Source organism: Pteronotus mesoamericanus, unplaced genomic scaffold (genome assembly GCF_021234165.1).
Source record: "Pteronotus mesoamericanus isolate MK-2021 breed Mesoamerican mustached bat unplaced genomic scaffold, CSHL_Meso_final contig_317, whole genome shotgun sequence".
Taxonomy (NCBI): domain Eukaryota; kingdom Metazoa; phylum Chordata; class Mammalia; order Chiroptera; family Mormoopidae; genus Pteronotus; species Pteronotus mesoamericanus.
Genome location: NW_026555133.1, coordinates 2,898,378 through 3,020,754, shown reverse-complemented (window position 1 = coordinate 3,020,754; position 122,377 = coordinate 2,898,378). Strand labels below are relative to the sequence as shown.

At 55.6% G+C, this 122,377-nt stretch overlaps 3 protein-coding genes across 4 annotated transcripts; 2 read left to right on the top strand and 1 right to left on the bottom strand.

Moving 5' to 3' along the window:
- The first annotated feature begins 15,747 nt into the window (after positions 1 to 15,747).
- PITPNM3 (PITPNM family member 3) lies at positions 15,748 to 100,388 on the top strand. Of its 2 annotated transcripts, XM_054575850.1 has the most exons (20): positions 15,748 to 15,847; positions 29,056 to 29,151; positions 40,588 to 40,695; positions 55,693 to 55,740; positions 70,624 to 70,700; positions 71,154 to 71,389; positions 74,328 to 74,517; positions 75,073 to 75,195; positions 75,629 to 75,813; positions 78,373 to 78,545; positions 79,774 to 79,944; positions 81,284 to 81,478; positions 82,000 to 82,148; positions 84,460 to 84,576; positions 87,282 to 87,398; positions 87,724 to 87,872; positions 88,135 to 88,284; positions 91,320 to 91,503; positions 94,842 to 94,970; positions 96,408 to 100,388. In XM_054575850.1, exons 1-20 carry the CDS (start codon positions 15,826 to 15,828, stop codon positions 96,708 to 96,710), a joined length of 2,922 nt encoding a protein of 973 aa, XP_054431825.1. In that variant the 5' UTR covers positions 15,748 to 15,825; the 3' UTR covers positions 96,711 to 100,388. The 2 variants fall into 2 exon arrangements, with proteins under 2 accessions (XP_054431825.1, XP_054431826.1); XM_054575851.1 differs by lacking the exon at positions 75,073 to 75,195.
- Positions 100,389 to 101,502: 1,114 nt separating this feature from the next.
- PIMREG (PICALM interacting mitotic regulator) lies at positions 101,503 to 104,935 on the bottom strand. The gene is made up of 4 exons (XM_054575636.1): positions 104,642 to 104,935; positions 102,739 to 103,034; positions 102,137 to 102,232; positions 101,503 to 101,536 (listed from the first exon to the last, which is right to left on the bottom strand). The coding sequence occupies exons 1-4, from the start codon at positions 104,933 to 104,935 to the stop codon at positions 101,503 to 101,505; spliced, it is 720 nt and encodes a 239-aa protein (XP_054431611.1).
- Positions 104,936 to 110,752: 5,817 nt separating this feature from the next.
- Positions 110,753 to 119,597, top strand: AIPL1 (aryl hydrocarbon receptor interacting protein like 1). The gene is made up of 6 exons (XM_054575635.1): positions 110,753 to 110,848; positions 111,448 to 111,627; positions 117,142 to 117,330; positions 118,201 to 118,377; positions 118,494 to 118,635; positions 119,395 to 119,597. The coding sequence occupies exons 1-6, from the start codon at positions 110,753 to 110,755 to the stop codon at positions 119,595 to 119,597; spliced, it is 987 nt and encodes a 328-aa protein (XP_054431610.1).
- Positions 119,598 to 122,377: the final 2,780 nt, after the last annotated feature.

The window sequence follows — 122,377 nt, the reverse complement described above, 5'->3', positions numbered from 1 at the left end:
TTTGAGAGTTCCCACGAGTGCTTTCTCCTGCACTTGTGCCCCCGCGGCTCGCTGGGAGCAGGCCCCCTCCTGCATGCTTCTGCCCCCTTAAAGAGCCAAGCCTGGGCTCCTTTACTTTCTTTCAGGATCTCCCGGTCTCTGTCCTGCCCCTCCCAGCGGCGGGGGGTCCACGTCATAGCCCCAAAGGTGCAGGGAGCTGAATCCTTCAAATACAAATACTCCTGCGTGTAGCCTTGCGCTACCCGAGACCTCTAGAATGTTAGTTCTTCACGAACAAAGGCTGCGTGTGTAGGTCATTCTCTAATCCCCTTCTGTTGTCTCGTGACCTGTTCCTGTATTATTTTCGGAAACAGACATGCATGAATGTAGCTGCCCCAGTTTACAGAGATGATGAAATTCAGAAGTATGTTTTTCACTCCCCAGTCCGATCTGTCCAGTTTCACAGCCCCAGTCATGTGGGGGTTTTAATGTGTTTGCACATTTGCCTCTAGTCTGTTTAGCTCCTCAGGGACAGGGTCTCTGCCTGTCTAGCAGGTAGCAGGTGCTCAGTAAATTCTTTTTGAATTAGAGACCAAGAAAAGGCACACTCTTGGGATGAGTTTAGGACAGGTCCATCACGGCTCCACGTAACCTATAAAAATTTGTGCTCGGCTCGGCTTCTGTGGCCCGATGTGGAACACTACCAGCGAAGACCGGCAGACCCTGTCTCTGAGGTACTGATGCAGTGGGAGCTCAAGCTCATAACCTCAGGACCTGGCCTCCCTCCTAGACAAAGGGGTGCACCTGGGGCCCCGTGTTGCCTCTGGCCTGAGTGCCTGGGTCAGCAAACTGCGGCGTGGGTGCACAGACCATCGGGCGTGGGGCGGCCTGGGATTTAAGATGAGGCCGGAGAGGTGAGCGGGACTGCAGAAATGACTCTCCTCAGGGCTGTGGCCCCTTCTCCCTCCACCTGTTGGTGCTGCAGGCAGGGAAGTGCTGGGCTCAGAGGAGAGATGGTGATGGAAAGCTTCTTCCTCCCTCTGCTCCCTTCCTTGCTCACAGTTCCTGTTGCCCTGAATGTGAGGGCCGGTGGGTGTGTGGACAGAGTACCTGGAGGAGCCAGGGGCTGCTGCACTGGGCGAGGCGGGGTCTACGAGGCAAGCAGGCGGGTTTGTGGGTCTGGGTGAAGCCCTTGGGACTGACAGGAAAGGAAGGGGTGCTACACAGAGCCAGAAAGTTTCCAGTTTTCTCTGTGGCACAGTGTAAGCTTCCTTAGCTCGGGCAAGTTTCTGAGAGTCTTATTGGAGCAGCTTGAGAGAATGATGAGAGTTCCCTGCAAAACCTGTAAATCAGGGGTGTCTGCACCGCATCACCGTGTGGGCGCCGTCACCTCCAGAAGGGCTGGCTGCTGGGAGAGCTCGGGGTTCTTCAGGCTCTTGAAAAACAGCAGAAAGACAGTGAGTAGCCTGCCTCCTTTCTTACTCAGTACTGGCCTTCCCACTAAGCTCTCTCTCTGCTGGTCCAGGAGCAGACACCTGGGCTCTGTTTCAACACTGGCTGTTTGCTTGGTGGCTGAGCCCAGCAGCACGGGCTTGGGGGGTGGGGGGGCCCCTGCCAGTCTCCAGGAAGGACCCAGCAAATCCTCGAGCAGGACCCCTGGGCCCACCGGCAGCTTGGTCAACTGCTCCACCCGTGCGGGCTGCACCCTGACCTGGAGGCACCGCGCTGACGCCCAGACTCCCAGGCTGTCGGCGGTCAGTCCTGTGCTCAGATCGCCCTGCTCCAGGCCCCCCTCCCGCCAGCCTGCCCTGGGCCCCGTTCCTGTGACACCGGGCCCTGCCCGCTCTCACTGGTCTTCAGGGGCCCGAGGCGCGGCTTCTCGCCCTCAACCTGGGATGGGGGCCCCCAGACTGCCCCCACCCTCCTGGGTGGACCCACTTTATCTGCTGCTCTTCCCAGTGGTCACCCTCATCCACTTTTCTTGAACCAAGCCTGCGACTCTCCCCATGTTTTCTGGCTGCCTTTCCGTTGATCCGACCTGACTTTGCCGTGGCCTGCTGTTGAGTCCGTTCATCCATTCCTGCCACCTCGTCTGTCCCCAGCCCAGCACCCGCGTCCTGCTGCCATGAAATCAATGAGCCCCTTTGCTTCCACCTTCCCTGAGGCCTGGCTCTCCCCAGGGTGTGCCACGGGGCCCTGCCCCCTACCCCCTGCACAGCCGGGAGAAGCCATTCGTCTCTCCCGCCCCCAGTGTCTCTTCCTGACCACGGCTGACCCCTGGGTCTCTCCCTCTGCCTATTCCAATACCTTAAAGTCCTTCGCAGAAAACTTTAAAAAGCCTAGGAGTTTCTGGAGCTGTTACCTCAAGAGCTGCTCACTTTAACTCCCCGTCCGAGCGCCCAACCGAAAGCCGTGGCCCTTCACTTCCATTGCAGCCCTCCAGCCCTGCCTGCTTCTGCTCCCTCCCTTGGGGCCTCTCCTTCCCTGGCTCTCCTCGCCCGCCCCAGCCCAGCCTCCCTCACTGTCAGCTTCCTGGGACATAGTCAGCATCTCCTCCCTGCTCCCCTGCCTCCCTCCAACCTCCCACCCACACATCCTTCCTCCGTCTTCACTTGGTCTTGGTGAGGTCAGCCCAAGCCGCCCGCCTGTGGGCTGCAGAGCCCTGCAGGAGGCGGCTGTGCCTGTGCTGAGAGGCCACGGCACCTTGCTGCCTCCCCCTGGGGGGACCCTCAGGACCCAAATCTGACTCCCCAGGCCTGGTAACCCTCTGGGGAATGGTAGATGTCCAGAGAGACTTCTGACTCTGAGATGCTGTGATCAAGAGCAGCTGGGACATCGAGATCCCAGGCGTGTAGGCTCTGCCATGGACCCCGCGGCCCCAGGGTTCCCTAAGCCCGGGCTGCCTCTGCCCCAGGAATCCCCCAGCCAGCAGACACTGGTCCTCAGGGGTGCACAGGGGGCCGAGGCCGGAGCTGGGGGTGAAGCCGGCTGCTGGCACCCGTGCAGCCGCCATCCTTTGCGGCCGCCAGAGACCTGCCCGGAGAGAGTCCCATCTCCAGGGCCAGGCCCCGGAGGGGAAGTGGCTCCCCTTCGCCCTGGTTGTTCGACACTGTTTTTGCAGAGTTACCTAGAGACTGAGAGAGGCCGGGGAAGGAACGCCACCCCACACCTCATCAGCACTTCACAGTTCAAAAAATGCCTTTAAACATATTCTCTCTTAGGTCGCTGTACCCTCCCGGCTTTGGGCACTAGCAGTAACTGGGGCTAATGAAGAATGTGAGCCATGAGTTAAAATCCCATGTGGCCTCCACGCCTCAGTCACCTAGTCTGTGAAAGGGGTAATAGCAGGAGTCCCCACCCAGGGCTATTGTGAGAATTAAGGGAAATAATCAATGCAAACCCCTAGAATAGCACCTGGCAGATACTAAGTGCTCAGTAAGCGTTAACTATGAGGTTTATCACTGAGGACCTTGTGAGAAGGAACCTTGTGGCTCATTCTCACAGCCTTAGTCCCCAAGTGCTAGGTTCCTGCCTTCTTCCTGTTGTAGTCTCTCCTGCTTGGAATCCTATCTCTCCTTGCCTTGCCCTTCAGACCGAGCACTTGGCAACACGTTTCCTAGCCATGCTGTTCGGCCGCCCTGCCAACAAAACACGTCGGGCTCCCGCCACAGCCTGGGCCGCCTCGGGTGAATGCGCTGGGGACAGTGCTCCCGCAAGCTCGCTCTGGGCCTTCCGGTGCCTCCAGGACTTTCTGAACTGGACCACATCCTATGGGGCAGGCAGGCAAAATATTAACAGCCTCACTTTACATGTGAGGAAACTGAGGCCTGCAGAAATTAAGAGACTTGCCCAGGGTTGCAGAGACGCACAGTGACGGAACCAGTCTCCGTCCTTTGACTTCAAGCCTAGCACCCTTTCCACTCCGCCTGAGATGGCCTAGGAAATCCTAGCAGACGTCAGGTGTAAGTCCATCTGCATTTTTAAATATTCGCTGTGGTCCCGCTCTATTGCAAGCCCCATGCTCTGCTCTGGGCCATACAGAGGTGAGTAAGATGTCTTTTCTACCTTCCTAACAGAGCCCCGCACAGCGGCCCGGCTGCCCGGCTGCCCAGCGCCGAGCTGCTGCCTCAGTCTCCAGCACTGCCCTCATGCGCCGCCCTCGGGCCCCGCGCCCTGGCCAGGCCGGCCCTGCCTGCCCAGGACCCAGCCCACAGAGCCAAGGCAGTTGTTTGCCAACTGCTGCTTGAGCACCGACTGAGTGCTTTACTTACCTGTCTCATGTGAGTCTCACACGAACAGACATAGAGATCATTAACCCATTCTAGAGATGAAACTGAAGCAAGTGAGATGGAAATTTCCCCAATTAGAAAGTGGCTGTCACCACGTCTGATGAATATCTTGCTCTTCCCGGCGTACCGCCCTGGCCACCCCGGGCCGGCATCCACCCAGCTGCTGCCGGGTCTGCCTTCCAGAGCCTCCCGCCGGGGGCTGGGCTCACCTGTGTCCTCGCCTCCTGGGCCAGGGCCATGTGCTGAGCTGGAGGGACATGCTCGCACCAGCCCTTGTTCGGGTGGCGCCTCGGCTTGCCAGGCCTGCCCAGCGCTGTTTCGGGGTGGCCTCCACCCTATCCGGGCCAGCCTCGGCGGTCCAGCCAGTGTCCCCAACCCTCCAGTCTAGTTTCCTCCTGTCTCCTAAAGCCCCTATTCTCTGGCAGCCCCTCCCCATGTGGTGGCCCACTGGGCCCAGCAGCCGGGCCCTGGGGCCTGATAGTTTGACATTCAGCAGCCACTGCAGAACAAAGGCCCTCACCCCCAAAGGGGGTCAGCCCGTGCCACAGGGTTGCTGCTCATTGATCTTAGCAGCCCATTTCGGGCAACAAGCCTGGCCTGGACCTAATTCCTGTGCCCTGAACTGATCAGATCTGAGACACACACACCTGCCCTGATAAGCAGGTTAGATCAGTTGCATCTCAACGTGACTAGACTGAACGAGGAAACTCGGGCCAGGTTATCTGAAACAGAGGGCGTGGGTGCTGGACAGGCAAAACCTGCCGGCGTGTACTGCACAGAGTAGCTTGTCTCCTTAAGCCTGGGCAATAAGACACCTTTTAATTTGCACTCATATTCATTTAAGGTTCACTACAGGCTATGAAAATGCAGAGACAGTTAAGTAACAGACCCGCCTATGGCAGAATGAAAACAAAGGTGAAATAGAGCAAAAAGCGACCACATTTTTACTGAGTGAGGGTTGCAATTTTGGCAGCCTTCCTGGAGGAGGTGGCATTTGAATTGCACCTTGGAAGATAATTGAAATTTTGCCAATTAAAGAAGAGAGGGAAGGACCCTCCAGGCAGAGGGCACAGCACAGACAAGGCTGGGAGTCTTGGGAAGACCGTGTGTGTGAACATAACTTGATTAGGCTGAGGTGCTGGACGGGTTTAGCCAAAGCTGAGACAATCCCACTGTCATCTCCGTCCCCAAGTGGGTGTGTGCCAGACACAGGGTGCATCTGGGGCTGAGATCTGCTTCTGCCGCTCATTACCCCTCCCGATACAGGATCTTCGTCCGGCTTCGAGAAGATGCCCTTGAATGGGAATAAACCGATTTTTCCCTCCCTGCATCTACCTGCCCATCCCTTGAAAGCATAATTTGCCCCTGATTGCCCTGCTCAGGCTTCCTAATCTTTATTCTGTTTCTAAATGGGGGAGTCGGTGGGGAGCCCCAGGCCCCTGCGAAGCGCTCCATCTGTAATCAATCCCGCCTCTGAAATCCAATCCGTCAAAAATTCCAGCCTCACGGTAACTGCGCCCAGCGGTCTGCAGGGACGTGCTTTTATAGTGAATGAGAAGCAGCATCGCTGCCCAAACTATTGAATCGAGGACAATGGGGATCGGAGGGAGGAGCTCAGGAGAGGGACAAATGCTGAAGCCGGGGCAGCTGCAGTGGGGCCGCGGATCCCTGCCAGCACCTGGCGTGGGCAGCCCTCTCGGCCAGCGGTCTCTGTCCCCAGCCTGGCCTCTGTGCCTTTATTAGCTCTTGGTAATGGATTTCATATCTGCTTAGTGTGACGGAGGAGTCTTGGTGATCTTCAAAGACCTGCTGAAGCGCCTCTGGGCCCTCCAATGAGAGGCCGGCAGCCTTCGTCAGCCGCGTGGGTGGCTCTCCAGCCAGCACTTACTTTAACGTCAAAAAGAAATCCCAGGCGTGTTTGAAACAGCTGTGCAGCCCACCGGGGGCGGAGTCTTCAGGAGGACAATCTGAGCCGGCCGTGGCCCTCAGCGCTACTGTCAGCGCTGGTCCTGGCGTCCTTGCCTCTGCAGGGAAGCCCGGCCCAGCAGGCCAGTCCTTCGGTCTGTGCTGGCGCCCGAGACCCACAGAGAGCACAGCTGCAGCCCTGTGACCTGCGGCATGTGTGACAGAGGCCACCTGCCTGTGGGAGGGGACAGGGCTGAGGGCTTGGCTCTGCCAAAGTGTTTAATTAACTCAGATAATCGTTCACAGCTTGAGACACCAACAAGCCCCAGACTCCCCACACTCCTGTAGGGGGCCTGTTTCCCATCCACACAAAGGGACAGACTAAAATAGCAGTTCTTGCTATTTTGAAGGGTCAAGATCGCTTTTAAAATTTGAAAAAATTTTAAGTGACTCCTCTCCTCAGAACACACACACACATATACATGTTCACACACACACACATGAATATGTACACATACACACAACGCACACACACGTAGGCACACATGCACACACTCGCAGCTTCACGTCCAGCTGCAGGAGCCTCTCAGTTCTCAGGCCCAGCAGGCCTGGGAGCAGGCGCAGGAGTCCTGGCCTGAAGGGCTCTGTGGCCCGGCCCGGCCCCTGTCACGCTCCCCGGGGTTATCTGTGCACAAAGCCGTGTCCCCACCACAAAGCACCACCCAGTGTCCTACTCTGAGGACTAAGAGGAGGGTCTGTTAACCCCCCTTATCCGCAGCTGAGAGTGAAAGCCCAGAGTGGGGACGGGCCTCACAGGAAATCAGGAACCAAAGTGGGGCTGGGCCTAGGGCTGCTCTGCGCAGCCTGGGGTGCATCGCCTCCGTCGCTGTTTCGTCTCCCTTTTTTTCAGGCCAGGCACCCTTTTGATGCAGGAGAAACATCTTACTTCCCTCACCCCAGGAATTTCTAATAACTTACTGTGGGGAGGAGAGCAGAAATGGACCTCCCCAAGTTGGGGTTCCCTGTAGCGTGGGCCGAGAAGGCTTTGGTTGCGTTTTATTTTCTATAGCTTGAAATATAATTTGAACTCTGGAAATTTTAGTTGTTCTTATTTCCCAAGTATGAAATGTCATAACGTTGAAACACTAAAAACCGTACCGCCTGTGGCAGCCGCGACTAGAAAGCCCCCTCTGGTGTTGGGCTGTTGATCTTGCCCCTTCCCAGAAGTTCCCTGCGGCGGACGCCCCAGGGCCCTCGTGGGCGGGCGAGGAGTGCCGGTCACAGATGCACTGACGTGCGCCTCCTTCACACGCCCCTGAACAGCAGACCGCGGCACTTTCCTGGAGGTTTCTGGAACCCTGCACTTTGCCAGGGATTCAGGATTGAGCTTCAGGGGAGAGGGAGTCGCAGGGTCTGTTAAGATGACGTAGCCCCCAGATCTAAGTAACCTGCAATTCCATGATGCGGCCTGCCGTGAAAGCTGTCCGGCCCTCAGAGGTGTCAGACTCGCAGGGCCCTGAGAATACAGTCCTGTGGGCGCAGGAGCCCACGTCCTGCAGCACGATTCTCCGAGGCCCCATCCCGCTCCCGGGAGCTGGGGCCTGCCCACGTGCCCTAGGCGCGGCCAGTCGGGCCTGCTGGAGTGAGCGGTGTGAAGACGAGGTTCCCCTAGAATCCGTTGCATTGTGGGGGTATCATGGTGAAGACGGTGGCCATCGGGCCAGAGTCATTCTGCTACAAGGTAGCTGTTGTGCTTCACGGTTCTTGGCCTTTTGGAGCTGCCTCATTCCTGTCTGCTCTGCACATCTGTCCTTGCAGCCTCCTTTGGCATCACTGAGACCCCCGATTGCCTGCCACTAAATTCCCTTTTTGTTTAGGAGAGCCCAAGCCCGGGCCTGTTAGAACAGGAAGCATCCTTTTGGCATGCGCACTGCCTGAACCTCGCTTTGTTCCTGTGAGCTGACGCTGCCCAGGCCCCAGCAACACTCACTGCTTCTCAGGGGCCAAGGAGAAAGGGTAGAAGAGACTCCTTGCCACAAGGCAGCCTCCACGGGAGGGTGCAAGGAGACAGCCCTAAGCTAGGAGCCTGGAGATCCCCGTTGAGCCTATTCTGTGCCACCAACGTCCTGTTGATTCCAGTACCTGGGGCCCCACTTCCCCATCTGTATAGTGAGGTGCTGGGTCCCCTGAGCTGGAGCTGGCTCCGGCCAACCCCTACAGATCCCAGGTCTATAGACACCTCTAATTATTTAACTTCGTCATTGGCATAAGGAAGCGTGCGCCCACTTACAAGACACTCCCCGGGGACTCTGAATCTGAAAGCAAAGAGCTGTGTGTGCCCCCTGCCCAGCATCCTCTGTCACATTCTTTGTGCTGCACCAGGCGTACCCGTCCCTCCCTTTCTCACCCATTTCAGGACTGAAGTCAAGGCTTCCCAGGAACACTGTCCTTAAATCCGTTGCCTTCCTGCTTTCGGAAATGGATTTACATAAAATAACCAGAGGGGATTCTTACAGCTGCCTCTTTATTCCCCCAAGCCCTTCTGGGCCAGGATGTTTCCTTGACGGACTGTGATCAGCCGGTAATTTAATTGGCCCCTGCCTGGTGAAATGTCTCCCCCCGTGGTTTACCGGGAGCCACTCTGAAAGGGATGTTTCTCTCTTCGTGAAAGGCTGCGACGCCTGGAGTCCCCAGAGTGTCCTTATACTCAATGAATAATCTAGTATATCTTTAATAAGTGGAGTCAATTCACTTTCAAAACCCTTGTAAAATTCAGCCTTTTAGTTATTCTCACCAGCAGCATTCACATTCTAATAGGAACAGATAGCAGGAGCCATGCAGGAGCGCCGCCTGGGGGGGCTGTTGGCAGCCCCGGAGGCAGGAGGCACTGATGCCCCAGCATCTGCGCCCCTGGAGAATCCTGCCAACTCGGCTCTCCACCTGCCCGGGGCGCCTCGCAGGCAGCTTTGGGAGCCCGAGGTTGTAGCCAAGCCACAGAAGCTTTGGGCAACTTGGAAGTCTCCTGCAGGCAAGGCAGCAGGGCAATGGATTGTTTGAGGTTGCACCTGGACTTAGTGGTAGAGCCTCAGCTTCTGGGTCTCCTGTGTCTTGTTTTTGTTCTATTTTTCTTGTCTTCTTCCTTCTGTTAGCTAAGGAAGGATCCTGTGCATCAGAAGACTGGGTTAGCATACTTCCTTCACCACGTATTGGCTGTGTAACCTAAAGAAAGATACCTAGCCTTTCTGACCCTCAGTTTCCTCATCTGTGAACTCGGGATGGTAAGAGTAACGCCTCCCTCGTTCAGTTGCTGTAAGTGTTAAATGACGTAACATACAAAAAGCACTTAAAACACTTCCGGGCACATAGCAAATATCTATTATTGTTGTTATTATTATTGTGTTGTTATTGCCGTAGGAGAGACTAGTGCAGACAAGGAAGAGCTTCCCAGCCAGACTCTCTTGTCAAGGTTTTAGCAAAGTCTGGCGGCAGGAGGATGGGCAGAACAACGCTTCCTGAGGGGTTCCCTCCCCCCAGTGACTCTGTCTTGGCATTTATTCAGCAGCTGCCTGAGCCCTGAGCAGCGTGGGGTCTTCGCTGGGGAATCAATACTCATACACTGTGCAGAGCTGAGCAGTCGGCGGGGAGAAGGGGCTGTAGCCGAGCTTTCATCACGCGTGGGCCGTGGAGCTCCAAGGCTCATCCCTGTGGTTGTACAGGAGGCCTTTTCATGCTGACTTCAGCTCAGACCTCCCCCCTCCTCTGTTCTCTACTGCCTCCTGGGGAGGTTTGTGGTGGGTGACATTGTACTTGGCACCGGGGAGAGAGAAAGTACCTATCACAAGCCGGGGTTCTGGATTAACAAGGCCGCGGCCGCAGGGCTGGCTCCGTGGGAGACTGCCAGGAGCCCCAGGAAAGGCGATGGAATGTTCTGAGCGAGCAGACGCCTGGCTGGAAGTCAGAACACTCAGGTTCTGAACTAGGGCAGAATCACTGCCCTGCTTGGGCATCAGTCTCACTGCAGCCACTCAGGGCTTTGACAGAGTGACCTCTCTCAAGAGCAATTCAGTGATGCGGTGTTTAGGGGAAGGTGCAGTTCCTACAGCTCCATGATCCAATGCTGTGCACGAGCCCCAACAAATCTCTCCCCCGGGAATGTGGGAAGCACCGGGGATGTTTGTTGCAGCAGCACTTGTAGCAGCAAGGAGCTGTGCAACTGAAGGGGCCGTTAAGAGAGGACTAGGAAAAAAAGATGAGGGATTACCACCTTAAATGATTGCTGGGGTCTGTGGAGACGCCAGGGGCTAAGGGGTGGGACAGTAATACTTGCGATGTGCATCTCTGGTTAAAACAAAATAAATAAAGAAGATTTAGGTCTAGAGGGTCCTCAGGACCTTCCAACACGGCCATCCTGTGTTTCCATGGTACTCAGCCGGCAGCGCCAGAGCTGGAAGCGCGCAGGCACCTAGAGCAAGGACATTGCCTGAGCAGGAGGAGCCTGGGGGAAGGCTGGCTGCACCTGAGGCAAGGTGTGCAAGAGCCATAGCAGGTGGAGATTGTATACGAGGTGCAGATAAAGCCACTGTCTATGACATAATCTGTTGACATAATCTGAGCCTGATTTCCTGCCCTTGTCGATACTGATGTAGTCGTAATCAGGGACCACAGGCTATTTTCCCTGCTGATCTGTTGCTTTTTCAGTGCCTTATCATCTACAACTGTGTTTGGTTTTCTGAGTTCTGGCATCTGCCATAAATAAACAGCGTTGTGGGGGGGGGCAGGAAGAGGGGGTGGTGAGGCTGACTCCGCACGCGGCCCTTCACACGCCCTCCTTGCCTGCACCTGGTGCTGACCGGGTGTTACAGATGGCAAAGGCTACTTTTGCTGCGTTGTTTTAGATTTTCACCTAGTTTCTAACTTGCATTTGGTCAAAGTGTAACTTGAAGACAACTGAGCTTTCTCGGGGACAATCTCAGCAGCATTGACATCAAACAAACACAAAACACAGCTCCTACAGCAGAAGCTGAAGCTGGAGGAGGAGGTGAGTGGCTGCAGCCAGCTCTGTGGGCAGCAGAGGGGCCTGCCGGCCCACTCTCCGTTACACAGCGTGAACTCCTGCACAGCCTCCCTCTTCAACCAGCTCCTTCTGCACGGTTCCCCGCCTTGGAGCAGCTGCTACGTCATTCTGCCTCCATCCAACCACCCTTCTACTTGAAAATCTCACCCCTCAGCGTCCCCAGACCCTCTCTCCCAAATCCCACTGGGTGAGACCGAGGAGCGAGAGAAACAGCGGTTGATGACAGGAAATTCAAGCTCGGGTCTCCGTGCACCTCAGCACTCAAGTGCAGATCTGATGAGTCCCGTTTAACAGGTTCTGCAAGGCGTCCTAAATAGCTTTTGAAAACACTGAGGACCTATGCACGTGAGCACTGCCTGGATTCCACAGCCCACCCTTGTGGCGTAGAGTGGGAACGCAGCCAGGGTCTAGTAGAGTGGTTGGTTTCGTCTGCTGGGGGGGAGGCGGTCTGTCTTGGCAGGGGATCCTTACACACAGAGGTCTGGGGATCTCCTTGGAGGTCCTTCGTTCATCTTAAGGGAATCTGCCTGCCTCTGCAGGGAACCACAAACGAGCGCCCCCTACATCGCATCTGCTGTGAGCGTGAGTGAGGCCTTGGGTGTCCATGTAATGCTGGGAAGGGGCTCTCCCCAGAGGGGATGAGGACAGGCAGGCAGGGTCCTAATCCTTCTTGGGTCGAGGGTCGAAGTGCAGACTAGATTAGCCACAGTCATCAGCCAGGAGGGGAAGAAACGCAGTGTCAGTGGACCGCCCTTTCCGCCCAGTGTCCTGGCTGGTGGGCAGAACTGGGGGCACCCTGGGGCTGGAAGGCAGTGGTGAGAACACACCTGCCGCTCTCAGAGCTATTCTGGAAGGCTCCAAAGAAGAATATCTCTTTCCGGGGCTGCTTTTGTGATTGGAAGTGGGCCCCGTGGAAGTGGACAACACCTAGGGGACTTTAAAGTGTGGGAGCCGGCGAGGAGGGGCTGAGAAGGGCAGAGAGCCAGGCCAGTGGATGCGGCAGGGAGGGCGGCGTCTCCAGTGGCTCAGGTGAGGGATAACAATGTGACGCCAGCGGGGGCAGTGGGACTTCTCTGTCGTTGTAACTTCTGCTGAAGTGCTTGAGTGGGCCGGCCCAAGTCCTGTGTAGGCGTTCTTCCATCAGCAGTGGATAGGGGTAAGTCCCTTGACCGGCCCATTGTCCGGCCTGAGTCCCATGCTGCCCAGGAAGTCACTGTCAGAGAGCCGGGCAGCAGCCTCGCCAGGTCCGGCAGGCAGGGCAATTCCTAACTTCCCGTCGTAATGTGTCCGGAAGGAACGTGAGCGTAGCCTGGCATGATTGCTCTTCCACGGGGCCGTGTTGGCTCCTAAAGACGGTCGCTTCCCTCTCTAAATGCTTGGATACCGCCAGTCCAGGATCGACACCCCGGCCTCACGCCTGCCATGCGGGGGCCATCCCAGCCGGCTCCCGCTCCCTGCCTGGGGGCCCCCCAGCTGCCCACATCTGTGCGCACGCGCTCCCAGGTAGGAGGCAGCACTGGGCTCTGCACAATTCTTTTTCCCCAGGTCTCTGGGCTGTGATGCTTGGCTGGGCCTGGGAGCAGCTGGCCGCTCTGGAAGCAGACACAGAACCAACTGCGGTCAGAGGAAAGGGCCTGGGCCGCCGGTCCCAGAGAATGCGTTTCGTCTGGAGCCCGGGCACTGTCGCTTCCCTCCCCAGAGCTGGGAGGCTCAAGAAACACCTGCTGGCTCCTGCGGGCAGCCAAGGTCAGCATCTCAGAATTGCTAGTTATTCTTTTCTTCAATTAAGGGCGATTCTACTGACACAGGAAGCTGACTCCCACCGGCTAATCTAATGGCCTTGAGTCCTGACATGTTGGCTCTGTCTGAAGGCAGGGCCAGACTTCCTTGGCAGCCGGTAACAGCGAGCACATCCAGGGACTGCCTGGGGGGGCCAGGGCCCCACATTCCCTGTCAGACTCTAGACCTATGCACGGGGGCTGCATTTCCCACATGGCTGGGGTTGCTGCGGTGGTTTAGGGAGGGGACGCCGAGGCTCGAGCCGGGAAGTCCGTGGTGGTCACGTGGCATGTGCCCTCCACCTCTGGCTCATTGTCTCCCCTCCTGAGAGGTGAGGGTGTGCAGGGGGTCTGGCTAGATGACTTCTGCAATGTCCCTCGACTCGGCACCTCCCCTTCACTGCCCCCCCCCCGCCCTCTCCCAAGGGTTCGTGGTGGCTGGACTGAGTGGTGGGGAGGGGTCTCAGCGCCCACCTCAGAGCTCCTCTTCCCTGAGCAGGGTGTGTTTGCCTGTGTGTGTGTAGGTGTGAAAGCAGGTGCGCGTGCGCAGACTGTGGTCCCTATTACTGCCATGAGCCAAGGGCCTGGGGAGCTGCTCAGACCCAGGTGAGTCCCCTGTGAAGTTGGTTTATCTCTCCTCTGTGGCCACTCACCCCCACAGACCAGGTGGCCAAACCTGGGCATGAGCCCGACGGTCAGGCCTCTGAGCCCCACCTGCAGGGAAGGGTGAGGGCAGGACAGAGCACAGGCTTAACATCTAATCCCAAACGTCCACGAGCACCAGGCTGTCTCAGCCTCTGCTTCCTTACGTGTAAGCTGGGGATGACACCGTAGACCTCAGAGGGCACCTGAGGGTTCAACGACATGGCGTGTGTATAGCCCTGAGCACCCTGCCTGGATGACAGACATGCGCTGCTCCTCCCGCCCCGCCTCGCCCGGCACCGAGAAAGGCTGCCAGCATCCATTCCCGCTCTCCCAGCAGGTGACCAGCGGCCACTCCGGAGAGCAGCTCTGGCTTCACCGCCTCAGAGCTCCTGAGACTCCGTGTGCTGGCGTCAGCACGGCCGTTCAGGGTTCGTAGGGCCGAAGGCTTTCCTGGGATGTGGGACTTGCAGTGGTAAAGCCAGCACAGTCTCTGGCCTACGAGGGTGGTTAATGAAGCTACCCTAGGGATTTGGGACAGGGCCCTGGGGAGCCTTGGATTTGTTGGGTGAGGCATAAGAAGGGCTCATTGGTGGGTCATAACAGATACAGAATTAAGCTCTAATGAGGGGAAAACACTCTCAGGGCCAGCACCATCCAAAGACGGAAGAACTCTTGCTTGAGGTCCTGGGCTCCCTGTCCTTGGATGTAATGAGCCGAGAGCTGAAGGGCCACTTGGAGGGGAGGATTCTGTGGGCAGACTCAGAGCCCTAGAGAGGGGGTGCTGGTCTAAATGCCCACTGAGGCTCCTGTTTGCATGGAGGGGCTGATAGAACCCTGGAATCAGGACCATGGCCAGCCCACGGGTGAAATGAGCAGATGGGCTTTTGCCCTGGAATGCTGAGGTGCGACAGAGTGGCTGTGGTGACTTGGCACAGATTGCCATGGGCCTTTATCCCTTCCCAATTCTTCAGAAGGAAGCAGAGGGCGTCTTTTCCGGGGAGGGCTTGGTGGGGGTTGAAAAGTTATCTGAAGAGCAGCTACCCCTCCCCCTTTTCTGGCTTTGGGAGCTGCCAAAACCTGGTGGGTGTCTGCTGGGCCCTTGGCCCTGGCCTGGCCCTGCTTATCCCCTGGGGCGTCCCCCCTGGCTACCACCCATGCTCCTGCAGGACAGCTGGCCACCTGTGCCCCTTGCTGGGGCCGGACTGTGGGTCCCTGGCTGCAGAAGCCACAGCCCAAATCTCCCCAGCCTCCCCCAGGACAGATTACCAAAACGTCTGCATCCCAGGTTTTGGGGGTGGAGGGGGTGCTGCTCTCAGCTAGGCTCCTGGCCTCCGCAAACTTTGCTCCCGACTGGAGTCCCAGGAGGATTTGCACGCGTTGTACAGTTTCCTTTAGAGTTCAGGGCATAGAAATCTCTTCCCCTCTGAGGCTAAGTCAGCCCCTAGAAATGATCCAGAGTTCTGGGGTAGGGGCTGATGAAGAGGTCCATCTATTGTCTACGATCTCTGGAGCCACGTCCTTCTTGGCTCCGTGGGAACCTCCCCATGTCCCTTCTTCCTTCCCCTTTCCTCATCTCTGCTGGCTCAGTCGCTCTCCCGGTGCCAGGCTCTGTGTTTCTAGTCTCTGAATTTTTGTCTCTGAATTTCTCTCCCGTTGGCGGTTCGGCCCCAGGGGGGTATCTCCAGCGCTGTGTCTCACTGTCTCTGCTCCCCTGACTCCCAGTTCCCATCCTCATCTCAGTCTGGCCCGCAGTGTCTCGTGTCTCTAGCGCGGTCTCGCCCGTCTCTGCGCCCCGGCCGGGTCTCGGGCGCCGTCGCGCCCGCGCGCTGCGGTGGCCGCGCGGGCCGGAGCGGAGCGGGCTGGAGCGGCGGCCGCGGCCCGGGCGGGGTGCGGGCCCGCGGGGGCGGGTTGGGCGCCTTCCTCCGTCAGTCCCTCCCCGGCGGCGGGGGGGCCGGCGCGGCCGCCGCTCGGCGCCTTTAAGGGAGCGGGAGGGAGCGGTGAGGCGGCGGCTGCGGTGGCGGCTGGCGAGCGCGCGGGGTGGGGGCGCGGGGCGCGGCGCTCGGAGTCCACTCGGGCCGGAGGCGGCTCGGAGCCGGGGCCGATCCCGGGAGCCGCAAGGAGCCGGGCAGCTCAGCTGGAGCCCGCCGCCCGGGACATGGCCAAGGCGGGCCGTGCAGGTGAGGGCGGGCGGGCGGGCGCCGGGAGGGCAGGGCCGGTGGCTCGGGGGAGGGACCCGCGCTGCTCCTGGAGGGGCCGCCGGCCCAGGTGAGCCCCTCGCGCAGGTGGGCGGGGGTTCTGGGAGGGCTGCAGTGGACGGTGTTGAGGCTGGATCCCCGGCGCGTGCAGAGGGGGCTCCGAGCGCCCCGCGTCCTTCCCGTGCCCACAGTCACCTCGTGGGACACCGTGTCCCCCTCGCCGTGGCCCCACTGGAAAGGGCCAGAGCTGCGGCGCCCCTGGCCAGTCGGGCTGTGGGAGCTTTCATCACCCTGCGGAGGCCCTGGGCAGACCCGGGCACGGGAACCGAAGGGGCTGTCCCGCGGCTGCCGCTGCATCCCACGCCCCCTAACCAGGACGCGCCTCCTGGTCCTGCCACTTGCTCTATCCAGGACGCAACAATCCCCTGCCCGCGGGCCAGTGAGGCGACCGAGATTTCTTCTTGGCAAGGAGAGGTCCTTCACGCCATACACGCTGGTGACCGTCCCGCCCCCTCCCCCCACCCGGACCCCGAGAGGCAGAGCCTCAGGTGCCAAGGTCTGAAGGTGCGACCTCCTCTGGGGTCCCGTGGGCGCTGCCCTCTTTCAGACTCAGGCGTGTAGCCTGTGGTGTGAGAAGTGGGCGTTAGTCATCCGCTCATTCATTCAGCCCGACGTTCATTCACCAACATCTGCTCTGTGCCAGGTTCTGAGCTGGGCACTGGGGAGCGGGATGTGGACCAGGCTCTGCCCCTGTTTGCACACTATGGGCCCGCTGGTGCCTTGGGAGTCTCGGGTTAAGGAAAGCCCAACCGGCCGATGGTACAGTGGGGGCAGCAAGCCTGGCCTCAGCAGGGCTGGCTTGTGAGGCTGGCACGTGTAAATAAATCTGCCATGAACTCATATCCGACATGTGACGTTGGCAGGTGCCATGCCATCCCCTGGGACTAGGCATTGGCTTGGCACAAACTCCACCCACCACTCTGCCCATAAGCGATGGAAGTGATGGAATGGGTGTGAATTCACATGTACACACACTGGGCGTGAATACCACTGGGCTGTGTGTGAATCCACTGCCACCCCCCAAATGCTGCCCGAACCCTGAACTGGGTTCCGATCCCCCCGGTGCATGACCTGGGTATATGATTTAGGTGCCCGAGAATATATTTCCATTCTGTCCCTGAGGATCCTTTTGGGGTGGGGCTGCTTGTGTGAGACACAGCAAGTACCGGGCACATCTGAACACCCCTTTTCTCACTTCCCTCCCTTCTCCCCTCCTGGGGGAGGCACAGTGACATGACACCATTGATGCTGGAAAAGAATCTCTCTCCTTCCCTGACGGAGCTGGGTTCTCCCCCACCACCTCTCCTCCCAAAGGGCACAAGACAGGGTGTGTGTCTGCCTCTTCGCCGCCCCCCCCCCCGCGCTCTATGTGGGCATGTGTGTGCGGGTACGTGCCCCCCTGGGCACAGATCGCCTGCCAGGGCACTGCTGTGACAATAGTAGTGAATATTTACTGCTTGTACTGTGCACCAGGCAACGTACACAAGGATCCTGCGAAATAGGAAATGTTACTCTCCCCCTTTTAAAACATCTGGACCCAGATACTCAGAGAACCAGCTCCCTGAAGCTGGCTCTGCCCGACCCTCCGGGCTCTCATGGTGGGATTTCTCCATCACTGCCCTGACAGGTCACCCCTCTCCTGGAATGGGGGTGCTGTCTCATCCTCCTGCCTTGGCCTGTGGGTCCCCTGGTCCCTAGGCTGAGAGTCCGTGGGAACTGGTTCCAGTGACAGATGAAAAAACTGCCCTGCCTGGAGCATCAAACAGTTTGCCTTCCTTGTTGCAATTTCACGCTTGGCCCTTCCCCTCAGGGCGCACGGCGCCCCTCCTCTGTGGATGGAACGCCCTGGCTCTTCTCTCCCACACTCCGCCGCCGCCACCCCGAGGAGCCCTAGGGATTGACCCCAGCAAAATCGGATTACTCCTTTTCTCAGCTCTTCCAGGCTACTTTGCATTTTGCCAATGTCCCTCTTCCTTCGGCTCCTAAAGCTACTGAATTGAAACCGGCCTGCAGTCATGCGTGTATGGGAGTCGCATCTCCCCACTGGCTGAGTCTCTGGAGGGTAGATTGGTGAGCGTTAGAACAGAGGGAGTCCTTCGAGACAGGAGCCCAAGTCCCTCTCTTTACAGCTAGAGAAACCGAGGCCCAAGGAAAGGATGTAACGCAGAGAGGGATGGCCATTCAGGACCAGCTTGCTCGCATGGGCAGAACGATGGTCAGAAGTGACCAGGCCTTCACTCTGGGGACGAAGGGACACTGAGGGCCGAGGTGGAGGCCGTGAGAGCCTGGCCTGTGAGTGAGGGGTCCTCTTCATGATTTGTGAGGTGTTCCCTCTAAAAGCTGGCAAGGAACCGCCTGCAAGGGAAGAAATGAGGGTTTGTGCCCCAGGGCCACCATAGTGCATGACCGCAGGGCCATCCCATTGTAGCCCAGTGGATGGCATCCTCAGGCTGGTGCAGAGCAGCCAGGAGCGGAGGGGAGGCAGCGAGAGCACTTTCACCTTGCCCCGCGATCCCAGCGATCCCAGGTACAAGGGAGCGTGTAACCAGGGCCCAGAAAGTGTTGGATAAATCGTGCGGGGTGGATCCCAAATGGCTACTGCCAGTTCCCAATCTCTGGGGGAGATTTCCGTCACACAGACCAGGATTGTTGTGGTGCCCACGCTCAGTCTTGAGAGGAAAGGCAGGGAAGGAGAGTGGGGTTTGCTTCTGCTCTGAGGGAGCCCTTGGTCTAGCAGACAAAGGGGGAGAAGACCTGCCTCTGGGATGAAAGGCTGCTAGCTGTGGGGGTGGGGCCCCGGTGGGGAAGGGTCTAGGAGGTCCATTGTGAGATGGTGCTTTGCAAGGAGAGCTATGCGTGGGCAGGCCTCAGTGCAAAGCAGACTCGGAGGAAGCCCGGGTGGCTTGAAATGGAGAAGGCTGGACGGCTCTAGGAACTGTTCCTTAAAGACTAGCAGGCTTCAGACAGGAAGGTGGGGAGGGGCCGGCTTCTCCGTGGGGCTTGAATAAAGACTAGGGGGTTGGACTAGTCCCTCTGCACTGCTGCTGGCTGGGAATGAGGTGGGTGAGCAGGAAGTGCCCAAGGGTACAGAAATCTGTCTGGCTGAGACGGCGGGTTCCTGGAGGGGTGCAGAGGGTTGGAAGGAGCTCTGGGGAGCATTGAACACGGAAGCAACACGGTAAGGTCTGGGTGTTTCCACAGATCCCTTTGACTGCTATGTCAGGGCTTCTGGGAGGGAAGAGGGAAGAGGCTTTGCCAGGCCGGGAAAGGTTTGTCCAGGTTCCTGCCAGTGGCCTGCCCCTCCCCGCCTCCCCACGCCCCTGGGGCTGGGCCCTCTGCATCCCAGCAGGCCGGCAGGGGTGCCTGATAGCTGCAGGGCAGTGTAAGTGCGAGGCCACGGAGGAATAGAGGGAGAGCCCAAGAGGGCCTTGGAACCTCTCGGGCTGGAGAAGAACTGTCTGGAGAGGCTGGGCTGGGGCTACAAGGCTGGGCCTTCCAGGCTGGAGGAACCAGTTTATTTGCTCCCAGGTGTTGGCCTCTGTTCTGAGGGGAGGGGCCAGCAGGCTGGGGCATATCAAACCCAGTAATTTGGATCAATAAAATACTGATCCTATATGGCCAGAGCTGGAGAATGCTCCCAGATACCCATTTGCAAAGCCCTTGTCAGTAGGGCCCACTGAGGCCTGGGGAGGGGAGGTGTGCGCCCAAGGCCACAGAAGAAGGTAGTGGCAGAGCTGGGCCTGCGACCTGCCTTTCCAGAGCCTGTTTGGACCTTGCTCAGCTGAGTCAACTGTTGTCTCACCATCCCAAAGCCAGGCCTCCCCCTGCCACCCGCCCCCCCCCCCCCAGCTCCTTGGCTTCCAGAGTAGGGGACAGTGGCCTGATCTCTAAGAGGAGGCGACATTTGGAAGCTAGGGAAAGGGACCAACACTGAGATCCGCAGCACTCTGGGCAGGTGCCGGGGGATTTGAGGCAGGACTCTTGGGAACCCCCAGGCCCAGGGTGTTGGGGTTGCTGTGGGATGTATCTCGGGAAGGCCACCATGTCCTGCAAGGAGACTGCAAACTCACTGTCTCAGGTGCCCAGGGGAAGGGCTGGGGCTTGGTCAGACGCCCATGTGCCCTCTCAAGGCCTTCGCACAACTCTGCCTCCAGGAGGCCTTTTGGACATCCCTGCAGTCCTGCCGGAGCTCGGGCAGGTCTCTTGTTCCTCGGTCGAGTTACCTGTCATAGCAGACCCGGCAGGCCACAACTGGCCCCAGCCTGAGACCCTTCGCTGCCTCTCAGCCCTGGCTGTGGTGTGGTTACATGAGTCAAAGACAGCACGGCTCCTGCAGAAGCCACACCTCAAGCATGTGACCCTGAGCCCAGAATCCTGTCCCAGCTGGTGTCTGGGAGTCCAATGGTGGGATGCAGAGAATGAGGACACAGCTAGATCCCATCCCCCCTTGCTGGGGTGTGTCTGCGTCACTCTGGGCAGGTGTGGTGTTTTCTCATATACCTTAGTATATTGTGATAGGTCATGCCTGAAAGAGGCTTGGAGCTCTTCCAACTCGACATATGGGGTGGGAGACGGAAGCCAGAAAGGCAAAGCATTCTTCTCCGAGGTCTGGTGCCTTCCAGGACAGCGGTCGTAAACTTGCAGAGACCAGTGAGGTGCCGAGGACTAGGGAGTTCCTGGTAGGGCCCAGCCACCTCCCGGGAATTCTCTGGGATTCCAGGCTTGTGTGAGAGGGGGGGCCAGGTCAGAGATTAGCATCCTGAGAACAACAATCTTGCTTTCTTTTCTTTCTTTCCCTCTTTCCCTCCCTCCCTCCCTCCCTCCCTCCCTCCCTCCCTCCCTTCCTTCTCTTGGTAGCAATCCTCTCCATGCTTTCCTGTCCAATGGTCAACAGCATCTCTTTGGAGTAGGGCCAATGTTGTTCCCATTTTATAGGTAAGAGAACCGAGGCCCAGGGAGGTTCAGGGTCTGGGTCTGGAATCACACAAAGTGAGGGGCAGAGTGGGAATCTGTGCTTAGGTTAGGGCTCTTCCACTCCTGGAAGCAGCCTTCTAAGGGTTAAATCGTGTAACAAATGAGGGACCTGGGTCTGTTGCTGGTTGACCTTGAGCTGCTCCTCTGGGCCTCAGTTTGCTCATCTGTATAAGGGAACGAGAAGAGGGTGAAGTTGGGGGTCAGAATGAGCTTTACGTCAGCTCCAGCCCTTACCCTGCTCTCTCTTTTTTGGCTGCCCTCCCTGCTGGCTTTACTGCGTCTGAAGGGATCTCACTTCCTCCCATCTCTTACCCCACAAGGACCCTCCAGGGAGGGTGGCAGGGATGGGGGAACGCTCGGGGCGCTGAGGACTGGGACACAGAGAGCACCTGCTCCCTGGGTGTTCCAGGCGCCGACCATGCCAGGTCTCCAGCCAGGAGCCGCACAGGAGGGGGCGGCCTGAGCCCCCAGGGGAAGGTCTGGGGGAGGAGGGGGCAGGAGAGAATGCGTAACAAATGAGTATGGAAATCAAATGAGATCTGAGCTCCCCACCCACCCCCTCGAATCTTTCTACACTGTTGCTTTTGAAAGTCTTGTCTTCTAAGGAGAAAGCAAATGCTAAATTGCACCCCCTTTCACAAAGGCATGGGAGCCTCAGTGAGTCACTCCGGAGGTGAATGCCGCCCCCAGGGCCCCACGTGCGCCTGCGAAGGCCTGCACGGCTGCGTGGCCGCGGCCCCCATGAGGTCATGTATGGAGAGGGAGAATGGTGGGGGACCCTCCTGCCTGTCAGCGGCTCTGGGTGGGGAGCGGGGTCCTCAGGGTAGGGCCCCACCCTGCTTCCTGCAAGCTCTCTCCAGTGCTGTATTTGTGCGGTTCATTTGGGAATGGGGCCAGGGCTCGGGGGGCGGGGGGTGTGGGCCAGGCTGAGCCTGAGTGGCCAGCTCAGGGCCTGGCTCCAGACTGGGGGTGGCATGGAGGGGCTTGGGCTGTGGCCTGTCTGTGGGGTGAATTCAGGACACTGGGGGAAGGTTTGGTGGCCGCTGGGAGCGAGGTCAGTGTGTGCGGCCAGGGCTGGCAGGGAGCAGGTGTCTTTGCATCTGGAAACCAGGATTCTTGGACGTCAAGCTGTTCTCTCCAAGCATCTTAGTGAGGGTCCTCTCCGGGGCTGGCAGGCAGGCGAGCTCGGAGCTGAGGCTCTGCCAGGGGAAGGTGCCCGGGATGGGGGTGTCGGGTGCCTTTTCTTCTGTGAGGGTCAGCCTGTTTATTTGCAGACCTGGGGCAAGGGAGGCCAGCGAGGAGGTGTTTCTCCTTCCCAGATGACCTGTTATTCTGGAGGGAAGGGACGTAGCCAACTGTTAGCTGGGGATGCCGAACAAGGGTTGAAAGCAAAAATAGAAACGCGTCGGGCTCTGTCTGGGAGGGGCGCTGAGTTCTGGTGGATCGAGAGGCCTCTTCTGAGCCGTCTGCTGCTGATGCCTTGTTTGCTTGGCTCTCGGTGTTTGCTGAGCACATTGCGCCCTGCGCTCCTGACCTGCTCTCTGGGGAGAGACCTAGGTGTGCGGGCTGCAAACCTGCGTCCCCAGGGCGGCAGCTATTCTAGGAATCTGCCTTTGAGAGGTTTGCAGCGGCTGGGGCTGCCCACCACTCACGCTGACCTTTTCTGGACTATTCTGGAAGGGTTCGGATCACTACCCTCCTGATCAGAGCTCCCTTGGGCCTCTGCTAGCCTATGGCTTCCTTCTCCTTTCCCCACCCCCACTTCCCGCCTCCTGCCTCCCTCGAGGCTGGTCCCAGCTGAGCAACCCTGGAATCATCCCTAGTGGTAAAAAAAAAAAAAAAAAGGCTATTTTCAGCTTTCCCATTGCTGCCCAGTGTGGGGGGAGGTGGTGGTGTTTACCCCTTGCTGCCTGTTTGTTTCCATCGGGTACAGTGTAATCTGAGGCAGTCATGAGAGCATTGTGCAGCCCTGCCGCCGGGGTCCCGGCTGCTGCTTCTTGGTGCTGGGGTTTGGCACCAAATGGGGAGCCTGGGGACAGAGGCCACCTGGGCCCCATCTTTGCTTCATAGCAGCCTGGAGTGGCAGGTGGTAGGAATGGTCCACGGAGAGTCATCTAAGACCTTGTGGGGGGAGGGGCCGCTCTCCTACTGCTGGCTCACCAGAAAGCTGGCCCAGTCATTGAATCAGGGAGTCTCTGAAAGCGCCCCCAGCATCCTCCATCAAATCTGTGACCCCAGCTGGGCCTCCCTGTTGGGTACCTGGGTCCTTAACCTCCCATCTTCACTTTCCACAAGGGGTTCTGGAATGATCGGAAGGGGTGCCTTCCTGTGGACGCTGAGGGGGCCCTCTGTCCCCTTTTCGGGGGCTCCCCCTGCGCCCAGCTGCCCTCCTGAGGAGCTTGCAGGGGCAGAGCCATCATAGCAGGTGCTATGGGAGCTCCCTTCAGAGGGAGGAGAAAGTTTCCTCCCGTATGGAGCGAGAGTCTGGAGGGACAGGGTGGGGGGACATCTGGGCCCGGGAGAACGGTTCCAAGTGGCCCAGAACTGCTGGGGGCCGAGCTGGCAGAGCAAATGAAAGTACAACAGCTAGCCAAAGCTATTAATCACTAATTAGTTCCTAAACCAGGGAATTAATGGGCATTTAAAAGACCTATTTATGAGATACCAGCAGGTCTTCAAAAAGCACATCTTTTCCAAAGCAACTGATCTGGCCAACTGTGTCCTGCTGGGAGACCAGGATTCTAATCCCACTCAGCTTCCGCCCCCCTTCCCCCTGCCTCCCCAACATGGAGCCTGAGAGTGGGCGGGTCAGCTTCCTCCTCGGAGCTTTCCTTCTGTCCCCTGCAAACAGGGATCAGGGCCCTGCTTTCCTGACCTCACTGGGCTGTCGTGAAGACAATAAGAAGTGAAGGCCATGCATGTCCCTGGCAGGGGTGGAAAATGCTGTACAGAATTTAGTGTTAGGCCTGAGAACATCCTTGACGCTATGGGAGGCGGCCCCTTGATGGCGCCTAGCGCTGTGTAGAGCCAGGGCCAGGCTGCAGCTGCTGGCAGGAGTCCTGGCTTGGTGGGGTGCCGGATCTGTGGCCGGATCTGTGGCTGGGGCTGTGGCTGGGTAAAGGCTCAGTGTGCAGCTTGGTCTGTGACTAGCTTCCTAGCTCAGTTTGAGACTGGGGCTGTCGCCTGGTCTGCAGCTGGGTCTCAGCTTGTCCGGCGATCGTGGTTGCGTCTTGATCTGTGGCGAGCTCAAGGCTCGGGCTGTGGCTGAGGTCAAGGTTGGGGCTGTGGCTAACCTCAGGATGGTGTGCAGCCTGGAGGTGCAGCCTCAATCCTTGAGTCCAGCCCTGGACGGATGGAGCTGCCTGGTTGCCTCAGAAGCTGGATTCCTTTCAAGTCCTTCTGGATCTGGGCTCCAGGTGCTGGGAACCCCAGCAGACAGGCTCTCCTGGGACTCCTGGCCTGTCCGCTGAAACAGCCTAGCACATAAGCTCATCAGTGGCGCATACAACAGTTTGGGAGATAGTTAGGACGTGTTTCTATGGCAACCAACCCCCAGCCAGCACTGGTTTCCTTCAATAATGCCTTTTTCTGGAAGCAGCATCTCCTGGCCTCTCCTCCCTCCCTGGGTTGGCCCCATAGCCCCTTGAAATCTGAGCATGGGCTGGTTGGCCCTGCATCGGTCTGGTTCCCACACTCATCCTGACCCAGCGCGGGGGGCCTGAGGACCCATTCTGTGGGACACTTCCCCAAGGGGGCCCTCCAGAGACCTGCCCCATGCAGGGCCATTCAGAGCGTAATGAGAGCTTTTTCTGCGTGCGTCCCTGGGCCAGGCACGGCTACGGGCCTGGAGAGGGTTCCTGCTGGGGGCCCGCCGGCCTCGGCGGAGCATGCAGCCCGGGGGGCGGGCAGGCCCACCCAGTCTGGGGTAGGTGCTCTGTGAGCACAAGCAAAGGATGTTTGGGGACATAGCTCGAGGTTTGGGGGGCACACAGGATGCAGCCCCAGGAAGCTAGGCTGGAAGAGAAGAGAGAAGGATGGCCAGGCGCCAGGAGCAGCCTGTGGGCCCCGGGGCACGGGCACTCCCAGCCTCAGGAGAGGAGGGCAGTTCCAGCTTTGCCCTCTGGGCTCCCATCCCGGGGGCATGGGGAGGAAAGGCGCTCACCCTTGGGAGCTTCCACATAGGAAAGGACCAGAGAAAGGGCCGTGGATAATCCTGAAAATTTATGTTATTTAACAAACCCTCTTATAGTACTGAGTGCCAGGTGTTATGCTAAACCTTTTTCAAATATTCATTCATTCAATCCTCATAGCAACCATATGTAAGGACTCGTATTATTCCCATTTTACAGAGGAGGAAACTGAGGAACAGAGTGGTGTCGAGTGACAGTTACTACAATCATCCGTGGATAGGTGGCAGAGCTGGGATTTGAAGCAGCTGGAGGGAGTGGGACAGTGAGTGGTCCATGGGAGAGGAGGCAGGCGGGGCTCCCGGGGGAGGGGTGGGGGGAGGAGGGCCTCGGGCTCGCCCTGCCTGCGGGAGCCTCACGCAGACCATGCAGCTGGTGCTCCACATCCTGCACCTGGGCTCCTGGGACGCCAGGCCAGGCCCGGGACGCAGGGAAGTGTGATCTGAACGTGTGCGTGAGGCTGTGTGTGTGAATGTGTGTGAGGCTGTGTGTGTCTCTGTGAGGCTGTGTGTGTGTCTGTGCGTGAGGCTGTGTGTGTGGCTGTGTGTGTGTCTGTGCATGAGGCTGTGTGTGTGAATGTGTGTGAGGCTGTGTGTGTCTCTGTGAGGCTGTGTGTGCCTCTGTGAGACTGTGTGTGTGAATGTGTGTGAGGCTGTATGTGTGCGAGGCTGTGTGTGTGTCTGTGCGTGAGGCTGTGTGTGTCTCTGTGAGTGAGGCTGTGTGTGTGTCTGTGCGTGAGGCTGTGTGTGTGTCTGTGTGTGAGGCTGTGTGTGCGAATGTGTGTGAGGCTGTGTGTGTGTCTGTGCGTGAGGCTGTGTGTGTGGGTCTGTGTGGGACAGGGACAGAGAGAGAGGAGCCGTGGGGCCGGCCTGGATGAGCCTGCGCGCCCGCAGCCCAGCCCTCTGCGCGCCCTCAGCCCCGGTCCCCTTCTGAGGCCAGATCGCTCGAATCCAGCGGGCCTGCCAGGCAGTCGCTTCAGATGCAGCGTCAGGCAGGGCTGGGCACAGACACTGTGGCCACCGTTGCAGGACGCAGGGCCAGCGTGGGAGTCCCGCCTTGGTTCTTTCAGAGGCACCTGGGCCCCCCAGAGGTCTAGGAATCGGCGGGTGTTACTGGAGCCCCTCAGGGCTGTGGCTCTCAGAGCAGACACCCATGTTCCCTTCCTTGCTCTGAGGAGCCAGATTTCTTACTCTTGGGGAGAAAGTTCTAGATCCAGATCTAGATCTAGGAAGTGGCCTGATTGCTTTGACCTCTGTCTGTCCTCTCTCCCACCCTGCCCCAGCCTGGCCAACCCTGCTCACCCTTCTCCTGAGGCCCAGCTCACCCCCCCTGCAGAAGGCCTTCTGCCTGTACCCCCTTCTCCACCAGCACGGTCCTGCCTCAGGAAGGTGCCGCCTACGCCTGCGGGGTGCAGGGTGTGTGTGCTTTCGAGCGCAGGCGTCAGCTTGCCTGCTTCTCCTTTGTCCTGCGCGGTGCAGGGGTGGCACAGGACTGGGCCCCAAGGCTGGCACCCCAGGGCAGTGGCTGATCCAGTTCAGCTCTTTCCCCAACTCCTTCCTCTTGCACCATCTGGCCCAAGGTCTGGCCCAGGAAGAGCCAGCCAATCCCTGCATCCCTCGCTCTGCTGTGCCAGGGCCTTTCCGCTGTGACAGTGCGTTCCCCTCAGACTGGGCTCCTGCGAGCAGGCTGGTGGCTTCCTTCTGGCGGGGCTCCGGCCCTCAGGCTGGGGCCGCTGGGGGCCCTGGTATCAGGCACAGCACCCACAGCAGGCTCTTGACTGCCTGCCTATTCCGTGTGCCTGGGCGAAGGGGGACATGTGCAGTAGGGGGGCACCTGAGGCAGAACCCCCAGATGTCCCCATTGCGGGGAGACCCAGGCCTGTGGCCAGGTCCAGGGGACCAGACCAGACCTGCAGGCGGTGGGTCGATGGGCCAGGAGAGAGAGAGGTGGCTCCCGCTTGGGGCTCCGTGGGGAGATCGGGGCACCGTGTGCTGGGAAGGGTCATTTGTTTGTCTCTGGACTGCGGGGCAGGGTTGAGATGGTCCTCTTTCTCTTTTATCCTGATTTCAAGTTTTAAAAGAGTGCAGTAGAGAAGGCAGGACAGAAGGGCAGTCTGCTGGAGGGTGCGGTGGGGCCTCTGAAGATCCAGGAGGAACGTGTTGGTGGGGAGGGCCCCTGGAGGCTGCCCGGGAGCCCCATCTGGCGCAGGTGGCCGCCAGAGCCTGCCTAAACCTTGGTCCTGCAGCGGATGAGGCTGCCACCTCCTGAGTGCCAGGCAATGCTGGACACTCCAGTGGATGATCTTAGTTAAGTCTCCTAACAGTAGGTGAGGACATTGATTTACTTCAGGTCACAGGTTAGTCATTGGTAGCATTAAACCCAGGTTTGTGTTGCTTCAAAGCCCATGTTCTCACTTTTCTGCTAAATTTTCACCCATGGCCAGGGTCTGGGGTGTGTGTGTGTGTGTGTGTGTGTGCGTGGGTCTCAGGGGTGGTCTTTGGAAGGAGCAGTGGCCTGTTGGGGAGGCTCACACTCGTTAAAGAATGTGGGCACACATCTAGATTTTCACGCAGATGTAAGGATGCCCAGACACTAATTTGCAGACCTGGTGGGTGGATGGTTCTAGACCTGGGACAGCTGCCTCCCAGGGCTAGGGCCCCTGAGAACAGCCAGGGCAGACCTCCAGCCCCTTGCCCAGCTGGCCAGCAGCAGGTGGGAGTGTTGTTCTGGCCGACAGAGAGGAGGGTACCTGGGACCCCCGTCCTGAGCAGTGGTACAGAGCATGCAGCACGGTGGTCCTGAGCACAGGTCCTGCAGTCAGGCGGGTCGGGGTTCGGATCCTGCCTCCATCACTGACTACCTTTATGACTTTGAGCAAAAGACTTCCCCATTTGTGAGGCTTCATCTCCTTAGGTGTAAGATGGGGATTCATGATATCCACTCCACAGGGCTCGGTCAGGATAGACAGATAATACCCGTGAGGCAACTAGCAGAATATATTTACTCATCAGATCACTTTTATTAATTCACTTATCTGCCAAAAACACTTCCTGGCCCTATTCCTCCTGGGACCGCAAAGTGGACACAGAAAACGCGGAGGGGTATAGGGCAAGGACCGCCTCAAGGTGACTGAGCTTCTGGGCCTTTCCCTGGCTGTTTTGGGATCATGGTGCCCACCTTCTCTGATGCTTAAGACTGTGTGTGGCCTTTAGCATACCTGGCCTCGTCCCCTGCCCCTCAGGAGACTCCCTGACCCTCTTGGGCATCTCTACAGCATTTTCCACCCCTGCCAGGGATGTGCATGGCCTTCACTTCTTATTGTCTTCACGACAGCCCAGTGAGGTCAGGAAAGCAGGGCCCTGATCCCTGTTTGCAGGGGACAGAAGGAAAGCTCCGAGGAGGAAGCTGACCCGCCCACTCTCAGGCTCCATGTTGGGGAGGCAGGGGGGAAGGGGGGCGGAAGCTGAGTGGGATTAGAATCCTGGTCTCCCAGCAGGACACAGTTGGCCAGATCAGTTGCTTTGGAAAAGATGTGCTTTTTGAAGACCTGCTGGTATCTCATAAATAGGTGTTTCAAATGCCCATTAATTCCCTGGTTTAGGAACTAAGTAGTGATTAATAGTGTTGGCTAGCTGTTGTACTTTCATTTGCTCTGCCAGCTCGGCCCCCAGCAGTTCTGGGCCACTTGGAACCGTTCTCCCGGGCCCCAGATGTCCCCCCACCCTGTCCCTCCAGACTCTCGCTCCATACAGGAGGAAACTTCCGCTGCCCCACTGGGCTATCTCAGAAGGGTGTGGGGACCAGAAGGAAACCATAGCTGTGGGTGGGGGGTGGGGGGCCAAGCACCAGGAGGGAGCGGGCCCGGACACGCAGGACACCGGCTGAGCTTGGTCCAGGGTGTCTCTGTTCACCTTCTTCCTGCCCGGGCAGGGTCTCAGGCTTGGTTAACATATGTGTTCCCTTTGGCAGGTGGCCCTACCCCGGGCGGCGGCGCCCCCTGGCACCTTCGAAATGTCCTCAGTGACTCAGTGGAGAGCTCGGATGATGAATTCTTTGATGCCAGAGGTGAGTGGACCTCATCCTCTCATCCCTGGCGGGCTCATCTTTCTGGAAGCCCCAAGAAAGACTCCCCATTGGGGGTTATTATCTCTCCCCGCTCAGACGCTGCAGTACCGCAATTCGCACTGACTCAGTCTGGGGGTTCCCCGAGGGCTGGGGTCAGCACTCACTCCCACACTCTCTGAGATAGCTGCCGAGTCCCCAGGATGTCCCAGGAGCTCTGCAAGGGCGCACGGTACTGCAGTAAACTGCTAGGCCCGCTCACCATCCTCATTGAGCTCATAGTCTAGTGGGAGAGGCCAACATTAAACAGTTACCCAAAGGGAAATGCAATCACAAATGGGGGATAATGCCCCTGAGTAACAAGTACCAGCTGTTTACAGAAAGAGTGGGGCGGGGGCACCTAAATGTGGTTAGGGTGGGGACATCGTTACCTTCCTCTCTGCAGAATGGAGGGGAGGAGTTGGCTAGGTGAGCGAGGAGTGGGGGAAAGAGCCTCTAGACAGGGAACAGGGAGGATGGCGCCGAAGCAGGAAAGATGGGGGCATCCCAGGAGCTGCAGCAGGCCCGCATGGGGGTGGGGGTGGGGGAGCAATGAGGCTGCCTGGGGTCCATCAGTAGGCGACTTAAAAGATCAGCCTGTGGATGCGAGGGGAACTGCGAAGGAGGCGGGGACCAGTGAGAAAGACAGTCGCAGCTGCTCAGCGAGAGGTGATGGTGGGAAGGATGTCAGCTTTGCGCCCCAGGGCTGAGTCACGGCCAGCACACAGGACTCAGCCAGGGGCACTCTTTCAATGGCGATGGAAGAACGGGAAGCATTGTAGAAATTGGATGTGAGGGCACCAGCTGGGGCGGGCATTTCAGGCAGAAGGATCAGCCTGCGCCAAAGCTCAGAGGGGAGAGCGTGCGGGGCATGTGTGGGGCCGTGGGAGGCGGAGTCTGTGTGGGATCAGCAGAGAGGACCCTTGCGCTGTGTTCCCCAGGCTGTGTGGGAGTGGGTGCAAAGTACAGGGGCATCCTCTCCAACCCAGGGGGGCCCCGGTTCCCACCTGGCTGGCTTGGTCCCACTCTGGGAAGTCACCGTATTTGGGAGGTTAGCTTCTTTCCAAGGCAGGGCCATCTTTGAAATACCTGGCAGAATGGGGTCTTGAAAGAGAAACAGACTGTGCTGGGGACACATCTGGACCCAGAGCAGCTCACGTGGGGTATGGGCTCATCCATGCCATTGACTTGTTTGTGATCTTAGGCAAGTCTTTTTACCTTCATCAGGCCTCAGTTTCCCTATTAGCTCTGTGCCTCCAGAAATGGAGCATTTCCAGTTCAGGGGAAATGGATGGGAAGCACAGCTGGGTGGCAGGGTGCTCTGGCTCCAGCCTCCCTCGTCCTTGGCTCTGGGCAGAGAGGCCCCGCCCTGATGCCAACCCTGAACAAGCCCATTTGGGGATCATTTCCTATCTCCCACTGGCGGCTGCCAGGGCTGAGTTCCTCCATAGCAACTAAGCCACAGTGTGACAACAATGGCTCCAATATTTTGATGCTTCGAGCACATTTATTTAAAATATTTGTGCAGTTCATTAAGATTCCACATTCCCAGATGACGATGGCTCACTGCGGGAGGCCCGGGTGGGCAGTGCGGGTCGGCCCCATCTCCTCCCAGGGGGCCGCTCACCTGCTTTCGCTGCTGCGAGCAGAGCAGCCGTGGACACACGCAGCTGCTCTCCTCCCTGCTGACTGCTGCCTCCTCAGCTCTCCGTCCTTCCCCCTCCCGTGGTCTCACTGCTCAGCCTGCAGTTCCCAGTTGGCCTCCTCCCTCACTCCTCTCTTGTTGGAGGCCCCACCGTCTCCTTGCCTTGGCTTCACCTCCCCAGCCCGCTGCCCGCCTCTGCTTTTCTGCTCTTCGCTGTCCCAGGATTCCAGGCTCTCCCGTGACTTTCCCGGTCTCCTGCCCCTCGGCACTCCCTACCAGCCTCGCGTCTCCGCTCCCTCCTTCATCTCACCCCTTCCAGAGCATCCGTGGCCCCCAGCCACAGAAGGTGCGCCACAGATTGCTGGAATCCTCGTTAGTTCTGAGTTGCCAACTCCAGATGTCCTGTCTGTTCCATGTGGCCTCCCTGCACAAGGCCTTTGCACGTTTCCTTGGCTCAAGGCAGTAAGAGGCGAAGACGTCGCCCTCCTTCTCGGCTTCCAGGCGCCCGGTGCAGGCCCCGCCCTCTTTCCGCATCCAGACTAGCTTCCAGGGCATTCCTTGAAGGGCCACCTCCCTGGCCTCTTCTCTCCAGCCAGACTGAGCCCAGACCCTGACCTTGGGGGGTGGTCTCTGTCCCTTCTGTCCCCACCTGAGCAAGGCCCTGCATCTTGCAGCCTCTATGAAGCCAAATCCTGCTGTGGTGGAGCCACCCTGGTGGGTGTCAGCCCTGAACAGGTCCTGGAACATTATGTCCTCCTCCTCAGTGCTCTGATGGGGAAACTGAGGCTACGCCATGGAAGTGACCTCTCAAGATCACACATCAGGGGGAAAATGAAAGGACTGGAACCCAGGAGTTGAATGTCCAGGTCTTATTACTGAAATAAAGACCTTCCCTTCCTTTATTCCTTAAGCTCCAGCCTATTTGCCCAGCACTGGGTTCTCCTGGTGAAATGAAAGACCGCCATGGCTCCTGATCCAGTAGCAGAGGGGAGGCTCTTCTGCTCTGGAGGCTTTAGTTGTGCCTTGAGGCAGAGGAGGGGTGGGGGTTAGTTAAGTAGGAGTATGGAGCCGCCTGGTCTATAACAGCCCCTGGGCAGCGTGCTGGCTCCTTAGGCTGAGGCAGCAGGCCTGGGCCTCAGAGTGCTGCAGGGTGGGCTGCGGGGTCCAGGGGCTCCACCCAGAAGACGTGCCACTCCCTCTCCTGTCCACACAGTGAAAGGACAGCTGGGGAGCCACGGCCTGGTCTGCCAAGGTCCGGGGCGGAGTGAGGGGATGTGCCACAAATGTTGGCCACGTCAGAGCTGGGGGGCCCTTCGGGTTTTGAGTTCAACACCTCATCCCAGTTTTCAGGCTGGGAAACTGGGACCAGAGAATGGGGACACTTGCTCAGAGTCACACAGAGTCAGAGGGAACAGGGGTGAGAATTCAGACTCCTTCGTTCATTCTGTCAAGCGTTTACTACGCATCTGCCCTTCAGCATCAGGCGGTAGTGTAGGTGCTGGGGACACGGGGGCAAATACCTCCTGTCCCAGCCCTCGTGGAGCCTGCAGTTTAGTGTTGACAGGTGGTGGGTGGTAAGACAATATCCAAGCATGTAAATTATGTTCATAATTACCATAAATAAAATAACATAAAGGAACAGCCCTCTCACTAGAAAAGATATATGAATGACAAAAAATTAAAATAAACTCAACATCATTAGTCATGAAATGCAAATTCAATGCAATTAAAACAACAGTAAGCTACTACTGCACACCTATTACAGCAGCTAATTAAGAGAGCTAATCAGGAAATGGAGGAATGGAACTTTCAAACTCTGCAGATGGGAATGTACAATGGTACAACCATTTTAGAAAGTGGATTGTAGCTTCTTAAAAAGTTAATCAAAATTGCCCTGGCCGGGTGGCTCAGTTGGTTGGAGCATCGTCCCGTACACTAAAAGGCTGTGGATCCGATTTCCAGTCAGGGTACATACTAGGTGGTGGGTTCAATCCTCGGTCAGGGCAAATATGGGAGGCAACTGACTGATGTCTCTCTTTTTCTCTAAAAGATCAATAAGTCATATCCTCAGGTGAGGATTTAAAAAAAGAAGTTAATCGAAGTTAAGTAATACATCAGCCAGCCCTTCCACTTCTAAGTAATTTACCCAAGAGGAAAGAAAGCATCAGGTCACCTAAGACATGTCCATGAATGTTTATAGCAGCTTTATTCATTATAGCCCTAAACTGAAAACAACTCAAATGTACATCAAAGGGTGAATAGATAAACAAATTGTGTTATACGTTCATGCAATAAAATACTACTTGGCAATAAGAAGGTATGAACTACTGCTACATGCACCATGTGGATGAATCTCAAAATAAGCAAGATGGGTAAAGGAGTCAGATGGAAAAAGTACATATTGTATGATTCCATTTATATACATCTCCAGAAAATGCAAATGGCTCTATAGTGACAGGCGCAGATTGATGGTTGCCCAGAGGCAGAAAAGAGGGGTCAAAAGGGACGGGAGGAAACTTCTGAGGGTCATGGATACATAGTCACTGTCTTGATTGGGATGATGGTTTCACGGGTGTGTACGCATGTCAAAACTTATCAAATTGTACATTCTATGTTTTTATTTTATTTTTTAAATTTGAAGGTCCAATTGGCTTTATTGAACAATTCATGAATTGGACAGCATCCCATCTAGTAAATAATAGAAAGGTGCTTCCTCAAATTGTGCATTTTAAATATGTATACTTCACTGAATGTCGATTTTATCTCAGCAATACTGTTTTAAAGAACGGAGGAACTCCCTCCAACATAACACAAGGGACCGTGAGAGGGTGCCCGGTGACTGTAGGAGGCCCCCAGGGGTGGCCTTGAGCAGAGAGCTGCATAACAAGAAATGAACTGTGTGAGTACCTGGGGGCACAGTGTTCCGGACAGTGGGGACGGTCAGCTCAAAGCTTTCACCGGAGGAATGAGCAGAAGGCGGGCGTGCGGAGAGCGAGCGAGGGGTGCCCGCTCAGTGCTGCGGCCCGCCGCCCTGGCCGCGGAGGGAGAGCAGGCCTGACCCAGCATGCTCAGCGCATGCTTTCCTGCCCGGGCTCCAGGGTGGCCCTGGTACCCAGGCTCCGAATCCAGGATCGCTGGTGCAGGATGGTCCTGCACAACGGAAGCCTGCCAGAGCCTCCAGTGGCTGTGCCCTCATTGTGGCTGATGAAAACTGCTGGGTGACAGGCAGCCTGGCCATACACCAGGGAAGAAGGGCTCAGTAGGCCAAGGAGGGACAGCCCAGATGTCATATGGTCCGTGGCCATGAAATGCTGAGTTCCAGAGAGAAAATGAAAAATGTCCTTTAAAAAAAAAGATTTTATTTCTTTTTAGAGAGAGGGGGAAGGAGGGAGAAAGACAGGGAGAGAAACACCTATTGGCTGCTTCTTGCAGGCCCTGGGAACCTGTCCCATAACCCAGGCATGTGCCCTGACTGGGAACTGAACCCATGACCTTTCAGTTTATAGGATGACGTCCAACCCACTGAGCCACACAAGCCAGGCCCTGCCTTTTTGTAGTTCCAAGCTTCTTCAAATATGAAGCAATCCATTTTTAAATTTTTAAGTTCTTGACATTACAGAGCCAAACTGGAATTTATTAACATTCCACTCTTACATTTCTTATAGACAAACAGAAATAGAATTCATGAGCCAAAAACCCAAAAAAAACCCAAAAACAGGGAAATGCTTGTACAAGTAAATATGGTTCCCAGCATTAACAGCTGAACAGAGAATGTGATTTTGAAATCCTTAGTGGATGATGATGTTGCGTAGAAACTGACCACTGACAAATTATTTTAAACCTAGAGTCACTGACCAGAAGTTACACAGCTGGATCACGGAAAGATAGCAGGAAGGGGCTCTGAGTGGGCCGACCGCGCCCTAGCTGTGCTCCCTGCCCTTCTCCTTTGGAGTCGCCAGCCCGACAGGGGTGCAGGGTGAGGCTGAAGTGACGCTGCGGCGTCAGATGAGCGTCAGATGGCTCTGGTTGGCCATGTCAAGCATGAGTCACTCGTCACCTGTTTGTACCGCAAAATGTATGTCATATATAGAAAATATCAGGTGAACCCTTAACTTGAACCTTCTACTTAAATGCAATAAATAGCCCAGTCAGAGAAATCTTGAAAGTCACCAAGCCTCTGAGTTCAAACAGAGGCTCTGACTTACCTTGAACTCCGCTGGCGGAAGACAGCGTGAATGGGCAATGCCCCGAGCCAGCAGGCAGGAGACCTGGATTCCTGGCCCAGCCCTGCCCCTGAAGCACTGTGTGCCCCGGGCCAGCTGTCAAATGCAGGTGCTGGACTTCGCCTGGATGCCTCCTTTCAGCTCTAAACATTCCCCGAGGCTCCCAACTGGCCTTACAAGATCTGTTGGCAATAATGCCCAGGAAAAATCCCTCGCATTCATGGGAAACACGTTTTCTACTGACTTTCTCAGCCAACGATGAAATAATAACCCCTCTCACCGCTATGAATGTGTACAAGCTGGCCAGGCCCTGACAGTTGCAGGGGGGATGTTAGCCAGGCTGGGGATGAGAATAGGGGTGAGGAGGGCACAGGGGGCACCAGGGATTATTTTCAGGGCACATCTGGCCCTGGGTAGCTTGACAGAGAGCAAAGCTTAGAGCTCCCTCCTTTGGCGGGGAGGGGAGTCCTCCCGGGTGGGAAGCTGGAAGTTTTTGGCTGTCCTGTCTTCTGTGTCCTTTGTTCTCTTGCTCTCTCCAAGCTCAGCACCTTCTGACCCTCCCCTCCCCCACCCAGCAGGAGGCTGGGGGCCCAGGAGCTGGTCTCTGTCCCACAGAGACTTTGCTTCTTGCCCTGACTCCCCGGTTGCTCACAGCAGCCAGGAGAGGGAGGCAGCACAAGATGAAGCACCCCAGTTTGTAGACAAAGGTGCTGAGGCAGAGCCAGCCTCAGAGAGAATGAGAGTCCGTCCCAGCTCTTCTCCTGCCTGAGCTTTTACTGTGATAACACGGCCACTGGAACCCCAAAGGCGGGGGAGAGTCAGGGAAAGGAGTGCAGGTCACCAGGGGTCAGAGGACCAGGTTTTCATCAGGGTCATGCTACTGACTGGCTGGTCACTGTCTGACCTCAGGCAAGGCTTGAGTCTCTGGGCCCCAGGGTCCCTCCCGCACAACCTGGGACAGGGTTGTTTCTCTCGTGGGTGGGGTGGGAGGATGTCCCTGTGAGAAGCTGGGCATAGGGCCCCCCACTGGAGCAAGCCACAGGTGTGACGCTGCTCTTGGCCCTCCCTCTCAGTGCGGGCAGGGGAATGGAAGCAAATGGCGTGGAACAGCCTCAAAGGTCTCTGGGAGTGGGCTGGGCAAGGATCCCTCCACTGTGTGGTGGCCAAAGAATATATATATTTTTCCTCCCACATTCTAAGTTCTTCCAGGCTGGACTAATAACCAAATTAGCAGGAGAAAAATCAAAGTAATCCATGTGCATGGAGAATTTACATAAGCATGATCATCGCATGAAAATTCCAAAGACAATGAGGCAACCCAGGTATAGAAAACACAATGGACAAAGGAGAAAGGGGTGAGAACAGGGTATGAGATTCAGAAGTGAGAAGGGGCCATGTGCAGGTAGTCGAGGGGGACTGGAGTACATGTGACAGGCAATCCCTTGTTGTGTGGCTCAGAAACAAGGGGACACTGGGTATCTGGCTCACAGGCACCTGCCTGAAGCTCTTGCTCATCAAACTTAATTCAAATTAGGCTAAGGTGACATCCTAACCTCTCCTCCTGAAGCAAGTTTGTCTGTCTGAATCTCTTAGGTAGGAGGGTCAAAGGTTCTTTCTGAGGTTTTTTTTCCTTAACAATTTAAAATCAATATTCCTAGAAGCAGCTTCACGGTGGCAGAATGTTGGTCCTCAAGAAGAGAGGGTAGCGGTGGGGGCCATGGGTGGGGGGATGGGCCAGTGTTACACAGCGCCAGGGGAGGGTTGGTTAGCATTCTTGTGTCCTGGAGGCTCCAGAGCAAAGCATGTCCAGGTCCTTGGAAAAACTGGCATCTTGGGCTAGATGCCAAGGGTGATGTATGGTAGAGGACCCGCCGGCATCCCGATGCAGGACAAGGAGGTTCCCTGCCCTGAAGCCCCGTGGGTCCCGCAGAAACAGAGGTCTGGGGTCTCTTCGAAGACCCCTTATGGCTCTGGACGTTGTGCTTGAAGGTGCGCACCCACGCTTTGCTCAGGGTCGGAGCCAGTCTGGGGTCAAGGCCAGGGTGGTGGTGCCTCTGGGTGGGTTTCAGCCTGACACCTCGTCTGGGCAGGGGCTGGGGCTCAGTTGGGATGAGGTAGATGCAAAAACTGTGTCCACACCAGAGGTCTCAGGGGATGAGAATTAGCATGCAGGGAACAGTCGCCAGAAGTTCAAAAGCAGAATCAATATCCAGGACATTTATCCAAAGAAGCCCTTTGTGGCCTCTGTGGGCCCTGGTGGGAGACACAGACCACAGTGAGGGGAGGTTGAGCGGAGACCTAACGTATAGTTTGCCTGAATGACCCCGAAAGGAGCAATCGTGTGTGTGTGTGTGTGTGTGTGTGTTGCCAGAGTGAGAATCTGAAGGCTGAGTGTTGAGAGCAGGGGGCAGAGGAGAGGCCCACAGAAAGCGTGTCTGACAGGTGGGGGGGCGGGTGCAGCTGGAGAGACAAGGATGGGGTGGAAGGGCAGGGAGTGCAAGAAAGTCAGGGAGAAGGTGAGAAAGTGGAGGGAGAGAGAGCGAGAGAGATCGAGAGAGGATGGGAGAGAGGGGCGCGCACACACATAAACACACCCAATAGAGGACCAGAAATGGTTGAAAGAGAGATGGTGAACCAGAAAGAGGGCGAGAAGCCCAGAGAAAGCAAGAAAGACCTGCGTGGGTAGAGGGACCTTGAGGGGCAGGATCCAGAGAAAGAAAGAGAAACCCAGAGAGTGGGAGATATCAGGGAAGAGACATATCTACCCAGAGAGAGGAGAGAGACAGATGCTGGGATACAGAGACAGGAAGAGCAAGAGTATGGAAGCATGACTGAGACCTGCCCAGACAGAGGGACAGATGTGGCTGAGAGCCTGAGAGACCTGAGAGATACAAGGACCAACAGGGACAGAGATCAATGGAAAGGGATCTGGCGAGATCAGATCTGAGTGGGACAGGACCAGACATCAAAAATAGAGAAACACAGTAGGAGTCAGAGAGGAAAATACATTTACTAGAAAGAGAAACTAAAGACCAAAAGGGAAAGATGGAGGATGGTCATGCACAAAACTAGGAAGGGAGGAAAGAGGCCGAGGGTGGTGCAGAAGTAGGTTTGCTCAAACCTTAGCGCCTGGGACGACCCTCGGGGTTCTGATAGCCTCACACACGCCCCAGGGAAAGGGCTCACACATTGTAGAAAAAATGGGAGCTAGGATGTGTAAGCACCTGCTGAGCACCTGCTGCATACCAGGCCCTGGACCAGGAGCACGGGCACGCTCATCTTTCTGCATCAGAATTGTTTATTGTTGTGTGTTTTCACAAAACTGTACTCCCCGAGGATAGAGATCGGGTCTCACACTGCACACAGGAAGTGCTCAGGAATCCATTCATTGCAGAATGAATGTTTGAATGGACAAGCGGACAACTGAATGCTTGTGCAACTGAGCCAGGAGACACAGACCCCCAAAAGCGGGCTACAGGCTGACCCTGACTACCCCACGCTGGAGCGGGGCCAGAGTGTCGTAGGGGCAGACCACAGCATAAGTGTGAGAGCTGGGGCTCGGGTGGTGGGCGCGATAAAGGGCCACCTTCTTCATGTGCTGTTTTCCACCTCTGTGCTCTCTTATTGGGTGCCAGTCATGCTTGCAAGCACTTTACCTTCATTGCCTCACAGCAATCTTATGACGTAGCCATGACTATGACATCGTTTAATAGAGGAGGAAACCGAGGCTCAGAAAGCCTAAGTTACTTTCAAAGGTCAGATATCCGGCAGGACTGAAGGGTCAACATAACACCAGAACTAAGCTCTTACCCCCTCGTGATCCTGCTCCCCCTGAGTAATCCCACCTGATATTGGTCCATGGCATGTTGGCTGCTGTAGCTTTTGCAAACGTAGCATATCGTCGTCCTCATGACAGCTTGGTAGAAAGAGCTGTCGAACCAGAGTTGTTATTCCCATTTAAGAGATTAAAAAACAGGAAGGATGGAGGGATGTGGGTACAGCACATGCTCACGTGTAGCAGACTCTGGACTGGAGCCTGGTCGGAGCTCTGCCCAGAACACGGTGCTGCTAAGAGGTGCCCACTGGTGTTGGACAGAACACCTCACACCAAGTAAGTTGTCTGGGTGCTGGAGCCAAAACAGGGTGCCCAGCGCAGGCCATCAGGAGGATGAGATTCAAGGGCTCTTGAAATAGTATATATGAACTTAAATACTGGCTCTGGACGTTGACATTGGGCAAATTGCTGAACTGCTGAACTACTCCATGCCTAAAACGGAGATAATAATAATTGTACCTTGTTAGTATTTTATGAGAATTAAGTGAATTAACATTTTTAAACCACTTATAACCATGTCAGTGCATAGTAAGAATTTGATGTGTTGTTAAATAAATCAAATAAGTGAATAAACAAACAAACAAACAAACAAATAAATAAAATAAGGCAGGAACGATCACCACCACCACCATCATCATCATCACCCAGACCCCAGCCAGAAATGGGTCCTGGATCGCTGAAGAGGTTCAGAACTCTGGACAGCTCCCCAAGCTTCAGATCCTCCCTCCTGGTCCCACCTGTTCTGTAAAGTTCTTTGGCAATGAAATGAGCCTCATCCCTTTATTTCTGGTTATCGTAAACTTGAGGCTTCTCCTCGCCATTCTTTAATGTCTATTCTGTGAAGGAGGACACAAAGCTCTTTACCAGGAAGGCTGTTCAAAGAGAGAGGAGGGCACATTCCTGGGGGGTTGTTCTTGAGGAAATGCCCCTTTCTGGGATGAGGGACTGCACCAGATGTGGGACCCAGGGCTGGTATTCAGTGTGGCTAGGGAACGTGGCCGGCCCCATCGAGCCCCCCAGGGTAATCGCTAAGCTCACACTGGGAAAGAGCAAGGATAGAGACAGGGTTGAGGGGAGGCTTAGGGGTGGAGAATGAAGGCACTAATAAGTTCATAAGGTTGTGACGTGAGCTAAGGGTTCCACCCAGCTCAAGGGTTTATTTGAACCAGACATCTTCTGCTCTTCCTGTTACTCCAGAGCTGCCCTTGCCCCACCCAAATCCCGTCCACCCAAATACCGATGGCGACTCACTTCTCACGTGAAGAAATAACCACATCACCTCTCACTTATGATGCCCTCGGCGCACCAAGACCTTCATACCTATCGCTCCGTTCAGACCTCACAACTCTGTGAGTGAGACATTTCCAGTCCCATTTTACCGATAGGAAAATGGAAGCTCGGAAGGCAAATGACTTACTCAAAGAAAAACTGCTAGCAGTGGCAAAGTGCCCCCCACCCCAAACACACTTCCTTTCAAGAAATATTCTTCTCAGGGCCAGCGATGGAGCCTTCTATGGGTTTTTAGCCCCTCTCATGACTTGGTTGCAGTGAAAGATTCCTGACTGTCTCAAACTTGCCAAAGCTATAGACACTTCAACTCAAAGGAAGAAATAAGTGCTCTCTCAGATCTAAGCTCCTGTCAGGGCTTCCCGTACCCAGCCCTCCCTGTTCATGCCCCTGTGTGCTCCTTCCCACAGAGGAGGTGGCTGAGGGGAAGAACGCCATCCTCATCGGGATGAGCCAGTGGAACTCGAATGACCTGGTGGAGCAGATGGAGACCATGGGCAAGCTGGAGGAGCACCAAGGTGAGGTTTTGCCTCTCTCCCGACCGGGCTATGTGCACATGTGTGTTGCAGGGTGGGTTGAAGGGCTGGCCATTTGGTGCTGGGACTTGGGTCTTCTATGAAGAGCCATCTAGTTGTATGGGCACCTCCCCTCCCTGAGCCTGTGACCCCTGAATTCTGGGACCTGCAGAAACCCTCATGGGGACTTCTGTGGGATTTTCTGTGGCAGAAAAGTCCCAGGGTACTTCAATAGAGTGTCCTTTGTCCCCAGGAGCATGAGTAACTAAGGGTGGGTGGGTAACTAAAGGTAAGGATCCAAGCTCTTACCACGCCTATGGTGTTGGAGTCTTTGTTAAAGAAGATTTGTGGCAGCTGGAGGAGCCTTTGAAAGGGGACAGGGCGAGGCAGCAGTGGGGGTTGTAACTTTTTGGGCCGAGTTGTTGAAGGAGTATGTGGCTGGGAACTAATCCTGGAGGCTTTTTATGGAAAGGAGTTTTGACCAGGAGATTAATCAGCAGACAAAGCAGGCGTGTTCTTTGAGGCATCCATCCATCTGTCCATTTCCCCAATTGCATCACTAACAGAATGTTTGTTAAGCATCTACTGGGTATAAAGTGCTTATAGGAAGGACCAAGGGTGATTCAGCTGAGGCCTCTGACATGTGGCGTGTCTCACAGCGTAAGACAAGACACAAGGGTCTCAGGCTTCAGTTGAGGTTTGTTGGGCCCAGAGGGGAGAGGCAAGAATTTTAGGAGGAGGCAGGAGAGGGGGGCTCAAGGAAGGGCTCCTGACAAGGAAGCCAGGAAGCCAGGCTTTGAAAGGCAAGTAGGGGGTGTAGCTGAGGAGGTCATAAAATCTGAGGTGACATATGGGGAAACCAAGGCCGAGAGAGAAGCTCTACATGATTAACATGCAACTAGAGTGAGGCACAGAGCTGAGGCTAGAAGCTCTCAGGATCTAGGGTGCTAACCTCTATACTTGTTATCCCAAGGCCAGTTTTTCTATCCTCCCTTTCCACTCTGCATATCACTCCTCTTACTTCTCCTCTTCCTCATCTCCTCTTCCCCCCCCCCCCCCCCCCGCCCCTCTACCAGCCCTGTAACTCCTCAGTCACGGTCTGGGCCAGAGATGCTGGTCTGGGCAAGGCCAGCCTATCAGAACCTGTTCAGTGAGCTGGTCCGGGCCCAGCCCCAGAGAAAGACACATTTTGGTGTTGGCCCTCTTCGTTGCTGGCTGTCTTGCTTACAGCCTCCGCTTCTTTCCTTGCCCCCCATCCTGCCTCCTTGGTTTTGAGCCCTCCCCTTGCCAAGGTGCCCATCCTGAGATGTGGACAGGCTCAGGATGACAGTTCCATTTTATAAATGAAGAAATACAAGGCTCAGAAAAACTCTGCCTTGCCCGAGGTCCTCCAAGTTGGTGGCAGCGTCACGCACAGATCTCTAGTCTCTGGATTCCCAGACCAGGGCTTCACTTCCCAAACTTCACTGAGGCCGGGTGCCACCCGGGGCCCTGCAGAGTCAGATCCAAGAAACCCTGAGTCTTAAGGGAAACCCCCCGCAGCCCCCAGGCCCCCATCACTTCTCAGGAGGGGCAGGCTCTGAGTCTGGTCATCAAGTCCAGTCCAGCCCAGTCTTCACAGGCACGCGTTTGCATATGGACCCTTGTCTGCTCTTTCCTGCACCCCAGGAGCGCTGGAAGGGGCCCAGAAGGGGTGACGGGTTCCAGGTGCTTCCCCAGGACAGTGCCTGGGAGCCGTGAAAAGACAAACCCAGACTTGTACTCACCACCCAGCTGGTCATCCGTTTCCCTCCACCACCCTCACTTGCCTGCCAAAAAATGTCTGACTCAGACAGTGTGAGCTAAGGAGTGGGTGAGCCAGAGGCACTGTGACTGGGAGGCCAGGGGAGAAGGAGGCAGAGGGGGATGGGTGCGAGAGGCTGAAAACCTGCAGCTGTGGAATCAAAAAAGTCTGGGTCTGGAGGCTGGTCCTGCCCATCTGTGGCTTCGTGGCCAGGGCGAGTCATATCACCTCTCTGAGCCTCAGTTTCTTCATCTGCAGAGTGGGGCTAGTACAAAAGCTGTGAGGATTAAATGAGCTACACTTGCAAAGTGCATTCAATACCAGGTCGCTAGAATGCTGGAAGGGGGAGAGAAGAGTGGACGGTGGTGCACAAGCACGATTCTAGCGGATGCTCGCTAGGGCTCCTGCGAGGTCGAGTCAGGGGCTGTGCTTCCCTGAGTTGAAATTGATGCTGTTTCCTCCAAGTACAGAATGGGGAGCAGGAGAGAGAGAGAGAGAAGAGGGGGAGAGGAAGAGGTAAGCAGCCGTGTTTCCAGCTCCTTCTGAGTCTCATTCCTCAGAGGATTCATAATGTGAATTCCCACAACACGACAGAACACACACATTAATTTCATTCATTTTAACAGTCATTTATGGAGTCACGACAGAGGTTCAGCCTGGCGCTGGGAGTGGCAGTCGGGGGAGGGAGGTAAACGAGCGGCTGGCATGGGCGCTCTTTCAGGCGCTCGCAGCCGGGAGGAAGACTTGCAGTCAGACAGGCTGAGGAAGGGGCCCTAGGAGAGGCTCGGGGACTATTTGGGGGAGAGGAAAGCCTGCGAACACTTTGTGGGAAAGGCTGAAATCAAAATTGGTGGTGTAGGTAGAGCTCTACTCCTGCCTCCTTCAAGTTTCCTTCCCTGAAGCATGGGCCCTGGACTTAGATGTTCAGGATCCTCCTACTTACCTCTACCTGGATGTCCTGAAGACTCTTCATGCTTTACAAGTTCCTCCGAAACCGTAATTGTGTTTTAGCCCATCTTTGATCTCCTTTTCCATTTAAAGCCTATGTTCCTTTGGCACTTTCAGACTGTCCTGTTGTCTCCAGTTTCGGAGGGTACTAATTCTGGCTGCTTGTGTATGTGTACACATGTGAGTGCATGCTAACTGTGTGTCTTGGATTTTGTTTCATTTTTTATTGTGAACTCATCACAATCATTCCTTTTTTGCAGGAGTCTTGTGTGCCCTAGGTTGTAAAAACATCCTCCTAAGCGACTGGTCTTATGTTTCTGCCAGGCCTGAGTGTTTCACTGACCTTGGACATGTTATATGCTCAATAAACTCAATTTAGTGTTTCCATTTTAGATGAGTGGTGTAAGTTTAGATCCCGCACCCATAGGTGGCAGAAGCTTAGGGTTTTCATTGCTCATGGGTGACTTTCTTCTTTTCCTCTGTCTATGAGTGGTTTCTTTGCTGCTTCCCCAACGGAGCGTGTTTTTCTGAAGTACCTGTATGGATGGAGCAGCGCTCCAGCAATGCCTTCCACATGGGGCCGGGGCGGAGGGGGGCGGGGAGGCGGGGCTGCACCTTAGCTCCTCCCACGGGCTGAGGCCCAGGCTGTGGAGTTAACAGTGTGGTCTTCTGCCCCTAGTCCTGGAGTCTCTGCCCATCCGAATCCTCCACGGGTCCCCTCCAGGTCAGCCCTGGCTTGCGTCTCTGGGTTGGGGTGCCCTTATTGCTTCTGGCACTCGCATATGATCTATTCCTTATTTTGAGCGTGGCTGTATATTTACAGTTTGGGGCAATATATTGCCCAGTACGTAGGCTGTTTAATGAAGGGCACCCTTCAGCATCAGTTCAGTTCACTTTATTTATTATTATTTTACAATTGCATGTATTGTTATTTTTATTTAATATTTTTTAATTTGGTAAGATATACATGACATAACACTTAACATTTGCAAGTGTACAATTTAGGGACATAAAGTATATTCATATTGTTGCGCAGTTGCCATCCATTTCCAGAACTTTTTCATCGTCCCAAACTGAAACCCTGGGCCATTAAACATGAACTCTCCACTCCCCACTCTCCCCCAGCCTGTGGTTCCTGCCGCGCTGCAACCTGTCTCTAGCCATTTGACTACCCTCAGAGCCTCAGACATGTGGGATCATACAGTGTGTTTATCTTTTGCTGCCTGGTTTGTTTCACTCAGCATAAGGTCCTCAAAGTTCATCCACGTTGTAACGTGTGTCAGAATTTCTTTCCTTTTTAAGACTGAATAATGTTCCATTGTATATATCTACCATAATTTGTTTATCTAGTCACTTATTGGTAGACATGTTTCTATCTTTAGCTATTGTGAATAATGCTGCTATATATGTACACATCACTGTACAGTCACCTTATTTTTGAATACATTCTTATGGTAAACAAACAAAAAAACAAAGTCTCCTTTATCCACTTTCCATTGCAGAACTTACTGCCGAGTTTATGAATGTGGAGGGTGTCTCTATAGCAATAAGTCACGTTATGTGTTATTGCCTTCACTTCACTTTTATTTTTCATTTAATCTTGGAGAGCTTTTCCTATGGATATATATAGATTCAACTCATTTTTCTTACCTATGCTACAGTATTCTTTGCAATAAGTGGACCATAATTTATTTAATCATTCTGTAGTGATAGACAGTGGAATTTTCATTATTTAAAAAAAGCTACGTGGGTTGAAAGTATAAGCATTGACAGCTGTAATAGATGCTGCCAAAAAGTTCTCCCTAAAGACTGTGCGAATTTATATTCACATGAGCAGTGAATTAGGTTAGCCATTTCTCCACAATGTTGCTAGACTTGATCTTGTCAAACTTAAAAATTTTACCTGGTTGATGGGTGGAGATTTTTGTTGTTGTTGTTGTTTTGTTTTGTCTTTACTTGATTACTAGTGAGACTGATCATCTTTTCATAAAAGTGTTGAGCAAACCTATTTTCTCTTTTCTGAATTTCTTAAACATGCTTTTTTGCTCATCTTCTGTTGGATTATGTCTTTTTCTTACTGCTTTTTTTTTTTAGGAGTTCTTTACATAGCTTCTGGATATAAATTATTTCTCTGCTACATATTTGAAATATTTGTCTCTCAAATCATGCCGCGTGGCTGAATTTTCTTATTAGGGCTAATAGTTTGTCGGTTGACTCTCCTGAATTTTCTGGGTGTCATATCATTCACAAAGCTTAACGGTTATATCCTTGCCGATATATATAGTGCTTGATTATTTTTCTTATTGAATTGCACTGCACAGGATCTCCAGACAGATGCTGAGTAGCAGGAATGACAGCAGGCTTTCTTGTTTGATCTTGATTGTAATGCTGGAATCCCTTCCTCCTTCTCCTCCTTCTCATTCTTCAGTTAAGCATATTGAGGTATATGAGTTACATTGCATAACATTTACCATTTTTAGTGTATAGTTCTCACTGCTGCTTCTTAAATTCCATGACCTCCTCTTGGATTTACTTCCTCTTTTGATTAGACTCTCTCCTTTCAGATATTCTTTCAGACAGGAACTGTGAGAGTAACTTTCCAAGTCCTTGCATTTCTAAGCATGTCTATATTTTGCCTTCTCATTTGAATGCAAATTTGCCTGTGTTCATAATCATGTTCCCAACTATCTTTAAAAATATTCCTCATGGACCTGGCTGGGTAGCTCAGCTGGTTAGAGTGTCATCTCAATACGCCAAGTTTGTGAATTTGATCCCTGGTCGGGGCACATATAAGAATCAACCAATGAATATATAAATAAGTGGAACAACAAATAGATGTCTCTCTCCCTCTCCCCCCCACACCTCCCTTCTTCTCTGTCTCTAAAATCAATAAATAAATATTTAAAAAAGATATTCCCCATCCCCTTCTTGCATTTATTGTTACTGTTGACAAGTCTGAGGTAAATTGGTAGGTAAACTGATTTTTTTCTGTTCCCGAATCTTTACGATTTAAAATAGTTATTCTTTTTCCAAAGTCACAAACAATGTTTGGAGGTGAGGTTTGTAGTTTGTCATGACTGCATTTGGTGGACTCCTTATTTCTTCAAGTGTTTCTTTGTGTTTCCTCCTTCCAAAACTAATATTAGCTAGACACTTGAACCATGCCTCAACTTGCTCTACCTATTCTTATTTCTTGGTCCTTACTGGCTTCTGGAACTCTTCTACTGTTCTAACCTATCAAACTGCTCATCAATTTTCTCTTCTTCAGCTATTTTCATCCTTTGGTCAGCTCTTGTGTGGGGGTTTTGGGTTTTTTAAAACAACCTTTTGCATATGGGTAATCAACTGTACTAGCAACATTTATTGAAAGACTATTCTTCCCTCCACTGAATTGTCTTAGCAGCCTTATCAAAAATCAACTGATCATAAACATATGGGTTTATATCTGGACTCTCGGTTCTATGTTATATATATATATATGATATATATATCATCCTTCTGCCACTACCACATAGTCTTGATTAGGCCATACTTGTAGTAACTTTGAAACCAGCAAGTGGGAGTCCACCAATTTTGTTGTTCTTTTGTAAGTTTGTTTCAGCTATTCTTTATTACTTCCATTTCTATATGAATTTTAGAATCAGATTGTCAACTTCTGCAAAAAAAAAAAGCTACCTGGAATTTGATAGGGTATGCCGAATCTGTAGATCGATTTGGGGAGTATTGCCATATTAATGATATTAATCTTCCAATCCATGCACATGGGATATCTTTCCATTTATGTAGATCTTCTTTAATTTCTTTCAATGATGCTTTATGGTTTTCAATGTATAAGTCTTTTAGTTTTTTTTGTTAAATTTGTTCTTAAGTATTTTATTCTTCTTGATGCTATTGTGATTTGAATTATTTTGTTAATTTTATTTATAGGTTGTTACTTACAAGTGCATAGAAATACAAGTGATTTTTGTATATTGATTTTGTATTCTGAAACCTTGCTGAACTCATTTATTCATTCTTTGGAGGGATTCCTTAGGATTTTCTACATATAAGATCATGTCATCTCTAAATAGAGGTAGTTTTACTTCTTCCATTTAATCTGGGTGCCTTTTATTTCCTTTACCTACCTAGTTTCCCTGGCTAAATCATTTGGTATAATATTGAGTAGAATGGGGAAAGCCAACATCTTGTCTTATTTCTGATTTTAGGGGGAATGTTTTTAGTCTTTTGCCATTAAATACTCTGTTAGCTGTGGGTTTTTGTAGTAGTCTTCTTTCTGGTTGATGAAGTTCCCTCTTAGGATGAGTTTGCTGAGTGCTTTTCTCCCCCCTCAATCCTCATCTGAGGATATATTTATTGAACTGAGAGAGAGAGGGAGAGAGAAACATTGATGCCTCCTGTGTGTGCCCTGACTGGGGATCGAACCCATAACATTTTGGTGTGCATGACGACGCTCCAATAGCCTGAGCCGCCTGGCCAGGGCTGTTGAATGCTTTTATCATGAAAGGGTGTTGGATTTTGCCGAATGTTTTCTCTGCACCTGTTGATATGATCATGTAGTTTTGGTCCTTTATTCTATTAATATGATATATTACATTGATTGATTTTGATGTATTGAACAACCTTGTGTTCCTGGGATAAATTCTGCTTGTTCTTTGCCATGTCACTAATCTTTTATTCTCAGGGTTTACATATCTCTTCCAGAATAATTTATATGCACAGGCTATGAGCTGTCACTTACGGGACTATTTACAATCAGAGCTCTTCTTGTTTTTGAAACAAACAGCGTCATCAAGGCCACATTGTCATTGAGGGGAAGGAAGCAGTCACTGCCTAGGAGTCCCTGATCATTTCCTCTGACTTCAGCTTCCCAGAGAGCTCTTCTTCCCTACCTTTCATCCACTGACTCTGGTTGAGGCTCTTGTATCTAGATATGTGGTTTTCAAAGAGTGGTCCCTGGACCGGACAGCATGAGCATCACTTAGAAACGTCAGAAATGCAAATTTTGGAGCCCTATCCCACACTTAGTGAATTAGAAAGTCTGTGAGTAGAGCTCTGAATCTGTGTCCTCCCCAGCCCGTTAGGTGAATCCGGTGCTTGCTAAAATTTGACAATCCTTAATTATTATGACACTAAGTTGGTTTAAGGAATCCACAGATCCGTTTCCCTGTACTTCCTTCAGTCATTGAGTTTGATGTCTTCCTTCCACGGCGTTCGTTTTCCTTTGATATTTAGCAATATAGGTGTGTGCACTCCACTTTATATTTGCAGCTCCTCCTTAGCCTGTCTCTGAGTGATATGATATGTCTGTTCACTGCAACCTGCTGCCATCTCATTATTGGGGGGCGGTGCGAGGGGTAGAAAATGCTGCTGGGTGAGTTGAGCCATTAGCTTCTGGTTTATTCCTCTTGGGTATGTTCAACATTTCCAGGGTGTCCTGTCCTTCAAACAGTCATCCCTTCTCACACTTGGGGACAAACGCCTCTGCCTGGCACAGGCCAGGGTTGGGGGAGGACCCGTGACACTTGGCTCCCTTACCATGGAAGCCCAGAGAGTTGCAAAAGCTTCTTGTGCTCCTGTGTGTTCTACCCGTGAGCCTGCTGTTCCTTCAGAGCTGTCTGCAACTTTGGCACAGACCTTCCTTTGAGGGCTGTGGCTATGGTTTCCTCTCCTGCGTTGGCTTTATGGGCACTTGACCTTGGCAGTTGCACGAGGTTCCATGCTTCATAAGGTCTCATACTTGCGTTTATGCTCTGCCATATTGCATTTTAAAAATAATTTTCAACAAGGGTCCCACATTTTCATTTTTTATGGACCCTGCAAATTACCTAGCCAGTCCTACCTTCCTCTATCATATCTCTCTGCCTTCTGCCTTTTGAGGAAGCCTTACACTTTCTGCTCTGCTAAGGACGTCGCTTTTTATTTTTACAATGCTACTAAAGATTAATTCATAGAAAATATGTAATGTCATTTCCTAGGGATTTGGGGCAGGAGAAAAAGGCTGGATCATGTTTCCAGTTTACCGTCTTTATCCAACCCTACTGGAATGCTTCTAAAATAGAAACCTAGTCGTATCATTCTGCTATGGAGTTGGCAACCAGGTCTTGATTGCCTACAGAATGATGTATAAATCCCCAGCCTGGCATGGACGCCATCACAATGGCCCTTTCTTCTGGTAGTCATAATTGCCTGGGGACAGTAAGTTTGCCTTCACCACAGGAATCAAACAGCCCTGGAGCGGCTACCGTGAGGGGTATTATCAAGGGTCTGTCCGATCATTGCTGCATGCGGCATCCCAAGGTTATCTCTGACTCTGGTATTCCTGACTTCTGGCCGTACCTCTCCTCCTCTCCTGTTCAGCCTGTGTTCCAGACACGTGCCCAGGGGCTGCTTGCTGATCCTCAAGCCCACCTGAGCTATTCTGTTTCCTGCCTTCGCCCTGCTTTTCTCCGGATTTCACCTCTAGCTCTCACAAGCCTACGCACTTCCTCAGGGAGCTCCCTGGTACTGCAGCCTCTTCCAGACCAGCTCCTTCATGCCCAGCGCTGCTTACTCGGGCTGTCCCCAGCAGCGATGGCTTGTCTGCTTCTAGTTGTGTCTTTCTGGGTGTATGCTCTTCCTCTTTTTCTTGAACCTGAAGGGGTGAAGGGCTCATGGTGCGTTCCTGCATTCTCTCCCTCACTTACGCATGCAGTGCACATGTGCTGCTACTTACTCTGTGTCAGACCCTGTGCCAGTCGATGTTGGGGACACATTGATGACTCAGAAATAGACTCAGAATTGACTGACTCCCAGACTCAGGGGTGGGGCAAATACAGTCCAGTGAGCAAATTATTCTAACAAGAGAGTGGAAACAAAAGACAGAGGGATCAAAGAGGAGGTGGAGCTTGAGCTGAGATAGGAGGAATTACAGGGGGCTGCTGGGCCTCGGGAGAGACCCATGAGGGTACTGCAGGCGGAGGGAGCAGCGGATGCAGCTGCGGAGAGGACCATGTAAGAAGGCAGGGAATTTGGGGAACTATACAAAGTTCATCTTGACTGAAGGTGGGGTGCAAGGTGTTAGCCTAGGGGATGGTGGAAGGGGTGGGGAGGTCAGAGAGAGGAGGTGGAATGGGAAAGCTGGAGATAAAGGCCTTGGATGTCAGGCAGAGGAGATGGGTTCTTCCCAGGAGTACCCCTAGGGATCCACGGAGTAGTGCAAGCAGGGGAGTGGCAAACCATTTTTTATTTTCATGTTTAAAAGATTTTATTCATTCATTTTTAGAGAGAAGGGAAGGGGGGGAGAAAGAGAGGGAGAGAAACATCGATGTACAAAAGAAACATCCATGGGTTGCTTCTCACACGCCCCCAACTGGGGACCTGGCCCACAACACCAGGCATGTGCCCTGACTGGGAATCGAACCGGTGACCTTTTGGTTTGCGGGATGATGCCCAACCCACTGAGTCATACCAGTCAGAGCCAAGACACTTTTTTAGAAAGATCATCCTGGAAGCCAGTGTCGAAGATCATAGCAGGGGCCAGGGAAGGGGTGTAGAGGGAGTTGTGATGGGCCGCGTAAGCGGTAAGGAGGGCGAACCTTGACCCTGCAACGCAGCAGAGGCTCAGTGTTTGGGGAACAGTCTGAGCAGGAGGGGCATGTAGGTCTTCCCAGGTCAGCCCTGCTCCATGAACTGAGTTACTAGGCTGGGCCAGAGCCTGCTAGGCGTTCCCTAAGCCTTGCAAATCACAGGGTTCAACTACTCCCATCCCCCCAGGCACTTTCTGGAGTATCAGGAGGAGGATTCCCAGTTTCTCCTTCCTGAATTGCTGCCCCAGCAGCCACCCAACCCTCTCTTGGAGACAGGAAGATGCCCCTGTTTCAGGTGTTTGGTGAAAATGCTTCTGGTGTTAGCTATGCATTTTGCTTCTCTTGCTCTTGGGTAGCTCAGTTTGTTGGGAGGGGATTGGGAAGAAGAACCATAAAATCACTCAGGAAACCGCTAGGGGAGATGAAGCGGCTCAGGTGCCCAGGGCTGTGGGAGTTTGGTACAGGCAGGATGAGCAGGCTGAGCCCAGGGCGGGCGACCAGGGCCCTGTCCCCGTCCCCAGATCTCTCTGTGTAGCTGTTGTGGCAGCTTCTGCCTATGAAGAAAGCTCCAGCTGAGGCGAGCCTGTGGGGCCCAGGGGCCCTGGAAAGTTTCAGGTCAAGTGGGGTCTCATTTAGGCAGTGGCTGAGCCAGTTGCACATTTGGTTAATCACCCTCGTCCTGGGAGCCTGCTAATCAGAAAGCCGGTTCAGAGCCGACTCCTCCTCCGCTTACTCCTTTGCTCTGCTCACTCACTGGCGCTGGTGGCTGGAGGGAAGCTGGGGCTGGGGCTGGGCAGGGAGGCCGCTTCCTGCTGTGCTGGCTCTATACTAACCTTGTCAGCCAGCAGGCTCCTTCCTGCCCAGTTGGTGGCCTCAACACCCTCCTGCCATCTGGATACCGGGCCCAGGTTTTGCAGCAGCAGAGGCTGAACCTGAGGAAGCGTGGGTCCGTCACAGCCTCAGGACACCTCTCACCGGTACCGCTTGCAAGCACCCACTTTCCCACGTCCCTGCTCCCCACTCCTCAGCCCCTGACTTGTATCAGCCTTCATCTATCTGCCTCGATGACTCCCTAGTTCAGGAAGCATTGCCCGAGCTGCCTGGGCCATCCCGGGGAGCCCTTGCTCTAGAAAGCTCTGCATCCCCCCACCCAATACGGGAAGGGGTCATGGGAAGAGCCCTCAGCAGAGTTGGCATGTCTAAGGGGCTAGATCTAAACAGTGGGTGAGTGACTTTATCCTCTGAGCCTCTGTTCCCTTTATCTGTGAGGGGGGTCTCTTCTGTGCAGGTATAAACTCACAGTGACTTGGACTGTGGGAAGCACAGACCTAAGACAAAGCTCCCGTGTGCCCAGGGCAGCCCTGCCTGCGGACACCACTGCGCCCGCACTCCTGGGCCGGCTCCCACCTCCCTTTCTAACTGTCCCTTCTATCTGTGCAGACACCTGTGTGAAGCCTCCATACTAACTCTCAGTGGCCCTCCCTCCTCTCTCCTTCCTTGGAGAACTGAGGTCCTTGGAGAAGCTGCCAATATCTCCATGTTTTAGGGAAACTCAAAACTGCTCAGGAAGCTGGCGAGGCCGGACCTGGTGTCTGTAGAATCTTCAGAAGAGACAGTCTTATCAGGCAGGAAGACTTTATTTATTTTTAGAGAGAAGGGAAGTTGGGGAGAAAGAGAGGGAGAAACATCGATTGGGTGTCTCTAGTATGTGCCCTGACGAGGAACCAAACCCGCACCCTGGTGACTTTTTGCTTTGTAGGAAGACACCCAACCTACTGAGCCTCACTGGCCAGGGCTGAAGGCGAGTTTTCAGGCGGGAGGCATGGCCTTTACACTGCTTACCCATTTCCCAGGCCCCGGTGCGGCGGCTTTGGTGCCACCCCCGGGCCCAGGACACCTCGCCCTCAGAAGCAAGATAGGCAGAGCTGGAGGGCCTTTCCGCACGGTCGAGGGCAACCTGCCATCGGACAGATGTGCACATTCAAGGTCCAGACCACACAGCGCATGGAGACAAGGCTAGGACTCCTGACGGCCGCGGGGCTCCGTCTGGCTGCCGAGCCAGCGGGGCTCTGAAGAGCTGCTGACTGACTGAGCTCCCGCTGGGAGGGGTCTGGTGAGGGGGCTCTGGGGCCTCCACCGCTCAGGTTCCAGCCTCCCTGTGGACACAGGGAGCTTGCTAGCTCCTGGGGGTTGGGGCTCAGGTCCCTTTCTGAGGTTTCCAGCCAGGTGGGCTGGGCTCCAGGAGGGCATTTGAGAGGGGAGGGAGCTAGCCTTTGCTTAACTTGACCCTGTGCTGGCCCTTGGGAACCAGAGCTGACTTTTGAGGATGGAGGTCCTTAACACTGAGGTTCCTGGGGAAGAATTAAAACCCCATGGAAGAGCTGGCCCCAGGGCTGGTTCTCAGCCCAGCCTGCGGGATAGTGAGTTTGAAAGGGGAAAGACGGTAAAGGTGGGCAGGCTGTGCTGTGAGTGCAGACCCAGAGACAGTGATTTGGCTGGTGCCCAGTCAGTGAGAGGGAGTGGGGAAAACGTGGGCAGGGCCACTTCCTGGAGAGGCTGGCTTGTCAGGGGCAGAATTTGATAGTGGGACTCCCTTGGAGTGCTAGGTATAGAAAGATTAGTCAGGTGGAGCCAGAGGCAGAGAAATTCAACAGACCAGAGTAAGTGCCAGGGAGGTAAGTGTCTGTTGATAATAGCACTTAACTTCTGCTGCGGGTGGGTGTGCAAGTCGGAAGGTGCACCTCATGGAAAGCGATCAGGCGGTAATACCGTCTGTCTTTTGACCCAGAATTCCCCCTCTGTGGACATATTTTAAGGAAATCATAGAAAATGCAGAAAGAGCTCCAACTACAGAGATATCCATTGCAGTAGTAATTACAGTGATGCAATTTAGAAACTTTCCACCAGTGGATAATTTTAAAGTCAATTGCCTGACTGGCGTGGCTCAGTGGCTTGGGCGTTGTCCTGCAGACCAAAAGGTCACCAGTTCGATTCCTGATCAGGACACATGCCTGGGTTGTAGGTCAGGTCCCCGGTTGGGGCACACTCAAGAAGTGACCAATCGATGTCTTTTCCCCTCTCTTTTTCCCTCCCTTCCCCTCTCTCTAAAATTAAGTAAATTAAATCTTTAAAAAAATCTTAAAGTCAACCGTCATATAGCCACTCAATAGCAGATTATACAGTCATTAGAATGATGTTTTAAAGGTTTTATAACTTTATTGGGGAATTATTTATGCTTCAACTTGAAGTATAAAAAGTGTATTTTGTGATAGTATACGATGCCTCCCACGAGTCAGCCATTGATCTATTGTTTGGAAATCCAGACATAAATAACATAGTCCCTGCCTGCAGAGAGCTGATATGGTCTCAATAGGCCCCAGAATGCATGTGGAAAGAAGAGAGGAAGCAATGGCATCAAATGGGTTCAGTGGTTTTCTGTCAGGGGTGGGGTTACAAGGAGTCTTTCCCTTATTAATGTTTGTTAGTGTTTTCCAAATTTTCAATATGAAGCTTATGCTACTTCATAATTACAGAAAAAAAGCTCCTCATTAAAAGGAAGCTGTTCTGGTAGTCCAGGGAGACAGGATGGAGCTCTGTGTTTGGATGGCATGCCGCTGTGTACCGGGGAGGGGGGCGGGGTATTCCCTTCATTTACCCATTCAACAAATATTGAGAAGCACTGTACTAGGCCCAGGACACCCGTGAACACACAACACCTCCCACTGGGCAGCCTATGTCTTGTAAAGACATAGTGTTCAAAAGAAGGAGGGAGTGCTGAGGAGATAAGGAGCAGACCCCGCAGCTCTCCGTGGCGGATCGCACATGGGGGCTAAAGGGGGAAGGCGCTGTGGCCAGCTCCTGAGCTGGGGCAGAAAGGGCACCTTCGCTGAGGTGGGGCCTTGGGAAGAGGGCAGCTCAGGGCCCTCTCTGGGGGGCTGGTGGGAGTAGGCTCCCTAGAAGCACCCAGAGCTGATGTCCAGGAGGTAGTGGGGGGTTTGGATCCCTTAGCGGGGGTGCTGGAAGAGAGACAGGAATTTGGCAGTTGCCTGGTGGGCGTGGTGTTCAGTGCTGCCCGTCAAGGGGAGGGTAAGTGTACAGAGGGCAGCACCAGGCAGGCAGCTGCTTTATGAAGGCGGGAAGGAGGGAGGTGCCAGAGAAGGCGGAGGAGAAGGGCGGCCAGTCCCTAACTCCCCAGGCAGTGGTGTCCTGGTGCCATGCTTTGTCTTGCATGAAGAACCAAGAGCGTGCCCTCGCTGGCATGGCTGGGTTGGTTGGAGCATTGTCCTATAACCAATGGGACAATGGTTCGATCTTGGTTTGTCTTGCAAGTTCGATTCCAGGTCAGGGCACATACCTAGGTTTTGGGTTGGATCCCCTGTCCGGGCACATATAATCCCAGTCCTGGCACATAGAGGAGGAGACCAATGGATGTTTCTCTCTCACATTGATGTTTCTCTCTCTCCCTCCCTCTCTCCCTTTCTCTCTATCTAAAAGCAATGAAAAAAAAGTGAGGATAAAAAGAAAAATAACCAGGAGCTAAATGTAGCAGGGGTGGGGCAGGGTATGAGGGGGTGGGAGAAACACTGCCCACCCCCAGCTCAGGAACTAGGGACAGTGAATGGAGGGGCAGAGGCAGCCAAAAGTAGCCTCCTGGTGTCTGGCTAACAGTGATGGGTCTGCTCATGTTTTTCTCTTCTTCTGCAGGAGAAGGGAGCGTGCCGTGCACATCCAGCATCCTCCAGGAAAAGCAGCGTGAGTCAAACCTGCTTCCCCCAGCCCAGGGGCCTTTTCTTCCTCTTGGATGGATCCCAGCTCCCTGGGCCTGGGGCCTCTCTGTGCACTCAGAGCCCTGGGGGTGGTAGGGCGCCCACCAGCGGGCCCGCAGGCAGCATCGTAGTGCAGGAGCCACTCTGCCCCATGAGCTGAGCCCCGTGGCCCCATGGACCCTCACACTGGGCATCTCTGTGGCCGAGCCAGAGTGAGGGCCTGAGGCCGGTGACTGGAGGCTGAGCCCAGCAGAGCAGATGGGACCATGGGAAGCCTCCTGTGTTGTTAGTGTGTGAGTGGAGACAGGACAGGAATGGAGAGCAAGCCCTCCTGAGCCTTTGATACTGTCTCCTTTGGTGACACAACTACCAGGCACCACAGATGGTGACGTGGTGACTGAGGTCAGGGGCCCCTCATTTGAGGGGTGTGCCAGGGCGCGGTCCCTGCATCCCATCACTCAGAGGCCAGGCCTGCAGCACCCAGGGCCCCTCCCCAGGCCTCGTCACCCCTCAGGTCAGGCAGATTTCTCCAGGTTTCCTTCTGCCCGTGTGTCCTCATGGTGACCAGCACAGTATTCAGTCCAGGAAAGACTCGGTGAAGATGTCAGTTTGCTGACACAGTAAAAATTCAGGACCTAGTTCCTGGAGGTTTGGGATGAACTCGTTGAGCACTGAGTCAAATGTGTTTGTTCCGGGCAGTACGAGTTTTACATGAAGCTGGGAGAGGAGCCTGTATGTGTGTGTTTGGGGGGAGGACGCATGCTCAGAGCTACCCCTACTTCTCTCCCGTTTTGATCTGTGGTTGTAGCTTTGAGGGTCTAGGGGAGGAAAAATAGTTTCCCTTCTACCTTTCTAAGCCTTCCAGAGGGACTAATAATGAAGTTGACATGAAACAGGTTAAAAAGGAAACCTGACCACATTTATTACATATGTACTCACAGGGGTTCCCTAAGAACATGGGACCCCACAACACTTTCGGCAGTAGAGGCTATATGCTGTTTTGAACTAAGGAGAGAGAGGCAGGGGTCTGGGACTTTAAAGGGAAGGAAGACAATTCACAGGAAGGTGAGAATGAGCAAACATGTGTGAACAAATTCTTGAATTCTTGCGGGTCCACCAAGAACAATGGGGCCCAGGGACTTTGCTCAGTTCTTCCCTGTCTGCCACACTGAGTTCATACTCACCGAGGTGAGAGTTCTCTTCCCCTAGGCATGTTTTCTACCTAAATTACTTTAGGCAGCTAAGGAGGAGGTAAAAGACTCTTTCTGAGCTCTTGTTTCTTAAAAATAACCAATATCACAAAAGGCATATTTTGGGGTGGCAAACTCTGCTTTTCCTCAGGGGGCTCAGCCGCTCTGCCCACTGCCTCCCAGCTCAAGCCTTCCCTGAGGCCCCTCCCTCCAAGCTCTCCGTCCCTCAGGTGCAGGAGGGCTCCCTGGACACCAGCCTCCAGGGCCTGGCTCCAGCTCTGAGTAGGTGCGCGTGCGGTCACCGCCCCCCCCCCCACCCCCGCCAAAAAGCCAGAGCCTCTGCTGTGGTTTCAGAGGGAAAGGAAGGTAGGGGAGAGGAAGCTGCTTAGGACCGGCTGTCAGAATACCGCCCGAGGCTCCGGCCTGCAGGGGTGGTGGCACTAGTTGTCTGATCTGTGGCCCTGGGGTGACTTCGGGCAGGGCCTTGGCCTGTGAGTGTTTTAAGAGGTGGATTGGTTGGTTTGCATATGAAAGGTGAAGTCCAAGTTTATTGTCCCCAGGAAATAGCACGCCCTGGGAGGGGCAGGCTCCCCTTGGCCAGCTCCGTGCCCCCCAGATATCAAAATGACATAAAATAAAAAACATGATTCATACAGGGATGTCAGGAACGTGAGGGTGGCAAGGAGCCCAGGTCGTTCCTGCTGGGCCGCTGGGAGCTGCAGCCTCAGAGGGGAAAGCGCAGCCGCGTGTCCCCACGGCAGGTGCCGAACCGCAGCTCCGGCCGCCACAGACGCGACCGCGGTGGCCAGATGTTTGGCGTCTGCTGAAGCTGGCGGAAAAAAAAATGCGTGTTTAAGTAGAGGCAAACTGTTTGTATTTTTCTCACCATGGTTACAGATTTTAGTTAGAATTATGTTGCTTAAGGACATTCTTATTTAGTAAAAAGTAACAGTGGGTACATGGAAGAATTCTGGAGCTGCAATGGTCATTCAAGCCAGCGAATGATTCCCAGGATACGCCCATTTTCTATAGTGAAAAAGCAGCAACACTGTTGTGCATTTTTCCATAATGTTGAATGCACTCCGTTGGGAGGACTGCTTTTTACTCCACTCTTACAGCCTGTCTACAGATTTGTGCATTCAAATATTTTCTTTGATGACATGATGGTGGTAATTGATAGTGACTTGTTTCTTTTTCATCCAAAATTGGTAAAATAAAATTCCGTGACCCCTATAAAAACAGCAATGCCTGATGTTTGTAATGTGATTTACTATTTACAATCTCACCCCTGTATGTGATCATACTATTCCCACTTGGTTTTCAAAAGCTCACTCAAAACAAGGTGGGAGGTGGCACACGCTGCCCTGGAGCAGGAGCCAGAAAATGTTGGGACTGGGTTGAGTCCTGTAGCATCTGAGCTTTGAAGGTGCTGGGCGTGGGGGGCGGAGGCCCAGTTCCTCCACTGACTTGCTGTGCCACTTTGGGCAAGTTACCTATCGTCTCTGAGCCTTGGTTTTCCTCAGCTGTGGAACGATGGCCATAGTGGCTGCTTCCTAGATTGGGGGAGGGGATAGAGATAGTATACGTGGGTGCCAAGACCTGCGCCTCTCACAGAGGAACCATTTAATGGTCTCGCTTATTGATGGCTTTTGGATGAGACTTGGCAGCTGGGACTCCTGGCCCGGCTGTGGGGATGAATCTCGTCCCCTCATGGAGCTCAGTCTTTTCCACACGTGGCTGCTCCTGGGCTGTCTCCGTTGTCACTGTCAGAGACGGTTCCTCACACGCCGGAGTCCGCAGGGAGCCCTTCTGAGCTGGCCACAGCTGTGAGCGCCGGGAAGGAGGCCTTCCCCGGGCCATCTGCAGTGGCCTTGGGCAGGGGAATGTCCTAGAATCCTTCCTCCTTGGCGGCTGCCAGGTTGTCCCAGCTTGCATCTTGCAGTTGCTTGTCTTTCTGTTTGAAACCAGACTGGAGAAAGCCTGGGGAACTATTGTGTGAGGGGGCTTTGGCAAGGGGTGAAGGAGAGAGAGGGCGGCGTGGGGGAGGGGGCGGAAGATGGTCGGGAGAACGGGGTCCCACCCACTGACTTGCTGTGCAGCCTCAGCCCCTGCCTGTGGCCCGCTCCTGTCTCGCCTGAACTTGGACTCCTTTCTGGCTGCTCTGGTTTTCTGGTGCTACCTCTTTGTCTCTTGGCTTTCTCGGTCTGCATGTCTTTCTGTTTATCCCTGATGCTGCTCCACAGCATAGCAAACTTTTACAGAGCGCTTCCAGCACGCTGCCAGGGTGCTGGGCGCTGCCAGGGTGCTGGGTGCGAACACTCGAGGAACTCAGCCGCTGCTCCTCAAACCTCACTTCTGTTCCTCCATCCAAACAATACCATTTTCCACAAAGTCGAACTAGAAACGTAGGGTCCTACTAGACTTCTCCATCTCTGTCTCCTTCCAGAGCCAGATCAGACTCCTGAAAGTACCTGTCGTACCTCCAGTAGAGCTCTCGGAGCCTCCTGTAGTTGAGGCCACTCTCTTCTCTCCCCCGTGCTGGCCTCCCTGCCTCCAGCCTCTCCCGCTCCAGTCCTTCCTCCAGACTGTCAGAGAGACCTTAACGGAGGCAGATTTGTCCTCATGGGCTCCTGCTGCCCCCCTGTGGTTGCTCTCCAGTAAGGGCTGAGCCTGACCCAACTGTTCACTGCCCACTGGTGCGCCCCCTTGCTGTCCACCCTGGCTTCTAGAAGGAGCATGGAGACTCTAAGCGCTGTTTTCTCATAAGCTAACTGGGAAGCGTGAGCATTCATTCCGTTCATCCCTGTGGAGGGGACCCACCCAGCCCCCTTTGCAGCACACGTTGGAAGGGCGTGGGGTCGCAGCAGGGTGGGCCTCTGCCCTCTCTGCTCCATTCATCCAGTTCCCCTGGATGGGAAACTGGGCCCTCCCCTCCCGGCTCCATCCTGCCGGCAGCTCGGAGGAGGCTGAGGGCGGGGCCGTTGCTCAGTAGTGCAGTAACGCGCCTTCCTCTGCCCACCAGGCCGGTCTCCAGGGAGGAGCATGACTCTCCCAGGAGACAAGTGGCTGCCTCACTCTCTGGCTTCCCATCGCAGCAACTCTGCCGCGTCCAGGTCCCTCTGGTCTCCATGATGACCTGGGAGCTGGGAAGGGCTACAGCCATTGCAAGCAAGTCACGATGAGAACACAAAGACGCAGAGTGAACAAACAGCCTTCCGGAGAGGGTGCTCAAACCCTCTCCGCTGCTCCATCTCCAGAGCTTGATCCCACCTGGTCTGACCTCCCATTTCCCTGCAGTGTCTCCTCTCCATGGTCACCCAGCTACCTAGGGAGGTGCCCCCTCAAGAGCCAGCTCCACTCCACCCCCAAACACCGTGGGGTCCAGGACGTGCCCAGGAAAGTGAGAATTGAAGGGGCTTCTTCAGTCTCATCCCCACTGATGGGGGGAGATTCCAGGAGAGGAGGACTTGCTATTGGCCCCCTGGGTCGGCCCAGCTAGTGTGGAGTACGTGACTTGGCACATGGGGCCCACGCTCGTGCCTGCCAAGTGGCTCTCCCAGGACCACGGCCGGGCTTAGAGGCGGCTGCCCTGGGGGTGAGGAGGGTCTGCCCACGGCCAGACCTGCTCATTGGAGTGGGGTGCTCGGTGCAGCTCCGAACTCTCTCTTGTCCCCAGGCCAAGATCCGACAATGGTCTAGCCTGAGCCCCGATGGCTCCAGGCCGATCCTTGGTCTTCATCCCCACTGAGTTGCTACCCTCGCCACCAAGGGAGCCCTGGTTTGTCCCAGGCTGTGTCCTGACTCCAGCCCCTGGTCCTGGACTGAGCTCTGCTTCTTGACCAAATTAACTGTCAGACAAACATGTGTGGTTGTCCCAAAGGGAAGCAGAGAAGACAGGAGTGCTCAGCGTCGTCTACCCCTTTGTGGAGACGTGCTTTGACCTCATGTCCCGCTGCCTGGGGTCAATGTCCAGAACCCTGAGTGTCTAGCCACCAATAGGCTTCCCCCCCAGCCCTCGGCACGTCCTCAGCCCTGCGCCTCCCTAGCTGCCCCCACAGGCGTGGGGCATGAGGCCCCTTGCCCGCAGCTGGCCTCCCCACTCCTCTGCCTGGTAACTGGTGTCTTTTCCCGGCCTGTGTGGGCAGCTTGCTGAGCACAGCTGCAGACGAGCTATATTTAGCCGGCTTTAATGAGCTCAGGATGGCAGACATCCGCCTTGGGAGCACTTTTCTTGCGTGTGCGTGCGTATGTCTATGCTTGGCATGGCCCGTTCTAGAGTGTATGTGCGTGTGCCTGTGCGTTTGTCTGTGTGCGTTGGCGTGCCTGTCAGGGCCTCAGAGCGTTCACTTACACGAAGGTACATGTGTGTCTATGTGAGTCCGCCTGCGTGGTGGCTGTGCTCTGCTGGGGACCTGTACAATTTCTGACACTCACAGGGGTGCAGAATGGAAACATATTATTTGTTCATTCATCCATTTGTTTGAAAAGTGTTTAATGAGTATCTTTTGTATGCCAGCACCTTGACAGTTTCTGGGAATAAAATGAAGCAGAAAGAGCCGAGGCCGTCAGCAGACAGAGCGGCCCCTGGTGACCTGGCAGGGAGGGAGCCTCGTGCTGCCCCATCTCCTCTGGGGGCCTCCCGCTGGCCAAGCGCAGCCCAAGGCAGGGGGGCCTCCAGCTCAGGCCCTCGCGGGGCTGGGAGTGTGGCGGTGGATCTGGAGAGGCCAACGGAGATCGTCCTGCACAGTCCACTGACTTCCCTGTGAAGGCACAAGCCTTCCCTCCCTTTTTCTAGACTCCATTTTATAATTTTCCCTCCGCCCACCCCTGCGACTGAGCTGGTGAAACTCCCGGCCTGTGAGTCCAGGGGCTTCGCAGAGCCCCAGGCTCTCCCCCAGCTCCCTGGGGGCGCGTGGTGAGTGCCTCCCACGAGCACCTGGGCCCCGCCTGGTGTCCTTCCCGTCCTGGTCTGCCGCTCCTGGGGCGGAGGGTGGCCAGGCCCCCTGGCGTTGTCCCTCCTCCTGAGTTGCAAGGGCGCCCCAAGTCGGGAGGGTGCTCACATTAGTCTCTGTCTTCCTCTCTGCCGGGGATGGGGCGGGGATTTCTCTTCAGCCTAAGAGAATCTCTGTTACCTCAAATCCTTTTCTGCTGGGACTAAAGGTGCTTTTGGAAACAAAAACCAGGGGGCTCTGGCCAAAACCTCCCCAGAGGCAAAGTAGCCAGAGCCAGGAGAAAACAGGAATTGATGTCTCAGGAAAAAAAAAAAAAATACCCTGCCAAATGTGCGTTGAAAAATTTCTGATTTTTAACCTGTCTTTGGAGTAGGTAACACACGTGCACGGTATAAAGTTCTAAAGGAACGAAAGGTGCCGAGTATGCCCTCTGGTCCTGTCCTCTGGCTCACCGGGGTCCTCTCCCTGGAGGCAGAAGTTACGGCAATTTTCTTACAGACCATTCCAGAACTATTCTCTGCGTACGTGAACATCTCCATAAATATTCATTTATCTATATTTTAATATATACCCCACACAGATGGGAGCATATGCTGCATTCACCTGGCTTTCCTCAAATAATAAAATATTAGGATTATCTCACTATCTCAGTACATGCAGAGGCTGTGGCTTTGCAATGGTGCGTCATATTTCACTGCAGCGCAATCGGTTTCACCAGTCCCCTATTGGTGAGCACATAGGTTTGCTTTCTGTCTTTTGTCTATAATGTAAATAGTGTGGCGATGGTTAGTGTTGTACATATGTCATTATGCACATGGACTTGGACTTGCTGGGTCAAGGGCATTTTGTACTTCGAATGACATCGTCAACCTGCCCTCTGGTTCAGAGGTTGGTCTGGTTCTCACTCTCACCCGCAATGAATGAGGAGGGATGGTTTTCCCATACCCTGGGCAGCATGGGTTTGGGAATTGCTAGTCTGAGAGGTGAAAAAACCCCCGGCATTTTAGAGTAATTTCAATGAGCATTCCTCTAGTTGAGGATCCCAAGGTTGAGTACACCTTTTTGTATGTTTGAAAGCCATTCCCAGCCCTTCTTCTGGAAGCCACATTCATTTGAGGGGGTTACCAGGGTAAGAGGGGAGGTGTGGGTTGGAGCGGATTATTGTATTTGTTTTGGTGCCAGCTTCCGAGCAGAGCCAGGGTGGGCTTGACGGGGTCCCCTAGCGGGCAGGCCAAAAGGTCCAAGCAGGTTCCTGCTCCCAGTAACAGCCTCTCTCCCTCTGTCCTTCCTACCACTCTGCAGGGCAGGCTATGGCGTGGGGGCATGTGTAAGGGCCACGAGAACGCCCTTTTCTAATACGTCACCTTTGTGGGCAACGCTGCAGGAGGATGGAAGAGCCCTGTCCTGGTGACCTGGTTCAAATGCCCACTCCCTCCCATACATCTAGAGACAACTCCCTTAACCCCCCTGAGCCTTAGTTTTCTCTTCGGTAACGTGGGGAGAGCACTTTGACCTCTTAGAACACATGGGAAGATTGCCTGAGACAATGGACGGCCATCAGAAACGCAAGACAGGCCCTGGGAGGGCTGCGTTTACTATGGGAGAGTCGCCAGGACAGGAGGTGCCAAGCCCTCCCGGCCTCCCAGGGCCGCGCGGCAGGGGGTTCCTGCAGCTGGATCTCTGGACCCTGCGGTGGGCCTGATCAGCGATGCCGCCATTCCCTATCTGAGCTGGGTTCCGGGAGAGCTGGCTCCCGATGCTCACTAGGGGTGGCCAACAGGTTTCCAAAGGGCAGGATCCGGGGTTCAAATCCTAGCAAGGGTCAGGCCTTAGTCGGGGCTAGTGTCTCTGGCGATGGCTAATTGGCTCCCTGGGGTTTTGGCCTCCTTAGCCAGGTGAGTCCAGGCTGACTTGATTGGACTTTGACACTGAAAGGGTTAAGGAGTCAGAGGAGGGGCCTCAGCCTCTAGGCCCCCAAGCTGGTTGGAAATTCCTGCCCCAGCCTCCCTGCTAAGTGGCAACTTACATAACTGGCTTGTGTAAGCTGGAGAAGAACTCCCTGCCTTCTCCAGGCCAGCGTGGGTCATTCTTGAACTGCTGTAAACATTTCCTGGGTTGGGTTGGAACTTGGATCTTTCCAGAAACCACCCTGGCTCTGCCCTCTGCTCCCCTGACCCTAGCAAAGCGCTGCAGGGATTTGCAAGCAGCTGCCACGGCCCCTAGAACCTGCTCTTCTCCAGGCTGCGCCTCCTTCACACTCTCCTGCCCCGTTACTGGCCTCCGGACATGCCCTCGAAGTGGCCTGAGGTGCAGGGCACGGCAGGGGTGTCCCCTCCTTATTCTGAACTGGAGTCTCTAGTGTGTGCAGCTCAGAGGCTGAGAGGTGCCTCTGGCAGCCCTATTACCCTGGCTCAGGCTGTGTGCAGCCTTTGGTCATGTGGCTGGGCTTGCTCATGTGACCTAGGCGTTTGTCATATGACTTGACCTTGATCATGTGACCTGAGGCACCTCCTGAGAGATCCTTGAAGTCGCATGCCAGATCTGCTGAATCTGAGGCATCGTGGTATTTTCAGCCCTAACACTAATTTGGGCAACAATCAATAGAGTAGGAATTGCAAAGTGATGTTGAGGGTTTTTTGTGGGGGTTTTTTGTATGTTTTTTTTTCCCAGACATAGGATTGTAATTCACTCAGTGTGTTTCATGTGTATTCATTCCTGACACAAGCATTTCTTTTTCTTTTTATGTTCCCTCATTAGCCTGTCAGCTCCAAGAGGGCGGGACAACATTTTGCTGCTTTATTTTGTTTGTAGAGTTTACGTTTAGTAAAGTAGGGGTTGTGGCCTTATTTAAAAAATGTTCTTATTGTCAATATGGCATATGCTGGTATTGTCCATTTAATAGATACAGTCATAAAGAGTTTTAAACTATTTATGAATATGGAGTCACTGGAGAAAATTTGGAAAATAGAGACAAGTAGAAAGTTAAAAAGCAATATCACCCATGGTCCAATCATTTAGAGAAAACCACTTAATAAGAGTTTGGTGTGTTTCCTTCAAATGCACAGCCCAGCCCACCCATCCCCCCACCTAGCCTGCTGGTTTTCTGAAGGCGGGGTGCTGGGCGCCGTGGAGAAGGGTGGTGAGCAAGGGGATGGCTCTGTGGCTGTGCTCCGGGGAGCCCCCAGGGACTGCTTGGGGGCAGGGGTGGGTGGAGTAGGAAGGTGAGGCTCTGGGCCCCCAACCTGCTCGGCCAGAGCCACCGGCCCACTCACGTCTGTTTGGCAGATGGGGCTCCTAAAGAAAATTTCACGGGATAAAAGAGTTCCCTGTTTTTAAAAAGTTTTAAAGCTGTCAGAAGAGGGCCCATTCTCCCCCTGCTTCCCCCGTGCGTGCTGCCCACACCCGCTGTCAGGCGAGCCTGGCCTCGAGGCGCCCTGTGCCGCCCCGAGCCTCTGTGAGAGCTGCGGGTGCCCCCTCGGGTGCCCTCCTGCTCGCGTCTCCTTCCTCCCCGGGTGCCCTGAGCCCTTGGTGCCCCCGGCAGTTCCCAGGCCAGTAACCCTACTCAACAAGCGGTGTGTCGCGAGCGAACCCATCAGAGCTCTCCCTTTTCTCTGCTAAGAGCTCCCTAAACGCGTGCTTATTGATTTGCACCAGGACTTGCCTGGGAATTGGCACCGAGCTCCCTAGGTGGAATCGACCGCTTTGCAATCCAGGTGACCCTTGCCACCTGCAGTTTCCTGGACCCTCTTTCTTTCTCCACGTCTCTCAGAGCGACGTGCAGGTCTCGTCAGGGTCCTAGGGGGGGAGGCTGCTGGGCGCGGAGGCTGGACTCACACAGGGCGCGGCTCCTCACGCTCGGGCTCAGAGGCTCTCTGACTGCCTGACTGGGAAGAGGGAACGCAGGCCAACCCCTCATTCTGCGCTGGTGGGTGTTGTGGAGAGGGCGTCCAAGGACACCCTCTGACTAGAGCCTTCACCTGCCGCCCTGTGACTCCTCCTGTGGCCCATCTCCTCCAGCGCGTGTGTCTTTTTCTGTGTGGGTTTACCTGGGGGCCCTGCTTGCTGCTGAATGAGACTCCAGATCTTCCTGGATCTTGCCAGGGATACCTCTCATATCCCACATCAGAGCAACAGAGCGGAGCCACTGGGTTCAAACACCAGGTGTGTGTTAACGCCAGGGCCTGTGCTTCCACCTGCTCAGCGAGGATCAGGTACTCCTGTCGGCCCTTCTCAGGACATGCCCCATGGTCTCAAGCTGGGTCCAGCTCTGCTCCCCGGGGGGCACTAGTGGAGATGGGGGCCACTGCAGGGGCTGGCAGAGCGGAGGGTGAAAGCGCGTGGTCAGTGTTAGCTAGGGGTCACCCCCGCATCTACCCCTCCTGGGCGCTGGCGACAGGTCGCAAGGGAGAATGGAGACCGCCACGCCGGTGACTCCGTGTGCTGAGGGTGCTGAGTGCGTGGTGATGACCTTGGCTTTTGTCTCAAGAGCAGTGTGGCACATCAGTAATTAGGAGGGATGATCACGATTTGTGCCTTTCCAAGGTGGTGATTAAGCAAAAATAGCCTCCCTTCTTCAGCTGCCAGGAGGAGCCCTGGTGAGCTGGGTGGGCCCCCTGCCAGTGCCAAGACTGGCAGGGGCGCTGGAAGCAGGCTCTGTGGGGGCTGGCCTGCCTCAAAGTTCTCACAAAAACAGCTGTGGGTTCCCCCATCCCATATCTGGGTGCGGCAGGGACCAGCCCGAATAGGGTCATGTGGACAGAAATGAGCAGGAAGTGGGCCCCGACATGTGGCTCCCCGCCACCCCTGCCAGCAGATCTCGCCACCAGAGGCTCTAGGGGAGCCTCCAGATGTGGAGCCCCCAAGCCCAGGCCAAGCCGTTGTAGAATTCCCAGATGTCCCCCGATACAGTTTCCCCGGGGACCTCTAAGAAACGCGCCTCCTGAGGATGAGGCTCACTGAACCTGCGTTCTCCTGGGGGACTGACCGTAGAGAGCTGTCTCACAGTCTGTGAGCCCTGGATCTTCACTTGCAATAAGTTTGCATAAAAATGCCACCTGAGGCCCTGACAGCTGATCCACCCTGCTCTCAAGGGGCCCACAGTCCAATGGGGAAATTAACAAGTCACATCCCAGCAGTAAGCCAGGCCCCTCTCAGCAAGCTGTGGGGTAAGTGTCTCTGCTGGAGCAGATCTGAGAAGGCTTTCCAGACGTGGTGACAACTGAGCAGAGTTTGAAGGACGAGTGGGAATGTGTCGGCCTGCGAGGGGAGGAAGGCTTACCAGGCAGAGGGCTTGGGACGAGCAAGGGCACGGAGGAGTGAAAGAGTTATGCCTAGTGGATGAGTCAGAGCCAGTGGCCTCAGCTGCTGGGGTGGAAATGTCTGGTGCTGGGAAGAGCAGAGCCCTTGTGAGCAAGGTGCTGGCAGCGGGGGCTCTAGGCTGCCCTTCTGCTTGTCTACAGAGGCTCCGTCTAAGACTGGAGATGTACCTTTCGGTGGGGCGACTCTGGTCCTGTTAGGGAACTCTCCAGGGGCCAGAATCTAGATCTGGCAGCCTAGCTCTCCCCTCTTCCCTATCCCAGAGCAAAGCATCTCCGGCGTTTGTTCATTGAAAAGAAGCAAGGCTCCACCCCAAACAGCACAGGAGACCGCTCTTCCCTTTGCTAGGGAAGGGGCCAGGGATGCAGAGGACAACCAGGCCAGTCTCCCATCCCCACCGAGCCAGGAACTGCCTGAGCATCATTTGCAGCCAGGATACAGCACTTGTCCACTGATTTGATGCCCAGAACATCGTGTGGGCTGCAGGGAAGCTGGCCACAGGCAGATCAAGGATGTGGGGGCTCCTCGATCTATGTAAGCAGTGACGGGGGTACGCGGCCCCCACCTACCAGAGGGCTCGGTGCCCGGGAGATGGCAGGACCTGCATGTCTTCCCTGCGACTTATTTATAGCCTTGCTATGGTAATTTGTGGCAATCACAGTATTTAATCCTGTAATCACACTGCAAGCAGCCTCCCCGGTGCAAGTAGGCACCCAGCCCAGCGAGGCTGGGGAGCCTGCCAGGACTCAGGGAGGACTTGGGGACAGGGCCGGAGAGTGTGGAGGCGGCAATGTCCCTATGGGCCTCTGGCCAACTCTTATCATCTGTGGCTCTGCGCCCCTCAGTGTGCCCTGGATTATGATCAGGAGGTGGGGGAGGAGGATGGTAATAATACTTATATAGTATTTACTATGTTCCAGGTCCCATTCTAAGCCCTTTCTATATATGAACTCATTTATTCTCATCATCATTCCAAGAGGTAGCTACTATCGTCATCTCCAGATGAGAAAACAGAGGTGCAGGTCACGTAGCTGATAAGAGCCACGATTTGAACTCAGGCATTCTGGCTCCAAGGTCCATGGTTTCCGCCGGGTCTCCCCCAGCCCTGGAAGTCAGGGGCCGCCCAGGCCCCAGACCCATGGACGCAGCCCTGCCAGCGCTGGGTCCCTCCCGGTCCCCTGGCGCTGCAGCATCGCACGCGAAGCCAAGCTCGGCTTCCCTCCTGGACGCTCTCGTTCTTCCTGCTGCCACACGGTCTCCACGGCGGGCCTGGACTTCAGTCCACTGGATGTCACTTATCAATCTGTCCTCCTGTTTCCTCTACAGAATGAGGACTTTTGTGCCCTGCTCCCCAGGAAGCTGTGGAGGTCAGATGGGTAGGGGAGCACTTTCTCAAGCGTTGTCTTCTGCTGAGTGTGGGACATTGTTATCTGGGTTCACGTGTCAGCTCACCCAGGCTTCTCGGTTGTGTTGCCTGGGGCGAGCAACTTAGGTTGTGTGGGCCTTGGTTTTCTCATCTGTAAAACTGGGCTAATAACAAGAGGACCAAAACTCAGAGAGGTTACTTGTGCGGGAACCAGATGAGATGACACCTGTACGGCACGTAGTGCCTGGGACATCTGTACTCAGTAAAATGGAGCCATCTACTGTTGTCACTTATTTTGATCCTGCCCTGAGGGAAGGGCCCAGGGCTCTTCTAGCCACTTCCAGGGCAAGGCCCACGGGATGTCAGCTCTGAGGCAGAGGAGCCTGGGCCGCTGGAAGGAGCATTGGGAAGTACTGGGTAAAGCCAGGCCTCAGAACAAGTTTTTCCTCTTCTTCCTCCAAACCAGAGTCCTCCATCACTTAGGAAATGATTTCCTGTCTGTGTGCAACTCCAGGCTCATAAAGCAGTTACCCTTAGACCAGGGTAGTGTCTGTGCGGACAGACGGTTTCGGAAATACACTTCCCCGCTGAGGACAGCTTCCCATTTGGAATTCCTCACGGGTGCAGCCTCCCCTGGGGCCGGCAGTGGCTGGGGGGATGTTGACTCAGACATACGCTGGCCAGGGCTCCCGCCCACACCTGCTGCAGGTTGCCTGCAAAGCCCCTGGGAAGGATGCTCCCCAAACACGCTCCCTAGCAGGGTGCAGCAGGCTCCTGGCGGGGGGCGGGGCGGGGGGTGAAGTGAGAAAGGAAAGGGCCATCCTTGCCTAGGGACCAGCTGCTTGAAGAGATGAGTTCCGTGTCACTGCAGGCAAATAAGTGGTTCACAGTCAAGCTGTGATGTTCATCCACACAGAGAAAGTAGTCGCCTTCTCATGGGCAAAAAAGGAGAAGAGGCAAGGTCAGCTTGATGGAAGGAAGGATTCCTCACTTTCCCATGGTGGCCGCACCACTGGGTAGGCAGTGAGGGGGCTGTTGGATGCCTTTAAGGTCTCTCTCCACCCGAGAGCCCGAAGCAGCCTCGCATCACCTAGTCCGAGGTTAAGTCCCAGCTGTTCCCTGGGTCTAGGTTCCCGGCTGCTGCCCCGGCTGCCAGGTCACAGAGAGGCAGCATCTCGCCCATATATCTTCTGTGGCAGGAGAAGAATTATCGTCTTCAATGATGGACCAGGTATTAGATCAGGGATCAACAAGCTTTTCTTTAAAGGGCCAGATAGTAAATATTTTAGGCTTTGCAGGCTATAAAGTCTCTGTGGCACATAAGCAGCCACAGATAATGCGTAAATGAATGGGCATGGCTGTGTTCCAATAAAACTTTATTTACAGAAACAGGCCGTGGGCCAGATTTGGTCCATGATTGTAGTGTCTGTGTTGGAGGAATGTGAGCTCAGAGAGGGTTGGATGCCAAGAAGCACTTCCTGGAAGTGGAGGCGTTGAGCCCAGGCAGCTGAGAGGCGCGAGAAGAGCATTCCTGGCAGCCGGCTGGCTTCACCCCGAGGCCCGAGGGCGATGAGTGGTGATGAGCGTGGTCCAAATGCTGGCCTTCCCTCTCTGAGGGCCCACCTCCCCCTGGGTGGGGTTCCCATAGCTCAAGGCCTTGCCATCTCTCTGGTAGTGTCAAACATATTGAGTGATTTTTATTTTTTTAAATCCAGCAACTGTAGTTGTTGGATGCTTGGCCCGAATTTCTGTCCATTACTGGAGGTGGAAGCTGTCCGACGACCCTTGTACTGTGGCTGCTGTTATTCGTGAAGGAAAGCAGGATCGGTCCTTTCTAGGATGCCCCTGCTGGCCACCGGGACAGCATCCATGATGGCCTCATCCCCCTGGTCTTCTGTTTTTTAGCAGGAGAAAGGGTTTCATGTTGTGTTGTGTTTGGAGGCAAGTGCCAGGCAGGGTGCCTTCCTAGCTCTGGATGCCATTGTTACGCGGGCCCGCGAGCCCTCTCCTCGCACCAACTGACTTCCCCCCTGTTCCTGCCACAGGAGAGCTGTACCGGGTTTCCTTGAGGAGACAGAAGTTCCCAGCCCAGGGTAGCATTGAGATCCACGAGGACAATGAGGTAGGCCGGCTTCCTGAGGCTGTCTGGGCCCCGCTGCGCTCAGGGTTTTAGGAGGAGCCCTAGGTAGACAGGCTGCCTAGTTTCCATCCAGCTCCTCATTTGACTTGCTGTGTGACCCTGGGCAGCATCCTGTCCTTCTCTGGGCTTCTGGCTCCCATATGAACAAAAAGGGTCTGTGGGAACCTACCTGCCCTAACATTGAGGGGCTTCCTTCCAGGCAGTCTGTGCCCCTCACTCCAAATGCACATGAGGTCCCATCCCATGGGGGGCTGGAGAGGTCCCTGACTTGGAGCTGAGACAGGCTGGGCACAGTGCCTGCTTCTCTGGCCACAGCCCATGCCTGTGTGTGTGTGTTGTGTGTGTTTGCATGTGTGTGTGTGATGCATTGTGTTACCCCTCCCCCATCCTTTCTCCCGCTGCCTGTGTCTCTATCTCCACTGACGCCCCTTTCAGGAAGTCGGCCCACAGCGCTCCTGCAAGACGCACGTCCTGCTGCTGGTGCTGCACGGAGGGAACATCCTGGACACAGGCTCGGGGGACCCATCCTGTAAGGCCGCCGACATCCACACCTTCAGCTCTGTGCTGGAGAAGGTCACACGTGCCCACTTCCCTGCGGCCCTGGGCCACATCCTTATCAAGTTTGTCCCCTGTCCTGCCGTTTGCTCTGAGGCTTTCTCGCTGGTCTCCAAGTGAGTCCCTTTCTGCTTGCTGGGACTGGATGGCATTGGTTGGGGGGTGCTCAGTGGAGGGGCTGCCCCTGCTGTGTGGGTACCTGGTGGGCAGGCGGTACCTGCCCAGCCTCTGACCGTGAGCATCACCGGTGGGAAGTGGTCAGCAAGGCTCCATTAGCACTGTGCCCCGAGTCCTCCTCTGGCCAGGCAGCGCCCGGCCCCTATGGCAGCTCAGATCCACTTCCGGTGCCCAACAAGCCCTGGTCTCACTGGCCCGGGTGAGGAAGCTGAGGCACTGAGAGGTGAAGCAGTGCAGCTTTCCCCAGGGCTGCCCAGTGAATGGGGCCCGGAGTCAAGCCCAGGCAGCCTTGCTCCCAGGCCACATACTTACAGCCCAGTAGGGAAGTGAGCTCTCATGGAGGTGGCACAGGGCACGGAGGGCACTCAGGAAGAGGGCCAGGGGGGCTTCCCGGAGGAGGTGACTTCAGTGTGTGCTGTGAGAGTAGCCTAAGGAGGTTAAGTTTGTTGTCAGCCTAGATTTGAGTTTTGGCTGTGTGATCTGGGGGAAGTTATTTAGCCTCTCCCTGTCTGTTTCTTCATCTGTAAAGTGGGGATACTCAGATACTCAGGAGCATAGCCACCTCCTAGAGTTTTTTTGAGGATTCTGGGTGCTAGCCTGTGGGAAGCACCCAGCACAACATGGGGCACAGAGAAAGCACATGGTGGGAATTCGCTGTGACACGTCTTTGTCCTCACAGGGAGAAGGTGCTGTCTCCACTGGTGGACAAGGTGCCGGGGAGGGGAGGTGTTCCTGACGCCCAGCGGAGCACCTGGGTCGGGGGGACAAGGCGGCGTGCTTACCAGGCCTGGGTTCTTCATCCAAACCTGCCCTGGTCCCTGTGGGGGATTAACCAGGGAGACCAGGGGCCCCACTAGCACATGGGGGCCCGTGGGAGACCACGCCCACTGCTTCAGGAGCAGGCAGCTCTGTGCTTCCCAGGCCCCTGACCTCTTGAAGTGGCCGGGAGCCAAAGATGGGAGCTAGGAGCCAGGCTGCTCACAGATAACGGAGGCAAAGGAGGCCTGAGCACCTGCAGAGGACACGTCGCATGGGGCCTGTGGCAGACCGTGGGGACTGGGAGCCGGGAACTTTCTGCAGTTAGGGAGGGAAGGGAGGCCAGGAACACCTCTGTCCTACCCATCACTCCCTTTCATGTTAACTTTGCCAGGACCTTGAGGCTTCGAAGAGAGGAGCCCTCACCTATGTGGTGCTTGGGGCAGGTGGACGAGACATCCCAGCCTGCCGGTCAGGCATGGCCCAGAACAGGGCTCAGCAGGCCCAGCGGGGGCAGGAGGCCTGCCCGCTGCTTCCTGCTGGGCAGAAGTGCTGGAGGGGAGGGCATGCTGGGCCTCACTTACTTTTGTGGCCCGTGAAAGGAGGGGTTGGCTCTGCCCAGGGAGCGGAGACCTGCCTCTGATTTCTCTGCGCTCCAGGCCACAGGCAGGATAGATCTCAATCAGAGCTGGAAGGAAGGTTAGGTCAGTAGGTCCCCAACTTGGCTAAGGGCCCGAATGCCTGTGTCGTCCTCCTTGAACCACAGGGCTGCAGGGTGTCTGCATTGGGCAGGCCAGGGAGGGCCCTGGAATCTGCTCCTTTAACAGATTAATCTGCTCTCCGTGCCTGCCCTGCAGCAGGATTTGGGGGACTGAGCTGAGGAGGCGCCACCCCCTTCACACTCGACAGTGCCTTCACACTCCAGCAATCGGAGTTAATTGGGCTCATTCATAATCTATCTCAGGATCCCCCTGACCCCCTGCCTCTGGGACATCTGACCCCCAGAGCTGGGTCACCCAGCCCTGGCCTGATCCCCAGGAAGATGGATGGCCCAGCCCCTGGGGGGACAGCGAGGGGACAGCGGGAGGGAGCGGACTTCTCCCCCAGGCAGAGCCTTGCCAGGCCATCCATCAGCCCTAATCACCGCTGGGAGGGAGCTCTTTCCCAGCTAATTAAAATCTCTCGGCGGCAATCGAGGCCTGTTTCCTCTAATTTGTGTTCTTTGGAGATGAGGAATGGCTGTTAGGCTGGCCTTGCATGCCAGGAGGTCTCTTTCACCTGCCCAGGGTCCCTCAGCCCTGTCACCTGCCTGAATTTAGGCTCTGGGGGAAGGGCAGGCTCTGGGTAGGGGTTGGGCAGTCCGCCCCCTGTGGTCCCTCCTGGCCAGCTGGGTCCGGTGCCACAGGGGACAGAGACAGGACAGTTGAGGTGGGGAAGGGGGCAGGCAGCTGGGAGCTGGGCCCAGGTGGGCCTGGCCTGCCCAGTGGGAGGCAGGGAGGCGAGGGGGGCACATGCAGGTGCAGGGCAACCCACTGGTAGTGAGAATGTGGTCGGGCAGGCTCTCCTTGTCCTTCTCTGGGTCACAGACCTTCCTGCGAATCCTGTGAAGGCTCTGGATCCCTGTCCCAGAAAGACAGACACAATACCAAGCAAACAGCCATGTCCTGCCCCCCACCCACCCCAAGGTGTGACATGCTTGGCACACCCTCTCTCCTTTCTACTTTCCCTAAAGCCTTCCTTGAGGCCTAGTTCAAACCCCACCTCCCCTAGGAAGTCGGCCATGATGCTACATCCCCTCCCAGATCCACACCAGTGGCTTCTCCCACAATCAGGGTGTATTTTTTGGTGCCGTGCAGAATAGGGCAGGAGAGAGCTATGTCACAGGAGACTCCCAAACCCACGTGACGGGCTGGTGGAAGGTGGACACAGGGGAGTCAGCACAGGCTTGACCTGCCCACCCGCTGTGCTTTGTCTCGCTGGCCCCTGCCTGGGTCCTCGGGAAGAGCCCGGAGCGGAGAGCCCTGTTCCTGGCCAGTACGTGCTCCCTCCTGCCCAGTCCGAAGCCCCAAACCCCCCGCCATGCTGACCCCGGCTGGGCTCACCTTGGTCCCCTGTCTGCAGCCTGAACCCCTACAGCCACGATGAGGGCTGTCTCAGCAACAGCCAGGACCACGTCCCTCTGGCCGCGCTGCCCCTGTTGGCCATCTCCTCCCCACAGTACCAGGATGCGGTTGTCACTGTCATCGAGCGAGCCAACCAGGCCTACGCAGAGTTCCTCAAGTCCCCTGATGGCATTGGCTTCAGTGGGCAGGTAGGACGGCCTGTCCCCATCGCCCCGCCTTCGCCCCACCTGGAGAGGGACTTGGATCTGCCCAAAAGATCTAGACCAGGCTGTTCAGGAGCCACAGTTTCTGAGATCCAAGGAGAGTTTGTCCGAACTTTATAGATAGGAAAACTGAGGCCAACATCTCAGTCCTGATTGTGAGCCCATGCTGGTCCCTGGCCCAAGCCTGATCACTGGCCCCAGCCTGGCTCCTGTCCTCATACTGACCCTGGCTCCGGTCTAACCCCTGCCCCAGCCAGATTCCTGTCCTCAGGCTGACCCTGGCCCCAGTGTGACCCCTGACTCTAGCCTGGTTCCTGTCCTCAGGCTGACCCCGGCCCCAGTCTGACCCCTGGCTCTAGCCTGTTCCTGTCCTCAGCCTGACCCTGGCCTCAGAAGCAGCACCCTGCCCCCTACTGGTGCTCTCTCAGGCCTCCCTGCAACAGGTTCCTTGTTCTCTAGGTGACCAGTGCTCTGGATGGGGGGAGGGGGGGGAAGGGTCAGCAGCGGCCAGGCCTGTAGTCCCAGCTGTGCCTTCTCCAGGTGTGTCTCATCGGGGACTGTGTGGGGGGCCTCCTGGCCTTTGATGCCATCTGCTACAGTGCGGGGCCCTCAGGCGACAGCCCAGGCAGCAGCAGCCGGAAGGGGAGCATCAGCAGCACTCAGGTGCGGCCAGAGGAGGGCGGGAGCGGTGGAGGGGTCCGTCCTCGGGAGCAGGGGCCTCTCTGAGGGCAGTCATGTTAACCCGCAATGTGTGCCTCATGACATCCGAGTGACAAAGTATTGTATCACAATCTTGTAAGAGTAGCAAGAGATTACTCTCACAGGTGAGGAAACTGAGGCCCAGAGGGGTCTCATTTGGGGTTGGGTCCCCAGACAGCTGCCCAGGTCCCACTGAGTCGCCGGTCCCTTTGGATGCAGGAGACGGTCCTGGGACTTAACTCCCACTGTGATTGTGCCGTGGCTGTCATGCTTCTCTTGGGAGAGGTGCCGCCTCTCACGTCGAGAAGAAAGGGCCTACTTGTGCCTGGGGGAGGAGGCAGGGCCCCAGAGGCTCCAGTGACGGCAGTGCCCTCCTGTCCTCTCCTTGGTCCCAAAGGACAGCCCAGTTGCGGTGGAGGAGGACTGCAGCCTGGCGGGCAGCAAGCGGCTCAGCAAGAGCAGCATTGACGTCTCCACTGCGCCGGAGGAAGAGGAGCCCAAGAGGCCGTTGCCACGGAAACAGAGCGATTCCTCTACCTATGACTGCGAGGCCATCACCCAGCATCACGCCTTCCTATCAAGGTAACCTCTCCTTGTGCCCCACCTTCCTTCTGGCAAAGCATCTAGAGCAGAGAGTACCTTGGCTTAGAATCATGTGGGATGCTTAGGACCAGTCCTCTGTCCCCCATCCTTCCATGGGGGCCCATAGGCAAGCGTTGGGACCAAGGCTGCTACCCATGGACCCTGGGCTGAGACCCGGGACCCTGCCTTCTGTCCCTGCTCCACCCAACTTTCAGAGGGAGGGGACAACAAGTGTCACACCCCTGAGCTTCAGTTTCATCTTCTGCAAAATGGTAAATGCCGCCCAGCCTTCTCCGTCAATGGTTTTAAGAACCTAGTAAAAGAGCAGATGTACGTTAAATGTGTTTGTGAGCTACTGCAGGTGTGTGCTCCTATCATTTCTCATATAAGACACTACAGGCTCAGTAAGTCGGGACCTTTCCTGGGGTCACACAGGCAGAGCTGGGGTCAGCACACTGCTTTTCCCAGTCCCCGGAACGCACACTTTTACTGGTAGGCCAGGCAGGACCCCCGCGGAATGTCCATTCTGTAACCTTCTAGAGGAGACGTGTTCGCCAACACTGGCTGACTGAGTTGTCTGCACATTGATTCAGGATATACATGGGGTATTGCGCACAGACCAATTAGAAGGAATGCTTCTTCTTCCCTTTCTTCTCAATTCTTTCCTCCTTCACACCCTCCTTCTTTTTTATCCAAGTGGTGAATAGGATGAGGTCAGTTCAGCATTTAGAAAATAGAATTTCAGTGTATTTTTTACATGCTTTGCTTTTAGGTTTACTTAAAACCCTGACATTGTAATCTTTTCCCCCATATAATTAAAAATAGTTGGTAGATATTCTTAACAATATTTTGTTGAGAAAATGGAGAACATTTGGACACTTTGGCTGTTTCCAATTCTTCAAAATTATAAATAGCACTCTGGTGACCATCTCTGTGCATAAACATGTATGTATATGTTAGGGTTATTTTGTTTGCATGGATTTCCAGAGGGGGAATTATTAAGTCAAAGGTGCCACATAATTAAATCTCTGACTATTTAAAGCCCCTCTGACAGATTATTCTTTAGAAAAGCAGTTACATTTCAAGTCCGGTGGCAAGGTAAAATCTCCACATTTCTGGTTCATCCTTGAAAAATCCTTTAAGAAAGCCCCAGATTTGGAGTGACAAGAAGTTGGAGGCTTTCAGTAGCTGGTCCAACACCGCCAGTTTTTCCCTCTGGTGCAGGGACAGATGGCTGTTTCTTTGGCAATTAAGTAGTTGGCGTGTGTTTAGGGACCACGCTGTACATGAAATATGTGTTGTTCAACACCAGAGTCACCGTTGTCACGGGGAGACGCTCACAGCGCAAGAGGCAGAGGAGTGTGGGATTCAGGACCCTCATTCACACACTGCTTCAGCGGTGATTTCTACCATTCCCTTTCTCCTCCAGCTGGAGTGTGTTAGTTAAGTTTGCATAAATCATGTAATCCTGCCCTGGCTGGTGTGGCTCAGTGGACTGAGCTCCAGCCTTTGAACCAAAAGGTTACCGGTTTGTTTCCCAATCAGTGTACATTTCTGGGTTGCAGGCCAGGTCCCCAGTTGGGAGAGTGTGAGAGGCAACCAATCGATGTTTCTCTCACCCATTGATATTTCTCTCCCTCTCTTTCTACTTCTCTTCCCCTCTCTCTAAAAGTAAATAAATAAAATCTTTTAAAAAAATCATGCAATCCCTGAGTATTACAATCCATGCAATCCAATTTACTGGACTGTCTTAAAGTCAGATGCCAGCTGGAAGGTCAGGGAGGCCCCCAGTTTTCCTGCCCATCCCGGGCGGCCCGCTCTGGGCCTGTGGCTAAGCATCAGCCTGAACTCTTTGGAGCAATGGGAGCCAGGGAGGTGAATGACTGGAACTCCGTGTCTTGACATTTTCTCTTTAAGCTCTGCTTCGTCTGCAGGCTAGTGGGGAGGGAAGACCAAGCTGTTTGCATCTGTGTCTGCAGGACGCCTGGAACATGAGTTACAATCAAAGCCCTAATCCTGGCAGGACCGACATCCCCCAGCCGGTCTGTCTACTGGCCAGCTGGGCTTCTGTGGTAGACGGTGCAGGAATTCCCGGTGTGGCCACCACAGAACCAGCGGGATGGGGCAGGCCTGCCAGTGTGTAGGACGCTTAGATGTGCTCGGGCTCTCAGCTGGTTTTAATACATCAAGTTTTACTGGCTGCGCATAGTTGTTTAAGTGTCATCTACGGCTGCTTGTGTGCTACACGGCAGAGTTGAGTAGACGTGATGAAGACCGTATGGCCCTCAAAGTCTAAAATATTTACCACCTGGTCCTTTATGGAAAATGTTGGCTGATGACCCCTCCCTTAGCCAAGTGTTGGCCTGGCCTCGGTGGCCAGTGCCGAGACGCTTGCAACGCGCGTGATGGCATCTGGCGAGTGGACTCCGGCTCTGGGCCCTGCCCGGAGATGGAGATCTGGGCTCCACACCGACTGGAGGCTCCCTGCTAAGTAAATACTTCACGTCTGTGGTCCTTCCCTAACCCGCCCCCCGACCCGTGTCCTCCCCGCTCCTGCAGCATCCACTCGAGCATGCTGAAGGATGAGGCCGAGCCCCCCGTGGCGGGGGCGCCCCAGCTCCCTGAGGTCAGTCTGGGCCGCTTGGACTTCGATGTGTCCGACTTCTTCCTCTTCGGCTCGCCCCTCGGCCTGGTCCTGGCCATGCGGAGGACGGTGCTGCCCGGGCTGGATGGTAGGTGTGCCGTGGTCTGGGGCCCGCGTGCCTTTGTGTCCTGGGCCACACTGCATTAGCACCTCCAATCAGGGAGTGTGGGGAGGTCGGGGGCAGGTGGGGAGAGGGTCCCCGAGTTGGGGTTGGTGGACAGAGGAGAGGAGAAGTAGGAGGGGGAGGGCAGAGGAGGAAGAGTAGGGTAGTTTCCCCAGATGGAACAAAGGTGAGGTAGCTTCTGGTGGATTTCCCTGTCCTTGTCACGTGCCCCCAGATGATTTTGTGGCCCTCTTGTTCAGCTGTCATGCTCTGTGGGAAGAGAAACTGTAAATATTTACCCCATTGTACCCACCCTTCCTTCCCCAGTGTCCAGGCAGACGCACTGCAGACCGGGCACACAGCCAGGCCCACGCCAGTGCCTTTGTCACCCGCTACCCACAGCCTCAAAGCTGCCTCCATCCTCTAAAATGCACACTGAGGTGGTTTGCACCAGCAGGTCGTTAAGTAATGATTCTGAGGATGCAAGAGTCTGGAAGCACCTTGGAGAGGAACAGACCAGGGCTTCTCAAACTTCTTTTGTACCAAAGTTTACCTACAGCCTACGATACAGAACAGAGAAATGGGGGGGGTGGGGGGGGGACTCTGCTTGAAGTAGGGAGAGGAGGCAAAACCCCACCGTTGCCCTGATGGCACTAAAGAACCCCAGGGCTCGCTGGATGCTGGACAGTCCAGTCCCGAGGCGCAGAGGGATAGGGAGACGCACCGACTAGGCAGAGGCCTCAGTGGAGACACCTTCTGGCCTGTGGGAGAAGTACCTCTGACTCTCGCAAGCCAGGACCTCTGCAAACCTGGAGTTGGCTTCAGAGATCAGATAGCAACTAAGTGAAAGCTGGAAGAATTTAAAGGAGTTTGACTAGTAGAGAGAGTGGAAGAAGGGCCTGCTGGAGGGAGGGGCAGCTTGAGCAGAGGCACAGAGAAAGGAACCCAGCAAGACTGACCGACCCTCCGACGGGGAGGGTCAGATGGCCGCCACGGCAGCTGAGCTGGGTGCCTGTAGCTGTGCCCTCATGTGGGGCAGGCTGGCGTGGCTGTGAGTGCCAGACTGCAGCTGATAGTTTTGCTGCCGTTGGTAGCAGGGAGCCGCTGCATTTCTTGAGCAGAGGAGCAGGCCGCTCAGAGCTGCACTCACAAAAGCCATCGAAGGCCGAGGGAGCAGGTACCAGCAAGGGGCTTTCCCTCTGTATTCTCGCAGGATTCCAGGTGCGCCCTGCCTGCAGCCAGGTCTACAGTTTCTTCCACTGCGCAGACCCCTCTGCCTCACGGCTTGAGCCGCTACTGGAGCCCAAGTTCCACCTGGTGCCGCCTGTCAGCGTGCCACGCTACCAGAGGTTCCCGCTGGGCGATGGACAGTCCCTCCTCCTCGGTAGGCTCCCAGAGTGTGACAGAGCAGACTGAGCCAGGGCTGGGCCCCAGCCAGGGGGCACTCCAGGGCCACCATCTCTGGCCCAGCCTCTCAAGCTGTAAAGCTGATGGAGTGACTAGACCCAACTGAACAGGGGCTGTGTGCTCCTGGGGGCTAGGGCAGGCAAACTGCTCGGTCACCTGCCTTCCGAGCAGCCCACCTGTGTGAACACCTGCTCTGGAGGGAGCCATCTTGGGGCTCAGAGAGGCCCAAGCTCTGCCCGTGATGAGCTCCTGGCTAAGCTCTGGGCCAACATAATACTTGAGCTTTCGGACTTGATTGAAAGCCCAGGGGCCCAGCTGAGTGCCATTGCCCAGTGCCCAGCCTGGACCCTGGAGGTACAGAGCAGGGAGTATCTCATCCCGGTGGGCTTCATGGAGGAGGGGGCTTTTGACCAAGGCATTTGGACAGGTGTCGACGAGCTGGAGAAGGGGGCTGGAGAAGATCTTTTAGGTCGAAGGAACAGCAGAAGTGAGGGCAGTTGGGTTCGAGGGACGGCCAGTGGCCTCCAGGGCTCAAGTGCGGTGAGATGGGCATGAACTGGGGTGTTGTAAGGGGACACCTGTAATGGCCAATCAGGGCTCACAGAGGAGAGTCTTGGCTCCACGCCCCAGAGCCTGTTCAGAGGTTTGGGGCCAGATTGAGGGGGGGGCATGCCCAGCAGGCAGGGGGGAATGCTCTGCATGTGGCTCATTCAGGATTGAAAACCAACTCCCAACCCATTGTGATGAAAATTTAATTTCCAAAGTCCTGCTTTGTCAGGAGCTTCCACAGATAGAAAGGCTCTAAAACCTCCCTCCCCCATCCTAAAATGTGCCCGTCTTTGCTCAGGGCACTCCCCTGCCCCCAGAGAGCACCCTAGCTCCCAGGAGGAAGTCCCTGTTGGCTTCTGGGCTCAGCCACAGTCCTCTGTAGCACAGGAGAGAAGTCTGATACAAGAGCACACGGTTATGGGCCACCCGTGGCCTCCCCTGGGGCCTTGAGGGCACCCCCCCAAGAAGCCTTCAGTAGCTCTGTTAGGGGTGGGAGTGCCGGTGGGGACTATGACTTGTGCCTGCATAACCTACAAGTCAGAGGACATGGAAACCAACGGCTCCTTATGGTGGGTTCTGGAGGGGTGAGGGATGCAGGGCGCCTGTTGGGCAGGTGAGTGTGTAGGGTGGTGGGGGAGGAGGAGGAGCATCTTCTCTGAGTGCCCAGCCTCCCGCACACCATGGAGCTGGCACAGCACCGGGCGGGGAGGGCGGTGGTTCTATTGGAGGTCTGCTTCTAGGCCCTAACCATGAAATTCCCCCTCCAGCTGATGCCCTGCACACCCACAGCTCCCTCTTCCTGGAGGGCAGCTCCCGGGGAAGCCCGCCGATTTTGGACGCCCCTGCCTCACCCTCTCAGGCCCCGCGGTCCCAGCGCCCAGGGCGGAGGATGAGCCAGGGAAGCTCCCGCAGTGACAGCTCAGAGTCCTCCGACAGCCTGGCCCCCGCTGGAGCCTCCCGCAGTGAGTGAGAGGCTTCTGGGGCCCTCCTTGGGACCCTCCTCGGGACCCTCCTCTGGGTGGCTGCTGGTCCATTGCCAGAGCTCTGAGGGTGGGGGAGGAGGGGTAATGGAACTCCAGACTGAACTCTGACCTCAGAGTGAACTTTGACCTCTGACTGTAGACAGGGCCCTGACCTCTGACTGTGGACAGAGCTCTGACCTCAGGCAGAGCCCTGATCACAATATTCAGGTTCCCCAACTGGGAACCCTGGCTGGCCAGCAGCCCTGGGGTGAGACTGTGGATGTCTGCATGGGTCCCCTTCCTCAGGGACAAGTTTGCAGCCCATGTCCTAGAGGAGGGAGGTGGTGGGAGGTGGGAAGGGAAACAGCTTAGGTCCCAGAGCTCATTTTGAGCTGGGTGCTCAAACTTGTGCCCCGCGTGGAGTATCCACCGCTGTGCCTGCACAAGAGGGTCCCGCACTGTCCCTTGGGTACAGGCCCCAGGCAGGCTGCCCTGTCCTCACGTCCCTCTCGGCCCCGCAGTCACAGCCAGGTGGTGGGGCACCAAGCGCATCGACTACGCCCTGTACTGCCCCGAGGTCCTCACGGCCTTCCCCACCGTGGCGCTGCCCCACCTCTTCCACGCCAGCTACTGGGAGTCCACGGACGTGGTGGCTTTCATCCTGAGACAGGTACTCTGCCCCTTCCGGGCTCTGCCTGCAGGGCCCCTCTGCAGGGCCCCGTCCTTCTGTGTCTGGAGAAGAGGCTTGCCCTGCAGGCCCCGTCGGCCATTGGGCAGTCATTGGAGCCCTCGGCCAAGTGTGCATGTTGGTGGGGCTGGGGGGGGGGGGGGGGGGGGGGAGGGGTCTGGTCCCAGGCCGCCTCCATGGCCAAGGTCAGGAGTTTGATGTTATGCTGGGTCCAGTCAGAAGCTTGTACAGGTTTCTGAGCAAGGAAGAGATATCTTGGATTTTTACAAGGAAGACCCACTGCCATTTGGGGGAGAAAGCATGAGGCCCGCGATGGGCAAGCACAGGAGCCCAAGTTCAAGATGGTGGCACGGGCTAAGGTGCGGGTAGGGGAGGTGCTGAGGAGCTCAGCTGGGTGCGGGTCTGAGCTGTGGTGACAGGACTCGCTGACTTCTGGGCTGGAAAGGAGAGGGGAGGCCAGCAGGTCCTGTTACACTTGAATATTTACAGCGGTGCCACTCCGTAGGGCGGGGGGAGAGCGAGCTGGGGTGGGGAGACCGAGTCTTGGCTGTGGACCTGGGAAGGTGAGATGCCTGTTAGGTGTTGAGAAGGAAGGTGAGTATAAAGTCTGGAGCTGAGGGAAGATGTCAGCTTTACAGATAAAAATGTGGGGTCATCAGCGCTTGGATGACATTTAAAGCTAGTGACAAGTACAACGCTCTGATTCTGACACCAATTCCAATGTGTGGTTTCTTCCCCACACCGTGCAATTCAACGCCACCAGTGGGGTGTCTTACAATTCAACTCAGATTCCACTGGGTAATGGTTCGGTCCCACAAGTGTGACCTCCACCCCCCTCAGGTGCCAATTGCAAGTCCAGGTTGTCACCTGGGCTTCTGACGGGCTGATCACAGGTTCCAATCACCCCCTCCTTGGGTTTGATTAATTTGCTGGAGTGGCTCACAGGGCTCAGAGAAACATTTTTCTTATTAGATTTCTGGTTTATTATAGAAGGATATAACTCAGGAACAGCCAGAGGGAAGAGGTGCCCAGGGCAAGGTGTGGGGAAATGGCTGGAGCTTCCCTGCTCTCTCTGGGGACACTTCTCTTCCCAAACCTCCACGTGCTCACAGGCCAGAAGCGCTGTGGGCCCTCTTTTTGGAGGGTTTTAATGGAGGCTTTATTATATAAGCGTGATTGATCAAATCATTGGCCGCTGGTGACTGATCCAAAGGCCAGCCGCTCTCCCCTCTCTGGAGGTTAGGGGTTGGGACTGAAAGTTCAAACCCTCTGTTCACCTGGTTGGCTCCCTTGGCAACCGGCCCCCAAAAGTCACCTCACTAACATACCAAGAGACACTTTTGTTGCTCTCATCACTTAGACAATTACGGGGGTTTTAGGAGCTCTGTGCCATAAATAGGGATTAAAAAAAAAACAAATACATATTGCTTATGATAAATCCCAACACCACAGACACGGAGGGGAGGGGAGAGGAATTCCCATTAGATAGAGAAGGTCAAGGCTGAGTCCTGCAGCTCCACAGGGGAGAGAGGAGGAGCTACAGAAGGAGACCTCCCTCACGGTCAGGGCGGGGGAGAACCGAGGCGGGTGGGGGCGAGTGGACCGTTGAGACGGGGCCGAATGGACTCATGGGCGGGGCTTCGGCAGGAACGACTTCAGTGGAGCAAGGGGGACAGAAGCCCGGCTGGAGTGGCAGCCGGGGAGAGGCAGGGAGGGAACGGGAGACTGAGCATGGAGTAAGGGAGAGCAGAGAAGTGTGGTGGTCATCGGAGAGCCACCAAGGGTCGGAGGGAGAGTGTTTTTTTCTTATGGTGAGCGCGGTCGATCGACCACGTGTATTTGTTTGCAAAAGAGAATGGCTCAGTGGTGAGGGACAAATCAGTCCGTTTGCTTAAGAGAAGCTGTGCTCCAGGAGCAATGACCTTGAGTGGGTGGGAGGGGCTGGGATCAGGGCTTCAGGTGAGGGCGGCCTCCCGGCCTCCCCGTAACAGGAGGGAAGGCAGAGAGTGGGCACCTATGCGGGGAGATGTTGAGTGTGGAGGGAAGAGGTGCTCCCAGGCTGGAGGGCGTTTGTGAGACTGTGCTCTGGCCCTGGCTGTCAGGACGGTGGAGTGGGGGCGGGGGGGGGCCAGGCAGGGACGAGGGCCTTGAGGCCTCCAGCCTCCTGGCCTCCTGGGAGGTGGGGAGGCTTGGAGGAGGGCCTTCCAGCCACAAGCGGATGGGCCCTGACACCCTGGGAAGGAGGGGGAGGGGCTGAGGTGGCCTGACCTGGAGTCCTGCCCCTGTCGATCAGGTGATGCGCTATGAGAGCGTGAACGTCAAGGAGAGCGCTGGCTTGGATCCTGCCGCACTGAGCCCTGCTAACCCCCGAGAGAAGTGGCTTCGTAAGAGGACCCAGGTCAAGCTGCGGGTGCGTGCTTGCTGGAGTTGCACACTGGCTGGGACGTGGCCTCGGGGACATGGGCTGCCCCAGGGCTGGGGCATCCACGTGCCAGGGAAGGCCTTGGACTTGCCCCTCAGAGCTGAGCGCTCACACAGGCTGGGCCTGGTGCTTAGATGAGGCCCGTGGTGCTGCCGCGGGGTGGGGCGGGGGCTGGGGTCCACACGAGATGGGAGAGCTGGTTCCGGGTGGCCCGACTCCACAAAAGCCCCAAGAATGGGGGCCCAGGGCCCAGGGGCTGGTGAGATGCCAGTTCGGGAGCACCTGCTCCATGCCAGGCCTCTGCAGATGGGGATGGGAATTGCGACGAGCCCTGTCCCGGGCCACGGGGCGCACGGTCTGATTCACCACGCATGACCGGGAGAGACGTTGGCCGTGGCAGAGGCGGGCACAGGCCAGGAAGAGGGTGGGGAGGAGAACTGCAGGGCAGACCCTGCGGGGCTGCCATGAAGGGTCCCTCTAAAGGCGCTGAAGTATAAATAGGAGTTTGGTGTGTATACACTTGTGCTTGATCAGGAAGCACAGTTCAGGCCATTGGTCCCAGGCGCTCCTCTAGAGGGTGAGTGGAGGACAGGGATTTACAGACACAGGCACCGCTAGGGGGGCACCGCGGGGGCGATCAGACGCAGACCCCACCAACAGCCGTGAAAAGGAGAGGGGGCCCCGGCTGGTGTGGCTCAGTGGATTGAGCGCTGGCCTGCGAACCAAGGGGTCGCCAATTGGATTCCCAGTCAGGGCTCATGCCTGGGGTGTGGGTCAGGTCCCCAGTAGGGGGCGCATGAGAGGCAACCACTGGATGTTTCTCTCCATCTCTTTCTCCCTCCCTTCCCCTCTCTAAAAATAAATACATACATACATAAAAAAATAAATAAAATCTTAAAAAAATAAATAAAAGGTAGAGGGGGACCAGCGTTCCATGAATTGACTGTTTCTTTGGACATATTTATTGAAATATAACTCAGGAATTATACAATTCGCCCACCTAAAATTCAATGAATTTTAATATATTCACACATGTATGCACCCTTGTGTGTAAAGCCAATTTTAAAATATTTTCATTTCCTCCAAAGGACACCCCTTACCCTTTGGTTATCATTCCCCCTCCCCTACCCCCAGCCCTAAACCATCAGTAACCTACTTTCTGTCGCTGTAGATTTGCCTATTCTGGACATTTCACATAAATGGAACAACACAGCATCATCTCCCGTCCCCCCAGCAGGGCAGGAGGGTTCTGGTTTCTCCACACCCTCGCCAGCACTTGGTATCTGTCTCCAATTCTAGTCATCCCGGTGGGTCTGAAACGGTGTCTCACTGTGGCTTTCATTGGCACTGCCCTGACAGCTGGTGAGGTCGAGCATCTTTCCATGCGTCTGCTTCCATGAATCTACGCCCCCTCCCCCTGTCCCGTGTTCCTGCGAAGGGGGCCTGCGTCCCGCACTTGACAGTGTCACCAGGGCAGGGTTAATGACTGGTTGCTCTGTGTCCACGAAGCCCAGCTGAGGGACGAGTGCAGAGGAGGCGACTGCAGACGTCTGTTGAATTGAGTTGAAAGACCGCGGGAGTGGAGAGGAGGCAGAGGCCCTCTTTGGGGAATCCAAGCATTGTTTCTGGGGGGGACATAGCTGAGCCAGGTCACAGTGAGGGGCTGGAGCACGGGGGCAGGAGGCCAGCGAGGGCGTGTAGAATGGGGGTCCGGCGTGAGCAAAGGCCTGGCGGCCACGCAGAGCCTGACCTGAAAGGACGGGCGGGGCTCGGAAGGGGAGCAGCGGGAAAGAAGACCGAAAGGGTTGCCCGCGCAGGGCTTTGACGCTGAGCTTGGGATTTGGACTCTATTCAGACGGCACTGGGTGTCAGCGGCTTTGTGCTTTATAAAGACGACGGGTCTGCCATGGGGCTTGTTTTTGAATAAGGAGCTTCATTAAGAAGCTACGAGCAGAGTGCCGGTGGGAGGTCACACAGGTGTGGGGAGAGAAACCAGGAGGACAGTTCTGTGAAGGAAGGGCCACCAGACTGAGCGACTCGGGCGCTGAAGCCAGACCGAGTCGGGGTGGTTGGGCCAATGGAAGCCTTTGAGCTGCAGAATGAATTGGAACCAGAAATGAAGAAGGGCGGGAGTGTTGGGATCGTAGATAAAGTGATGTGATGTCCAGGAAGGCTCCAAAATCATCCGGGGTGGGCTGGGGTCGGGGTTCAGCCAGGGCAGGACATCAGAGTGGCCGTGAGTGGGTATCGGGCACACGGGACTTTGTTACACTGTTCTCTCTACTCTTGTATGTTTGAAACCTTTCACCAGGAGGAGACGGTGGTAAATGGCTATTGGATGTGAGTAGGGATGTGGAAGGAAGAGGCAAATGTGCCTGTCAGTTTCCAGCCTAGGAACCTAGGAGGATGACAGGCTATGAGGACCAGCGGTTCCTCAGGGCCATGGGGGAGGATCAAGAACAGAGAATGCCCATCTCCAGGGACCCCAGCACTCCCTGGGGACAGCATTAGAGTCTAAGGGTCTGTTTTTCTCATGGGTTCCATGGGAACACATCTCAGAAACTCTAAGGCAGGTTAATAGGGAGACATGATTTGACACATCCAAGTCCCTCCAGCCAATGCTAAGGACAATGCAATGAAAACGCAAGGTCCAGCCCCACTTGCCAAAGCTGAGCTGGTTTCTGTCCTTCCAGAATGTCACTGCTAACCACCGGGCCAATGACGTGATTGCTGCCGAAGACGGCCCCCAGGTCCTGGTGGGACGGTTCATGTACGGGCCCCTCGATATGGTGGCTCTGACGGGAGAGAAGGTACAGGGGCTGGGCCATCCCCTCCTTGACCGACCACGGGTGCACCAGGTGCCTCATGGTACCGTATGGCACGTGGGGCGAGGGCTCTGGGAGGGCTGAGCTGGGAGGCAGCCTGCCAGGGAGAGGTGAGGAGCAAGGGCTGAACTTGGTGCATGAGAGGCCAGCGTGGCTGCGGTAGAAAGAGAGAGGATGGGAGGGGCCCGGATGTGTCAGGCAGGACCCCACGCTCTGGCAGAGTGGTCCCTGGCCGAGCCCCGAAGCCAAGCCTGCAGCCGTCCGCCGCCCACAGCTTTCAGTGAGTCCCCGGCCCCCTTGCTTCCTGCAGGTGGACATCCTGGTGATGGCGGAGCCGTCCTCGGGCCGCTGGGTGCACCTGGACACGGAGATCACCAACAGCAGCGGCCGCATCACGTACAGCGTGCCGCGGCCCCGGCGCCTGGGTGTGGGCGTCTACCCCGTCAAAATGGTCGTCAGGTGAGACCTGGCAAACTTCTCGTGGTCGTTCCACCCATTTTCATGACCTTTCCAGCCTAGCCTACCCAGGAGATGGGGTCCTCAGGGTGCCCTCTTTGGGGCCTCATCCTTCTGTGGGGAGAGAGAGAAGCGGACAAGGTCACTACCAGACTCCCTTTGGCCCTGGCCCCAGACGGAGCTCTGACCCCAGTGGTGCTGACCTCCGGCCTCAGGCTAACACCTGACCCTGAGCGCACGGCTGACCCCCGGTGGTACCTTCCAGGGGCGACCAGACCTGTGCGATGAGCTACCTCACGGTGCTGCCCCGCGGCATGGAGTGCGTGGTATTCAGCATCGACGGGTCCTTTGCGGCCAGCGTGTCCATCATGGGAAGTGACCCCAAGGTCCGGCCTGGGGCTGTGGACGTTGTCCGGTGAGTGCTGCCTCCCTGCAAGGGACACGTCCCCCCTGGGCAGGAGCTAGCAGGCCCGGGGGGCATGGATGTGTGTTTTCTGGTTTCCCCTAGGAATTCCACTGGTCCCTGGGCCAGGGGCCGGCAAGTCCTGGCTTCACCTCCCATATTAATGCACTGAGCGTCCTTGGGGATCCTCCCGCCGCCTCCTAGACTCGCTTCCCCCTCCCTCCCTTTTATTCTAATTCCATCCTCCATTTATTCTAACTCCATCTGAGCTCTCTCTGCAGTGAATCAGCCCTGGTCTCACACTTTCTGACCCCAATCAGGATAAAATCGGTGTGTTCTGACGATCGCTTGCTGTGTAACAAATGGCTCCAAACTTAGCGGCTTAACGGAATAATTTATTATTCGGTCTCACGGTTCTGCAGATTGACTGGGGTTCTTTTGAAAGGTCTCATGTGGCGTCTCTCTAGCAATTTCCGCCAGAAGGTGGTCTGGGCTGGGGGTCGTCTGGAGGCCTCACTGGGCTGGGTGTTCAAGCGGGCTGGCTTCTGAATGTGTCTGTTGTTCTCGTCTGGGTTGCTCTGTCTCTCCACATGGCTGCTCCCTGGGCCTAGCCCGGCAGCTCTCAGAGTATTCAGACTTTGCACAAGGTGGCGGGCTTCCCCTGGCTCCCAGACACGCAGGTGGAAGCCGCAAGTCTTCTTATGATCCAGCTGTGGGAGTCACAGTGTCCTTTCTACTGCATTCTATCGATTGCAAGCTAGTCGCAGGTTCAGCCCAGATCCAAGGGGAAAGGTGTGAATATGGGGACTCATGGCTCACTGAGGGGCCCTCTTTGGAGACTAGCTAACATGCATTGCTAATTGAGAGGCGGGGGCTATTTCAGCTGGTTAGAGAAAGCAGAGTAGGCTTTCAGGGAGAGGTGGCATTTGAGATACCCCCTGAAGGAAGGAGATTATACATATATATTTTTTCAATCATGCCATTGTACAAATACTAGCAAGTGGACAAAGGTGAAAAGAAGAAAATCGATTGACTTAGATAGGCCGAGAAGGAGGACACACGCTGACAAGGGCAGGGAAGAGCAGAGCACGTGTGGGGACAGGCAGAACAAGTTCAGGGCGGCTGGATTTTGGAGAGCAACTGAGGACAGGGTAGGAGATGTCCAGAAACACAGCCTCCCGGGGCTACTGCATTGCTGAGAGGGGCGCAGGAGGATTTTGCCGATAGAGAAACAGAGGTGCCGTTTCTGTTCCTCCCACCCTCCTCGCCTCCCTCCACCTACCGCTGCCTCCACCTGCCCTTTCCTAAACCAGGCTCCGTGCTGGGCACTGATGCAGAGAGAGATCCCAGTAGGAGGAGTCTCGCGATGCTGTGGGGAAAACAAGTCATGGGCATGGGAGCCTGACCCCGGACTCCGAGTGATCGGAGCCCCCCGAGTGGAGCAGATCCCGGGTCCTGGGGGTTCTTGGTGTTGGGCAGGGGCTGTGCTGCCTTAGCCCAGCAGCAGTGGTTGCTCTGGGGAGAGAAGGCTGGCCTGGCTCAGGGGCTCCCAGGAGGCTGCTGACCTCACAAGGCCCCCTGGCCCTGCAGGATCAGGGCATGCCTAGGCCCAATGTCATCGCAGGAGTCAACCGCCGCCTTGTAGGCTGGGCTGTTCATTCCTGTGACAGCATCTTCTCCCAACCCCTCCCGAGTCGGCCCCCCACAGCTGGGAAGGGAGGCTGCGGTTGGTCTTTCCTCTCCGGGGACCCTTCCGGTGCTTTCGCCTCCACCCGGTGGGCTCCCCGGGTCTCTGTGGTGCTCTCCAAGCCTTGCTGCTCCTCAGAAGCTGCTTTTTGTCATCACAGATCTCTGGGCCCCACCTCCAAACTAACAGAATCTCTGGGGGTGACACCTGGGCCCGTGCATCGTCACAAAACCTCCCCAGATCTCTCAGATCATCTTCCAGATTTGGAAGCACCCAATCTCCACTGACTTCTGGCATCCTGGCTGCAAGAAGTCAGATAAGCTCTGGGCTTATCTGACTTCTTGCAGCCAGGATGCTGCGTGAAGTCAGCGGAGAGCACCTCCCGCCGTGCTGGACGGGTATGGAGAAGAGAGGCTGATCCTGCTTGGGAAGCAGGAAAAGCTTCCTGGAGGAGGGAGCCTGGAAAGGTGGGAGGATGGGAACACAGGAGACAGAGCCATGAAGGCTGCCTAGGGGAGGGGTGTGCAGCAGCAGGGTGCCGGCCTGGCCGGGGCTGCCATGCAGCTCCGCTTGGCTGGGAGGTCAGGTTCAGGGCCACAGTCAGGAGAGGGTTTGTGACCTCAGGGCCCTGGAGAGCCAGGAATGGCTTTAGGCACAGGAGTAATCAGGTTAGATTTGTGATTTACAAACATCACCATGGAAACAGCACAGGGGGTAATAGTGAAGCAACTGAGTAGAGCACAGCATGCCAGGAACATTTGGGATTAATTCATTTCACTCTTAGGGTGGCCTGCGTGGTATTTGCTAATATTATTCCCATTTCACAGAAGTGGAAACTGAAACCCTGGGGGTTAAGTAACCTGCCCAAGGTTGCACGGCCCAGGTTAGACTGAAGCGGGGGGAGTGGAGGCAAGGAGGCCTGCCAGGAGGCTCTTGTAGTGACCCAGGCGAGATAGGGGCCTGATCCAAGAAGGGATTACAGTGAGGGTATGGAGTATGGAGTAAAGATTCTAATTGGAGGAGGACAGGGGAGGAATCAAAGGCGCTTGTCTCTGGCTCCAGAAACTTGAATTGCGTTGGCAGCATCACAAAGAAGGGGACACAAGCAGAGAAGGGCACAGGAGTCCGGGGATCAGGTGGCTGTGAGCACGAGGTGCCTGTGAACGACCCAAGAGAGACATCCAGGACTCATGGGGCTCAACGGGAGGTGTGGATTTGGGGGTCCCTCTGGTTCTCCCTAGTGCTCCTTAAAGCAGCCCCTCAGCTTCTCAGGAAGGCAGCAGGCGGGGCAGGCCGGCGGGCAGTGGGTGGCTGGCAGTGGGCTGGGGCTGAGCTGGACGCTGCAATGCCCTCTCGCCAGGCACTGGCAGGACCTGGGCTACATGATCCTCTACATCACGGGGCGGCCGGACATGCAGAAGCAGCGGGTGGTGTCGTGGCTGTCCCAGCACAACTTCCCACAGGGCATGATCTTCTTCTCGGACGGGCTGGTGCATGACCCGCTGCGGCAGAAGGCCATCTTCCTCCGCAACCTCGTGCAGGAGGTGAGTGTCCTGCCTGGGGCGGGCCTTCGGCCTCGGAGGGCAGGGGTGTGGCCTCCGGGACCCTCCTCCTCACTCCTTCCCTCCTCCCTCAACCCCATTGGGCCCTCATCCACTTACCCACCACCTTACATTGTGCAAGCGATGGCCAGTTTGCAAAGCACATTCAGCTGATCTCAGTGGGCCCATGAGAAAGATGGGGCTTATTATCCTCAGTGACAGAGGGGAAAGATGAGGCTCCCTGACTTACCCAAGATCTCAGAGGTGGACTGTCATTCTTTATTTCCTGACCCTAGAGCCTACACTCTTATCTCTGCATTTGGCTGTTCATTCAGCAGACACCTAAGTGCCTATTGTGTTTTCTGCCCTGTCCAGGGCATGAAGAGCATGATGCCCTTCAGAGTTGTGACCTAGAGCTGCGGTGTGGCTCTCACATTGTGTCCCCAGGCCCTGAGGACCCCAGGCACAGCACCCCTGGGAGCTCATTAGAAATGCAGGCCCTCTGGCCCTCCCTCAGAGCTACAGAATCAAAAACTCTGGGGAGGGGCCCAGCAACCAGTGTTTTAACAAACCCTCCAGGGGATTCTGGCGCTGGCAACATTTTGAGAACCACTGAGCTAGATCCGAGGTTGACAAGCTCTGGGCCCAGGGGCGAAAGCTGGTCTGCAGCCTATTTTATATGGCCCCTGAGCTACAAATGGTTTTCATACTTTTAAATGGTTGGGGGAAAAAATCAAGTAAAGAATACTATTTCCTGACACATGAAAGATATATGAAACTCAAGTTTCAGTCCATAAATAAAGTTTTTTGCCAACACAGCCAAGCTGATTCACTATATGTGTGGTTCATGGCTGCTTTTGAGCTACAGTGCAACAGTTGAGTATCTGCAACAGAGTGCTAAGCCTAAAATATTTATTGTACTATCTGGTCTTTCACATAAAAAGTCCCCCAATCCCGGATCTAGAGGAGGGAGGACATGTAAATCTGGTGTAATTAGAAAACGCCCTATGGGCAAACAGGAGAAAGGACCAGCTCTGCCTGGGGAGGGCAGGGAAGGCTTCTAGGAGGTGGGAACTTTGGAGCTGGGTCTTGAAGCGTGAGTACGAGTTTATCAGGTGGCCAAAGAAACAGCACGTGCAAAGGCCCTGAGGTAGGAAGAGCCTGGGATGTTCTCTGAGCTGCAGGAGGGGGTGCAGGGTCAGACCCAGGACACCTGGGAGCTGAGGCCCCAGGGGTCATCAGGGACCTGAGGTTGGCAGGTTTTGAGGACCTTAGAAACCAAGCCCAGACCAGGAACTCTCTGCCGAGGGCAACGGGGGGCTATGGAAGGGCTTGAAGCCACAGAAGAGCTAAAGTATCTAATTTGGGCTGTAGGAAGATCCCTCTGGCAGCTCTGTGGAGACCAGATTGGTGGGAGAAGCAGAAGCTGGGAAGTCGGTTAGGCAGCTGTTGCGCAAACGAGAGACAGGAAGATGAGCGTCTAGGTGGTAGCCATGGGATGGGGAGGAAGGCGCAGGCCCATCGGGAGGCAGATTGTCAGGACTCAGTGCTGGTTTCATGGAGGGAGGGCGGGGCTCTCGGATGTCTGTCTGGAGTAACCAGGAGGAACCAAGGCGCTACTAACCTGACCTGTCCATAGTCTCCATGGAGGTTTGTGTCTCCACAAAAGCAGAGCTTGTGTCTGTTTTGTTACCAGTATGTCGCCAGCATCTGGGGCAATGATGACACAGGATAGGCACCCAAAATATAATGAATGAGATGGAAAGGTGCAGGCTGGAAGCAGGTGACCTCATTTGTGGACCCGCTGAGGCGTGCATGGCCGTTGGACCCAAGCTGCACCCGCCCCAGCTGAAGCAGGCCAACGGAGCCCTGGGAGGGGGTGAGGAGGGCTGCGCTGGGCCCCCAGGGAGCCAGAGGCGGCCAGGAATCTCCGAGAGCCAGGTGCGGGGGAGGCCAGGGGGAGCAGCTTCCCCTACCAGGGAGGAGGAGGTGTGGCTTGGTGAGAAACGTCCTTGCCATGTGGGCTGCACACTGATGACCTCGGTGAAGAAGCGTGGCCTCAGAGGGCCGAGGGGGCAGAAGGAGCGTGGGGAGGGGCAGAGAAGGTGGGTCTCAGAGGGGCAGTGTGTGTGGGGATGGACTTGCTGGATGGAAGTTGCAGGAGTGAGCTGGGGAGAATCAGGAGGCGGCACCGGGTGGGACCAAGAAGCTGCTCCTTCCTTTGGGCTGAAGGCAGGCTGTGGGGGAGCCAGCTGATGAGGAGAGGGCCAGTGGGCTGAGGAAGCCCCCTCTTAGCTTTGACCTCCGGGGCTGGGTGGCAGCTCAGGGAGGGAAGTAAAAATTGGGAGAAGCTTCTTTGGAGGACGGGGAGCAGCAAGAATGTGTGGGGCCAGAGCTGCGTGGTTCTGTGTCTCTCCGGAAGCTCTCAGCAGCCAGCCTATAGAAATGGAGAAGGTGGCTGTGGAGGGCTCCAGCTGAGGTGTGGCCAGGGGGGTGCGGGAGGAGGGAGAGCGGCTGGAGAATGCAAGATGGAGGAGAGGGCACGCAGGGAGGCCGCAGGGAGCCCAGGCAGGGTGAGGAGGGGCGAGGCGGGAGAGGCGTGCAGAGAACCAGGGCCGGATGAGGCTAGAGAGGCTGCAAGGGTCACAGGAGGGAAGGAGCGGGGTCAGCGTGGGAAAGCCACCATTCAGAGTTCAGAGGGGGCAGTTCCGGTTCAGTCTTGGAGGTGACAGTCACTACGGACCTTAAAGACGATATCCCAGTGATGGTGGGACTTAGGAGGAAGCCAAGCTGTGACCTGGGACCAGAAGTCTCCAGGGAACCTGGGGGGCAGGGGAGTGGGAGGAAAGAAGACAGCATTGATGGGGTGCTCGAAGTGGGGAGCTGTGAGATAGTGAGCGCTCCCAAGGGGGTGGATGTCATGGGGTAGGTGGCGGGGGCGGGGGGGGGGCTGGAATGCGGAGGAGCCGGGCAGTGCTCTGAGCTGGGGTGAGGCTTCTGAGGAGGACATCAGGCCAGCCAGCGGCAGGCTGGTGTGGTGTGGACGGCACAGGTTGGAGGCCACACAGCACTGGCTCCAGTCCTGGCCCTGGGGCGTGTACACCTGGCACTCAAAGGGACGCTTTGCCCCACTGCTGCATAACCTCCGCTATCCGATATTCCTGCCCAGAGAACAGTGGGGACCGGGGGTGCAGGGGAGGGGTGAAGAGGGCAGGCCCCTGCAGGGTAGACCCACGGCTTGGGTCCTTTAGTGTGCAGACAAAGGGTCCGCCAGCAGGAGATTCCTGGGGGGCGGTTCGGCAGGGCCTCCCCGCTCCTCCATGAGCTGCCCTGTGTTTCAGTGCTTCATCAAAATCAGCGCCGCCTACGGCTCCACAAAGGACATCTCCGTCTACAGCGTGCTGGGTCTGCCGCCCTCCCAGATCTTCATTGTGGGCCGGCCCACCAAGAAGTACCAAACCCAGTGCCAGGTGGGTGGAGGCTGGGCTGGGTGGGGCGGGGCGGGGGCGAGGGAAAGGGTACAGGGGAGCAGAGTAGGTGGGTATTCCTTCATTTGTTCATTCCTGCATTTGTTTCATTCATTCATTCAACAGATACTACCAGGCACTTGCCTTGCAATGGGTCCTGTGTTGGGAGCAGGGGAGAGTCCCCGGTGGAATCGGATGCCATGTCATCCAGTCTAGCAGGGAGATGGAAAAATTTGCAGACAGTGGCAGTACAGTGTGGCAAGAGCCATACTAAACTGATGGGGGAGCAGAGAGGATTGTGGGGCTCCAGACAGGAGCAGCTAAGCAGGACGCGGGCAAGGCTGGCTTCCAGGAGCGTGAAGGAATTGTCCTAGGAGGGCCTGAGGTTGCAGGAGCGTATGTGACAGAGGCAGCAGCAAAAGCAAAGGTCAGGAGATGACAGAGAACCTGTGTATTCTGGGAACTGCAAGTGACAGCTTGTCTGTGATGTGGGAGGGCGGGGGAGGGGCTGGCCTGGCTCCGCATCCCATTGGGACTCTAAGTCTGTACTTCAGAGAGCCCCTCCGGCTGCAGGTTGAAGGGGGACGGGAGGAAGTGGCAGGGCAAGGAAGGGAGGAGAGACGTCGGAGGGTCTGTGAGGCGTTTTTTAGGCAGGATGGACCGGATGTGGTCACGATGGGATAAGATGTGCAGGATGGAGGACCGGAAAGGCAAGGATGGCACCGCCTTCTGGCTTGCTGACCCGGCACCATTCCTGGCATTGGGAAGCAGGCTGAAGGGGCAGATAGACAGAAGGGAAGGTGATGATTTTGGGGGGCATGTTGAATGTGAACTGTGAGACTGACCAGCAGGTGAGGGCCAGACATGGAGGGAGCCCAGAGTGGGGGGTCCCTAGAGCAGCGCCGATCCCCCGCCCCCCTCTGCAATACGCTCATGGACCAGGTGGGGATCCTGTTTAAATGTAGATTCGGATTCTGCAGGTCTGGGGTGGGGCCTGAGTCTGCCTAACGGTGGTCTAGGTCCACATTTCCAGCAGCACCTGAGCACCCAGTGAGAAGGCTTGACAAGGAGGAGGGTGGTAGGGACCAGGAAATAGCTAAGTTCCATGGGGCACAAGGTGGATGATGAATGGGAGAGACATATATTTTGGGATTTTAGTGAAAGTGACAACGATGGGAGTTTCGTCCCCCTCCGTCCCCCTCCACCGGGTCAGGAATCAGAGAATTCTGGAATGACCTGCAAGTAAAGACAGAAGCGCTCAGTTGTCCAAAGCAGGAGGGGGAGGCTTGAATGCTAGTGAGCTTCCAGTTTCCTGGGGTTCCAGGGAGAAACTGAAGACCGCGGGGGAGGGTGTTGCCGAGAAAGGGTGATGTTGGGGTGTGGGCGGCAGGATCGGGGGCCGGCCCCGCCCCGCTGGCCTGACTCCTATCCCCTCCGCAGTTCCTGAGCGAAGGCTACGCCGCCCACCTGGCCGCGCTGGAGGCCAGTCACCGTTCGCGCCCCAAGAAGAACAACTCGCGGATGATCCTGCGCAAGGGCAGCTTCGGTCTACACGCGCAACCCGACTTCCTGCGGAAGCGCAACCACCTGCGCAGGACCATGTCGGTGCAGCAGCCGGACCCGCCCGCCAACCCCAAGCCGGAGCGGGCCCAGAGCCAACCGGAGTCTGACAAGGACCACGAGCGGCCCCTGTCGGCGCTCAGCTGGGCGCGCGGGCCCCCCAAGTTCGAGTCGGTGCCCTGAGGGCCAGGCTGTGCGCGAAGCAGGGGGGCCCTACCAGGCTGCTTGCGGGGACCGGAGGGGCTGCCTTCTCCCCGACACAGGCCTTTTCCTGCTTTTTCCCTCCTGTGTCTGTCCAGCAGTGTCCGACCACAGAGGGGAGGGACCCTACCCGGCCTTGGGGGCTCCCTGGGCTGCAAGGGGGTGAGGTGCCCAGGTCTCAGCGCAGCCACTGCTGCCTCCCCGGTGCCTGCGACTTCAAGCCCACGTCAGGGCTGATGTCTGTGTAGTGCGGGGTGCAGGCCTGCCCGGAGTGTTTGACGAAGTCAACCTCCTTTCTGAGCTCTCCAGGCTTCTGCAGCGAGGCTAGGCAGGCCCTAAAGGGAGAGGCCCCCAGGCCAGGGATCCACAGCTGCCGGCTTCTTGGCTGTGCGGTGGAGAGGCGAGGGACGTTTGCGCCTGCCCTCCCTGTGACATCCTGAGTCACCATCGTGGGCCTGGCTCTCCTGTGGCAAAGTGGCCACTTTCTGGGAGTGAGAGGATGCCCCCTGGGCTCATGCTACGTTCAGGTGTCTGTCCGTGACCCAGGCAGGACGGGTCTGGTGCTGACGGTCTGTCCTCCTGCAGTTGTTCATGTCTCGCCTTCTTGTCCTCAGAATCTTCATTCTCCTGTGGCCCTTGAGGACAGTTGTTTCTCTTTCCGGAGTCTTGCCTGGTGCCCTCCCCTGGGAGGCTGCAGCCCTGGGCTCTGGCCTGGCTGGGCGGGCTGTGAGCCCTGGAGCTGGCTGCTGGCCCTCTCAGGGCCCTGCCTTCCTATGTCACGGAGGGGTCTCCCCCGCTGAACTTAGGTTGGTGCGAGTTTCTGACTCCTCGGCTGTCGGGCACTTCTGCCCCCTGAGGCTTTTCAGGCCGGAGAGCTCCTTGGACTGCCCCATGATCCACACCGTCCCCACAGTCAGAGAGAGAGGGGCTCTGGGTGGGCCGGGGGAGCCATGATCACCCCACCCCTCCAAAGGAAGGCCCTTGGGGTTGAGGGGAAGGGGCCCTGCTCCGTGGAGAGATTTGCTTTGCACAGATGCCCAAACCCAGTGTCCCGGGGAAAGAAACACCCTCCCAGAGGGCACCGATTGGGCCCCTCCTCCGCAGTTCAGCCCAGACTGAATTCTCCCTTGTGGCGCCTTGAAGGCACAGAGCCGAGGTCCTGGAGTTCTGGGGGTTCATGTAGTTTTGGCTCAAACTGTTGTATTTCTTTCCTTCCCTCTGCCACTCAGCTTGGTTTGGTGCCCATGACTTCCTCCTGGGTCGTCCCCTGCGGTTGGCGGGGGCTTAGCTCTCCTGGGGCCCCTCAAAGCCTGTCCAGGCCCTCACGCTGCTGGGCCCCGGGCCTGAGTCTTGGTCTCCTGCAGCCCGGCCCAGCCTCTGAGCCCCCTGAGTTCTTTCAGCCCGGGCTCTGCATCACGGGCCAGGCCAGACATCTGTATACACAGCAGGCACCTGTGTCAGCTCAGTGTCGCTTCTGCTCAATGTCTACCTCTTGCAGTCCCCATGTGGCCAGTGTCCTCCCCAACGGCAGCTGCTGGTGGGGGCGGCTGGCACCACTGGCAAATGGGGCACCCTGCTGGGGCTGGGAGGGGGTCCGGGCTCCCAGCCCCCACCCTGCTCTACTAGAAACGTGTCTTCTCCAGTCTGCCCGCTCCTGCCACATCCCCCGCCCGGCCCGCCAGCTCTCTGCTTCACTCTCAGCCCTGCGTCTGCATTACGGCGGTGCCCAGTGCTGGCCACCCTGCTGGGGAGGGGCGACCACCTGGCCTCCGCTCTGGTCCTGCCCCCTGGCTGTCCCTAAGGCACCAGCTCATGTGGCCTAGCCACCTCGCCCCGAATCCTTCCCTTCCTTTCCAAAATATGCCCTGAATTACACCTGGGCAGACTTGGTCTGATTCTCTGAAACTCCATCATCTTTCTGCAGAAGCCACTGATGTATTCCTCTCAAACGCCGAAATAACTAGCGGGAGCTACTTCTCCCCTCGTTCAATTCCCTCTGCCTTTCCTGAGAGCCCCAGGCTTGGAGCGGGAGTGAGGGAGCGTGCCAGGACCCCGGGGAATGTTGCATCCACGTGAGCGGGATCCTGCGTTTGTGGGGGTCGGAGCTGGGATGTGGGACCTGGCAGGAGGGTCACACCCTCTTCCTCTCTGGAGCTCTGGATGTGGGGCTCTGGAGACTCACGGCGAGGCTGACAGTGTACAGTGAGATATCGTGAACTTCGCTCTAGGAGCTTTCGTGGGCGTGTGACTGCGTGTGTGCGGGGCTCTGTGTAGTGACCAGACTCAGACAGCGTAGGTTTCAGTGCTGCTTTCCCGGCAACTGTAACCAATGTGCACTTTCTCTACCAGTGGTTTGTTCGATTTTGTTCGTCCAGTTTTGTTGGAGAAAAACAAAATCATGCTGTGCTCTGGAGGGGGCTGCCGCCTGTCTCTGGGTAGTTCTGTGACCCCGACTGGCTGTTTTCCTGGAAATCCTTCCTCAGGAGCTGGAAAACAGACCTCCCTGCCTGACCAAAGCTCCCCGTTTCTTGTGTGGCATGTTTGTTTCTCTGGGGTCGGTGGCCGTCCTGCTGGAGGGCCTGCCTGCCGCCTTCCTCTCCGTTCGCCCTGTCGGGGTTCAGGGTGCACCCGCAGCCAGGGCCTCCTCTTCTGGCGTCATGGGCTTTTCCCAAAGAGCTTGTCCCCTTCCTTAGGCTCCACAAAATATTAAAAAAGGAGACTTTTCATGCATTTGGATGCATGGCCCTCCTGCCTGGATACGGGGCCAGAGAAAACAAACATGTTTGAACCCCAGTATTCAGAGATTGTGGGGGGGGATGGGCTCTAGAGGGGAGGTGGTGTCTCATGGCTTTTTAACTTCTTTCACCACTTGGAGCCCATACTCATGCCCAGAGGTGTCCTGCAGACAAAGGGGGCATCGATGTTTAAACGAAGCGGGGCCGGGGGCAGAGTCCGGCTGTGGCGTGGTTTTGCACGGACGCCCTCCCACCCAGCCCAGGTGCAGCCCCACACAGGAGGGGCGCGGACTGCGGAGGAGCCTCGCAGCTGACCCCGCCTTAACAACCGACTTCCCTGCTGAGCCCTGGGAGTTTGGGTGCCAAGTGCACTGGAAACCTAGTCTCTTTAGCTCAGCCACAAGAAGTCACCTCCCTCCTTCCACGCCCTCTGGACTCGGAGGGAACTTTCTTAAAAGTTATACTTAGGGTTAAGTCGAAGCAGCGAGGCCTGGTCTGGGTCCTGCTCTCCTGCTAAGAAACCAAGAGGGTGGTTGGGAGAAGTATCAGTTGAACCCCACTCTTGTGGGGACAAGGGGCAGCAGGTGACACCAAGGAGGGGCAGGACAGGAGGGCGGTTCGCTCATGGGGCCCCCCACCCTCGGACCCCATGTCCTTTTGTATGTGTTTACCCGGTGGTGGCAGCCTGTCCGATCTTGTCTGTGGTCTGACTGTTCCTAAGTGTGTAACTCTCAGTATTATCTGTGGTGGCTGGTTCTGTGGTGAAAAGGATTTATTATATTCTTCATGGCTGCCTTGTACAAACTCCGTTAGAAAAGAAAATGTAAAATACCAGATTTCTAACAAGACAAAAACAGCATTATGGAGTTCAAAAGATTTTTACAACTGGTCTTGATTTTGATGTGAGCTGGTTTTTAACTCTCAAACGTTGTCACTGAAATAAAAACCTTATTTGCCTTTAAAATGTGCTTTGCTCTGAATGAAACTGAGAAAACGTTCCTGTTACTCCTGTTCTCCCGGAGCTGGGGGCTGGCTGGCTTGGAGTGAGGGTGGATGAGGGGAACAAGGCTTGGCCCGAACCACAGACCAGAGTGGCCGGGGGTGTTGGTGACAGGGAAGAGAAGTCAAACACAGAGAGAGGCTTTATTATGAAAAGCACAGTTATTGGGAAAAGTTGCACACGGGTTTCTTTCTAATAAAATGACAAAGCAGATTTCTTAAATAACTTACAAAGGGCAGGAGTTGCTGCAGAGCAGAGCTACTCCTCCCTGCCACCCACAGGGCCATGAATATAAATAGGTACCTGTGGGCCCGGGTCTCAGAGCCTGAAAATCTCTCCCACCCCTTCTTTTGGAGCAGGGACGGGAGCCGGTTCCCAGTAGCCTGGGCGCTGGCGACACGGGGGCTGACTTCTCGCAGGCCGCGTTCCTGGGTGCGTGTCTCAGTGCTCTCAATACCTTCTGGAGCCTGCAGCTCACGTTGCGGAAGAGACAACCACAAGGCTCAAGTGTGGGGTGCATCTCAAAGCCTAAAAGGGGAGCAGGATGAACAATCCTTCTTCCTCTCCCAGGTGTCCTCGAGCCACTCTTGGGCTGGGGCAGGTGGTCTCTGTCGGGCTCAGACATGGCCCAGGGGGCACTGCTAAGTCCTGGTGGCTTCCTCAGGAACTCAAGGGGAGGCGGGGGCCCTAGGTGTGGGGACGCGGGGTAAGGATGGCTTGCTTCCTCCAAGACAGAGCTCCCTCCTGCCCCTCACTGTGCTCAGGACAGGGGAATGAGGGCACCATAGTCTTTCCCCCAAACGAGGGCTGGAAGGTGACGGGGTCAGTAGGGCGAGCAGCTCTGGCTCCGAGTGGGCAGGGCGACTATGCACTTCCTGCTCTGCTGGCCATCAGCTCTGTGGGTTTTTCCAGAAGACTCAGCTCTTTAACGTGCCTCCAGATATGCATACGCGCTCATGTAGGAGGAGTAGAGGAGAAAGCAGAGGACACTGAGAAAGATGCTTGGCGGGGGGCGGGCGTTACCTGAAGGGCACTGTCCTCAGTCACGAATGAAAGAAAAGGTCACGTCACCGCTAGAGATGGGAAAGCAGGAGAGGCAGATGCCACTGGGAGCTGCAGGCTCTGAGGGGCCCGCCCAGCTCCAACTAGACAAGGCCAGACCCGGCAACATGGTGGGAGCTTGGCACATTCGGTGTACCATCAAAGCTGGCAGGGCCCCGCCTAAGAGCCCGTCGGCCATGTACAAATGGCTCCGAGTTAGGGCAGTGCCAGACCCAGGCTCCGCCCACAGGATGGGGTCTGGAGCAGACCAGGAACTCCAAGCAGCTACGCAGCTTTTCCCTATCCCATGGGCGGGCAGGGCATACGGGGGCCTTGGGGAGTGTTGGACGCAGGGCAGGTTGTTCAGGAACCAGGACCCAGCCTGGTGAAGGTCCAGGTGATGGACAAGGGTGGGGGCCCAAGGCCCAGAGGGCCATGTATATCCACGGTGCATCCTTAACCACCCCGCGATCTAGGTCTTCTGTGCCCTGTCACATTGCAGTTGAAGAGACCGAGGCTCAGAGAAGGGGCGGGGCTGGCCAGGGTCACACAGTGGGCCGGAGCGGGAGGCCTGCCTGCAAGAGGGGGGCCCCCCTAGCCGTTTGGCTTTGAAGCGTGGGAAGCCAGCTTACCTCTCCCCAGCCACAATGGCCGCATCCAGCTCTTGGGACAGCTTCTGGAGATGCTGGATTCCTGCCCCCACAGGCTCCAGGTCACTGTCGGACTCACTGAACAGAAGAAAAAAGCCACAGGCACCAGTGCCTGGTTGGAAATCTGTGGCAGACGCCCCTTCCAACCCAGCACTGCAGCCTGGGGTCTGTGGGGTCTGGTCAGCACCCCAGGACCTCTCTCTAGGAAGTGACGTCAGAGCAACTTGGAACAGCTGACAGAGAACAGATGGATCAAGGCTCATGAGATCAAGGTCAAGAGCAGGTGATCATGTAAAAAGGTGAGCCCTGCTGTTCCCCACTTCAGCCTCAAGATGGCTTCCAGAGTGGCTTGTAGTCTCACTGGGAGTGTGATACAGGCAGAGCTAAGCTCACCTCTTCCTTTTATAGACAGGAAACTAAGGCCCTAAAGACTTTCCCAGGTCCCTGACTAGCAGGGAACAGAGCTGGGCCAGAACACAGATGTGACTCGGCTCAGGGTGCCTCTGGCTCCAGGGAGCCCTGGGATGCACTCAGAAGCCCCTGGGCCTGTTACTGTTTCAGGAGCAAGATGCTCTTCTGCTTACCTGGGGGAGCAGAGGGGCTCTGTAGAGGAGTAGGGGCTCCGGAAGGCGGCCTCCCTCCTGGCCCTGCGCAGTGGGTGGGCACAGGGGCCCCTCTGGGTGGGGAGGCGGTGATGCTCCCTTTCCCAGGGGCCCGGAGCTGAGCGGCCAGGGCTGGGCCCAGACAGCCGGGTGCTCCTCTGGCTCAGGCTGCGGCCTGGGGGGCTGCTGCCCTTCTGCGTCTCTCTCTTCCTCCTCCTGGCTTTCACCTGGGTTCCCACCAGCCACTTGGTGCCACTTTGGCAGGACTCCTGGATTCTCTGAGACAGGTACATGGAAATGCGAGCACAGACAAGCCAAGGGTGAGCCACCCTGGTCTCCAAGCCATAGCTCGGACCCCTCCACCTGTCAACTGACCTACACACACCAGTGGCTTTTAGTCTCCAGGGTGAGGGACATGGGTGATGTCAGGTGACAGGGGTCCATGTCGAGCTCCAGTTCAGACCTCCCAGGTGTGAGTGCAGTGGTCAGCAGCAGAACCACACCGGCTCATAGAGCCTCCATTTGCCTAAATCCAAACCTTCTTTTGGGACACAGATTGACCCAGAGACTCAAGGGCAAAGTCTACCCCCCAGGATACCGTGAGATAATTTGTCCCCCGCTTCTGGCCTCGCTCTGTTCCTCCCTCCACACTGATGCACAGAGATGCTTATCAGGGGCAGTTCTGATCATGATGCTCAGCTGCTCATTCTATGGCTGCTCACTGCCCACAGGACCAAGCCCTAACTCTCAAGCCTTTCACACCAGCCGGGGGACAGCTGTGAAGGCTCTTCCTCAGTGAGACTGTCCTTGCCTTGGCAAACCGGAGTCCAGAGTCATTAGGGCAAGACCCGAGTCACGTTTGCTGAATTATGTGACCTTGGACAGGGGACCTCATCTCATCTCTGATCCCTGGGGATAAAACAATCATGGGGTTCTTCTAGACAAAGACTAACATTTGGCTCAGAGACCAGGAACATCTTCCTTCTCCCCTTACTTCAGATTCCCAATCAGAAGGCAAGGAGAACCCCCTGTTCTCTCCTTGGAGCTCTTGTCACTCTCTCAGCCCCTGTCCTTTCTAGGTGGCACCTCCATACATCTCCAACTCCAGGTTTGAAGATGCATTCACTTGGAAGCCACCTGGGCACCTCACACCCAACGTTAAGTGACAGCTTCCTGTCCGCGTGTCTCATCTGACACCAAGCCCTCCCAAATCCACCTTCTGAGCAGCTCCCGAAGCTGCTCACTCCTCTGCAGTCCAGGGCCCCGACCCCCTCAGGGGAGACCCCGCTTCTAGACCCTTTTCCAGCAAGTAGCTAGAGAACAAGCTCTGATATTCTAATCAGACCTGATTCCCACCCTGTTGTAAGTTCTTTCTACTGGCTCCCAAGACTACCTGCATCTCTTGGGAGCGTCTAAGCGCCGGGAGCACACTGGGCCCCCCTCACTGCCCTGCCTTGCTCACCGGCCCTTCCCAAACTCAGCTCCCGCCTGCTCTCTTCAGTTGCTTGCTCTCCCGCAGCTCTGGGCCTGGACTCACCCGGTTCCTCCTGTCTCATGCGCTCCTCATTCTTCCCCCTTCTTGAGAGAACTGTGGAAGCACCCCATCTGGGAAGCCTTACCGACTAAGCTTGTTTCGGGGGCCCTCCCATTATTAGCTACTCGCTTGCAGTTTCATCTTGTACTGTGGGGATGTCTCCTCCATGAGACTGTTTTCATTCACCCACTCAACCATTTGTTGAGCACCTACTAAGTGCCAGGAGCTATTTGGGGTGCTGGGGACACAGCATTGAACAAATAAAGCCGTTGCCTTTATGGGGTCTGTGGGCCTGGGGTTTCCTTAGGGCAACGCTTCGCCAGCAGTTGACCTGGCCATGGTCAGCTTTACCTGGGACACGGCACCCAAGGCGTTCTTCGCTGAGCGCGCTGCAGCCTGGAGGCCCTGCTGCCCCGGCTCTGGGGCTTCTAGGCGTTTCCAGGAGGGGCCTGCCCCCAGATTGAGGCTGACAGCTCGCAGGGGCAGCCTCCTCTGGAACTGTCTGCAGAGGGAGCCCAGTGCCCCCCTGGAGGGCTCCAGGGGGCCAACTGCTGGCTGCAGCACCTCGCTCTCCTCCAGCTGCTCCTGGTCCTGCAGAGATCTCCTGCGAATGGCGGCCCCCACGCCTGGCCACCGAGAGGCCATCTGCCTGGCCAGCAGTCTGTTCTGTCCACCAGACCCTGGGGAGCAGGTCAAAAGGCAGGTCAGCAAGGCATCCTCCACCCCATTCTCGAGCTCCAGAGACCCCGGGTACAGGAGAAGCAGGCTGGGGAGGGGTGCACTTGGCATTTGGGGGTGCGAGGAGCAGGGTGCTTCCTGAAAGGTGGGGATGGTCAGCCAGGCCCAGAAGAGGGCAGAGGTTCAGCAAGGCTGGTCAGCATTTCCTGGGGTCTATCGCTGTAAGTGTCTGAGGAAGGCAGAGTCAGGAGCGGCTCTCCTCGAGCCTCAGCAGCGGGCCGAGCGCAGGAACAGCGCCTCTTTCACACCTCGCCCTGACCCAACGCGCTCCCGCCCAGACCCTGGCGGGCCGGCCAGAGCCCTCATTTCCACCTTGCAATAAATACCCAGACGCTACACGGGCGTGCCTGGCCTAAATAGACACCCTCTCGCCCCCGCGGTCCAGGTCTCTTCTGAACAGAAGCCCTACTACGCCCCGGGCTGCACTCACCCAAATGCCCCCACTTTCACCAGACGCCGAGCGCAGATGCACCTCGCCCACCCTAGCCGATTTTTGAAACTCCGCGCGGATCCGCCCCCAGCTTTGTCTTCATAGCTGATTGGTTCCGTTCCTGCTTCGCTGTCACACCAGGGATCCCATTGGCTCTCTGCTCTTGAGGCCGTGAATCCCGCTCTCAGATTTGCCCTGTAGTCCCCATTCATCCCTAAGGACACCCGCGGGGCTGGGCGTCGCGTGACGCTGCCTGCCGTTCTCTGTCCCCGGGTCCCGCCCGCGCCGCCGCCGGAATGCGCCGCCGGTCTCAGGCCGTGCCCCAACGCCACCTCCCGGACGCCTGGCCCCAGGCTGCCGGGGCCCCTCCTCGAACTGCAGAGGGTTCAGGCTGGGCTTACTGGGCGGGGCGGAGGCGGGGTTCCGGGCGCCTAGGGACCCCCTCACTCCCTGCTTGGAGGTCTCAGTGGTTTTGTTACAAAGAACTCGGGGCCTGAGCTCCCGGGGAGGTTTTGTTTTAAACTTCCCTCTGAACCCTCTGCCTTCCTGAGACAAAGCTTTGCGCTTCTGCGTTCGACACCCACGTTCTGCTCCCTAAAAATACGTCCTGGAAGAAGGGATAGACCGGAGCACACCTCCGCTCCCGCCAGCTCATTGACCCCTTCCCTATCTTCCAGTCGAATGCCTCCCTCTTCCCTTAGCATCCAATCGAGCTAAAAAATAGGCCATTTAGAAAGTTCCCTCCTCCTGGCCTCTCCTTTATGGGACCTCAAAGCCGCCCTGGCCACTCCTCCCCTTCGTTTCCTTGGTGCCGCCTTGGTCTGGTCTCCCGCCTCACCTCTCTGGCCACTCTCCCGCAGATGGGCGCCTTGAAGCTCCTTCTCTTCTTCATCTCTGGGTGATCACACCCACTTCTCTGGCCTCAGTTACCTGCGCCTCCAACACTTGCGGGATGCTGAGAATCATGAACATAAATGGGGCGGTTACTATGCACCAAGTACCTGTGTCAAGCACTTTATATAATGAACTCATTTGACCCTCCTTGCAGCCTATGACTAGATGAGGGGACTCAGGTATAGAGAGGTGAGGTTTGTTCCTGATTTTCCACAGTTACTATATATTTACAAACCTGCCACTCTGGGACCAGGGTCCCTGGGTCTCACCGCCACGCCCCACTGCCCCCTCTCAGCCTGCACCTCTCCCAGGCACGATATTTAACCTCCTCCTGGACACCCAGCTCCTCCTGGGCTCTGCACCACCTTAAACCAACACCCCAACAAACGTCACCCTGGTCTCTCCCGGGCCCCCTGCTCCTCCCCCATGTCCCCTCTCTCGGGTCTTTCCACATACCTACTGATGTTCGACAGATGAGACACTGTGCTAAAAATGGGTCGCTGACGCCAACACAACGGATGCCCCCTGAACCTCATGCAGCTCAAACCTAGCGCGTGGGGAAGAGATGGATGTGAATGAATCAAGTTACAAACAATCAAGTAACCAAAGACAACTATGAAATGAAAATTGCTATTTACAGCTGAGACCTAGAGAATGAATTAACCAAGCAAAGAATGTGTGTGTTTGAATGTGTGGTGTGTGTGGGGAGGGGGGAGGTTCTTCTTGCACAGGGAATATCAAGTTCAACGGGGCCAGTACCCAGGTCAGACACCTTGCACACACACATGCTCGTATATGTAACAGCAACAAATGTTTCCTGATACAATACTTGACTTCGTGTAATGTCCTTTGATATTTTATCTATTTTATTTTTTAAATAATGCTGGCGACAACTACATTGATTTTACAGTGGCTCGCCGCTCTAGTTTTCCTGCTCACCTTGGTTCCCTCGTTGAGCTGTTTGTTTCCTAAGTGTTAGAAGTGTTTTTTTTTTTCAAGCCTGTTTATGCCTGTAGTATTTGTTACTGTAGTTAGGGAATTTAATTCATGCCCTTTACCAAGGAAATATGAGGAGCGAAAAAGCAAGAGTTGCTATTTTTAGGGAAACTAAATTGAAAGTGTTGGAAAGACTAGGGAAAGTGAAAAGTCTCTCGAATTAGATCGTCTTGCCACAATTGTCTATCAGCACCTCTTGCAATGGCTGGCACTTCGTGTTCATCAACACAACTCTGTGATTGCCCAGCCTTTACAATGTGTGTGTGCTGAGTGTGTTTCTTTAGTCCTCGTTCATCCTCAAGGCAACTCTATGAAGTAGGCACTATTTTTATTCCCCTTTCAGATGACAACACTGAGCGTCAGACGGGTGAAGCCTCCTGCTCAGGAAGGAAGAGTCAGAGCAGAAACTGAAGCCCTAGAGGTCTGACTTTAACAACTGAATTCTTTTATTATTATTTTTTATCAATTTTAAAATTTTTTTATCCTCACCTGAGGACAAGGGATGGTGAAAGAGAGATGGAGAGAAACAGTGATGAGAGAGAAACATGGATCAGTTGCTTCCTACATGCGCCCCGACCTGAGACTGAACCTGCAACCGACATGTATGTGCCCCGACTGGGAATCGAACCTGCTCCATCGCACTGAGCCACACCGGCCAGGGCTAACACCTGAATTCTCAACCCTTGGTTATGTGGTCTCATCAAGCATTAGGAAGGAATGAATGAATGCCCTCCCTGCTTGGGGCTTTTCACTCCCTTCCTTCAAGACCGTAACTGGCAGGCTGGGTGAAGGAAGAGCTGTTTCCATGGCAATGAGAAAAAGGAAGAAGAAACATTTGCTGCTGAATGAAAAGGCTGTCTCCTTCTGCCTTTGCACGGGGTGGTGAAGCAGGGCGGGGGGCAAGGGGGAGGGGGAGGATGTGCTGAGGAGAGCTGGCTCCTAGTTGAGGGGTGGAGGTGTGGGGGCTCCTGCTCCTTTTTGTGAGGAGGAAGGCCCGTCAGGTGTTCCAGGCTGAGGCTTCCTGGGGCCCAGCTCCAGCCCTGCCCTGCTCTGCCTTGGGGGCTCCATGTCCCAGTAAAGCACCCACCCGCTTCCTTGTCCTCCTGGAACTGTCAGTCTGAGGGAAGCAGCAGATGTCACACTGTGCGAAGGGCCAGGAATGCACAGAGCTGGGGGCGGTGAGCGGATAGGAAGGGGGCGGGGAGCCACCCCTGAGCTGGGGCCGGAGCAGGCTGCCCTCCGCCTATGGAGCTTCAGCTAAGGAGTTCAGGGGACAAAGTGAGGGGATGAGGACAACGCTGGGAGGCCGGGTCACTGCTAGGTTCCAGGACCAGAGAAGGCCAAGCCAGACAGAGAGGGCAGGGGCCTGGCTGGCCAGAGCCAGGAGCTGCAGGGCTCCTGCGGGGGGGGGGGAAAGGAGCTTAGGATTTATCCCGAGGGTAGTGGGAAGCCTTGGCTGAATTCGAAGAGGGGGCTGGGGTTATTAAGGTTGCATTTCGATGAAGTCCACTAGGATGTTGGTTTGGGGGCCAGGCGGTGGCAGGGGTGGGAGCCGGAGTCTGTCTGGAGGTCCCGGCCTGAGCGCTCCATTCTTCTCAGCAGCGAAGTCGAACCCACTGACATCCGCTTCAATGCACCCTCCCCTCCTGCCACCTGCCTCCCACCCCTGCCACCCAGGGCCCAATGCCTCAGTTCTTCCTCCTCTGCATAACTCTGCAGTCCCTGCATGTGCCCTTTGGCTCTTCTACAAAGGAAGCAACTGAAACAGTGGGAGAGTTTTAAGTGTGAGACATGATTAGATTGTCTTCTTCCACTGTGAATGGTATCACGGGCAGAAAAATGCTTAGAACACGAAGCTTAGTATAACGGATACTTTCACAGCGAACACCCATGGGACCACGACCCCGGGGAGGAAACAGAACATTGCTGGGGTCCCAGAAGCAGCCATTCCCCTGCTGTGGGTCCCCTCCAACCTCTCTCCCTGGACTTTACGGTGATCACTTTTATTTTTCTTGGTAGTTTTTCATCTAAGTATTCATCTGACCTCCTATGCACACAGACAGCCCTAGGTTGGCTGGAGAAAGGATGGAACAGAAGAGGACCTCCCTGCCCCGACTCCCTGCCCCCAGGGAGAATGGAGCTGGGTCCTCCGGGAGGTGGGTAGGGCAGTGGGGCAGGGGTGGGAGGGTCTGAGCACTCAGAGACAGGTGCTGGAGGGGCCCAGTTTGCTGCCCAGCCTGGGTTGCCCGGGCCCAGACAAGTTGGCTCTGGCTGGGCCTCCTGTATGTCCACAGCTCCTTAGGGGAGACTTTCAGGGGTGCTGGTTTTCAGGGTCCAATTCACTGCTTAAGAGAGGCCTCCCAGCTTCCATGAGAGGGAGGCAGGAAGCACTGATTTTCCCATTTCGGTTGGGAAAATGGAGTTAGGGATAGGAGACACCTGAGGCCACAAGGTCAGGAAATAAGAGGTGGGATCAGCCTTTGAATGTAGTTCTATCTGCCTTCTCCAGTATTTTCATCTCTCCCTGGGCCAGGGTTCTGTGTTCCTTCTGTAGGAAACAAGTCAATCAGTCAGGGACCAAGAAGAGAAAGGCTTTGGATGGCTCAGGATCCTCAGGCCCTTGGAAAGCCTCAGTACAAAAAATTTGAAATTGCCACAAGGTGGCGCCAAACACCAAGCCTTCACATGACTTTTTACTTCAGCTCCTGGAACCAGGATTCCTGCCGCTCCATAGGCTCCCCGGTGGTCTCAGGGCAGAGGGCCAGAACCTCCAAGGGGAACGGGAGAGCCGGCTGCTCTCCGCCAGACCGCCTAGGAGAGGCAGGGTTGGCGCTGGGGGAGGGCTCCACTTTAGTATTCTCCCAGCTGGAAGCTGACACTCTTCCTTCCCTCCTCAATGTCACAGCCTCTTGTGGGTAGATAGGGTTTGGGGAGAAGAGGAGGAGGAAATAGGAAAGAGGTAAGGCACGGACCAGAGAGGCCACAGGGCCTTGGCCTGGCGTTCAAAGGAACAAGGAGTCCGAGACCAGGGTCAGCACCGGGACCGGGACCGGCAGGACAGAGCAGCTGTGCGTCTCTTCTCCGGCGGCCTGAGGCTTCTCACTGCCCGTTCCCTCTTTTGTCTTCTTTAAGAAAGCTCCAGTTGACTGCCTCTCTGAGGTGGACAAAACCAGAGCTGATGCAATAGTGTCAGGCAGGGGCCTTGCCTCCCTGTGAGAAGCAGTGGACTCGGGGCAGACGGCTAGGTTGCTGGGCGTAGCCCTGACAGCAGCCTGGGGCCAGCTTGGGGCACTGCCCCGCCTTACCCCTCTAATTCACACCCCTCCCGCAGGGCAAATCCCCCTGCTTGGGCCTCCCAGTGAGATTATCTCAGCCCAGGCTGGACACCTCCCTCCACGCGAGCCATGGATGCTGCTCTGCTCCTGAACGTGGAAGGGGTCAAGAAGACCATTCTGCATGGGGGCACGGGGGAGCTCCCCACCTTCATCACCGGATCTCGAGTGAGTGGGGCCGCCCCCAGACCGGAGAGGGGCCTTCCACGGCAGCCTCCGCCTTCCCGCTGGGCCACACGGCACCGCAGGCAGATTTCAGCTTTGCCAAAAAGTGGCCAGGCAGGCCCCTCTGGGAACTGTCCGTGCCAAGGCATCGGGAAACTCTAAATGGCTGTTCTGGGCAGCTTTGATATTTTACAAGTTAACCTGCAGCATGGGGGGGGGGGGGGGGAAGGGCTTGGGGAATTTTCTGGAGCCCCAAATGTTGCGTGAGAAGGAAGGGCACTCAGGGGCCATGGCGTTTGGCCACACATCTCTGGTGGGCTTCCCTGGGTGACGGGGAGGTTGTGTCTGTGGCCTCAGATGTATGGCTTACTTAGGGAAGGACATCCTGACCCACAGAGCCATCAAGACTGGGAGGGGGCCATTTAGGAGGGACTGGATTCCTCATCCCTGGGGCAGTGCGGGCCGGGTGGGGATGTCCTGGGGTCTGGGGCCTCTGATTGGGGTTGGGTGAGCTGACCCTTGAGGATAGCACTCAGAGCTGGTGACAGGGGGGTGGCCTTGGGAGGTGTGTCTAGATCAGGGTCCATTCTCTTGGTGACCAGGTGACCTTTCATTTCCGTACCATGAAATGCGATGAGGAGCGGACGGTGATAGACGACAGCAAGCAGGCGGGGCGGCCCATGCACATTATCATTGGGAACATGTTCAAGCTGGAGGTCTGGGAAATCCTGCTGACGTCCATGCGGGTCCGCGAGGTGGCTGAGTTCTGGTGTGACACCATCGTAAGTAGGCTGTGCCGGCCCAGCCCTGGCTTTGCTTTCTACAGGGTCCCCCCACCCACACTGCAGAGCGGCCGTGTTTCAGAAAAGGAAAGATAAAACAAAGCTCTGTGAGGCAAATCCCGCGTCCTTCCTCCCTGCTACTATGGAGATGGAGATGGATTCATCGGGAAGAACGAGGCCCTGAAGTGACAGTCAGGGTCGTAGCTGGCTGGCGGGACGTGGGAGCAGGGCCGGGCCCCGCAGGCGTGAGCCTGCCCCGCCGCGGTCCTCCTTTTGTGCAGGACTATCAGATCATGGAGGCTTCCGGCCCTTGGTCCCCTCCCCCAATTTCTACTAACATTGCAGAATTGTTTTCACATTTATGGCACTCTTACAAATCACCTACACAACAGCCTTCTTCTGTGGCTCAGCTAGAAATGGCAAAACCCACTGTTCTTTAAACAAACATTTCTTATAAAAACTTTCAAACATCTAGAAAAGTGAACAAAAGTGTCCTGAACTTCCAGGGATCCATCGCCCGATGCTATAGCCACCAGCGCCCGCGGGCAGTCCTGTTTCATCCTTCCCATCCATTTCCCTTCCTCATCCCACGTGGTCAGAGCACGTACCAGCTGCCACATCATTTTATCTGTAAATACTAAAGCTTATATCTCTAAAGAGAAGGCTACTAAAAAACTGTAACCTCCATATCATCATTACATCTGTTAAAAATCCCAGTAATTCCTTAATGCCAACTACTGTCCTGTCATTGTTCACATTCCTCCTGTTGTGGTCACATTTATTCTTTATGGTTGGTTTGTTTACATCGGGATCCAAACAAAGTCCATGCACAGAGCATTGTCGATAAGTCTCTCAGGTGTCTTTACCTATGGATTCTCCCACTTTTTCCCCTTGACATGGATTTGTTGGAGGAACTGGGTCACTCTTCGTGTAGAAGTTCTCATATTCTGATTTGGCTCATTGCTTCACCATGGAATAATTGTCTAACATGTCCTCTGCTCGCATGTATTTTCTAGAAATTGTGCCGTGTGCCCCCCGTTGGGAGGGACTCCATGTCTGCTTACCTCTTTTCTGGCGATGGCAGGACTGGTGGATGGGCTCAGAGGTTGACCGTTTGACCCAGCTGCTACCAAGCTCCCCCTTGACTGTCACCGAGTGGACTTAGAAACCATTGATGGTGGACAGCCAGGCCCATTATTTCACCAGGGCCACTTATCTTTCAAAAAAGCATATATGGCAGGAGGAAGGGAGGGAGAGAGAGACAGAGACAACTGAATTTGAATTCTGCTCTGTCTTTACTAGCTGTGTGACCCTGAGGAAGTCCTTAGTCCCTTCTGGAAATCTAATTTATAATTTATAGATAAACAAATCCCCAAATTTGTTTATTTTTTAACAAAAAATAGGGGCTGTGTAGGGATTACAAGACATGATGTATACCAGGGCTCGTCATGGTGTGGGGCAATTGAAAAGTTAGAGCTATTATATTGAACTAGAAGATTTGGAGAGACCAACTCCCTCATTTTACTGATGAGGAATCTTAAGGCTCAGAGAAGGAAAGTAACTTGTTCTGGGTGGCAAAGTTAAGGGACAGAAATAGGGTGGGGACCCTGGTCTCGTCTCTCCCTATCCAGAGTGTTTCTCCTTAAAATGGCTAATAGAGCCAGGCTGCAGTGCCATCCTCTACCACTAGGGGGTCGCATCCAATGTGTTATCCATTTCTTCATTCCCTTAACAGATATTAATTAAGCATTTTTCCTTTGTACCAATCCCTGTGTTGTTCTTCATCCTGATGTTTTAAATTTTTTTAAAAAGATGTTTTATTTTTAACAAGTCAAACTTTCAGAAAATTGGCTTCTTCGTGGTTTCAGTTAGTTTAAAATGCTATCCATTGACTTTGCTTACAATGAACAGCTCCTGCACTTTTTAAACCCATATGTAACTGTAATTTAGGCCAAATATAAGAGACTTGGTCATTTCAAGGGCCCCTTCCCTGTACACATACTTGGTGACACAGTACTGCTGGGTTCATAGAAGGTAGGTTCTTCATTGGTTGATTGATTTCTTATTTATAAAGCCACAGCTGCTGTTATTCCCAAAACATGGGCGTGAGTCTTTAATTCCTGTGGTGTCTGTGTCCTTCTGGCCACATCAATAGTCACATAAAGACACGGGCCATCTCGCAGGCTGGTAACGTTTTTTTATGCCATATCAACTGTTGGTTTTTCCAGTACCCCCACATCTCCTCGAAGCCCACAGCTGCCCCATGCGTGCGCGTGCGCGCACCACACACACACACACACACACACACACACACACACCCTTCCTGAGTCATTTCCTTTCTTACTCATCCACCCTTTATCCATCCTTCTGTCCATCCACACACCCAGGTATCAATTCATCTATCCCTTCTTTCAATCAATATTATTCACAATTCAGAGTACCATCATTATCTATCTATCTATCTATCAACACTCACTGAGCACTGGATTTGTCCTGTTCTGGGTGTTAAGAATAAAACAGGCAAAGTCCTTGGCCTTCAAGGAACTTGAATTCTGGAGGAGGAGCAGACACCTAAGAAAACATGGCCAAGGACAGCCCAGGCCACGGCGTGACTAAGTAAGGACAGAGGGCTTCAGGGCCACAGGAGAGGGGCACTAACTGCTCTGGGGTCTTAGGGGGGCTTCCTCAAGAAGATGGCATTGAGCTGGGTCTTGGAGGGTGAATAGGAGTTTACCAGGTCTAGAAATGGAACGAGAGGCAACCTCCAGGCCAGGAAATGAGAAGCGGCTTGGCAGGTCTCATTTAGTTGACCCATCTCTGTATGGGGCATTTCTTTGCTTCAGAATCTGAGCTTTGCAGAGACTAAGCAATCAGTGTGGCGGGCATGTCTGTCTATTTGACAAAGGACTTGAGAGACCTGTTCTCCTCCAGCAGATGCTGCTCGTCACTTGCTGCAGGGCTCTCCGCTTGCACAGCCCTCACCGGACCACCTGGAAGTTTAAGTCTTTGCAGGAGCAGGGGCCTCCCTTCCTCCCTCCCCTCTTGCCCCCCAGACCAGAAGGGCAGACTGAGTCACGGGCTCTGGGAGCTTCTCCCTGAAGTATATCCCTCTCTGTTCCCTCCCAGCCCCCACCCCTGAGGGAAGATCCTATTCTCTATGTGGGAATTTTTGCTGGTGCCATCTCATGAGGTCGGAGCTGCAGACTAAAGTTCCATGAGGGGCCAGGAACCCTGCGTGACTGGGGGTCATCTGCCCCTCAGCTCCCACTGGCCTGTGGCCATGTGACAGAGGCAGGCCCAGGGAAGCTGGATATGCTGGTGTTTGAGACAAGCCAGAAATCTTTGTTAGTATGTAAAATTTCTCCACGTTTAAATGTTGGCCACTAATTAACAAAAGCCCTCACAATAGGAGGAATGAACATACCAGTCTGGGAGCTGAATAAGGCCTGTAGCATGCCAGTTGGCAACCTCCAGTATAGATACAGCCCCTCAGACAGAACCAGGCTCAGTCCTTGAGGCCCCAGAGAGGGACAATGGCAGTGCGCGTTCCATGCCCTAGTCACAGCTGCGTGGGCTGAGGGAGTCCCACGGGCCGGGTCGAGCTCCAGAGAGACCCTCCTGTGACGGGCTGCCCTGCTGGCCTGCCGCCGGGCAAGAGGGGCCTCGAGAGTGGGCCCAGAGCTGAGATCCCCACCCTCCTTCCTGCCTCTGAGGTGCTGCCCTGGGCGGGTGGGATCCTGGAGCTCTGCCCCTTCCCTGGCCTTCACCTCCCGTCCTGAGATGTTACCCCCTCCTGGCGGCATCCCACAGCCCGCCGCGCTGACCAGGCCCTGGCAGTGCTCGGGCAGCAGGCGTCCAGTGCGACGAGGCCATATGCCGCCTGACCTTGGGGACCAGAGCTCATGGGTGACTTGCCTCCTCCCTGTAGCCAGCTGACCCTGGGGGCCTCTCCCTCCCACAGTCCGGCCTTAATCCCAACAGGCTTAACCGCCACCTGGTCACGTCTCTCCCAAAGAAGCCGAGGGCACTCAGGGCTGATCCTGGCTGCAGGGGACAGGGAGAGGGTGACCTTCATCCTCATGCTGGTGATGTGGAGCTAAGCGGAACTGCTTCTGCCCCTTTACTTCCCAATAGTGTGTCTTTTTCTTTCTTTCCTTTTTTTTAAAATCCTCACCCAAGGATATGCTTATTCATTTTAGAGATGGGGGAAGGCAGGGAGGGAGAAAGAGAGAAAGAGAGAAACATCAATGTGAGAGAGAAACATTGAGGGGTTGCCTCCCATATATGCCCAGACTGGGGATTGAACCCACAACCCAGGTATGAGCCCTGACTGGGAATTGAACCTGCAGCCTTTTGGTGTATGGGACGATGCTCCAACTAACTGAGCCACACCAGCCAGGACCCAGGATTGTGTCTTTACTGGAGTTGCCATGTGGGAGCCTGAGATGGGCTAGTTCAGGACCCAGGCCAGGGAGAGGGGTTCTCAGACACCACCCTGTGGAGTGTGCGGGCTTGCAGATGGGGCGGGGGAGGCCCAGCACCGCGCAGGCCTGGCCCGAGGCCGGTTTTCCCAGGAGCCCTCTACCTGGGGGGTGGCGGTCCCAGCTCCTCGAGCTGGCTGAGGCTGTGGCGAGCGGGATCAATATCTGCACCATCTTCTTTAACCCCTGCGACAGCCCTGCTCCTGGACAGGTGCGATGAGGGCGTGGGGACTGGAGCTCAGAGCAGGGGCGGGGGGTGGGGTGCGCACTGGGCTTGCTGCTAAGTGGCGGCACTGTCATGGAGCCAAGCTGGCCCTCTCGGACCCCGGCCCTCTCCTTCCACCGCTCTCCACACCTCCCGCCCTGCAAGTCACGGGCTTGACAGACGCAGGGTTCTTGGGAGAGGCGCACATTAGAGCTGACTACAGAGACCAGCAGGAGGCAGCCTGGCAGGGCGTGGCGGCTGGAGCGTGGCCGCTGGAGCTGGCTTTGAATCCCAGCTCTGTCGTTTCCTAGCTGCGTGACCTTCAGTAAGTTACTTAATCTTTCTGGGCTCCAGTTTCCTCATCTGTAAAAGGGTCTTAATAACAGTGCCTCCCTTGTCGGGTCATTTTAAGCAGGGGTCCCTTAACCCCTGGCCCTCGGCCTGTTAGGAACCGGGCCACACAGCATGGGGGAGCAGCCAGTGAGTGAGCAAAGCTTGGCTCGAAGTACCGCCTGAGCTCCGCCTCCTGTCTCCTCCTCCCTCCTCCATCCGTGAAAAAATTGTCTTCATAAAACCTGTCCCTGGTGCCAAAAAGGTTGGGGGCCGCTGCTCTTAAGGACTGAAGGAGCTAACAGACGTAGAGTTCTTTGCCTGGCACAGTTACATGCAGCTATTAGTAGGGGTGTGTTGGGGACAATATGTGGTCACAGCCATGGGGCAGGTGTACAGGGGCAGTAGGGTACTCCTGGGGGCTCCTAGTGGGGGCCCTTGGAACCCCCAGGTAGCTCCGAGCAGATTGTTCCCATGCCATCACCGCCTGTCCCCCAGCACACGGGGGTCTACCCCATCCTGTCCCGGAGCCTGCGGCAGATGGCTGAGGGCAAGGACCCCACCGAGTGGCACGTGCATACCTGTGGGCTGGCCAACATGTTCGCCTACCACACGCTGGGCTACGAGGACCTGGACGAGCTGCAGAAGGAGCCGCAGCCTCTCATCTTCGTGATCGAGCTGCTGCAGGTGGGGCCTGAGGCGGGGGAGGGAGAGGTGGTCCCAGCACCAGAGAGCAAGGAGCTCAGTGGGCATTGCACGGGCCACCACCCAGACAATTTCCCCAAACCGCAGGGGGACTGGAATTTGAGCACCTTCCTGCCTCCCCCCTAAAGGCACTTTGCCTGTCCTAAGCGAAAAGCTCATTAGGGACCAATTTGTAAAAAATGGCATTTGTTTTTATTTTAGAGACATTTTACTTCAACTGGTTCTCTACTTCTATTTTCTGTCTTTAAAAGTTTAAAATTATATCCTCATCCCCCGCCCCCGTGGTCTGTGGTTCAGACCTGATTCTGCAGGATCGGGAGAGGCAGCATGGAGTGGTCACCCCCTCGGCCACAGTGACTGGTGGCCCAAGATTATGGGGTGGCGGGAGAGCATCAGGCCCACGTCAGGACTCAGCTCATGGCTGAGCCTGCGGGACGCGTGGGTGAACACAAATAAGAGAACTGTCCACGGCACAGAGCGCCTGGCTTGAGGCACTCACTGCAGACATTGTGTGCTTGTACTTGTGCAGTGATAGTTTTCCAGCAGATGGCAACGTGGTGCCTTGTTCTAACCATGTGAGTGTCAGGGCGACTTTCTGAATATTGGAAGTGAAGTGTATTGACACAGACAGGCCTTTTCCTGATTCTCACAAAACCGCTGATTGAGGGTCGGGCCCCGGGGACTTGCTGCCTCCTTCCCGTTTCTCTGTCTTTGATCAGCAAGCGTGGTGTTGCCTGCAGAACCTCACTCTAGAAATCGCAGAACTGGCTTCAGCCAGGTGTGCTGGGCTCCCTGCCTGCCAGGGTGCAGGGCCCGGGGCCCTGCCTTGCTGACCTGCTGCTCTTGGTCCAGGTGGAGGCCCCGGGCGAGTACCAGAGGGAGACCTGGAACCTGAGCCCCGCGGAGAAGATGCAGGCGGTACCTGTCCTGCATGGCGAAGGAAACCGGCTCTTCAAGCTGGGCCGCTATGAGGAGGCCTCCACCAAGTACCAGGAAGCCCTAGTCTGCCTGAGGAACCTGCAGACCAAGGTGGGAGGCTGCCCGCCATCGGGGGATCAGTCCTGCCTGGTACTGGGCCTGGGCCGTGGGTGGAGGGTCAGGCAGCAGCCTGAGCTGACGGCAGCCCTTTCTTTCTCCACGGGCAGGAGAAGCCCTGGGAGGCACAGTGGCTGAAGCTGGAGAAGATGATCAGTACCCTTGTCCTCAACTACTGCCAGTGCCTGCTGAAGAAGGAGGAGTACTACGAGGTGCTGGAGCACACCAGTGACATCCTCCGGCACCACCCAGGTGTGCGCGGTGGGTGCGGGTGGGCGCGGGGCTGGCCCAGGGCTGCAGAGTCGCGGCCCAGCCCTCACACTCTGCAGATGCCGTCAAGGCGCCTAAACTTGCTCCCGCCCCGCGGTTTTCCAGGCCTGTTTCTGTATCATGGGTGACAGACCAGCCGTGCTTATGGTGGAAATATTTTATTTTTAATGTGCATTAGGACAAATCTATAAGTAACTCACCGAGCCTGTGATTGTGTGGAGGAGAGAGTAAACAGGTATTTTAGAAAAGGAGCCATCGATACAGAGAACACAATTAAGGAAATACGTGCTAGTATCTGTGATGCCCAGGCAGGTCAGTACCACGATGCCGTCTGTGGAGGTGGGATTTGAATTAGGAGGAACAGCTTCTAACACTTAGGGGCACGAGGCACTAAATTCTCTGCATCTGTCATGTCATTTATCTGTGTAATAGCCGTACGGGATAGGGGCAGGGACAGGGCCTGAAGCGTACACAATTTGGAGAGCCTCTTGTAAGAGAAAGAATAGAAAGTGATGAATATAAAATCAGTTACGAGGCCTGGGAAGGGTCCACCCAAGGGCAGGGAGTTGCAACTGTTATTATTGTTATCATCCCCATTTCACTGTCAAGGACATGGGATCAGGAGGTACAGGGAAGTAAAGGTTCATGGTTAAGGTTAAGGGTTTTGTAAGCTGGTAAGGACCAGCCCGTGGGCTTGCCTCTGGGCCTGGGTGGAGGGTCCAGTCAGATCCTTTCCGGCAGGCATCGTGAAGGCCTACTACGTGCGGGCCCGGGCTCATGCGGAGGTGTGGAATGAGGCAGAGGCCAAGGCGGACCTGGAGAAGGTGCTGGAGCTGGAGCCGGCCATGCGGAAGGCGGTGCAGAGGCAGCTGAGGCTGCTGGAGAGCCGCCTGGAGGAGAAGCGGGAGGAAGAGCGGCTGCGCTGCCGGCAGGCGCTGGGCTAGGGCACCGCCCCTGGGGCCCACCCCGGCCCGGCCCCGGCCCCGCCCCCCACCGGGCCACCCACGACCGCACTGACCCCTCTGCGCCAGCAGGACACGGCACTGGGCGGCCAGCAGATGGCCTGGCCATTTCTGGTTCAACTGGCCAGGGTTTTGGCGCCACTTTTTACAATTTAAAATTAATTTTTAAAATCAAAATAATACATACCCATTGTAAAAATGAACGCCTAAACTTTCCTGTCCTATGGTTCCCATTTCTAAGCCCAGAGCCAGCAGTTTGACCCCATTTGTCACTCTTTTGGTGGTTTTCTCTATCTCCAAATAGTACGTTTAAATCACACGTCATTTTACCCCATGTCAATGAAAAGTGAGAATTTAATGCTTTGATGCTTTTTCATTCCTTCCTTCCTCTCCTCCCGGTTTTGGAGAGTTATATTTTTGGCTCTTTGTTTGGTTATTTTTGTAACTTTATCCACTTCCTGCAGAACTCTTATCCAATCCCACCGACTCTCTCCTGTACAGGTGGGGTCACCGCACCGGGACGGACCCCTCCGGCTTTCCCACCTCCTCCTGCCTAACAGCCTGAGGTCCCTTTTCTTTTCTGTCCTCCCAGCTGTTAACTTCTATGCTCTGCTTGTATCCAAAACTCAGTCATCTGTGCTTTGCCCAAAGGTTGACTCTAAGATTTGAAAATCAATAAACAGCATTTACATGAAGCAGGTGTGTGAGGTGGTTTTGCTGCAGGGCACCAATAGCGCTGTGATTGCATTTCTTTTTTGTGGTTCCAAAGTCATGACCCCGGGTCACAGACTGGGGACATGCTTGGCCTCAGAAGTAGCAGCAGATATTTCAAGGGGGGCATGCTTTGATTTTTGTCTTCTTCCCTGCTTTGGCAGCACTAGGAGATTTGAGGTTTAAACCCTCCTCTCCCACCGTGGAGGTAAGAGGGTTCATGTTCGGTTGATTCAGGCTGGGTGTCGAATGGGTTACCCAGGGACATTGAGAGAGAGCCCAGGGGAGGTTTTAGAGGCGGTCAAAGGGAGGGGACACTACTTGTGACCTGCAGACGCGGGAAGAGAGGAGTGTCTTGAGGTCTTTGCTTTGTAGTGGCCAGCAGGGGGCAGCAGGGGACTTCCCCCTGCTCCTCCCTGTCCTGGGAGAGAGGCCTGGATGCTGTCTGAGCCGCCCTCGGTGCAGCCCTGGCTCAGGAGAGGAAGAACCTGGCAAGGGACACTATCTGAGGACCAGGGACAATGGAGCCTCCACCTCCTTGTCCATGTTTTATCTGCAGTATCCCCACCCGCCACCCATCTTTTGAGGACAGCAAGGATCTCACTCCATCTGTGGTGCCCTCAGCAGGACTGATGCCTGAACGTGTCCCAGGACCCTGCTTGGTCCGGCCGGCCTCATCCTGTGGGCAAGTCTCTGCTCCTGACGCCGCAGGACACTCGCAAGCCCAGGACTAAGGAGGGGTAGGGGCTGGCACCCCTGTGGAGCGTAGTGGCATTAGGGCTGGAGGAGGTGTTGTAACAACTGGAGATCCCTTCCCTGTCCCAAACTGGACCAGTCATTAGGGACATTTCTGTTAAAAAAAAAAAAAAGAAGAAGCCCCAAGAATTCCTTCTTACACGCCATCCGTTGAATTGAAATCAAGCCACGTTTTGGTTCAGGACTTTCTGGGTCAGCTTTGTCCCACCTCGCCTGGCCCCGCATTTCTAGTCGCCCGTCTTTCTTTACGGCGGGCACACAGAACGCCGAGCCTTTGACAGCTCCCGGCTTTGTGCCGCTGCTCCCTCCTAGTCCCGCACAGCCTCTCTTCTCTTCCCGGAGGCGGCCCTCTCGGAGCCTGTCAGTCGGCTTCTTGCTGGTGATCTCTGTCTTGTCAGGCACGGTCCTTACTCATGTGCTTCTCGTCTGGAAATGTGTGTGTGTGCACGAGAGAGAGAGAGAGAGAGAGAGAGAGAAAGAGAGAAAGAGAGAACAGGGGCATTTTAGCTTATCACTACTATCACCCAAAGGCAGAGAATGGGACAAGCCAGGGCATTTCATGCCCTGTCTGACCCCATTTCACTAGTGCAGGGGAGGTGGACACAGAAGTGGGCAGAGTGACCCAGGGCCCAGAGCAAGCAACCTTCAGACCTCTGGTCCTGCCCTGGCTTCCTCAAGGGTTCTGACAACAGTCTCCAGAGAGGTCCTGGCTGGCCAGATCTGGTCAGGTGGATACAGGAGGTTGCAGGGGGCATCTCCTGAAGGTTCCTTTCCATCACTTCCAAAGGATCTAGCTGGTAGACTTTTTTCCTGAGTGTCCAGCAGGGGGCAGAAGAGAGTAAGCAGACTGTGGTTCCTGGGCCTGACCCTCAGCTGGACCTCCCAGAAAAGGCTTTAGGCCCTGACGGTGGTGGCTCTCCATGAACCCTGGCCGCCCGTTTTGCTACAGGGTGACCTGCCTGGCGACAGGAAAGGAGGTGGTTAGAACCATGGCAATCAGAATGCCGTTAGACTAGGGCCTTGGTCCCATCCCCTTGTACAGACTGCAGAACTGAGCTCTGGAAGGTCAGCAACGTCCTAGATCCTACTTGAAAGGCATGGTAAAACCAGAGTTACTACCCAGGTTTCCTGACTTCTGGGCTGAGGCTTTTTATCCTGCACTGTGGCGCTGTGATGCCTCCCTCCCCAGGCAGTGCGTGCATGGGCGTAATGTATCACCAAAAATAATAATAGTAATAATAATAATAATAATAACTACATAAAAGGAAGGAGAAAAAGATGAACCTTCTATCAGG

Coding starts and splice junctions, on each gene's coding strand:
- PITPNM3 (XM_054575850.1), top strand. CDS start 15,826: ATGGCCAAGGCGGGCCGTGCAG. Junction 75,814..78,372: donor CATCACGCCTTCCTATCAAG/GTAACCTCTCCT, acceptor CCGCTCCTGCAG/CATCCACTCGAGCATGCTGA. Junction 94,971..96,407: donor AGTACCAAACCCAGTGCCAG/GTGGGTGGAGGC, acceptor TCCCCTCCGCAG/TTCCTGAGCGAAGGCTACGC.
- AIPL1 (XM_054575635.1), top strand. CDS start 110,753: ATGGATGCTGCTCTGCTCCTGAACGTGGAAGGGGTCAAGAAGACCATT. Junction 110,849..111,447: donor CCTTCATCACCGGATCTCGA/GTGAGTGGGGCC, acceptor CTTGGTGACCAG/GTGACCTTTCATTTCCGTAC. Junction 118,636..119,394: donor CATCCTCCGGCACCACCCAG/GTGTGCGCGGTG, acceptor CCTTTCCGGCAG/GCATCGTGAAGGCCTACTAC.
- PIMREG (XM_054575636.1), bottom strand. CDS start 104,935: ATGGCCTCTCGGTGGCCAGGCGTGGGGGCCGCCATTCGCAGGAGATCT. Junction 103,035..104,641: donor CCTTGGGTGCCGTGTCCCAG/GTAAAGCTGACC, acceptor TACCTGTCTCAG/AGAATCCAGGAGTCCTGCCA. Junction 101,537..102,136: donor GCCATTGTGGCTGGGGAGAG/GTAAGCTGGCTT, acceptor TCCCATCTCTAG/CGGTGACGTGACCTTTTCTT.